The sequence below is a fragment of the Stegostoma tigrinum genome, chromosome 21 (assembly GCF_030684315.1).
Source record: "Stegostoma tigrinum isolate sSteTig4 chromosome 21, sSteTig4.hap1, whole genome shotgun sequence".
NCBI classification, from domain to species: domain Eukaryota; kingdom Metazoa; phylum Chordata; class Chondrichthyes; order Orectolobiformes; family Stegostomatidae; genus Stegostoma; species Stegostoma tigrinum.
In genome coordinates, this window is record NC_081374.1 from 19,307,754 (window position 1) to 19,425,082 (window position 117,329).

Genomic DNA, 117,329 nt, shown 5'->3' on the forward strand with positions numbered 1-117,329 from the left:
CACCTTCCCCAGAATGAGCCCCAATTGTCCATGTACCTGAAGCCCTCCCTCCTGCACTATCCCTGCAGCCACATGTTCAGCTGAAATCTCTCCCTGTTCTTTGCCTCACTATCACGTGGCACGGGTAACAAACCAGAGATAACCACTCTGTTTGTTCTAGCTCTCAGCTTCCACCCTAGCTCCCTGAAATCCTGCCTGACATCCCTATCCCTCTTTCTACCTATGTCGTTGGTGCCTATGTGAACCACGACTTGGGGCTGGTCACCCTCTCCCTTCAGGACCCCAAAGACACAATCCGAGACATCACGGACCCTGGCACACGGGAAGCAATACACCAACCGTGAGTCTCTTTTGTTCCCGGCAAACCTTCTATCAGTCCCTCAAACTACTGAGTCCCCACTAACTAATGCTTTCTCTTCCTATCCCCCCTTCCCTTCTGTGCAAGAGGGCCAGAGACCTGCACCCCACTGATCCAAGGAAACAAGTCAAGAGTAGCTGTGAATCAACATTTAAGGGCTTATTTTGACCTGCTGCCCAGAGGGCAGTGTAGGCCCATAATTTCTAGCTAATAATTACTGAATTAGACCTAGAGTTAATGATTACTCTTGCGTGTAAACATTCCAGAGGTTTAATAGATCCAGGAACAACATGGTACAAGTATCGAATCCAAGTCTGGATGATGAGAAAGGATGTGGTTTGGAAAATTGAACAGAATGGATGAATGTTATTATTTTATTGTAAGGTTTTTTGGTTTAAATTTCTTATTTATTTTCAATATTTCATTGAAAAGAGATTTTAATTGTTGTAACTAAGCAGCAAAATTGTTTCAGAAAATGTTCTGTAGGGAACAAATAGAACAGTGCCATCATGTGGTCAATGCCAGTAATTAAGCAGTGACAAGGAATTTAAATGAAGTGAGAAATTTATTTTAGCAAGTAAATGCAAAAACACAGCAACTCGATTTGAAGTTTTCTGAACACAGAAGATATTTATGTCTAATAAATGGCTTTGACAGATCATCTTTTTGCAACTTAAGGATGATGCCCAGTCTTGTAGACAGAAAACATTTTCAGGACATTCTGAAAAGAGGAGAATTGACATCATTGTCTGTGAGGAACTAAACAAATTGTATACATGCGGCAACATTCTCTCGAACTACTTGAGCACACTTGAATCATAAAGACTGGCAGATTTCATCGTCATTTCAGACACTGAGAATGACACTAACGTTTTATTTTTAACCATGGTAAAATTGTGACTTTACTGCTTGGATAGTGATCCGATAGAGCCAGCCATCCACTTGTTCTGGAATGCTGTTGATTTCAATTAAATGGAAATTGGGCAAGATCTTATTTATACCTGATCAGTTTCAGCAAATTTCCACACCAATCATGAAGGTGCAAGTCTGCCCTGACCCCTGCCCAAATTTTCTTGTAACTTGAAGCAAAAGTTAGCCCCTTCTGCATTTTTAAAGTTTTTATGTACCTATCTCCAAGCAGCCACCCTAAATCTAAGGTGTTTTTGAGTAGTTTCTTCCAATCTAATGGAAGAGCATAATGTGTCTTTTTGCATCTCTCATACCACGGCAGCCATCAAACTGATTTGACTTTGTGCATGTGTATTATCTTAATTTCCTCAAAATTCTATAACCAGCCTTAAATCATTGTTAAGTGATAGTAAGAACTGCCGATGCTGGAGGCAGAGATAACAGTGTAGAGCTGGAAAAGCACAGCAAGCCAGGCAGCATCAAAGGAGCAGGAAAGTTGACATTTCAGGTTGGGGAAGGGTCCCAACCTGAAACATCAAAATTCCTGCTCCTCTGATGCTCCCTGGGCTGCTGTGTTCCTCCAGCTCCACACTGTGTTATCCTTGAATCATTGTTAAATTGCCTTTTGTTTTTGTCAGGGTTTGTTCTGGCTGCCTTGCATAAGCCTAAATGTGGATTGGAAGTTGTCTTCCACTGTATTGCAGCCAACTATCTGTGAATTAAGCCAAGCAGAGTAACAATTTTCAAAAGATTGACATTTCTGAAATGAAATTAAATCATTACAAACATATACAAAATTTAATAATGAGAAAAACAAAACATTCTTTCTGTGCATTCCCCATTTTTGTTAAATTCAACCCAACTATTCTACTTAGACCATATAGAGAAGTGCAAATATTTCAAATACCAGAAATTCTAAAATTATCTTTTTAAAATTAATTTGTGGGATAAGGGCTTGCTGGCCAGGATTGCATTTCTTGCCCAGAAGGCAGTTTGAGTCAACCAGATTGCTGTGGCTCTAGGATTACATGTAGGCCAAAACAGATATGGATTGCAGTATCCTTCTATAAAAGGCATTAGTGAACGAGATGGGTTTTTCCAACAATCAACAATGGATTCATCTTCATTGTTAGATTCTTAATTCCAGGGTTATTTTTTAAAACTGAATCAAATTCTGCCTTCTGCCCTGGAACTGCAGAGCAAAGTATGGATTTCTGGATTAATAGTCCAGTAATAATATCACACCAGCCCATCAGCTCCCCATGAGAACAAGTTAAATTCACAAAATTATAATTTGGGTTCCTTAATATGGCTACGATTTTGGTGTACAATATTGAATTATTTTTTGAAACTGGTAAGATTTGATTAAAATTTAGGAAATTTTAAAGATTATCTTCATCCATGTACTGTTCTGGTTTTTAAAGAAGGTTTTCCTTCAACCTAAGAATTTCATTGTCACTTTTTCAAGAAGCTGGTATTCTGCATTGATCACATTAACTTCCTTGATAATGATTTGAAGTCCCACTGCAATAATGTCATTATAAATGTAAAATTTCTGGAAAATCCTATACATAAAGAATCAAAACTTATAGTTTGTAGTTTTTATTTGAATATACATATGGATTTTGCCCTTATCTACTAATAAAGTTTGTGATTATTATGCCTCTGCATTGTTAAGCATACTGTTTAGAATTTATAGTGGCCTGAAAATGAAAAATCATGAATTATTTGATGATAAACTGTAGAGAGGGCTAATTGTCAAAATATCTTTTTGTTGCTGTTCTAACTCTAACTCTACACATGGCTGCAAGACTTACATACAATTTCCTGGCATACATGCCTGCACTGCTTGAGAAAAATGGGTCACAGCTGTGATTTTTCTATTCATTCATTTTAAAGGTGGAAGTGAATTTAATTTCTAGTTATTTTGGAATAAGTTCTGGCAATTTCGGGACATAGCAGAATTCTTTTCGAAACAAAACTCAGGCAGTACTACTGTACAATTCTCCCCAGTAATTTTCTCCACATACAATGAAGCCTTGCTGAGGCATGTTTAATTCCCATGTCCTGTGCTATCTTTGGTTCTTTTGCCAATTACCAATGGAGCATTTTATCACCTTTGGGGAACCTATGAATGTGGTTTATCTGGATTTCCAGAAGGCATTTGACAAGCTGCCACACCAAAGCCTCCTACTAAAGATAATGTTGCATAGTATTTCAGATAATGTATTGGTGTGGATATAGGATTGGTTGACTAGTAGAAAATAAAGAGTCGGGGTAAATGGGTGTTTTTCTGGTCGGTGGTCAGTGGCTACTGATGCACCTTAGGGATCAGTGTTGGGACCACAATTATTTACAATTTACAGAGATGATTTGGAGTTGGGCTAAGTGTCGTGTGTCAAAATTTACAGATGATTTAAGATGAGTGGAACAGCATAGTGCGCAGAAGACGCGGAAAGTGTGCACAGAGACATAGATGGTTTAAGTGAGTGGGCAAAGGTCAGGCAGATGGATTACAACGTTGATAAGTGTGAGGTCACCTGTTTTGGTAGGAATAACAGCAAAATGGATGATGTTTTAAATGGTAAAAAAATTGCACCACGCTGCTGAGCAGAGGGACTTGGGTGTCTTTGTGCATGAATTGCTAAAAGTGGGGTTGCAGGTGTAGCAGGTGATTAAAAGTCAAATGGAATTTCCTCTGTCATTGCTAGAGGGATGGAGTTTAAAAACAGGGAGGTTATGCTGCAGCTGTATAGGGTCCTGGTGAGGCCACACCTGGACTACTGTGTGCAGTTTTGGTCTCCTTACTTGAGAAGGGATATACTAGCACTGGAGGGGTTGCAGAGGAGATTCACTCAGTTGATTCCAGAGTTGAGAGGGTTGGATTATGAGGAGAGACTGAGTAAACTGGGCTTATACTCATTGGAATTCAGAAGAATGAGGAGAGATCTTATAGAAACATGTAAGATTATGAAGGCAATAGATAAGGTGGAGGCAGGGAGGTTGTTTCCACTAGCAGGTGAAACTAGGACTATGGGGCATAACCTCAAAATAGAAGCAGATGTAGGACTGAGGTCAGGAGGAACTTCTTCATCCAGAGGGTTGTGAATCTGTGGAATTCCCTGCCCAGCGAAGCAGATGAAGCTACCTCACTGTTTTTAAGGCAAGGCCAGATAGATTTTTGAACAGTAAAGGAATTAAAGGTTATGGTGTGTGGGCAGGTAAGTGGAGCTGAGACTCAAAAAGATCAGTCATGATCTTGTTGAGTGGCGGGGCAGGCTCAAGGGGCCGGATGGCCTACTCCTGCTCCTAGTTCTTAAGTTCAACCATCTGAAACATTGATTCCAAACACCTTTTTTCAAATCTGCAGCCTTTTCTGCTGTAATGTGATTGCACCCAAATTATCTCCACTATGCAACTGCAATCCTTCATCTTAAAACTATTCTAATAAATCTCTTCCACACCTTAGAAGCCACCTTGACCTCAAAGTGAGGTCACCATCGATGGAATAGACGTAAATTAAAATTTGCTTTAAACAGCTTTCCAGTGTCATTGTACTGTGTTTTGTAATGTACTTACATGTGATATCATTTGTAACACTTACAATCCCACATTCTTTACTGAATGCTGTATTAATCTTCAAAGATTTGTGAATACTGTTGGTGTTATGTAGCATGTTTTGTTTCTGTATTTTTCTGCCATGTATCCACATGGGTCATTAAACTATCTATGTCCTCTTGGAATATGTAACAATCATCCTCACTGTTTGCTACATTTCCAAGTTTCATGTGATCAGCAAGTTTGAAAAATGTTCCAAATGTCATTAATGTGGTGGATTGAGTTGAATTTGGATAATTGTGTTTGGTCGTATGGGACTTACACACCTAATGGTAAGGTCCTGTGGAATGTTGCCAACAGAGACCTTGAAGTGCAGGTTCATAGTTCCTTGTACATGGAATCACAGCTAGATGGGATGGTGAAGAAAGTGTTATACTTGCCTTTATTGGTCAGTGCATTGAATATAGGAGTTGAGAGGTCATGTTGCAGCTGTACAGGATACTGGTTAGGCCATTTTTTTCCCTGGAATACTGCTTTCAGTTCTGGTCTCCCTGCTGTGGGATAGATGCTGTGAAACTACAAAAGTTTCAGGAAAGATTTATGAGGATGTTGTCAAGGTTAGAAGGCTTGAGCTATAGAGAGAGCCTGAATAGACTGCCACTAATTTCCCTGGGGTGCTGGAGGATGAGGTGTGACCTTATACAGGCTTATTAAATCATGAGAGGCGTGGATAGAGTGATTTGTCAAGGTCTTTCCCCCAGTGTGGGGAGTCAAAAACTAGAAGGAATAGATTTAAGGTGAGGGGGAAAGATTTAAAAGGGACCTAAGGGGTAACCTTTTCACGCAGAGGGCATTGTTTCATACACACAACTGCAGAGGCAATGGTGGGGCTGGAACAGTCAGAACATTTAAAAGGCATCTGGAAGGGTATATGAATAGCAAGGGTTTAGAAGAGTATATGTCAAATGCTGGCAGATGGGGCTGGATATCTGGTCTGCATGGGCAAGTGGACTGAAGTGTCTGTTTCCATGCTGTACCTCTCTGACCAACAGTTTTGCCATCCTATTATCACCTTTGAACAAAAGAGGCCATTTGGAACACTGTCCCATCATTCTGACACACCATGTTGCATGAAAATATAGTAGTAGACCATTAATGAGTGATCTGAATCCTCATTAGTACTAAATTCTCATTGAATCATTTATTGTCACGTGTATACATACATAGCCCAATTCACATTAACCTAGTATAAGATAAGAATGAAAAGATACAGAGCTGGGCAAAGAAGTGGCAGATGGAATTCAACACGGAAAAGTGTGAGTGATTCATTTTAGAAGGTCAAACTTGAATGCAGAATACAGAGTTAATGGCAGGATTCTTGGCAGTGTGGAGGAACAGAGGGATCTTGGGGGTCCAGATCCTTAGATCCCTCAAAGTTGCCACCCAAGTTGATAGGGCTGTTAAGAAGGCACATGGCGTGTTAGCTTTCATAAAACCCTGGTTAGACCACACTTGGAATATTGTGTCCAGTTCTGGTCACCTCATTAAAGAAAGGATGTGGAAGCTTTAGAGAAGGTGTAGAGGAAATTTACCAGGAAGCTGCCTGGACGGGAGAGCACATCTTATGAGGTAAGGTTGAGTGAGTTTGGACTTTTCTCATTGGAGCAAAGAATGATGAGAGGTGACTTGATAGAGCTGCACAAGATGATGAGGGCGGAAGTGACTATTACTAGGGGCCATAATTTTCAGGTGATTAGCAGAAGGTATAAGGTAGATGTTAGAGGTAGGTTCTTTACGCAGAGAGTGGTGGGTGCCTGGAATGTGCTACCAGCCGTCGTAGTGGAGTCAGATATATTAGGGTCATTTAACAGACTCTTGGACAGGCACATGGATGACAGTAAAATGTAGGGTATGTGGGTAGTTTGATCTTAGAGTAGCAGAATAGGCCAGCACAACATAATGGGGTGAAGGGCCTGTACTGTGTTGTACTGCTGTATGTTCTATAATTCAAATACTGAGTGTGACTCTGAGTAGGCCTAGCGCAACGTACAGCAGACCAGTTCAACTAATTGTTTGAAATGACAGATGAATTGAGCAGGTATTTTTCTTCAACCTTTATAAATAGGACAAAAGTAAATTCCAGAAACAGCAATAAAATAGGAAATTGAAGAGAGAGAGGAACTTAACAGAGAAATGGTTTTGAGTAAATCCTTGGAGCTAAGGGTTGACGAGTGTCCAGGTTCTGATGGACTTTACATTGGCAAGATATAATGAGTGGTGTGCATCATGATTGATGTTGGGTTTTTTTAGGCAAGTATTATATGTCTGAATGTATAAAGCGCCTCAAAGGCTAGTTACTTTTCATGCTAATGTGATCATCAACCTCTGGTGCATAGATTCTTTATTAATTCAAGACTACTTACACGTCTTCCCAGATTTATGCATTAGTCCTGTGGTCAGCTGAGGCTCTGAGTTCTCAATTCTGAATCTGAAGATCTGAGATTCAAATTGCACTCAGAAGCCTGAGTATATGATATTCATCTGATATTTCAGTGCAATTCTGTGGATGTATTACACTATTGGAGGTGTTGTCTTTTGAATGAGACCTTAAACCCAAGCCACATTTTTCCTATCAGGTGATTGTAAAAAAAAATGTTATGGCACTATATGAAACAAAGTGTTCCCTGGTGACTTGACCAACATTTATCCACTGACCAACATCACAACAGACAGCAAATTATCAGTTTATTTATTGCATGACTAATTATACAATTATACTGCTTTGTTTCTCTACATCAGAATAGTAAATATACTTCATCATATTTAATTTATTTTGAAGCTTCCAAAAACATCCTGAGTTCATGTAAACTGCTTTTTAAATACAAGGCCGCTCATCTTGAAGGACATTATTAATTCATTTAGTCGTATATAAAATTCGGCAGAAATTGTAATTTAGCAAATACATGTAAAATTCACACAATTTAAGTTGTGATAGTCAGTTGTTAAATCTAGCAGAGTTGTAGCAGTTTCCAATTATATTATAAATTAATGTTTCAAATTTTCTAAGAATGTTTTAGTTACGTAGGTTTGAATACTGGTGAGAGATTTGTCGTATTATTGGAATTAGTGTGAACATTAAAATGATGTTTAAAATATGTCTTTATCTATGTTTTACACTGCTAAAAATTGTGGTCCTCCAATGTACTTACCAAATGGTTGCTACACTATTAGTGCTCAAACACTTAAAACTGCAATAAAGGATAAGAATCAACTTAAAGAGTCAGAGACTCACGTAACTTATCAGGGATAGCCACATTTTTATTGACATATGCAGAAATTTCCTACAATTAAGCCTTAAAAACATAACTAATTATCTTCAAACACCCTCTGCAAACTGTTTCCTGTTATTCTCTCTGTCTTGCGACTGTCTGAGGCTGAGCTACCAAACTGCTCATAATTTTGGAGTCATGTTTGACCCGGGGTGAACTTGCAATCATATTTGCGCCATCACTAAAATCACCTAATTGGGTAACATTGCTCAAGTTTTCCCCCACCCTTTATTCATCTGTTGTTGAACCTTTCATCCAGGTCTTTTGTTAATTGTAAACTTGACTATGTGTTCCTGACAGACCTCTCACATTCTACCCCATCTAAATAGAGGTCATCTATAATTCTTGCAAGTCCCTGCACATGCAAAACAATTTCCTTTCATCACTACATTTGCTCACTTACACTGACTCCGCATTTAAGAAACTTTTTTAAAAATTCCCCTCCTTTTTTATAAGGTCATGCTCTCTGTGCTCCCTAACGTCCTCCAGCCCCACACCCTTGTTTCTGATCCTGATCTCTTGAGCATCTGCGTTTTTATCTGCTCCTCCTATTATGGTCGCATCTGCCTAAATTCTACAGTTCATTCCTTAAACCTCTCACTTCTTTGTTTCTCTTTCGTCATTCTAAAATGCCCCTCTAAAGTGCCTTCTTTTTCCAAGTTTTTGGTCGTATCCCCCAATTTCACCTGACTTATTTTGGGATGTTACTTTGATCCAGTTTAGAATGTTGTGTCATTATACTAGTGGTGTTATGTAAACAAATGTTATTTTTGTTAAATATATCTCCATACATGCAAAAGTGAAACTTAAAATGCTAAGTGTGGCTGAAACTTTATGAATCATGATTAATTCATTGCCACGGAGTGCAGTGGAGGCTAGGACGTTGGATGCCTTCAAGGCAGAGATCGACAAATTTTTGATCTCAGAAGGAATCAAGGGCGACAGGGAGAGTGCAGGGAAGTGGAGTTGAAATGCCCATCAGCCATGAATTAAATGGCGGAGCGGACTTGATGGGCTGAATGGCCTTACTTCCACTCCTATGTCATATGGTCTTATGGTCTTAAATGCTGTTTGTCCAACAAACATTTGCAGAAATAAAAACCAGATTGAAAATACTCGAAAGCCTGGCAGCATTTGTGAAAAGGGATACAGTTAACATTTAAAATTTGTTTCCTTGCTATAATTCTGATCTTTTCTGACCATATGTTAATGCAGTTATTGTTCCAGCATCTAGCATGCATTCAAGTTTGACTAATGTTAAGATCTCCTCTAATTCTCTACGCTTTCTCCCCATACATCAAAACTTTAAACAACATTCATTTTCAATGTAAACTTCTGACAAAGCCCCACTTCAGTTAATCACATTTCTAAGCAAATGAACCGAAGCACCTAACTTCTCAGATTTATTACAAAGCAAATTTGATGCAACTGTTGTTATTTTCAATACTGAATGTTGAAATTACTTCGCAGTTCTGACCATTAATCTAACACATGAATAGTGCTGCTGTCCTCATAGATGCCACCAGACCTGCTGAGTATTTCCAGCATTTTCTTGTTTTCTTTCAGATTTTTAGCATCTGCAGTATTTTACTTTAACATTTTTTGGTCTATCGAGGAGTAAAGCTTTCATGCTAGGTTTTCTATCCTTTGTATAATTGCACTTTAATTAAAACCTGAGACTTCTAAAAGCTAGTTTTCATTTTTGATATGTGTGCAGTCAATGTTGCTGTATAAAAATGCCCACTAGAAACTGTGACTTAGAAGTGAATACTGCCTGTTTTTAAAAAAAAAAATATTGTTCCATAGTTTATTTGAACATATTATAAATATTTTTGTACCGCACTGATAGCAGTTGCATTTTAAGGGATGCAGTAGCTCCTTGAATAAATTATTGTCACTTTTATTTAGACTTCTATGTGAATTACTGATTGATGTCCTGCTTCTGGAAACTTACTGTTAACTGCCTTAAACTGCAAGTGCTAAAGATTATTTGACTAGACCAGGCCTGATTTTGGCTTTACTTCACCTTGCACTATGTATTTCACCTGTGAAACTTCATGAAAGAATTAAACTTTAAATTGTACAAAGGAAAGGTTTATCCTCCAGTTTTAAAACAAATCCTTAATTTCTTATTCCTTTTCTATTTGATGATTAACAAAAGGGTATTATTTGTTGTATTTGAAGCTAAAGCTGAAACATGATAGTTGAATGCTTATTCGTTGTTTCCTGTACCTCCCAGTTGAAACATACTGTTAAAATTAGATGCATGGGTGTATTTTCCGATGAACAACTTGAAGATGAGGTCATTTATTGCAAAATTAACATCTGTTGAGAAGCTAATTATGCATGACTTCATATTTTTAAAACATCAAACTTTAAGATAAATCAAAGACAATAGGAACTGCAGACGCTGGAAAATTCGAGATAACAAGGTGCGGAGCTGGATGAACACAGCAGGCCAAGCAGCATCAGACGAGCAGGAAAGCTGATATTTCAGGCCTAGACCCAAAACGTCAGCTTTCCTGCTCATAAGATGCTGCTTGGTCTGCTGTATTCATCCAGCTCCACACCTTGTTATCATAAGATAAATCAAACTGTTTTTATCTGATAGTGTAAACTTGCTGAACCTGAGTCACTGTTCAGCTTCTGAACAGACTCTTGATCTGATCAGTCTTTTATAGTATTTTGTTGTGTTAGAAATCTGAAGATGATCCTCCATTCCTTTTAACATCTGCTCTGAAATAATTTGCTTGTAAGTATGCTGAAGGAAATTCTGAATCCTGTATCCTGAATGAGTTACTTATCACAATTTAGAGTAATATTCCATTTCCATTCCACTATTAAAGGAATAATTCAGTGCCATCAAAAGTTAGAATATCACATTTAACAACAGCACACTGTCTTCACCATGCCATGCACACTAGTTGTTATGCAACAAATAGAATGTAAAGACAAATTATCAGAAATGAATGCAATGGCAAAGTGTGCAAGTGAAGTCAATAAATTTGATGATACATACTCTAAAATTAGCATATAACCATGTGAGCTGCTCCATTGTTCTTTAAATATAACAACTGGCTTACTGATGTCATTCAGGAAAGGGACTGTGCCACCCTGCTGGGGCTAGCTTATTCATGAATCCCAAATGATGTAGTTCATTCTTAGTGCCTTCTGATGTAGACTCTCAGACCATAGTGATTGTTTGGTTTACTTCAAAAAGGCAGTGCACCATTATTTTCTCATGATAACTGCATGTATTGATTACTGATAAATATTGCATTATTACTGTTAACAATTTGCCAATGACAAATAGTTTTTTTAAAGCATTCAAGATCAATCTTTGCTTAATTGTAAAGAATAAATTTGTCTTGGTTGTAACAAAGTGTAACTCTTACATTAGTGAATGTAACCTGTTTCAAAATGTCTGACCTGAAATAGAAATTGAGGAACGTTAATTTTAACTTTGGCACTTAATTTTATCTTTATCTAAATTGCCCAAAAATGCACAGAAAATAATTCTAAAATTGTTTTTGATAGATCTCAAGAGTTTTTGATTTAACTCATTAATGCTGTAGCCTCAAAGAGACAGAGAACACAAGGTTTCTGCTATTAAAGATGGAGATCTGATTTTAATTTTTAATTTTTTTCCGTCAGTTCAAAATGAGTTTACTTTGTTAATAGCAGAGGTCATATTTCTTTGTTTTCCTATTGTATAAATGTACCATTTCAGTTTTCAATCCTCATTACCTCTGATGGAATCTATTTAACCATGCATATCATCTGTGTATACCTGTGACCATCTGAGTTCTGAAGAAAGATCACTAGACCAAAAATGTTGACTCATCTTTCTTTCCACAGATGCTACCAGACCTTCTGAGTTTTTCTAGCTATTTCTGATTTTGTTTCTGTTTTCTAACAGCTGCAGTTCCTTTCTTTTTATACTAATCAAAGCTGAAGCACCGTAAACATGTTATGAGATGTGCAAGTAAATAAAAACAAAATACTATGGATGCTGGAAATCTGAAATAAAAGTAGGAAATAGTGGAGAAACACAAGAAGTGCAGCATAATCTGTGGGGAGAGAATCAGAGTTAATGTTCTGAGTCCAAAGTCTCTTTGGATCTTCAGGATCTGCTGAGTTTCTCCAGCTTTTTCAGTTTTATTTTATGTAATAAGTGCAAGTTGTTTTTAAAAAAATTGGGATCTCAATCTCGGTACAAAATGCAGTAATTTAGATTTGTTTTGAGCTGAAGACGATGAAAAATGATGTTGAATATTGTCCAATATTTACACTTTGAAGATGATTCTATGGTACGTAATGTCTTGTACTGAAATATGATAAACTACCAATGTACTTCTGAAACAGACATTGCGATCTTTTAAAAATTTAGTATACATGTATTCTTAAAAACAATATGAATATGCTTTTTAACTGAAATTTACTATTCTGGATATCTAATAATTGTAATTCTCACTGTTCTAGGGTAGCCTTATTTAATATCTTTAGTTTGGCCACTTTTGGAATACTACTTTCAATTCTGGTCTCCCTGCTGTAGGAAAGATGTTATGAAACTTGAAAAGGGATGTTGTCAGGTTGGAAAGTTTGAGCTATAGAAAAAGCCTGAAAAGGTGAGTGCTATTTTCCCTGGAGTGTCAGAGGACGGAGGGTGACGCTATAGAGTTTATAAAATCATGAGGGGCATGGATAGGGTGAACAGTTAAGGTCTTTTCCTCAGGGGAGAGGAGTCAAAAATTAGAGATGCATTTATGGAATGAGCTGACAGAGGAAATGGTGGAGGCTGGTAAAATTACAACATTTAAAAGACATCTGGATGTGTATTTGAATAGGAAGGGTTTGGAGGGATATGGGCCAAATGTTAGCAGATGGCACTAGATTAATTTAGGATATCTGGTCAGCATGAATGAGTTGGACTCTGCTGTACATCTCTATGACTCCATAACCAAGCTTTTAGGCATCCATTGTTATACCACCTTGACTCAGCTCATGCTCTATGAACAAAACAGGCCATTCAGAACACAGTTCCATCATTCTGTTACATCACATTCCTCTGTATTTCAGTTTACAGGGAACAGACCATTCTAAGATTACTGGACACTACCGCTAATTCTTGATATGAGATTTGGAACTAATGAGGATTGATTATTTTGCAGATCTTAATTTCACCGTATTGATTAATGTTGGGTTCCATACCAAGTCTTGCACCACACCTGTTGTAAGCGGATGGCACCAGACAGACCAACATGATATTTCCCTACAGAGCTCCTCGTAAGATTACCCACAGATTGCAGCAATCTGATACTACTAATGGAATCATTTCTATAATGTTTTCCAATGAGTAGAAGCAAGACATCATCTGAGGCCCAAGAAAGATTTGAAATATGTAATATGTAACAACTTTACACCCTCTGTGGATAGCTTATTGGGCTTTGCTGTGAATTACTTTTATTGTTACTGTTATCAGCCACACAATCAGTACTGTATGCAAACTAATTGACAAGTTTGTTCAAGCAGCAATAGAACAAATGACTCGTTAGTGACCCTTCACAGTGCCAATAAAGGAATAATTTTTGTTCAGAAACTGCAGACATTTCATCATAAAAGAACTTCAGATCTTTTACAGTGATATCAGGAACTGCAGATGCTGGAGAATCCAAGATAACACAGTGTGGAGCTGGATGAACACAGCAGGCCAAGCAGCATCTCAGGAGCACAAAAGCTGATGTTTCGGGCCTAGACCCTTCATCAGAGAGGATATTTCAGATCTTTTACATCCAGTTTAAGAGGCAGCTAGGACCTTTATTTAATTGCTCGCAAAAAAAGGCACACCCTAAAATACACTGAGCTGTCAGCTTAGATTAACCAAGTTAAATGTTTGGTCAATCTTATCAGACTGTTATCAGTGAGAAAGGAAGGGTGTGTTCAAACAAGCTAGGCAGCTCTTGAATGACCTGGGAAGGGCAACCATAACCTTACTCAAAAGTTCTGGTGCAGATATATTGAGTGTTAGCCACATTAGGCCTAGCACAATGAAATCATTTTTAAAGCTTACTTTCTGGGTTTACACTTGATGAGTTGGCAAGATACTGGAACACTACATCTGAGTCAACAGCAGGAAGAAGCAGATAAATTCCCCAAAGGAGTTACAAGCTTCTGAGCCTTTATGAGTTTTAAAGTCATAGCTTTAATTTTTAAAAATCTCCTGAGGGAATTAATAAATTTAATAAAGGGAGAAAAGATACTTCCAAAAAGATTTAGGGATGTTCAATTGCTAAATTAGGCCGGTTCATTTTTGAATATGCAACTGTTGAAAAATTTGAATGAATTTCAAGAAATAGAAACTTGTCCAGACAATTAGCTGCAAAAATATATTCAATGGAAACAATTTGTACATGATCAAATCAAGTGTAGTTTTGTAGCACATGGCTCTGAATTCAGACTTCTGAGCAAATTTGAGTTCAATAATGCATTATTAAAAAAACTAAACTGGTACACAAAGACTTTCCACAAAGTATGACATAGACCTTTTCAGAAAATATTACAAAAACTATTTGTTCTCCTGTAGAGGTGCTAAGTTGCAGGATCAACTGTTTAGCCGGCTCAATATCCACCTTACAATTCCATCGTGGCAGAGTTTAAATGTTGCCTTAAAAAAACAGTCTCAAAGATTCATGAATAGCTCTTTAATTCAAGATATTTAGAGCTAATACTGCATTAGTCACTGTCCAAAGCATTACTCCTAAGAAGTCTTAATATACTGTATGTGATCTGTCTCTCATCATTGTGGGGCCTCTCTAATCCAGTGGAATTTATTCCTTTAGTTTGTCTTCTACTTAAATAAAACTACGGGCACCTGTTGCTCTTCTTGTATATTTCTTCATGACTTTTAAGGGTGCAGACAGTGTAATCTAGAAGGAAATTTTCAAATTAATTTAAGTAGCAAACTGGCAGGATGAGGAAGAATATAGCTTCCAGCTTTATATTCTATCCACTCCACTTTTAACTACATTTTGCAACCTTACTGTCTTTCTTGATACTGCCTACGTCTGTTTTTCATGAAAACATGGTTTCCTTATCTCAGCCTCACTCAGTGCATCTGTGATTTTCTTTATCTTTCAACTGCAGTCTCTAGTTAATTCATTCCTCATGCTCACAATTAGCCATTACCCACTCATCTTTCTCAATTGATATGTCTTCTTATTCCATGCTCTTGCTCAGCTAATCAAGCCTCCTTCCTGTTCATTACAATGTAATACTATTCTTGCTGCCTTTATTCCAGCGTACATTTACAGGTTTTGTTGATCCATCCACGCTTTCCATTTGGTCATGTACCTAGTCCTGTGACCAGGTCCTTTTTCTATCATCTCCAATGCTTTGCTCAAACTCAGGATAATTCCTCACAATACCATTGCTAGATTAGAGAATAAAGAAAGTCATTGAGATTGACGCACAGCAGTATAACATGGACAGTATTTAAAATTTTGCAGAGAAGCTTGAACCCAGATTGTTTCGCATTGGATAGCACCTATAACACAGTAAAGCATCCCAGAGATGTGTTATCAATAGAAAAATCCTGAGCCGCGCACAAGACTCTTGTCATCTGCAACTGTATATGATGCAAGATAACAATCAATTACTTGTAGATAGCAACAACTGGAGATGCTGGAGTCAGTGATAACACAGTGTGGCACTGGAGGAACACAGCAGGCCAGGCGGCATCAGAGGAACATGAAAGCTGACATTTCAGGTTGCGACCCTTCTTCAGAAATAGGGGAGGATGAAGGGAAATAAATAGAGAGAGGAGGAGTGGGGCTGGGGAAGGTAGGTGGGATGGCGATAGGAGAGTGCAGCTAGGTAGTAATAGTGTGGATTGGTCAGTGGGATGGGAGGGGCAGTCAGGTGGGAGAGAAGATGGACAGGTTGTCTCAGGTCAAGGAGGCTGGAATGAGAGGGAGGGTTACTCATTAAATGAGGCTGGGTATGGGGAGATTATGAAACTGGTAAAGTCCACACTTAGGCCATTGGGCTGTAGGCTCCAAAGGCAGAATATGAGGTGCTGCTCCTCCAGTTTGTGGGTGGTGTCATTGTGACACTGGAGGAGGCCGTGAATGGTCTTGTCACCCAGGAGGTAGGAGGCGGAGTTGAAGTGGTTTGGGACTGGAAGGTTGTGGTTGCTACATGTTGCTGGCCACATCTTACTTTGTGAATACTCCTTTGTGCCAGTTCATTTGCAGTCTCCCCCACGTTTTGAACAAAGAGGAGCGTATATGTGAAATAAGAACCCAAAGCGCTGCGGATGCTGTTAATCAGGAACAAAAACAGAAGTTGGTGGAAGAGCTCAGCAGGTCTGGCAGCATCTGTGAAGAAAAAATCAGAGTTAATGTTTTGTATCCTTCTGAGGAAGAGTCACTGGACCCAAAACGTTATTTGTCCTGCTCCACTGATGCTGCCTAGCTTGCTGTGTTCCTCGAGCTCCACACTATGTTATCTTTGATATATGCAACTTGATGAGTTTCAATCACTAGGCTCTAAAGAGTCCAGCAATTCCTTCCACAATTCTTGTTTTTAAAACCAAACAGTCCTATTCATATTTCAGTCCCCAAAAGTACAAAAACAAATAGAAAAGTACAGAATTTAAAAACCAAAAGGCTTGCTTAAAGATTCAGAGTTGAGGATGCGTAATGTTGTCACGCAGAGACTGGTTCGTGTGGAATGAACTGTCAGAGGAAGTGATGGATGCAGGTACATTTGCAACATTTAAAAGACATTTGCATATGTATATGAATAGGAAGGGTTTAGAGGGAATTTGCATATGTATATGAATAGGAAGGGTTTAGTGGGAATTTGCATATGTATATGAATAGGAAGGGTTTAGAGGGAATGGGCCAAATGTCGACAAATGTTTAGTTTGGGAACGTGGCCAGCATGGACTAGTTGAACTGTATGACTATGTCATACAAGGAAGAGGCAATGTTTAGGGGCGGAATTCAAAGATTTGGGTCTTGATTTTTGAACTCATTGCCACAAGTGGCAGAACAATTATGATTAAGGTTGCAGGAAGTCAGAAATAAAAATCACAGATTTCATAGGGCTGTAGAAGGCTACACAGATAGGGAGGGACAAGACTTTGGAGGAAAAACCTCAATTTTAACAGCAGCATCCTGCAATGACCAGTTTACCAGGGTCCAAATCCTCTCTTGGACATTTGCAAATGTTTCTGGACACTGATACTCAACAACTGAGAAAACAGCAATGTAGATTGCTTGTGTTGTATTGTGCTGCACCTCTTTCAGAAGCTCATTTGCAAAAACTAGAAACTGGGTTCACTCTAACAGCCACATGAACCTAGTTTTGAACAATGCAGTGCAATATACCAAGAGACTTCTAAATTCAGTAAAATGCAAAATAGGATGCAGTATTCCAAACATCTTATTGTTCATCTCTACAACTTCATCCAACAGGTTATTCCAAACCGTGATCATTTTCGAAGGAAAAGCATTTTTCACAATTGATTATTTAGACTAACTACAATTTATGACTTCTTATTCTGCAGGCTTGAAATAATAACTGATCTTATTTGTACAGTATAATACCTCACGAATAATTCATTAATTTGAGGCAATATTTAATATTCTTTTTCTACATAGGAGAATTTAAAATTAAAGTGTCTCTAATTCCTTAATCTTAAAGCTATCCTGCTTCATTTCCTCTCCACTGTAATTTAGCTGGGACTCTACTTGCCTAGTTCCATTCTTATCTATAATAATCATAGCTGGAGTGGCATTTACAACAGCTTTTCTTGCAACTCATGCACTGCTGCCCAGGTGTTCTTCAAGAATTCATTCTTGACTCCCTAATTCTCATTTGGATACTGCCCCTTAATGATATCTTCCAAAAGAAAATAAAACAGTTTTCACATGGTACATTCCAACTCCCATTGCATGTCAGACTTCCTGATTGATATTCAGTCCTGTGCCTATGAGTTTCCCCAATTGGGAAAGGTCTCACACAAAATCATTAAGCTCTTTAAAAAAGCACCATCAAAGGTACCACAGCAATTCTAGCTCAAGTCCTCACAGAAGAAATTACGGAGAAAATTCCCCTGTCAACAGAATCAGCAGAAGAAAGACATTGGTGGTGTGAGATCAACAGAAGACAGTGTTCCAGAAGACACATTCTCTGCGAAGTTGGAGAGATTAAGTTTTAATTTATAGTTGTCCTATTTATTGGGTTTATATAAGTGGGACTTGTATTGATTTAAATAACATTCCAACAGAATTTAGTTCAGTTATGGAATAGGTGCTGCTTGAGGGGGAATTGTTCAGTTTGTTACTAATTCTATTAATTTGTTTATTCTTAGGGTTAAATAAATAAATCGTTACTTGTAACTTGTAAAGTGGAGATCAGGGATTTTCTTTCTTTCTAACAGATTACGAGGGACAAGACAAGTTTCTCTGGGTGTTTCAGGGGTAATTCTTAGATGGGAATCTCAACTCCTGTCATAACAGATTGGGATTTTTGTTTTGGTTTAATTATCAGAGGAGTTTGGCCTTCTCCCCTTTGTAGCAAAAATAAGCTTCAAGCAATACAACTAGGCAGAAAATACTGTGCTTAAAATTAAGATTCAAATCAATGCATTAGAGAAATAAAACTAAATACAGGGACAAATAAAATAAACTTCCAAACAAAAACATTTATCCTTCACTGAATAATATTGCGAAATACATTTTATAAGCATAGATCAGCTGCTATTGAGGAACAAGATAGAGGTTGAAGTTCATATCAACTTGAGATCCAAATACAAATGTTTGCCTACCCCCAACCAAAGACCAAAATTCCCATGGCAATCTAACAGGAACACAGGTGCTTTTGTTAAAAGCACCATGTCCTGCTGTTCCTAAACTTTGAACTATGGAGCAGAAGAGCTGTTTGGCCTAAATGCTGCCTTCCACACTTCACATCAGCTCTGATGAAGAGTCATCTGACATTGAAACGTTAGCTTGCTTTCTTTCTATAGATGCTGCCTGAAATGTTGTGATCTCCAGTACCTTTTGCTTTCAGTACAGATTCCAGTAGCTACACTATTTTGCATGTAGCGCTTGGCCTCAGTCTACATTATAGGAGGTGGAGGTACTGCCCCATTTTCTTGTGAGGCTGCTAACAATAGGAATATGAGTTGCTCTCAAGTCTTTGTCAACTTGGCAACAAGTTGAAGGAGTAATGTTAGATAATTTATTAAACAATGGTTCAACTTGCTGGTGTGCGCTAGTAATCACCATTCTGTTGTTGAACAGTTTCAGATTAAGGAAGGTCTTTCTTTGGTTCCACATTTTAGAATTGTAACTACAATACTCCAAGCCTAACTGTTAAAAAAGATTATTCTCTTGAGCAATGAGAATAAACCAGTTGGATTACATTAAAAGTTAGACTGAATATATCAAGAGTCATTGCCAATTATAACGCAAAAGTAGGGTATTCAGAACATTGAATCCATGGCAACACTTTGCAGAGCAATCTGGTCGGGTCTATTTCCTCTCTCGATCCGTGCAACACTGTTCATTTATTTCCTTAATGTACCTATCCAATTCCCTTTAGAAATCATTGATTGTTTCACCACTTTCATGGGCAATATGTATGTAAAAATATTTCTCTTCCTCACATTTCTTGGTATCTCTTGTTTTAAAAAAAAAAGAAGAGCTAACAATTTGTTGTTAGGAAGACCAACGATATCAGGAATATACCTGTGCTTACAATAAAAAAAACTTATTGCTATTCAGGATAATGATTAATTCTCACTGTTAAGCAACAAATTAAATATACAAAATGTACAGCAGAACAGTTCACTTAATTATTTGAAATGGTAGATGAATTGAACAGGTCTTTTGCTCCAGTCTTCACAAAGAGGATAAAAGTATATCCCAGAACCAGCAATAAGTCAGGAAAGTGAAGAAGCGAAGAACTCAAGAAAATCAGAATCACCGGAGAAATGGTATTGAGTCAATCTTTGGGCCTATGGGTTGATGAGCGCCCAGGTCCTGATGGACTTGTTACCGGTTCCAAAAGAAGGGTTTCATGAAATAGTTGTTGCGCTGTTTTTAATTTTCCAAAACTTCCTTTATTTGCGCATAGTCCCTTTGGGTTGGAAGATAGACAGTACATCTCCTTTATTCTTAGAAGGAGGGAGACATAAAGCAGAAAACGCAGGACAGTTAGATTAACATCTGTCCGAGGGAGAATCTTAGAAACTGTTATTAAAGAGATTATGGCAGGACAGGTTTAAGGTAATAAAATTGAGTCATATGCTTTTGAGAAAGGAAAATCATGTCTGAGGAGGTGACTGTTGTTGTGGGTAAAGAGAACCAGTGGATGCAGGGTGCTTAGATTTTAGAAGATGTGTAATAAGATGCTACATCAAAGGTTACTGCAGAAAATAAAAAAAAATCAGATAGGAGGTTACTTCAGTGCCATGGACAGAAGGTTGGCTGTCCAATAAAAAGTAGAGAGGAAGCATATGGATTTTTCTTCTCATGTTGGCATGATGTAAATGGCTGGTGTGCCAAGAGGATCAGCTGGGACATCTATAATTTATATTTTATAGAAACAAATTTAGATGAAGGAACTGAAAGAATGGTTGCCAAATATTCTGAGGACACAAAGACGGAAAGGAAATTAAGTTGTGAGGAGAACATAAGGAGAGAACAAAAAGATATCAATAGTTTAAGTGAGTGGGGAAAGAGGGAACAATTGGAATATAAAGTGGGAAAATGTGAAATTATCTATTTTGTTGGGGAGAATTTTAAAAAATGGAAATTGTGAGATTTTGCAGAACTTTGAAATGCAAAAGGATCTTGAGTCCTTGTGTGTGAATCTCAAAATGTTAATATGTAGGTACAGCAAGTAATGAGAAAAGCTAACAGAATGTTATCAGTTATTAGGAGGAAGTACAATATGAAAGTGTGGGGGATATGCTTCAGGTATACAAGACACTGGTGAGGTTTTATATGGAGTACTGTACACAGTGTTGCTCACATTATTTAAATAAACATATAAATGTGTTGGATGCATTTCAGAGAAGGTAAATACCTGTAATGAGGGGGTAAATTGTTTTAGGAAGAATTTTAGACAGGGTAGGTTTGAAATTACAAGATTAAGAGGTGATTTGGTTATAACATATACGATCCTGAGAGTTCTTGACAATGAGAGGATGTTTCCTTTTATGGGAGAATCCAGAACCAGCCGTCACTGTTACAGACTAGGTGAATCATAGATAATAAGTGGATTTAGATTTTTTCTCTCAGCAGGTCATGGTCTTTGGAATTATCTTCCTGAAGAGGTGACGGAAGCAGAGTCTTTGAATATTTTTAGTGGCAGGGCAGATAGATTCTTCTTAAACTAAGGGGTAAGATGGTATCAAAGATAGTGGGGTATATGGATTTGAGATTACCATCAGACCAGCCATAAGTTTTATTAAATGGTGGAGCATGTTTAAGAGATTGAAATGCCAATTTCTGCTTCTAATTCGTATGTTCATACATTATGCTTTATTAAACACAACTTTTCCAGTCATCTTAGATATTTGCATCCATTAACACAAATGTTCACCAGCTCTGCACCCCTCCAGACTTGTGCCAGTTACATTCTCTACATTCTTCCTACTAAAGTGAATCACTATACATTTCTCTGTATTAAATTTCAACTCTTGCCTGCTGACCCATTTTATCAACTTTCATATATCCTTGTGAAGTTTTACATTATTCTTCTCATGGTTCACAACACTTTCAATTTTCATGTCATCCATACATTTTGAAATTGTGACTCATACTCTAACATCTATATTACTAATTTGTATTAAGAAAAGCATAAGACTGACACTTATGGAACTCCACTATGAACATTCTGCCAAGTATTCTCCTGTTGTTTCTCCTGCAAGGATGGGAAGTAAAGACCTATTGGGGTAATGGGATGTTTTGAATGAATGGAGAGGATTTGTTAACAGAACTAGAAGGAAGAAGTATGTCAATGCAGTATAAGTAGCAGATGGACGAGTGGGTATGTGAGGTAGTGCATGGACAGAGAGCAATTGGTATGCCTGCTTACTGATTCTTAGTTTGATTTTGAAAGCGCCACTCTGTTCCGAACATTATAATCAAACATGGACAAATCTGTTGAATTCCAGAAATGAGTTGAGACTGAGTGCCATCAACATGAAAGCATTGTTTGACAGAATTATGCCTAGCATAAAATTGTGGTTGTTGCATTTTAGCCCAGGATAATTCCACAAGAGCTCCTCAGGACCTAGTCGTAAAACCACCCTCAGTTACTTCATTAGTGACCTCGCCATCAGCGGCAGATACAGAAAAAATTAATGATGGTGGCAAAATGTTCAGTTCAATTTACCACTCTTCAGATAATGAAACAGCCTGTGCCTGCAATACAGCAAGTCTTTGACGAATTTTCTGGCATAGATTGATAAATGGCAAGTAGCATTTGCACTAGCAACGCTTCATGAAAATGTTATGATTCAAACTGAAGTTCACATTTGATAAGTAAGATCCCAGAATGAAATCTGGCTGATGGAATGTTGGACTCCGAAGCTGGGGCTCATCTGTTCCATCCATTTCATTTCTTTTTCTCTCGCTCTTTTTGCATTTTTTTTTCTTTTTACCTGCCATTCTTGGGTGACCTTGACAGTGTCCAAGATGAAAGCCAGCGCAGACTCCCGGCCCCAGTGTGGACTCAAACTCCCAGTTTCAATGTGGGCTCAACTGCCAGCCTTGAGGTGATACCTGGCACGATCTGGATTGATGGGACTGTTGTTGTGAAACGCTTATTTCTCTGTTTTTCTAATTTACTGCTGGGCTTTTTCATTTTTTAAAATTCTTCTATTTCTTTTTCCTTAAGAATTTGTACTTAAGAATCTGTACCTTGGTACCTTAGTACGTAAGATAGGCGTAAGTGGCAACTTGCAATATTTTTACTGTACTAATGTGAGTAAATATGACAATAAAGCTAATTCTTGTAATTCATAACAATAGTAGAATTATAGATCTGTAGAGAGTGTACAGTTATAGTGGGTGTAGTATTACAGAACGGTAGGCATAGTAATATGACAGAACTGTAGATGGTATACAGCGGTGTTACACGTCTACAGTTCTGTAATATGACAGATCTGAAGGAAGTGTATAAGGAATATTATAGAGCTGTTGATCTTGCACAATGATATTGCATTCCACATAATCCTCATTTTGTCAAGAGTGGAAAGTCAAAGTAAAACTGACATGTGAAGTAAAGGCTTGTCTTCAACAGACCACTTAACAAGGGCAAATTATTTACAAATGTGACACTTCTCTACTTATCTCTGCTTCCAGGAACCACAAAGTCATGGTGAGCATGATAAACATGTTATAATTTTGACTTTTGACTGCACGTATTGTGAGTTTTCAGAAGATGAGAAAATAATGACAGTATCTGCAAACTGCATTCAGCTCACCGGCCACCAAGAACAGTTGTAACATCCAGATATGAGCAATTATACGCATGAAAAGATCGTCCAAGGAATTACCAAATGAAATGACTCATCGGATATTGGTAAAATTCTGACATTAGTGTTTCAGCCAGAAAGGAGAAACAGACATTGCCCCAGTGGTTTATTGTTACAGGCAGTGGATTCTGAAAACACGGCACTAACTCCAAGTTCATCAGAACGAAAATGTGGCAGAAAGTTACCCTAATTGTTGCAGTTTTTGTGACTGTAAGCTCCAGTGATAATCCAGGTAAGGTCAGAATTTCAGAGATAGTAGGAACTGCAGACGCTGGAGAATCTGAGATAACAAGGTGTAGGGCTGGATGAACACAGCAGGCTAAGCAGCATCAGAGGAGCAGGAAGAAGGGTCTAAGCCCAAAATGTCAACCTTCCTGCTCCTCTGATGCTACTTGGCCTGCTGTGTTCATCTAGCTCTACACCTTGTTATCTAAGGTCAGAATTTCATCAGCTGTCAAATGTATTGCGCATGTTTTTTTGTTATAGAATTGTAAGAAATTAAAATGATTACGTTTGCTTTACAAATGAACAACCTCCAGGACAGGTGGGGTTTGAAACTGGACTAAATCCTCTCCTCTGTGTCTCACAATTCCATTCAATCACCAACCTCACTTGCTGCAAGTGTTATCATCGGTTGGAATGTCTTCTCTGGGCGGTTGAATGGATAAAGCATCCATTGCTGAATGTGTTCTCATATTGTCAAGTTCCTGCATGTTTCATTTAAGTACCTTCTGAATGTAAAATGACTAGCTGCCAGCCAGATAATGACGATTAAATTATTTTACTCTTTCCCCCCTCCTGGTTTGAGGGAAACAGATTGCAATTGTAAATCGTGTGCTGTAAGTAACATCTAAGAATTAAAGCATTCTTGAGTTAAACAGCATAAGAGTTTGTTTGGAAATGGGAAGGGGAAGGGAGATAGGAAATAAATAGAAGGAGGAGGAGTGCGGCCAGAGAAAGGTAGGTGGGGTGGTGATAGGTGGATGTAGGCAGGGGGTGGTAGGGATTGGTTGGCGAGAGCGGTAAGGTGTATTGGTGGGGAAGGCGGGCAGGTTGTATCAGGTCAAGGAAGCGGGGATGAGAGGGAGGTTTGGACATGGGATGAGGCCAGGGATGGGGAGATTTTAAAAGTGGTGAATTTTATGTTGAGGCCACTGGGCTGTAGGCTCTCGAGGCAGACTATGAGGAGGTGTTGCTCCTCTAATTTGTGTGTAGCATTGATGCGGCACTGGAGGAGGCCCAGTATGGCAATGTCACCCAGGAAGTTGATATAACCCTGTGGTCAAAAGTTATGTGCCTCACAATCAACCATATGACAAATTCTGCTGTGCCATCTGCAAACATTTTGGACAGGGTTGTCCCACTGTGGCAAGGAAAGGACGGTAAGGTGAAGGAAGCTTGGATAACAAGCCATATGGAACACCTAGTCAAGGGGAAGAAGGAAACTTACTTAAAGTTGAGGAAGCAAGGATCAGACAAGGCTCTAGAGGTCTACAGGGTAGCCAGGAAGGAACGGAAGAATGGACTTAGGAGAGCTAGAAGGAGGTATGACAAAGCCTTGGTGGGTAGGATCAAGAAAACCCCAAGGGATTTTATGCTTATATGAGAAGCAAGTGGATGGCCAGAGTGAGAGTAGGACTGATCAAGAGTTATGGAAGGAACTTGTGCGCAGAGTCAGTGGAGGTAGGAGAGGTCCTTAATGAATACTTTTCTTCAGTATTCATCAGTGAGAGGGACCTTGACGTTTTGTGAGGACAGTATGAAACAAGCAGATATGCTTGAACAGGTTGATGTTAGGAAAGAGGATATGCTGAAAACACATTGCTGAAGGTAGAGCAGTGGATATGGTGAATATAGATTTTAGCAAGGCATTTGATAAGGTCCCGCATGGTAGGCTCATTCAGAAAGTAAGGAGGCATGTGATTCAGGGAAATTTGGCTGTCTGGCTACAAAACTGCCTGTCCAATAGAAGACAGAGGGTGGTAGTAGATGAAAAGTATTCAGTCTGGACCTCGGTGACCAGTGGTATTCTGCAGGGAACTGTTCTGGGACATCTGCTGATTGTGATCTTTATAGATGACTTGGATGAGGGAGTGGAAAGGTGGGTTAGAAAGTTTTCTGATGACACGAAAGTTGTTGGAGTTGTGGAGAGTGCGGAGGCTGTTGTAGGTTGCAACGGGATATTGGCAGGATGCAGAGATGGGTAAAGAAGTGGCAGATGGAATTCAACCCAGAAAAGTGTGAAGTGATTCATTTTGAAAGGTTGAATTCGAATGCAGAATACAGGGTTAATGGCAGGATTCTTGGCAGTGTGGAGGAACAAAGGGTCCACGTCCATAGATCCCTCAAAGTTGCTACCCAGGTTGATAGGGTTGTAGAGAAGGCGTATGGTGTGTTGGCTTTCATTGGCAGGGGAATTGAGTTTAAGAGCTGTGGGGTTATGCTGCAGCTGTATAAAACTCTGGTTAGACCACACCTGGAATATTATGTTCAGTTCTGGTCACCTCATTTCAGGAAAGATGTGGAAGCTTTAGGGAGGGTGCAGAGGAGATTTACCAGGATGCTGCCTGGACAGGAGGACAGGTCTTATGAGGAAAGGATGAGGGAGCTCGGGCTTTTCTCATTGGAGCGAAAAAGGATGAGAGGTGACTTAATAGAGCTGTACAAGATGATGAGAGGCATAAAACAGTGGATAGTCAGAGACTTTTTCCCAGGGTGGAAAAGACTATTACGAGGGGTCATACTTTAAGGTGATTGGCGGAACGTACTAGGGAGATGTCTAAGGTAGGTTCTTTACACAGAGAGTGGTGGGCGTGTGGAATGCGCTGCTGGCAGTGGTAGTGGAGTCAGATACTTTAGAGACTTTTACGTGACTCTTGGATAGGCACATGGAGGATAGTAAAATATAGGGTATGCAGGGTAGAATGATCCTAGTAGGATAATAGGTCGGCACAACATCGTGGGCTGAACAGCCTGTACTGTGTTGTATTGTTCTGTGTTCTTAAGGAGCGTGTCTAGTACTAAGGAACAATGAAGGAAATGCAGTTTGAAAGCCCTTAGAGTTGTTGAGTTATGAGAATTGAGCCGATGACCACTGCTGTTGAGTTGTCATCTCTTATCAACAGCAATAGCAAAATTCACAGAGCCCTCGATTTCTTGGGAAATCAGTGTTTCTCTATTTGCTTTTACACTGTTGCTTACATTTGAGAAGTTAAGAAGAAAGTATGGAGAGAAAGAGCAAACCTTCCAAATTAAGCTGTTACAAATCCATCTTCTTTTTCCTTGCCCAAAAGCTGTTTACATGAAATATGGTGCATTTTTTCAAGCGGCAAAATCTGGAGGCAAGTTCCATCCTAATATCTGAAACTTCTAGAAAGGTGTAACTCAAAAGTTACCTCAAAAGAAGACAAAACCTTCTTCAGGTTTTATGGAGTTTCAGTACTATTTGAGAAAATGTTAATTTTGGCTTAAACTGTCTTTGTCTGTTTCATTTCATGGTTTTGACGCAACTTCATCAGGTGATTGCTACTCTGATCTTAGGTCAGTGTTTTCTCCTCATGGAAGTCTCAGGTATTAAAATGAGATGATGAACATTGAAAATTTATAGTCCATATGTTACCACCACCATGGTCATTTCTGATCTAAATAATAAATTAATTGTGATCTTTGCAGGGCAGTGCCGAAAACCTCCGATTGTCAAATCTGCTGTCCTACTGGATCAGTATCTCATTCAGCAAAGTTTCCCTGTGGGCCAAGTTGTTTCCTACGAATGTTTGCCAGGTTATGTTTGGACTGAAAGCACTCCAAATGTTGTCATTTGCCAAGCCAATTTAACTTGGTCAGAGCCATTAATTAGTTGCATGCGTAAGTGTACATGTCAATATAACTTCTCACTGTTTCTCTTTTAAGTTTGCTAATGAAATAAATAAATAAATGACCTATATTTATTTCAGAGATAGTAGGAACTGCCGATGCTGGAGAATCTGGGATAACACGGTGTGAAGCTGGATGAACACAGCAGGCCAAGCAGCATCAGAGGAGCAGGAAATCTTGACGTTTTGCTTCAGAACCCTTGCGACCCAAGGGCCCCGACTCGAAACGCCAAGCTTTCCTGCTCCTCTGATGCTGCTTGGCCTGCCGTGTTCATCCAGCCTCACACTGTGTTATCTTACATTTATATCAGATGTTTTGTGGTGACGAAGTATCCCAAAACATTTTATACGCAATGATATATTTTTGAAGTAAGGTTGTTCTTGCAATTTTGGAAAAATGACAACAGCCTAGATTTTGAAGCAAGTATTACATGTCTGAATGTGTAAAACAGCTCAAAGGCTAGTTCCTTTTCATGTTAATGTGATCATCAACTTGTGGCATATACATTCTTTATGAATTCAGGGCTACTTACAGATCATACCAGTTTAAGTATATGTCCTGTGGTCAGCTGTGGCGCTGAGTTCTTAATTCTGAATCTGAAGATCTGAGATTCAAGTTGCATCCGGAGACCTGACTGCATGATATTAACTTGATATTTCAGTGCAGTGCTGTGAAGATTCAGCACTATTCGAGGTGTTGTCCTTTGAATGACACCTTAAACCCAAGCCATATTTGCCCTTTCAGGTGTCTTTAAAAGCGCTATGGCACTAAATAAAGCAAAGTGTTCCCTGGTGACTTGACCAACAATTATCTAATAACCAACTTCACAACAAAAAGTGCATTATCTGCTTATTTATTGCATGGCTAATTACACAATTATACTCAATGAATAAATGTGGAGTTGGAAAAGCACAGTAGGTCAGACAGCATCTGAGGGGCAGGGAAGTCAATGTTTTGGGCCAAAACCGTCAGGGTCCTGACCAAGGGTATCAGCCCAAAATGTTGAACTCCCTGGTGCTCAGATGCTATCTCACTTGCATTGCTTTTCCAGCTCCACATTTGTTGACTCTAGCTTCCAGCATCTGCGTCTTTATCTTCTCCCAGTATGTAAATATGTTGCTTTGTTTCTCTATATCAGAATAGCAAATATACTTCTTCATTTTTAATTTACTTTGAAGTGTCCAGCAACAGGCTGAGATCAAGTAAGATGCTATATAAATGCAGAGTTGGTGTCGTTGAATGTTCTTCAGCATTAATTAACTCAGTCATGTATAAAATTGTAATTTAGCAAATACAAGTAATATTCAATCACTTTAAGTCATGAAATTGAATTACTGAGTCCAGCTGAGTTATAGCAATTTCCTTTTTTATTTTAAACTAGTGGTTCAAATTCTGTAAGAATACTTTAGTTACATGGGCTTGAGTACGGAGAGACAATTCATATTAATGAGATTAGCATAAGCATTGAAATGATGTTTAACATACCTCTTTGTCCTTTTTTCCCCAGCTAAAGATTGTGGCCCTCCAGAGGATTTAGAAAACGGTTACTATACTGTCAGTGGTCATACGTTTGGAGAGAAAGCAACTTACTACTGCAATAAGGGGTAAGCATTAACTCACAGAATCAAAGATTTACATAACTGATTAGGGACAGCTATTTTGTGATTTACATTGTGATTACTGAGATTATATATAATGACAAGCTCAAGTTAATAGATGTGTATATGGATAGAGATAGTGGGAACTGCAGATGATGGAAAATCTGAGATAACAAGGTGTAGAGCTGGATGAATGCAGCAGGCCAAGCAGCATCAGAGGAGCAGGAAGGCTGACGTTCCAGGCCTGGACCCTTCTTCAGTTGATATGTTCATGACAGAATACAACACAATGTATGGATCATAGGAATAAAGTAGGGATTTGACACTGGGATTTTGTTGGGTTAACAAGGTTTAAAACACCATTGGACTTCTAGCTTTGTTTACCATTACATTGGCAACATCCCTATGGAATTGAGCATTTAAGGAGCCTCTGATCGGCTTCCTGCATAATTAAAACCATGAAGGGCTGAAAACTTTGCCTCCAGGAGCTACCAACCAATCAGAGGACAACTCCTCCTCATGTCAGAAGCACAGGTGGGAACAGGGTCTACTGGAGGGCATACCACCACCAGGGTCACTAGAAGGCCCAAAGCGAGAGGTGAGTAAGGGCAGGATGAGGGTCATGGTAGGGGGACATGAGTCGAAAGAAGGGATGACAGGTGGGAACAAGAGTGGCTTTCATTGGATAACCACTGCCGGCTCCCTTGATTGGATGTTGAGCTTGACTGAGGGACGACTTCCTGCAGGGGTTGTTGTCAAACCAAATAGAATCATGATGAGTAGCTTTTGGGAGAGATCAGAAATCTGTGTGACATCCATACATATTCTGAGCCACCACTGCATTGCTGTGTGGTCATAGATATCAAATAGTCTGTTTATTGGACATAATTGACCCCACCTCCAGTGACTGTTACTCCAATATCACAATATCATTGATTCCAGCATCAAACTTAATTGTGGAGGTTTGGCCTCCATCAGGAAACTGACATGGATCCTATCCCTCAGTAAATTAGACCTTACCTCCCTGTTTCCCAGTGTATCAGTGTATTCTGCCTCATGACTCCAGAGGAAGACAATGAACTCAACCAGTCTAAAATTTGACCCATTTGGCAGACAGTGTTTTATATAAAATGACTAAAATACAGAAAACATACCATGTCAAACTTGCATTAACAACAATCCAGCCAACTAAAGGTTGCTCATGTGGTTTATAAGTTTTGACATTGCCCTGGTTGGTAGTAAGATCTGTTTTGGTGCAGTGGGACCATGCGGATTCCTCATAGTAAACCATCCTATGAAAAAGCCTGATTTATCATAGGTATAGGTTGTCAAGGAGTGCGGGTCTGACAGTACATGTGTGCTAGAAAGTATCAACTTGGGAAATGTATTTTGTGCCATCAAGGATATTTCAAAATCATACCTTCATTCTTCACATGGATATATTTAGGTTGTTCCTATCCTGCCCATGACCTGAACTCACACGACAAGCACTGATTCAACCGATTAGAATACGGGTGATTGGATGGAAATTTTGCAATGCTGGTAATTGTACCGGAGTAGTTTGTGGTTCAGAAAGCTGGATTAACTGGGTTACATAGACATGAACTTTTTTTTTGCTTTTCATGACACAGTTTGTCTGGAAGAAATTTGACATAGAAGCCATCACATGTTGGCATTTTCTGTTTTTTATCTGGCAATACCCTTCACCTATACAAAGTCTTTCCTCTCAAAGCTTCGGTATTGTGAAACTTCTCATCCCTTAGAGACTTCTATCGCAGTCTTACTATGCTGTATCTACTCTGAGTTCACTCTCCTACCTTTCCTTAGTTGCTGTCACTATATAAAATGACTCTATCTATACTTACTGACACCCTGTTAACCATGCCATCACATGTGATATTGATGTGTCGATGTAAATGAGACCATTTCCTTATGTTGCTGTCCATCCAGATCTCCTTTACCCCATACAACTTTATTTATTTCCATATCAAACCCTGGGAAAAACAAAAAAACTTCCATTCATTTACAACTGTGCTTTGAAAATCACTGTCTCGCATTAACTATTTCTGCACAGTGTTTTTGTGGCCAGCAAACTGCTGAGCCTTACTGTCATTGCCATCCTAATCTCCTTATTCCCATTAACCCATTGTGCTCTCTCATTCTGGTTGTGAACGTTTTCTGGCCCTAAACTGTTGACTTCCCACCTTCCCTTCTTGGTTCTCATGATCGATATTAATGTTCTATGTTGTCAGGTACAGTCTCTTTCTCTTTCAAAGCTGTTGTTACTATTTATAGTGCCTCCCCCCCCACAAAACACCTCTTTGCCTCTTTATCCTTGCAAATTTTGACCCATCTCAAACCATTTTTACTTTTCCAAAATCCTTGAGAGTGCATTCTTTCCCCAAATCAACGTCATCTTTGCTGGAGCTCCATATTTGGAAGTATGCAAAAAAGTTTGCTGCCCTTGCCATAATACTGAATTAACTCTTATCAAAATAGCAAATGACAACCTCTCTCACTGTGACTGGGGCAAGCTCACTCTCCCCAACATTCTCCAAACGATTGTAGCCTTTGAAGAGATCAAATCCACCATTGCCTCTCAGTAATTCTCACCTGCCATCCAGCTGGGTGGACCTGCACTTACATGGTTCTGTTCTTATCTGACCACTTGTATTACTCCAGAAAATTGCCTGCAATGGCTTCTTTGCATGTCCCTACACTGTTAAATCTGCTGACCTCCAACAACTTATCCTTGACCAGTTCAATATGGTGAATTGTCGAATGATGCATTTTGATATAAAGAGAGACAGAATAACACAAAGGGTACTATTCTGAAGAATATGCATGAATAGGTACCTGAATGTCTGTAAATCATTACAGATTGCATGATAGGTAGAAAGAGCAGTTAATAGATAATACAGTACTCTTGGCATCATAAATGGGAACATACAATACAAGAACAGGGAGGTTATGATGAACCAATATAAGACACTGATTTGGCCTCAATTAGTGTTTTGCATACAGTTCTGGACACCACATCATGTTGTCTTGTAAGAATGGTTGAACAGTTTAGGTCTTTATTCATTAGAGTTTAGAATAATTAATCATAATTTTATTGAAACCTATAAGATCCTGAGGGGGGACTTGACTGGGAAGATATTGAGAAGACATTTCCACTTGTGGAAAAAACAAATGGGCAGCATGGTGGCTCAGTGGTTAACACCGCTGTCTCACAGCGCCAGGGATGGCGCCATGCTAAATTGTCAATAGTGTTCAGGGATGTGTAGATTAGATGAGTTTATAGGGAAATGGGTCTAGGTGGGAAGCTCAGTGGGTTGGTCTGGACTTGTTGGGCCGAAGGCTCTGTTTCTACACTATAGGGATTCTATAAAAAAAAATAAAAATTGTAGGAAGAATATGAATGCATTGGAGAGAGTGCAGAAGAGGTTCCAGGCAAAATACACTTCAGTTAAGAGGATGATTTTGTTGATGCTATATCAGAAGACACCTCTGTTAACAATCAATTTGCTGTTCATGGTAAACTTCATGGTAGATGATTAGCATTGAAAGTATAGAAACTGGAGTCAAAAACTGAAAAACAAATGAAATTGACTATCCCTAAATGTACTAAACAATGGCTGAAAAGCGATTCTACATGAATTTTCTCTATCAGTTCAGAGAATTTTCATTTACATTTGTCTTCCTGTTCTAGCTATCAACTGCTTGGCAAAGGTCAGATCCTGTGCACCGATCATGGATGGAGTAGGAGTTTTCTATCCTGTGACCGTACGTAACTAACTTTGTTGTTTGTAAAGATTAACATCAGAATACTCTCAGGATTTAGAGCTGGAAGGAATCCAGAGCAAAATTCTAGTTTTGAACTTGCCTTAATTGCTTTGCCCTCCATGAAATGGGAACAACTGCTAAATATTAAAACAATGTATATCGATCTCTGTTAATAAATAGACACCCTTAGTTCAGTGACTAGAGCAGAGTGTCTCATATGAGTTGTCTAATTGATCCATTGCCAAATATTATACAGTTTGTTAAAGATCTGAGTCTGACTTGAGTGTCAGTGCAGCGTTTGCTCTTCACCTCTGAGATGACATAGTTGTCATACCAATAGCAAATTCAAACCCGTAATGATACATTGACACTTCTTGAAGTAAACAGATATCTATAGAAGCTAACATCATAAAGTACATCAGTCTACATTGTGATGTCTTGCTTTGCTATTTTGAGACAATCAAATAAACCTCCTGAAATTCAAAGTTTAGACTTTAATCATTAGAACACTAACTTACAAGATGATTCATCTCAAAGATGTTATACACAGACTGTTCCTGATGGATGTATGGGGAAAGATGTTTTTTTCACAAGCTTTTTCATGAGGAACAAGTATAATGGCTACTGGCCAACTGCTTAGAGAGTTCTGTGCAAATCTAGCCAGACATGTCAATAGACAATAGACAATAGGTGCTGGAGTAGGCCATTCGGCCCTTCGAGCTAGCACCAACATTCATTATGATCATGGCTAATCATCCACAATCAGTATCCTGTTCCTGCCTTATCCCCATAACCCTTGATTCCACTATCTTTAAGAGCTCTAACTATCTCTTTCTTGAAAGTATCCAGAAAGTTGGCCTCCACTGCCTTCTGGGGCAAAGCATTCCATATATCCACCACTTTCTGGGTGAAGAAGTTTTTCCTCAACTCTGTTCTAAATGACCTACCCCCTATTTTTAAACTGTGTCCTCTGCTTCTGGACTCACCCATCAGCAGAAACATGCTTCCTGCCTCCAGAGTGTCCAATCCCTTAATAATCTTATATGCCTCAATCAGATCCCTCACAGCAAGGTGATCATCAGGACGAGGGCAAAGCTGGGTATGGTTTCTCCACTTTAATCTAGAAATTTGCACATCATGTCCCTGCAGTCATAGTTAATTTTCAACTTCCAGATAAGGTGGAGGTGTTCTCCCTGGTGCAGGGATAAGGAATATATCGCCTACAGCAACATTGGGAAATCCTTGCATCTGAGAGGTAGAGAGCAAGTGTTCCCTCACGCCCAGTTTTGAATTACAATGGCTATTTACTACTTGCAGTTTTTAGTGCACATTCTGAATCATATTCCAGCACATCTCGGTTGGCAATAGGTACAAACGGGTGAACAGAGAAAAACAAGCTGATTAAATTTCCTCAAATATTTTGTTCAGAGTTCATCTGTTAGAGTTGAACATCACAGTGAATAAACGCCACATTCCTAAAACAGCAACAAAGCAGCACCCAGTGAGGTTAGTTGCAACTTTTGGTGATAATGTAAATGGGCTGTGAGCTGTTTGAAATACACCTCTTACGTGTTTGCTTTCCATTGACTTCAGTGGTATTGTTTCATTCTTTTCTGTGGAAATATCTGTGTCACTAATTTCCAGACATTTCATACTGAAATGTCATAGTCTCAAATTTCTTCTGTTTCTGAGGTACATTCAGCAAAACCCCTCAACTGAGCTATCAGCATAAGAACATGGGAACTGGAGTAGACCATTCAGCCCCTGAAGCCAGTTCCATCATTTAATGAGATAATGGGGACTGCAGATGCTAGAGAATCCAAGATGACAAAGCGTGGAGCTGGATGAACACAGCAGGCCAAGCAGCATCTTAGGAACACAAAAGCTGACGTTTCGGGCCTAGACCCTTCATTTCTGATGAACGGTCTAGGCCCGAAACATCAGCTTTTCTGCTCCTAAGATGCTGCGTGGCCTGCTGTGTTCATTCAGCTCCACACTTTGTTATCTCCCACCATTTAATGAGATATTTAACTAGCCTAACTCCATATATCTACCTTTGACCTCTATCCCTTCATATCTTTGCTTAATAGGAAAATCATCTAACACAGATTCAATATTCAGAAATGACTTAACATCAATTATTGTTTGTAGAAGAGAGTTCAAAACCTTGAGCGCTTTATGTATAGAAATGCTTCTAACATCTCCCCTGAACACTTGAGCCCTAGTTCACAGATTGTGTTTATAGTCTTTGCTCAGACTGTCTACGTGGCAATACTGTTACATCCCAGGCATCAAGTCTCATGAGTTGAAGGAACACAACAGATGAGGCAGCATCAAGAGGAATGGGAAAGTTTCAGGTCAGGACCCTTAATCAGAAGGGTGAAGGGAGTTGGGAAATAAATAAAGGGAGGAGACGTGGGGCCAGAGGGAAGATAGGTTGGATGGTGACAGGTAAGCGGTAGCAGGGATTGGTTGGCAGGAAGAGTAAGGCAGATTGTGGGGAAGAAGATGGGCAGGTTGTGTCAGGTCAAGGAGGCGGGGATGAGAAGGAAATTTGGACATGGGATGAGGCCAAGGATGGGGAGATTTTAAAACTGGTGAATTCAATGTTTAGGCCATTGGGCTGTAGACTCCTGAGGAGGAATATGAGGTGTTGCTTCTCCAGTTTGCATCTGGTGACTTTGTGGCACTGGAAGAGGCTCAGGATGAACATGTCATTAGGGGAGTGGGAGAGAGAGTTAAAATGGTTAGCAACCAGGAGGTGTTGTCGTTTGTTGTGTACAGTGTGCAGATGATCCACGAAACGACCTCCAAGTCTGCACTTGGTCTCACCAACGTACAGGAGGCCACATCGGGAGCAACAGATGCAGTAGACCAGGTTGGAAGAGGTAATATTATATAATGTTTATGTTACATAATATATAATCATATAAAATCATATCCTCCGCATTGTTGTCTCTGATGCCAGCATCTGCAGTTCTTACTGTCTCTGGCCTCCATGCAGTTGCTTGGATTTATGAAAAGAACAAACAATCCATGTGTGTGTTCAAGCATTTAGATGCAGTATGGTCCAAGTCATCTGATGAGGGGCTGACCATGATTTTTGGAGATTGAAGGCAATTTTTTCCTGAATTTTCTTTTGGAGTCTTGCACAGTATGAAGTGCTGTCAGCCTTGACATGAACCTTTGTACTACTTGTACATTCAGAGGGACTGAGCAGGTGAAATTAGCTTTCATCATAGGCAGATCTCTGCTCTATACACTAACAGGAAAAGCTTTGGTAAGAATCTCTCAAGGTGAGCCACGTGGCAGAGGCTAACAGTTGACTCACTATCACCCTGGTTGCTGCTATTCAATTTGTTCTAGTTTCATGTCAACTTTCACATACCAGTGTGACAAATGAACTCTGCAGCAAATTTGGCTTATGTTCCTGTTGAGTATATGAACAGGAAGGGCTTAGAGGGATATGGGACTAATGTTGGAAAGTGGGACTGTATTAACTTAGGTATCTGGTCAGCATGGATAACTTGAGCTGAAGAAAAACCAAAAGAACTGTGGATGCTGTAAATCAAGAACAAAAACAAAGTTGCTGGTAAAGCTCGGCAGGTCTGGCAGCATCTGTGACGGAGGAAACAGAGTTAACGTTTCATTAACAACATTAATGCTGTTTTCTCCTTCACAGATGCTGCCACACCTGCTGAGCTTTTCCAGCAACTTTCGTTTTGGAGTTGAGCTGAAGGGTCTGCTTTTGCTATACATCTCTATGACTGTAGTTGTCAGTCTCCAAGTGTCCCCCTCTGTCACAGATACCAGACAATTCCAACATGGTGCAGAGTTCTTACCTGCATCTTGAAACTGACAAGTACATTCCAAAGAGCTGAATTCCCTGAGGATGAATTAAACCTAAGATTGACTTAAGTTTTAATAAAAAATTAGATAATACATTTTATGTGGTAGAACTTTCTTGCCTTTAGAAAACAGAACATCATCCAAATAATTTTGATTTTTAACACAATGGGTAAGGAGCAGATTTCACCCTCTAGATTGTAACCTCAAATCTTTTGTCAAATAAGGATCAGACACAGTGACTTTCTCTGAATTGGTCATTTAGTGACCAGGGAATGGCCAGGGTGCCCACGTAAGTGCAGGAGAGATGACCACTTGAGGGAAGGCTAACAGGCAACCCTCATTCACAGAAGGAGCTACAAACTCTGCCTTTAAAGTAACTGGGAGAAGGAGAGAGAGAGAGAGAGATGGGGTGCTTCAAGATGGAAGAGATGTTTTCATCTTTTTAAAACTTTAAAATAAAAAATGCCGTCTGAACACAGGCAGGTAGTAAGGATCTCAACTTCTCTTGGAACTCTGTTCTTGCATTCTGCTACTAAGAATCTGCCACTCTTTCTGGCACAATACCTAACATCTTGGAGAGTCCTGGAGGCAGCATATTAAACTCTTTTCCGTCCCTGGCAATTGGACTTAATAGGGCTCTTCACAGCCTCAAAAAGATTACCAATCACCAGGACCAAATAATTCTGCCATTCCATCAACAATCCCTTCTAGCTGTGGGATTATGGCCTGTTGGTACATCAGCTGGCTCTGTCAAATTCCACACCGATCTCCTTCCCTGGCAGACTACATTGGAATTTAGAAGTTCTGTCCAAGACGGATATTCATGTGATATTGTATTGACAAGCAGAGAAATCACTCAACAAATTTAAGCTGAATGTATGAATTAAATGTGTTTATAGCACTGAAAAATGTCCTTGCAGTTTCCCAGTAGCAGAATTTATTCCTATTTTAGGAAATATTGCGTGTCAATGTCTCAGGGAGTGTTCATTTACTCCTAACATGGCATTTTCCTCACTGTATGTGGTCTATAATAATTATTTTCGATTCTTAAAATACAGCCAGGGCACCATAATTGTACTTAGATAAATTCAATATGCGAAAGATGTTTCATGACTTGTGAAAGTAAGCAAGTTGCCGAAGCTTTTGATGCTTGCTGATCTCAGTACAATATTAAACTGTCACAGCAATGGGAAAGTGGCTAATCATGTCCCCAGATGTACTAATAATGGTGACGAGGGTCTGACTTTTCCCAGTCAACAATTCTCTGTCCTGCATTTCCTACCACATGTACCTTTGAGCATAGTGATGGAATAACTCAAGGCTATTTTTTTTGTGCTTGCTTGATTGACCAACAAGCCTAACTGAAAAAAGCATTATTTTCATTTTTGTTTTATGTACAAGATGGATGGCTCTTTTTCATAAATTGTTCAAGATACTCTGTTTTGTTATGATTCAGATTAAGATTTCGGGAATAGCATTCATTTAAAATGTGAAAGAAAGATCAGTCGCATTCTTTTCTAAAGAGTACAGACTGATTATTCCAATAGCAAACACATCCCAAATGATCCTATCCATTTATGAACTAACTAATTTGTAAAATGTTTGTGAAATGTTGTGATTATTAAAATTTATTGAATGAGAAACCCAACCAGAGCAACTATGCAACTTTGTGTTCCAGTTCTTCCTGACCATGAAGAGCAGCTTTCCATTCCTTCTGCTGTCACAAACTCAATCGACCCAACGAATGAAAGAACTGTCATGATTCCCTCCCTCGCTACAGATGGTGCAGCAAGCCAATCGTTTCCATCGTTTCAACGCTGTGCGTATTGATTGCTTCATTTGAATTTCACGGGCAGCATGTGCCCATTCTGTTTTACTATTCTCTTTGTATTTGCTGACCTACATTGGGAACTTTTCTCTGTTTTTAATCTTTAGACCCATAAGATCTATAATCTCGTAGCTATTCCTTTACATTAGATAGAGTAAGTGTGAGTTCTGCAGTCTTAGCCTTTATTATTTCATATGTTTCAATGTCAGGAGCATAATGAATTAGCTATTGCTCGATAAATATACTGGATGCAATGTTTTTAATAAGCTAACAGAATCCTCTTTACTTAAAAATAATTAATGGATTAGGATGTTTGTTACAGAGTATTAATGACCCTTACACAAATATGCGTAATGAAAATATTCCTGAAGGTACTAGTGAACTGGGTCACATCAATTAAAATGACCTGAATTATGAAAGATAAAATATTTAACATAAAAATGCATAGGGCAGACATACATATAGAAAAGGAACAAGACGCATGATCAAACAAGTTCCTGCATGAGCACCTGAGGATCTAGGTGGATTAAATAGTTTGTAACATTCATATGGTCTTATTATTTTATCTATCATAAAATTTATACAACTAATATGCATTCTGCTCTTGAACCAAAATACTAACGAATTGTTTCATAATATTTTAATTTCTAAAGAGTGAACATTATCACATTCTTATCACACAAATAACCAGGCCCTTAAAAAGAACTACAATACCTGATTGTCCACAGAAAGGACGGAAAATTGTTCCTAGGTTGATTTCTGTGATAAGCAAGAATCTTCCCACAGAGACACTGTGAGCTAATATCATTATGACTGTGTCCCAAACATCGCCTTGGCCCCACAGAACCCACACACAGCATGGGGCTTTTCTGCTGATGAGTTCTAGATCCAGTTTTGTTTGGGTTTTGGGACAATAGCTTCATATTGGGCCATTTGTGGGAATTGAAAAAACTAGTATGAATTGAATTTCTTTCCAGAAATGTTGGGTCTCAGTCTGTAAAGTTGTGTGTTTTAATCACTCATTGAATGAGAAATCAAATCAGAGCAACTATGTGACTTTTTGTTCCAGTTCTTCCTGACCATGAAGAGCAGCTTTCCATTCCTTCTGCTGTCACAAACTCAATCGACCCAACGACTGAAACAGATGCCTTGATTCCCTCCCTCGCTACAGATGGTGCAGCAAGCCAATCATTTCCATCGTTTCGACGCTGTGCGTATTGATTGCTTCATTTGAATTTCATGGGCAGCATGTGCCTATTCTGTTTTATTATTCTCTTTATATCTGCTGATGTACATTGGGAACCTTTCTCTGTTTTCAGTCTTTAGACCCATAAGACCTGTAAATGGGCCATTCCATCTCAAAGTCCTGATTTTTTACTGAACTAGAAGGTAATTGTCCTGATTAGTGACTCCAACTATTTTTCTTAGTCCCAGAATACTGAATGCCATTTTCTAACAAAAAGCGATCAATCTTAATTTAGGCATTTTCAATTATTGACCTTGCCTCAATATCATCTTGGGAAGGGCGTTCTGGATTTCCTGTCTCCTTTCTTTGAAGAAATACCTTCTGACATCATCTCTACATAGTCTGACTGTAATTTTAAGGCTAATTCATCCAATTCTAGACAGTTTACATTGTCTGTACTGAGGTGTCCTAAGGGAAATTGGATCAGTCACTTAAGGCATGTGTTCCATTTTACTATAATCTGGTAGCTATTCCTCAATATTAGATAGAGTAAGTGTGAGTTCTGAAGTCTTAGCCTTTATTATTTCATACATTTCAATGTCACGAGCATAATGAATTAGCTATTGCTCGATAAATATGCTGGATGCAATGTTTTTAATAGCTCTACAGAAATCTCTTTAGTTAAAAATAATTAATAGATTAGGATGTTTGTTACAGAGTATTAATGACCCTTACACAAATATGCGTAATGAAAATATTCCTGAAGGTACTAGTGAACTGGGTCACATCAATGAAAATGACCTGAATTATGAAAGATAAAATATTTAACATAAAAATGCATAGGGCAGACATACATATAGAACAGAAACAAGACGCATGATCAAACAGGTTCCTGCATGAGCACCTGAGGATCTTAGGTGGATTAAATAGTTTGTAACATTCATATGGTCTTATTATTTTATCATAAAATTTATACAACTAATATACATTCTGCAATTGAGCCAAAATATTAACTAGTTGTTTCATAATATTTTAATTTCTAAAGAGTGAACATTATCACATTCTTATCACACAAATAACCGGGCCCTTAAAAAGAACTACAATACCTGATTGTCCACAGAAAGGACGGAAAATTGTTCCTTGGTTGATTCTGTGATAAGCAAGAATCTTTCCACAGAGACACTGTGAGCTAACATCAATATGACTGTGTCCCAAACATCGCCTTGGCCCCACAGAACCCACACACAGCATGGGGCTTTTCTGCTGATGAGTTCTAGATCCAGTTTTGTTTGGGTTTTGGGACAATAGCTTCATATTGGGCCATTTGTGAGAAGTGAAAAAACTAGTATGAATTGAATTTCTTTCCTGAAATGTTGGGTCTCAGTCTGTAAAGTTGTGTGTTTTAATCACTCATTGAATGAGAAATCAAAGCAGAGCAACTATGTGACTTTGTTTTCCAGTTCTTCCTGACCATGAAGAGCAGCGTTCCATTCCTTCTGCTGTCACAAACTCAATCGACCCAATGAATGAAACAGATGCCTTGATTCCCTCCCTCGCTACAGATGGTGCAGCAAGCCAATCATTTCCACCGTTTCGACGCTGTGCGTATTGATTGCTTCATTTGAATTTCATGGGCAGCATGTGCCTATTCTGTTTTATTATTCTCTTTATATCTGCTGATGTACATTGGGAACCTTTCTCTGTTTTCAGTCTTTAGACCCATAAGACCTGTAAATGGGCCATTCAATCTCAAAGTTCTGATTTTTTACTGAACTAGAAGGTAATTGTCCTGATTAGTGACTCCAACTATTTTTCTTAGTCCCATAATACTGAATGCCCTTTTCTAACAAAAAGCGATCAATCTTAATTTAGGCATTTTCAATTATTGACCTTGCCTCAATATCATCTTGGGAAGGGCGTTCTGGATTTCCTGTCTCCTTTCTTTGAAGAAATACCTTCTGACATCATCTCTACATAGTCTGACTGTAATTTTAAGGCTAATTCATCCAATTCTAGACAGTTTACATTGTCCGTACTTAGGTGTTCTAAAGGAAATTGATCAATGACCTAAGACATGCGTTCCATCTTACTTTAATCTGGTAGCTATTCCTCAATATTAGATAGAGTAAGTGTGAGTTCTGAAGTCTTAGCCTTTATTATTTCATACATTTCAATGTCACGAGCATAATGAATTAGCTATTGCTCGATAAATATGCTGGATGCAATGTTTTTAATAGCTCTACAGAAATCTCTTTAGTTAAAAATAATTAATAGATTAGGATGTTTGTTACAGAGTATTAATGACCCTTACACAAATATGCGTAATGAAAATATTCCTGAAGGTACTTGTGAACTGGGTCACATCAATGAAAATGACCTGAATTATGAAAGATAAAATATTTAACATAAAAATGCATAGGGCAGACATACATATAGAACAGAAACAAGACGCATGATCAAACAGGTTCCTGCATGAGCACCTGAGGATCTTAGGTGGATTAAATAGTTTGTAACATTCATATGGTCTTATTATTTTATCATAAAATTTATACAACTAATATATATTCTGCAATTGAGCCAAAATATTAACTAGTTGTTTCATAATATTTTAATTTCTAAAGAGTGAACATTATCACATTCTTATCACACAAATAACCGGGCCCTTAAAAAGAACTACAATACCTGATTGTCCACAGAAAGGACGGAAAATTGTTCCTTGGTTGATTCTGTGATAAGCAAGAATCTTTCCACAGAGACACTGTGAGCTAACATCAATATGACTGTGTCCCAAACATTGCCTTGGCCCCACAGAACCCACACACAGCATGGGGCTTTTCTGCTGATGAGTTCTAGATCCAGTATTGTTTGGGTTTTGGGACAATAGCTTCATATTGGGCCATTTGTGAGAAGTGAAAAAACTAGTATGAATTGAATTTCTTTCCAGAAATGTTGGGTCTCAGTCTGTAAAGTTGTGTGTTTTAATCACTCATTGAATGAGAAATCAAAGCAGAGCAACTATGTGACTTTGTTTACCAGTTCTTCCTGACCATGAAGAGCAGCGTTCCATTCCTTCTGCTGTCACAAACTCAATCGACCCAATGAATGGAACAGATGCCTTGATTCCCTCCCTCGCTACAGATGGTGCAGCAAGCCAATCATTTCCATCGTTTCGACGCTGTGCGTATTGATTGCTTCATTTGAATTTCATGGGCAGCATGTGCCTATTCTGTTTTATTATTCTCTTTATATCTGCTGACGTACATTGGGAACCTTTCTCTGTTTTCAGTCTTTAGACCCATAAGACCTGTAAATGGGCCATTCCATCTCAAAGTCCTGATTTTTTACTGAACTAGAAGGTAATTGTCCTGATTAGTGACTCCAACTATTTTTCTTAGTCCCAGAATACTGAATGCCATTTTCTAACAAAAAGCGATCAATCTTAATTTAGGCATTTTCAATTATTGACCTTGCCTCAATATCATCTTGGGAAGGGCGTTCTGGATTTCCTGTCTCCTTTCTTTGAAGAAATACCTTCTGACATCATCTCTACATAGTCTGACTGTAATTTTAAGGCTAATTCATCCAATTCTAGACAGTTTACACTGTCTGTACTGAGGTGTCCTAAGGGAAATTGGATCAGTCACTTAAGGCATGTGTTCCATTTTACTATAATCTGGTAGCTATTCCTCAATATTAGATAGAGTAAGTGTGAGTTCTGAAGTCTTAGCCTTTATTATTTCATACATTTCAATGTCACGAGCATAATGAATTAGCTATTGCTCGATAAATATGCTGGATGCAATGTTTTTAATAGCTCTACAGAAATCTCTTTAGTTAAAAATAATTAATAGATTAGGATGTTTGTTACAGAGTATTAATGACCCTTACACAAATATGCGTAATGAAAATATTCCTGAAGGTACTAGTGAACTGGGTCACATCAATGAAAATGACCTGAATTATGAAAGATAAAATATTTAACATAAAAATGCATAGGGCAGACATACATATAGAACAGAAACAAGACGCATGATCAAACAGGTTCCTGCATGAGCACCTGAGGATCTTAGGTGGATTAAATAGTTTGTAACATTCATATGGTCTTATTATTTTATCATAAAATTTATACAACTAATATACATTCTGCAATTGAGCCAAAATATTAACTAGTTGTTTCATAATATTTTAATTTCTAAAGAGTGAACATTATCACATTCTTATCACACAAATAACCAGGCCCTTAAAAAGAACTACAATACCTGATTGTCCACAGAAAGGACGGAAAATTGTTCCTTGGTTGATTCTGTGATAAGCAAGAATCTTTCCACAGAGACACTGTGAGCTAACATCAATATGACTGTGTCCCAAACATCGCCTTGGCCCCACAGAACCCACACACAGCATGGGGCTTTTCTGCTGATGAGTTCTAGATCCAGTTTTGTTTGGGTTTTGGGACAATAGCTTCATATTGGGCCATTTGTGAGAAGTGAAAAAACTAGTATGAATTGAATTTCTTTCCTGAAATGTTGGGTCTCAGTCTGTAAAGTTGTGTGTTTTAATCACTCATTGAATGAGAAATCAAAGCAGAGCAACTATGTGACTTTGTTTTCCAGTTCTTCCTGACCATGAAGAGCAGCGTTCCATTCCTTCTGCTGTCACAAACTCAATCGACCCAATGAATGAAACAGATGCCTTGATTCCCTCCCTCGCTACAGATGGTGCAGCAAGCCAATCATTTCCACCGTTTCGACGCTGTGCGTATTGATTGCTTCATTTGAATTTCATGGGCAGCATGTGCCTATTCTGTTTTATTATTCTCTTTATATCTGCTGATGTACATTGGGAACCTTTCTCTGTTTTCAGTCTTTAGACCCATAAGACCTGTAAATGGGCCATTCAATCTCAAAGTTCTGATTTTTTACTGAACTAGAAGGTAATTGTCCTGATTAGTGACTCCAACTATTTTTCTTAGTCCCATAATACTGAATGCCCTTTTCTAACAAAAAGCGATCAATCTTAATTTAGGCATTTTCAATTATTGACCTTGCCTCAATATCATCTTGGGAAGGGCGTTCTGGATTTCCTGTCTCCTTTCTTTGAAGAAATACCTTCTGACATCATCTCTACATAGTCTGACTGTAATTTTAAGGCTAATTCATCCAATTCTAGACAGTTTACATTGTCCGTACTTAGGTGTTCTAAAGGAAATTGATCAATGACCTAAGACATGCGTTCCATCTTACTTTAATCTGGTAGCTATTCCTCAATATTAGATAGAGTAAGTGTGAGTTCTGAAGTCTTAGCCTTTATTATTTCATACATTTCAATGTCACGAGCATAATGAATTAGCTATTGCTCGATAAATATGCTGGATGCAATGTTTTTAATAGCTCTACAGAAATCTCTTTAGTTAAAAATAATTAATAGATTAGGATGTTTGTTACAGAGTATTAATGACCCTTACACAAATATGCGTAATGAAAATATTCCTGAAGGTACTTGTGAACTGGGTCACATCAATGAAAATGACCTGAATTATGAAAGATAAAATATTTAACATAAAAATGCATAGGGCAGACATACATATAGAACAGAAACAAGACGCATGATCAAACAGGTTCCTGCATGAGCACCTGAGGATCTTAGGTGGATTAAATAGTTTGTAACATTCATATGGTCTTATTATTTTATCATAAAATTTATACAACTAATATATATTCTGCAATTGAGCCAAAATATTAACTAGTTGTTTCATAATATTTTAATTTCTAAAGAGTGAACATTATCACATTCTTATCACACAAATAACCGGGCCCTTAAAAAGAACTACAATACCTGATTGTCCACAGAAAGGACGGAAAATTGTTCCTTGGTTGATTCTGTGATAAGCAAGAATCTTTCCACAGAGACACTGTGAGCTAACATCAATATGACTGTGTCCCAAACATTGCCTTGGCCCCACAGAACCCACACACAGCATGGGGCTTTTCTGCTGATGAGTTCTAGATCCAGTATTGTTTGGGTTTTGGGACAATAGCTTCATATTGGGCCATTTGTGAGAAGTGAAAAAACTAGTATGAATTGAATTTCTTTCCAGAAATGTTGGGTCTCAGTCTGTAAAGTTGTGTGTTTTAATCACTCATTGAATGAGAAATCAAAGCAGAGCAACTATGTGACTTTGTTTACCAGTTCTTCCTGACCATGAAGAGCAGCGTTCCATTCCTTCTGCTGTCACAAACTCAATCGACCCAATGAATGAAACAGATGCCTTGATTCCCTCCCTCGCTACAGATGGTGCAGCAAGCCAATCATTTCCATCGTTTCGACGCTGTGCGTATTGATTGCTTCATTTGAATTTCATGGGCAGCATGTGCCTATTCTGTTTTATTATTCTCTTTATATCTGCTGACGTACATTGGGAACCTTTCTCTGTTTTCAGTCTTTAGACCCATAAGACCTGTAAATGGGCCATTCCATCTCAAAGTCCTGATTTTTTACTGAACTAGAAGGTAATTGTCCTGATTAGTGACTCCAACTATTTTTCTTAGTCCCAGAATACTGAATGCCATTTTCTAACAAAAAGCGATCAATCTTAATTTAGGCATTTTCAATTATTGACCTTGCCTCAATATCATCTTGGGAAGGGCGTTCTGGATTTCCTGTCTCCTTTCTTTGAAGAAATACCTTCTGACATCATCTCTACATAGTCTGACTGTAATTTTAAGGCTAATTCATCCAATTCTAGACAGTTTACACTGTCTGTACTGAGGTGTCCTAAGGGAAATTGGATCAGTCACTTAAGGCATGTGTTCCATTTTACTATAATCTGGTAGCTATTCCTCAATATTAGATAGAGTAAGTGTGAGTTCTGAAGTCTTAGCCTTTATTATTTCATACATTTCAATGTCACGAGCATAATGAATTAGCTATTGCTCGATAAATATGCTGGATGCAATGTTTTTAATAGCTCTACAGAAATCTCTTTAGTTAAAAATAATTAATAGATTAGGATGTTTGTTACAGAGTATTAATGACCCTTACACAAATATGCGTAATGAAAATATTCCTGAAGGTACTAGTGAACTGGGTCACATCAATGAAAATGACCTGAATTATGAAAGATAAAATATTTAACATAAAAATGCATAGGGCAGACATACATATAGAACAGGAACAAGACGCATGATCAAACAGGTTCCTGCATGAGCACCTGAGGATCTTAGGTGGATTAAATAGTTTGTAACATTCATATGGTCTTATTATTTTATCATAAAATTTATACAACTAATATATATTCTGCAATTGAGCCAAAATATTAACTAGTTGTTTCATAATATTTTAATTTCTAAAGAGTGAACATTATCACATTCTTATCACACAAATAACCGGGCCCTTAAAAAGAACTACAATACCTGATTGTCCACAGAAAGGACGGAAAATTGTTCCTTGGTTGATTTCTGTGATAAGCAAGAATCTTTCCACAGAGACACTGTGAGCTAACATCAATATGACTGTGTCCCAAACATCGCCTTGGCCCCACAGAACCCACACACAGCATGGGGCTTTTCTGCTGATGAGTTCTAGATCCAGTTTTGTTTGGGTTTTGGGACAATAGCTTCATATTGGGCCATTTGTGAGAAGTGAAAAAACTAGTATGAATTGAATTTCTTTCCTGAAATGTCAGGTCTCAGTCTGTAAAGTTGTGTGTTTTAATCACTCATTGAATGAGAAATCAAAGCAGAGCAACTATGTGACTTTGTTTTCCAGTTCTTCCTGACCATGAAGAGCAGCGTTCCATTCCTTCTGCTGTCACAAACTCAATCGACCCAATGAATGAAACAGATGCCTTGATTCCCTCCCTCGCTACAGATGGTGCAGCAAGCCAATCATTTCCATCGTTTCGACGCTGTGCGTATTGATTGCTTCATTTGAATTTCATGGGCAGCATGTGCCTATTCTGTTTTATTATTCTCTTTATATCTGCTGACGTACATTGGGAACCTTTCTCTGTTTTCAGTCTTTAGACCCATAAGACCTGTAAATGGGCCATTCCATCTCAAAGTCCTGATTTTTTACTGAACTAGAAGGCGATCATCCTGATTCATTACTCCAACTATTTTTCGTAGCACCATAATACTGGATGCCATTATCTGACAAGCCACGATCAATCTTAATTTAGGCATTTTCAGTTGTTGACCTAATATCAAAATGTTTGGGAGAGCGTTCTGATTTTCCTGCCTCCTTTCTTTGAAGAAATGTCCTCTGACATCATCTCTACTTAGCCTGACTGTAATTTTTAAGGCTAATATATCCAATGCTAGACAGTGAATATTTTCCGTACTTAGGTGTTCTAAAGGAAATTGATCAATGACCTAAGACATGCGTTCCATCTTACTTTAATCTGGTAGCTATTCCTTTAAAGCAGGTGGAGTAAGTCGTAGATCTGAAGCGTTAGCTTTTAATATTATATATGTTTCAATGTTTGGAGCATAACGAATCCATTATTGTTGCATAAATATGCTTAATAATTTCAATATATTTGGATGCAATACTTTTTCTGAGTTAACAGAGATACCATAACTTAAAACTAATTAATAGATTATGACATTTGTTACAGATTTTTAAAGCCCGTAATGCAAACCCCCTTGATAAAAATAGTTGAGAAGATACTAGTGAATTGAGACACATGAAGAAAAAAAAAAGTGTTCTGAAATATGATAGTTTAAAATCTAAGGTAAAGATATCTAGACAGGACATACATAGAGAGCAGGAATAAGAAGAATGATCAAATGGATAATTGTATGAGCACCTGAGGGCATTAGTTGGAGCAAATATTCTGCAACACCCACATGTTCTTATGATTTTATCTGTCTTAAGATCAATCCAAATGTTACACATTCTGCAATTAGCCAGATTAATAACTGACTGCTTTGTAATGTTTTAACTTCCAAAGAGTAAACAGCAACTTATTCTTATTCAAACAAATCACTGAACCCTTATAGGAACTGCAGTACCTGATCATCCACAGAAAGGAAGGGAATATGTTTCTATGAAAGACACTGTGAGCTCAGATCACCCGTTTGCTTCGCATCATCATTGGTGTCCCCATCCATCACCTTGCCCCCACAGAGCCCACACATAGCCTGTTGCTTTCTTGCAGATGAGTTCCTGTTTGAATTTTGTTTGGGCTTTGGAACAATAGGTTTGCATTGGGCCACTCACGAAAAATGAAGAAACTGGCACAAGTTAAGTTTCTTTCCTGAATAGTTTGAACACAGTTTGTAAAATGTTGCAATTATAATCACTCAATTGAATGAAAAACTAAACCACAGCAATTGTGTGTCATGTGTTATAGCTGTTCCTGAATATAAAGACCCACCTTCTATTCCTTCTACTGTCACATCGACAATGAATACAGTATATAAGACAGCAGCTCAGACTAGCATCCTTACTACAGATGGTGCAGAGACAAACCATGTGTCTGGATCATTGGTTGGCTGTGAGTATTCATTATGTTATTTGAATTCAGTGGGCAGCGTATGCCTGTTCTGTTTTTCCATTCTCCTTATATTTGCTAATCTACATTGTTTCCCAGTCCACCCACGTTTTAAAATTTCCTTCTGTTCAAATCTCTGCATAGTTTAGACAATTTCATTTCTATATCATCATCCAGCCTTCTATCCCTCTGAGAATTCTGTGTTCTTTCAATTCTGGCATCTTGTGCATTATTCATTTCCTACTCTTGTTACTATCCCATCTGATGGCAATACTGGCTAAGACTGAACACGGTGTGAAACCTCGTTTTATAGAACATAATTCTTATTTTTACAATTTGGTTGCTGAATGTATTCATACAAGATTGCTGATAAACGTTTCACAAAAGAATATTAAAGTTAAAACACAATATAATGGAAAAACACAGATATAATTCATTAGATTTTGGAAGATCTTTCTGTGACAGACAGAGAAGGAAGATTCAGCTCCTTTCCCAGCAATGTCCTTTACAGACACTCTATCCCAGTATCCCACTCTGATCTTAATTCAAAATTCTTACTTTACTGACTTCTTTCTGTCCCATTAATGGACTAATGAGATAGCTTAAACCTTTTTCTTAGATGTGACAGCCTGAAGATTTCTCTTCAGTTCCAATTGCCTTGAGATTTCTAAAAGCTCTCACAGCTTGGAAATTTCCACAACTAAAAAAACTGCCCTTCTGCTGATATGATTTTTAGTCTTGTGTCCTTGATCTGCTAATGGACCCTGATAATGTTTTTTCTGTATGTTATAAAAATTCAACTTCGTAAGCACACCATCAATTAACACCCACATAGCTCATCAAGTCATTTAACCAATGCCAATTACTTTCTTGAAAAGGCTGTCTTGACCCCACTGTTTTCAACCTTTGAAAGCAGCTCTCCTTCACAGAACTGAAATATAAATCCATTTATCTAATGCTTAGAACTCAAATTTCAAAATGAAAACAATATACAAACATTTTGAACATGCCCCTTACATTTATGAGCAAAATTATTAATATGTATCTGAGGAAAGGTGACCTGAACAGAAACATTAACTCTGATTTCTCTCCACTGATGCTGTCAGACCTGAAATTTCTATTTTTGTCTCTGACTTACAGCATCTGCAGTGGTTTTAAAGTCAAGTACAGTGCAGTGACCTGAAGTCAAATACAGGCTAGACCTGACAGGTTCCCTTCCGAAAAGAATTATAGTGAGCCTGTTAGATTATTCTGACAGTCTGTATTGTACCATCACATGTATTAGTTCCACTGTTTATTCCAAATATACTTAATTTAAATTTGCAACTGGTCTGGTGAGATTTGAACTTCTGAACCTGGATTATTAATCCATACTTTTATATTGCTACTGTATTATTGTACCTGCTTATTTGTACAGGAAATGTTCTTTATAGATGGTAATTAATGCGTTAAAGGATAAGATTGTTTAACCATTTCATATATTATTACAAATGGTTGAGAATGTTTGAATTGTCTCACTCTTTTAAATGCCCCTCAGTAATATTTTATTTCTTTTAAACAAGTAACTACATCACACTGCTATTAAATTCTAGCCTTTGGTGAAGTTAAGGGGCAAATTACAAGGTTTCTTGAATGAGAATATAAGAAATTTAATAATTTACTATCCCCAGGAGCTCCAATAAGATGTAACATTAAATACACACATAAACACACAGTTTAAGAAGGAAGATGTCTAGTACAAAGGAATAATAAAATAAATGCAGTCTAAATCTTGAGTTGTGAGATTTGAACCTAAGACCACTATGTCGAGGTGATGGCTGCTATTCTAAGCAATAGAAAAATTTTTTGAACCCTTGATTTCCCAGGAAATTGTTTTTTCTCTGATTTGCTTTTACTCTTTTTGCTCATCTTTGAGAGGATAAGAAGAAAATATGGAGGAAGAAAGAGCAAGCTTTCCAAATTATGCGGTTACAAATCCATGTTCTACCTCTGCCCCTGTCCAAAATCTGTTTTCCTGCAATACAGTTTACTTGTGTATCTCTATGCTTGGTGTCATTGTTTTTTTCAAGCAGCATAATCAAAGGATCCCTACAGTGTGGGAACAGGTCCTTCGGCCCAACAAGTCCATATTGACACTCCGAGCATTCCACCCAGGCCCATCCCCCTATAACCCACACATCCCTGAACACTATGGGCAATTTAGCATGGCCAATCCACCTAGCCTGCACATCTTTGAACTGTGCGAGGAAACTGGAGCACCTGGAGAAAACACACGCAGACACAGGGAGAACCTGCAAACTCAATGCAGATAGTCACCTGAGGGTGGAATTTAACCCAGATCCCTGATGCTGTGAGGCAGTATTGCTAAACACTGAGCCACATAAGCTAGAGGCAATTTTCATCCTAATATATGAAACTTCTAGAAAGGTGTAACGCAAAAACAGAGGATGAGAGGTTCTTCAGGCTTGATGGAGTTTCAGTGCCATTTGAAAAAATGTTAATTTTGTCTCGAACTGTCCTTCTTTATCTCTCTGTGTTCACAACTTCATCAGGTGATCAATGCTCTGATCTTAAGTCAATGTTTTCTCCTTTTTGTTTAAAAGCAACTTTAGTGCATGAAGGTCTCAGATATTAAAATCAAATGATGAACATTGAAAATTTATAGTCAATATTTTACTACTATTATGATAATTTATATTATAAATAGTATAAATAGTAAAGTAATTGTGATCTTTGCAAGTCAGTGCCAAAAACCTCTGTTTGTCAAATCTGCTGTCCCACTGGATCAGTATCTTGTTCAGCAAAGTTTTTCTGTGGACTGAGTGGTTTCCTACACATGTTTGCCAGGTTATAATTGGAATGACAGCACTCCAAATTTTTTATTGTTTGTCAAGCCAATTTCACTTGGTCAGAGGCATTGGTGAGTTGCGTGCCTAAGTATGCATATCAATATAACTTCTCACTGCTTCTCTTTTAAATTTTCCTTATCTATGTCCCTCTGTAACCTGCAACATCCTTCTGTACTATGGACAACTCCACCAAGTTTAGCGTCATCAGCAAATTTACTAACCCATCCTTCTACACCCTCATCTAGGTCATTTATAAAAATGACAAACAGCAGTGGCCCCAAAACAGATCCTTGTGGCACACCACTAGTAACAAATTTATTTTTGTAATGTTGCAAAAATGACAACAACCTAGATTTTTGAGGCAAGTATTACATGCCTGAATCTATAAAGCAGTTCAAAGGCTAGTTCCTTTTTATGTTAATGTGATCATCAACTTGTGGTGTATACATTCTTTATTAATTTAAGACTACTTTATGCATGTTCCCAGATTTAAGTATTGGGTGTGTGCTCAGCTCTAGCTCCACATTCTTAATTCTGAATCAGAAGATCTGAGATTTGAATTGCGCTCAGAAGCCTGAGTGTATGACATTAATCTGATAATTCAGTGTTGTCCTGTGGGAGAGTTACATTATTGGAGGTGTTGTTGTTTGAATGAGACCTTGAGCATTAGCCCTACCAGGAGACTGTAAAAAAGTGCTATGGCACTGTACGAAGCTGAGTGTTACTTTGCTGCCTTGACCAACACTTATCTGTTAACCAGTGTCACAAAAGAACACAAATTATCAGTTTATATTTTTGCATGGCTATTTGTGCAATTATACTGCATTGTTTCTCTATATCAGAATACCAAATATACTTCATAACATTCAATTCACTGTGACGCTTTCAGAAACATCCTCAGGTAATGTAAACTGCAAAATAAATGCACGGCTGCTCTTCCTAAAGGGCAGCATTAATTAACTCAGTCGTGCATAAAATACAGCCAAAAATTATAATTTCACAAACACGTAAAATTCATTCAATTTAAATTGTGATATTCAATTGTCGAGTCCAACTTAGTTTCTATTTATATTATATATTAATGTTTCAAATTCTATAAGAATAACTCATTTTGAACATAGAACATAGAACATTACAGTGCAGTACAGGACCTTCGGCCCTCGATGTTGTGCCGGCCTGTGAAACCAATCTGAAGTCCGCCTAACCTGCACTATTACATTATCACCCATATGTTTATCCAATGACCAGTTAAATGCCCTTAAATTTGGCAAGTCTACTACTGTTGCAGGCAGGGCATTCCACGCCCTTACTACTCTCTGAGTAAAGAACCTACCACTGACTTCTGTCCTATATCTATCACCCCTCAATTTAAAGCCACGTCTCCTCGTGCTAGCCTTCAACATCTGAGGAAAAAGACTCTCCCTGTCCACCCTATCTAATTCTTTGATCATCTTGTATGCCTCAATTAAGTTGCCTCTTAACCTTCTTCTCTCTAACGAAAACAGCCTCAAGTCCCTCAGCCTTTCCTCATAAGACCTTCTCTCCATACCAGGTAACATCCTGGTAAATCTCTTCTGCACTCTTTCCAATGCTTCCACATCCTTCCTATAATGCAGTGAACAGAACTAGTATGCAATACTCCAAGTTCAGCCGCACCAGACTTTTGTACAACTGCAACATGGTCTCATGGCTCCAAAACTCAATCCCTCTACCAATAAAACCTAACACACTGTATGCCTTCTTAACAACCCTATCAGCCTGGGTGGCAACTTTCAGGGATCTATGCATATGGACACCGAGATCTGTCTGCTCATCCACACTACCAAGAAGCTTACCATTAGCCAGGCAAATTATCCAAAGTGAATCACCTTACACTTTTCCACATTAAACTCCATTTGTTACCTCTCAGCCCAGCTCTGCAGCTTATCTATGTCCCTCTGTAACCTGCAACATCCTTCCACACTATGGGCAACTCCACCAACTTTAGCGTCATCAGCAAATTTACTAACCCATCCTTCTACACCCTCATCTAGGTCATTTATAAAAATGACAAACAGCAGTGGCCCCAAAACAGATCCCTGTGGTACACCACGAGTAACTGAATGAACATTTCCCATCAACCACCTCCCTCTGTCTTCTTACAGCTAGCCAATTTCTGATGCAAACTGCTAAATCATCCTCAATCCCATGCATGCACATTTTCTGCAATAGCCAACTGTGGGGAAGCTTATCAAACACTTTACTGAAATCCATATATACCACATCAGCCGCTTTACCCTCATCCACCTGTTTGGTCGCCTTTCTCAAAGAACTCAATAAGGTTTGTGAGGCATGACCTACCCTTCACAAAACAGTATTGACTATCCCTAGCGAATTTATTCTTTTTTAGATGATTATAAATCCTATCCCTTATAACCTTTTCCAACACTTTACCAACAACTGAGGTAAGGCTCACTGGTCTATAATTACCAGGGTTGTCTCTACTCCCCTTCTTGAACAGGGGAACCACATTTGCTATCCTCCAGTCTTCTGGCACTATTCCTGTAGACAATGACGACATGAAGATCAAAGCCAAACGCTCTGCAATCTCCTCCCTAACTTCCCAGAGAATCCTAGATAAATCCCATCTGGCCCAGGGGACTTATTTATTTTCACACTTTCCAGAATTGCTAACACCTTCTCCTTACGAACCTCTATCCTGTCTAGTCTAATTGCCTGTATCTCATTATTCTTCTGGACAACATTGTCTTTTTCATGTGTGAATACTGATGAAGAATATTCATTGAGCACCTCTCCTATCTCTTCGGACTCCACGCACAACTTCCCACCAGTGCCCTTGACTATCCCTAATCTTACTCTAGTCATTCTTTTATTCTTGACATAACTATAGAAAGCTTTAGGGTTTTCCTTTATCCTACTTGCCAAAGACTTCTCATGTCCCTTCCTGGCTCTTCTTAGCTCCCTCTTTAATTCTTCCTGGTTAACTTGTAACTCTCAAGCACCCTAACTGAGCCTTTAAGCCTCATCTTTACATAAGACTCCTTCTTCCTCTTGACAAGAGATTCAACTTCTTTAGTAAACCACGGTTCCCTCGCTCGACCACTTCCTCCCTGCCTGGCAGGTACACACTTATCAAGGACACACAGTAGCTGTTCCTTGAACAAGCTCCACATTTCAATTGTGCCCAGCCCCTGCAGTGTCCTTCCCCACCCTATGCTTCCTAAATCTTGCCTAATTGCCTCATAATTGCCTTTCCCCCAGCTATAACACTTGCTCTGTGGTATACACCTATCCCTTTCCACTGCTAAATTAAGTGTAACTGAATTGTGGTCACTATCACCAAAGTGCTCACCTACCTCCAAATCTAACACCTGGCCTGGTTCATTATTCAGTACCAAATCCAATGTGACCTCACCTCTTGTTGGCCTATCTATATACTGTGCCAGGAAACCCTCCTGCACACATTATACAAAAACTGACCCATCTAATATACTCCAACTATAGCTTTTCCAGTCAATATTTGGAAAGTTAAAGTCCCCCATAACAACTACCCTGTTACTTTCGCTCCTATCCAGAATCATCTTTGCAATCCTTTCCTCTACATCTCCAGAACTTTTCTTAGGCCTGTAGAAAACTCCCAACAGAGTGACCTCTCCTTTCTTGTTTCTAACCTCAGCCCATACTACCTCAGTAGACGATACATCAGCAAACGTCCTTTCTGCCACCACAATACTGTCCTTGACTAACAGTGCCACACCCCTCCGTCTTTTAACACCTTCCCTGATCTTACTGAAACATCTAAACCCCAGAACCTGCAACAACCATTCTTTCCCTGCTGTATCCATGTCTCTGAAATGGCCACAACATCAAAGTCCCAGGTACCAACCCATGCTGCGAGTTCACCCACCTTATTCCGGATGCTCTTGGCATTGAAGTAAACACGGTACTGCTGAGAGTTGCTTCATGTTACTGGGGTCAGTGGAAACATTGAAATGATGTTTAAAATATTTCCATGTTTTACACAGCTGAAGATTGTGGTCCTCTGAAGGAATTAGAAAATGGTTATTGCATTGTTAGTGGACAAACATTTGGAAAGATAGCAACTTGCCACTGCAATACCGGGTAAGCATTAACTCACAGAATTACAGATTTAAATAATTGATCAGGAATAGCCTAATGGCAATTAGCATTGTGATTTACTGAGACTGCATGTGATGGCAAGTGCAAGTTAATGGATGTATGTATGGGTAGACATGTTAATGACAGAATATAGTTAGATGTATAGGTCATGGGAATGAGGTGGGTGCATAGCATTAACTGGATTATTTGACAGAGAGACAGCAGGGTCTTAACAGTCAAATGACCTTTTTAAGTGCCATAATGACTGTATGACTGGATTTTATCAGGTTAACCGGGTCTCAGCTACCAGTGGACTATTACCTTTGACGATTCCATATGGAATCAAATCAATGAGCATTTGAGTAGCCTCTGATGAGCTTCCCACAGAATTGAAATTGCTGGTGGTGTAGAGAGTGCCTTCAAGAGCTGCCAACAAATCAAAGCCAACTGCTCCTAATGTTGGAAGCACAGGTGGAAACAATGCCTGCTGGATGGCATAATACCACCTGAAGACCCAAAGCCAAAGGTGAGTCTGGGCAGAATGAGGGTCAGCAAAATTTAGCAAAAAAATTGTAATTTTGCAAATACATGGAAAATTCATTCAAATTGGCATAATCTTCAATTATTGAATACAGCTTAGTTGTATCAGTTATTATTTATATTATAAATTAATGTTTCAAATTCTGTAAGAATATTTTAGTTACATGGGTTTGACTACTGGTGAGAGATGTGGAGAATGAGGTGGGGATCACAGGCTGGAAGAAGGAATGACAAGAGGGGACAGGAGTGGCCTTCATCTGCCCAATGCCAGCTTCCTTGATTGGGAGGGCAGTGCCTGACTACAAGGGACCATCCCCTGCAGGAGGCTGTTGGCAAAGTGACTGGGTCATGTTGAGTAGCTTTCAGGAGAGATTGGAGGCCACCCATACATATCCTGAGACACCACAGAATTGCAGTGGGTTCAGAGATAGCAACTGGCCTGTTTATTGGATACAATTGAACCTATCTCCAGTGACTGTGACTCGCACATCATTGATTCTGGCATTGAACTTAGTTTTAGAGGTTTTGACATGGGCCCTCTCCCTCAATTAATTGAACCTTACTCCCCTGTTTCCCAGTGTATCAGGCTAAATTTAATTCTGCCCCTTGACTCCAGAAGAAGATAGTGAATTCATCCAGCTTACATTTTGACCCCCTTGGCAGGCAGTATTTTATGTAAAATGTCTAAAGAACAGAAAACATGCCATATCAAACTTAAATTAACAGCAGTCCAGTCAACTGAAATATCGTAGGTTGCTCATGTGGTGTATAACTTCTGACATAGACTGGTTGGTAGTAAGATCTGTGGGACCATGCGGATTCCTCCTGGTAAACCATCCCATGAAAAAGCTTGACTTATCATAGGTATAGGTTGTCAAGGAGTGTGGGTCTAGCAGTACCTGTGTGTCAGAAAGTATCATCTTGGGAAATGTACTTTGTGCCATCAAGGATATCTCAGAATTATACCTCCATTCTTCATATGGATATATTTAGGTTGTTTCTATCCTGCCCATTATTTGAGCTCACACAACAAGCACTGATTCAACTGTCTAGAATATGGATGATTGGAGGGAAATTTTGTAATGCTGGTAACTGTGCTGGAGTTCAGAAAGCTGTACAAACTCTGTTACATAGACAGGAGCGTGTTTTTTTTCATGACACGGTTTGTCTGGAAGAAATCTGAAGCAGAGGCAAACACACTTTGGCATGTTCAACAGATCTGGCAGCATCTGTGGAGGAGAAAACAGTTAACGTTTTGGGTCCAGTGACCCTTCCGCTATTCAGTTCTGAGGAAGGGTCACCGGACCCAAAATATTTCTCCTCCACAGATGCTTCCAGGCCTGCTGAGTTTTTCCAGCAACTTCTGTTTTTGTTCCTGATTTACAGCATCTGCAAATCATTTGGTTTTTACATTTTGGCATGTTGTGTCTTTTCCTCTGGCAAAATCCTGCATGTTGTTCCACATATATTACCCAACATTTAAAACACTTATTTTCTATCATTCACCCAAGTATCAGACAAAGCCTTTCCTCCCAAAGCTTTGGTATTGTGAGGCTTCTCACCTTAGAGATTTCTACCTCCATTTTACCGTGCTGTCTCTCCTCTGAGTTCGCTGACCTAACTTTCTTTAGTTGCTGTCACTACATATAATGACTCTAACTATACTTACTGACCTCCTGTTAAACATGCCATGTGACATTGATGTGTCAATACAGATGAGGCCATCTCCTTTGTTGCTGTCCACCCAGATTCCTTTTTACTGTCACAACTCTATTTTCTTCGGTATTTGGCCCGAGCAAAAAAAAACTTCCATTCATTTGAAAATCACACCGCCTAGCATTAACTGTTTCAGCACAATATTTCTGTGAATAGCAAACTGTTGACCCGTACACTCATTGCCACCTTTATCCCCTTATTCTCATTAAACCATTGCCCGCTCTCATTCAGGTTGTACACCCTCCGTGGCCCTAAATTGCTGACTTCCCACCTTCCCTTCTTGGTCCTAATCATTGACATTAATTGTTCAATGTCGTTTGGTACTGTCTCTTTCTCTTTCAAATCTGTTGTTATCATCTACAGGCCCAGAAAACAGCTCTTTGCCTCTTTGTCCTTGCAAATTACACAATACTGAAATAGCTGTTATCAAAATGGCAAATAACATCCTCTGTTGCTGAGACTGTGGCGAGTGAACTCTCCCCAACATTTTCCACCTGATTGTAGCCTTTGGCATGGTCATCCATAAAACCCACTTCCAGTGATACTCATCTGTCACCCAGCTGGGTGGATTTGCACTTGCTTGGTTCTGTTCTTATCTAACTGCTTTATTTATCCAGAGAATCACCTGCAGTGGCTTCTCTGTATGCCCTTGCACTGTTATTTCTGCTGTCCCTCAAAGGTCTACCCTTGACTAATTCCTTGTGGAGAATTGTCAAATGATGCATTTTGGTAGAGAAAACATGGAGAGACAGTATAAAACAAAGGGTACTATTCTGAAGAGTGTGCAGAAGCAGGTGCCTGAGTGTCCATCAGTCTTTACTGATTGCAGGACAGATAGAAATAGCAGTTAATAGATCATATAGTTTTCCTGGCTTCATAACAGGGAACATAAAGTGAAAGAACAAGGAGGCTATAATGAACTATGACAAGATACTGGTTAGATCTCAGTTGTAGTATTGTGGGCAGTTCTAAATGCCACATTATAGGAAAAATATGAATGCATTAGAGAGAGTGCAGAAGAGCTTCCATAGAAGTAACTCCAGGGATAAGACACTTCAGTTATGAGGATGTTTTTGTTGTTGCTATGGGATCATGTTCAATAATGACTGAGATCAGTGAATGTCCACAGAAGCACAGTTTGAGGCCGTGACGGAATCCAAAGTACAGTTTTACAGTAGCCTCTTTTGTACACAATTTTTATATACATTAAAACTTTAGCATTCTGGTGTCACATAGTTCTGTCTATGGAACACAAGTTTGTGTCATGTCTGTATTAGAACATAGAACATAGAACATTACAGCGCAGTACAGGCCCTTCGGCCCTCGATGTTGCGCCGACCTGTGAAACCAATCTGCAGTCCATCCAAACTACACTATTCCATTATCATCCATATGTTTATCTAATGACCATTTAAATGCCCTTAAAGTTGTTGAGTCTACTACTGTTGCAGGCAGGGCATTCCACGCCCTTACTACTCTCTGAGTAAAGAACCTACCTCTGACATTTGGCCTATATCTATCACCGCTCAATTTAAAGCTATGTCCCCTCATGCTAGCCAGCACCATCCGAGGAAAAAGACTCTTACTGTCCACTCTATCTAATCCTCCGATCATCTTGTATGTTTCCATTAAGTCACCTCTTAAACATCTTGTCCCTAATGAAAACAACCTCAAGTCCCTCAGCCTTCCCTCATAAGACCTTCCTTCCATACCAGGCAACATCCTGGTAAATCTCCTCTGCACCCTTTTCAATGCTTCCACATACTTCCTGAAATGTGGTGACCAGAACTGTACACAATACTCCAAGTGCGAATGCACCAGAGTTTTGTACAGCTGTAACATGACCTCATGGCTCCAAAACTCAATCCCTCTACCAATAAAACCTAACACACTGTATGCCTTCTTAACAACCCTATCAACCTGGGTGGCAACTTTCAGGGATCTATGCACATTGACACTGAGATCTCTCTGCTCATCCACACTGCCAAGATTCTTACCATTAGCCCAGTGCTCTGTATTCCTGTTACTCCTTCAGAGTGAATCACGTCACACTTTCATGCATTAAACTCCATTTGCCACCTCTCAGCCCAGCTCTGCAGCTTATCTATGTCCCTCTGTAACCTGCAATATCCTTCTGCACTATCCACAACTCCACCGACTTTAGTGTCACCCACAAATTTACTAAACCATCCTTCTATGCCCTCATCCAGATCATTTATAAAAATGTCAAACAGCAATGGCCACAAAACAGATCTTTGCAGTACACCACTAATAACTGAACTCCAGGATGAACATTTCCCAAAAATCACCATCCTCTGTCTTCTTACAGCTAGCCAATTTCAGATCCAAACCACTAAATCACCCTCCATCCCATGCCTCCGTATTTTCTGCAATAGCCTGCTGTGGGGTAGCTTATCAAATGCTTTACTGAAATCCATATATACCACATCAACCGCTTTACCCTCATCCACCTGTTTGGTCACCTTCTCAAAGAACTGAATAAGGTTTGTGAGGCATGACCTGTCCTTCACAAAACCGTGTTGACTATCCCTAATCAAATTATTCCTTTCTAGATGATTATAAATCCTATCTCTTATAATCCTTTCCAACACTTTACCCACAACCGAAGTAAGGCTTACTGGTCTACAATTACCAGGGTTGCCTCAACTCCCCTTCTTGAACAAGGGGACAACATTTGCTATCCCCCAGTCTTCTGGCACTATTCCTGTGGGCAATGATGACATTAAAGATCAAAGCCAAAAGCTCTGAAATCTCCTCCCTAGCTTCCTAAAGAATCCTAGAATAAGTCTCATCTGGCCCAGGGGACTTATCTATTTTCACACTTACCAGAATTGTTAACACCTCCTCCTTATGAACCTTAATTCTGTCTAGTCTAATTGCCTGTATCTCAGTATTCTCCTTGACAACATTTTCTTTTTCATGTGTGATGCTGGCTGTTAATACTGCTGGGACTAGAGTGTCTGCCTGGTCTGAACTTCCATAATTAAGAGGTGTTAGTCTACTTGCCTTTACAGTTAGTAATGTTTGTAAAAATATTGGACCTATATGATGTAAATAAGTGAGAAATTATACATGAACTAAATAAAAGTATACAGGATGTTAAACTGCTCTCCTGCAGCTGGGTTATGAGATTTCATTTACTATTGCCAATTTTGATTGTTCTTATGTGCTCATACATGCGGTTTTGTTCAGGTGCTATTTGACAGTAAGTTACTTAAATGTGTAGTGGCTCTATTTAATATATATTTAAACAGCATAAACTAGAGGAGGAAACTGTTTAATGTTCTGCAACCTTTCCAGGTCCTAAGAGTTGGTTGGTAAGGGCTCATTAATATTATAATCTTTCCATAGTTTTGATTGAGTTATGGAGACGGAATAGTGGGTATGGCATTGTTCTGATTAGGTTACAGCATTAACACTTATTCAGGAGTAGTCTTTGATACAGAAACAGGTCTAAACACTGTTTGCTGCATGGAGAGGGAAAAGAATTAAAAGGTGTAAAGAACCGTAATGGTTTGGAAGGGGTGATTAATTTAGTTTAATGCTATTTATGAATGAACAAATGGAAATGCGGCATAGTAAACATAGTGCGCTTGTCAGTGAGTTAGTAAAGAGTTATGAATGAATGAATGAATAGAAGTGAGGTATTGTAAACATAGAGCACTTGTGAGTGATTTGGTAAAGACAGTTATACAATATTTCACATGGCTACAAGGTAACTTTATAGCACATCTTTAGCATTGAAACTATAGAAATTGAAGTCAAAACTGAAAAACAAACTGAAGTCTATCTCCCTAACTAGATTGCTTTATGTGTCAGCTGAGAAAGGATTCTACATCAACTGTTTTCTATTTTTTTCAGAGAATTTTCATTTGCATTTGTCTTCCTGTTCTAGCTATCAACTGCTTGGCAGAAGTCAGATACTATGCACCATTCATGGATGGAGTAGGAGTTTTCTATTCTGTGAGCGTAAGTAACAAACCTTGTTGTTTGTAAGGATTAACATCAGAATACTCTTAGAATCTAGAGCTGGAGGGAATTATTCTGCATTTATGGTTCCATTTATTTCCTTATTTCCTGTTCTAATCTTGCTAAAGGTTACCATGCCTATCATTATTCACCAGGTGACTGACAACATGCAGTTAACTACATGGAGTGATTGGAAAATGCCTGCTTAAGCTGAGTTGGTTGACCCATACCAAGGTGGTAGTGTAATTAGAGTGAACATTGCTCACTTAGGGAGGGAGGATGAAATTGGGTAGGGTTGCAGATCCCGATGTCACATCCAGCAATTCCTGAGGAAAATTCTAGGTTTGAACTTGCTTCAGTTGCTTTGCTCTCAATGAAAAAGGAACAATTGTCAAATAATACAACAAGGCAAACCAATCGCTGCTAATAAACTGACATCCTCAATTCACTGGCTGGAGTAGGGTGTTTTAAATGAGTTGTCCAATTGTTTCATTGCCAAATATTGCAGAGTTCGTTAAAGACCTGTGTCCGACTTGTCAGTGCAGTGTTTCCCATTCACTGCTGAGATGATGTCATTGTCATACAAATAGCAAATTCAAACTGGAATGAAACATGGACACTACATAAAATAAAGAAACAGCTAAAAAACCGACATTGTACAATATATCATTTTTCATGGTGATGTCTTGCTTGGCTATTTTCCAGCAATCAAAATAATCTCCTGACATTCAAAGTTTGGACTTTAATCATTAGAACACTAATTTACAAGAAGGTACACCTCCAGGATGTTATGCACACACCACTCCTGATGGTCACATGGGGAAAGATGTTTTCTTCATGAACTTTATCATGAGGGACAGGTTTTATGGCTACTGGCTAAGTGTGGAGGGAGTTCTGTGGATGGCCAGCCAGACCCATCCTTCACAACACCTGGGGCAGGAGGTACCTCAGCGCAGAGTGACACTTGGTGTTTGTGTACAAAGGATCTGTGTACAGCCTTGTTGTAGCCTTAGAGTAAAGCGGCAATCAGGATGAGGGCGAGGTTGGGTATGGTTTCTCCCCTTTAAATCCACAAATTTGCATTTCCTTATAAACACAGTTGCTTTTCAACTTCCAGATATGGCAGAGGTGTTCTCCCTGGTGCAGGATTGGACTGAGGAATGTGCCATATACAGCAACATTGGAAAATCCTGGCACTTGAGAAGCAGAGAGCGAGTGTTCCCACTTGCCCAGTTTTGGATTAAAATGGCTGCTTACTACTTCCAATTTTTACTGCACACACTAAAGCATATCTCAGCACATCTTGGTTGGCGATAGGTACAAATGCAAGAACAGAGAAAAACAAATGGATTAAATTCCTTCAAATATTTTCTTCAGAGTTCATCTGTTACACTTGAATACCACAGCGAATAAACATCACATTCCTAAAACATCAACAAAGCAGACCGCAGTGAGGTTTATTGTAACTTTTGTAAATGGGCTGTGAACTGTTTGAGATACTCCTCTTTGTTTTCCATCGAGTTCAGTGATATTGTGTCATTTTTCTTCTGAGGAAATATCTGTGTCACTAATTTCCAGATGTTTCAGACTGAAATTTCAAAGTCACAAATTTCTTCTGTCTCCTCAATATATTTATCACAATCCCTCTATGAAGCATTCAACTTAAGAGCATAGGAACTGGAGTAGACCATCAGTGGTAGGAATCTCTCAAGGTGGGCCACGTGGCAGAGGCTAACAGTTGACTCACTATCACCCTGATGCTGCTATTAAGTCTGTTTCACGTGTCAGTGCGACAAATGAACTCTGCAGCAAATTTGGCTGTATGTTTCTGTTGGGCTAATACGGAGCCAATGCTGATGGACATCTCTGCATTAATGTCACCTACAAAATTCCTGTGTATTAAGTGGCAGTGTGTCCATGTTATTATGAAATTTGACATCCATCTGCTCATTATGAATAACATCTGCTGGGCTCTAATAGGAATACATTGAAATTTGTAGCGCAGCTTGTACAGCTAAGACGCTCTAGTTGTCAGTCCGTAAGTGTCCCCCTCTATTGCAGATACAAAACACTTCTAATAAGTTGGGGGTTTTTATCTGCAACGTGAAACTGAAAAGACATTCCAAACAGCTAAATTCCCAGGGAACGAATTAAACCTAGGATTGACCTAAAATTTAATAACAATTGAATAATACGCTGTATGTGGTTGAACATCCTTACCTTTAGAAAACAGAACATCATCCAACTAATTTTAACTATTGACTCAGTGTGTGGGGAGCAGATTTCACACTTTGGATTGCCTGAAGATTGACCTAGTCATCTGGGCTTGAAACATGAGCTTGCTCTCTCTCCATGAATGCTGCCTGACCTGCTGTGATTTCCAGCACATTTTGTGTTCAGATAGGGGGGATCTTACAGCTTCTGAGAACTCCGGTCTTTCATTTAGCCACTGGGAGACCACTCTTTCCAACACAATACCTAACATCTTGGAGAATCCTGGAGGCAGTATATAAAATTCTACTCAGTCTCTGACAATTGGACTTAACAGGTCTCTTCAGAGCCACGATGTGACACCTACCATTATGGCTGGATAATGCTGCCCCTACATCAACAATCCCTTTCATCTCTGGGGCTAAAGCCTGGGGCAGCATGGCGTGAATAAATTGGTACATCAGCTGGCTGTGTCAAATTCTGCACCTATCTCTCTCCATGCTTGGCTACATTAACCTTGAGGAATTCAGCTCATGATGAAGGACTAATCTGGTACATTGTAAGCCAGGAAATCTCTCAACACATTAAAGCTGATTAGTATGAATTAAATGTGTTTATGGCACTGAAAAATGTGCTTGCACTTTTCCACCAAGCAGAATTTATTCCTTTTTAAAGAAATAGTACGTGCAGATGTCTCATGGCGTGTTTTCCCTTCTATCCCAGTCAAGTACCACACTGATTCAAATTTTTCGCCTAACTGACTTCTTCTTGCCCCATTCATGGAATATTGAGACAACTTAAATCTTCTTCTGAGCTGTGATGGTCTGAGACTTCTCTTCTGTTCCAATGGCCTTGAGATTTCTACAAACTCTCACAGCTTGTAGATCTCTATGAACTTAAAAAAGCTGTCCTTTTACTGACATGATTTCTCTTCTTATGACCTTGATCTGTTAATGGACCCTGATAATGTATTTTCTGTATGCTATAAAAGTTCAACTTTGTAAACACACAATCAATTAACACCCATGTAACTCATCAAATCATTTAACTAATGTCAAATGCTATGTTGGAAAATCTGTCTTGACCCCACTATTCAAAAATGACTTTTTAACCTGTAAAAGAAACTCCCCTTCACAGAACTGAAACCAACATCCATTTGCCTAACATTTAGAATTCACATTCCAAAATAATAATGATATGAATTTAAACTTTACCTATGAACTTTGGATAGCAAGAAGCTTTTTCCCAGCGTGGGGGATTCAATAACTAGGGGTCACAATTTCAAGGTGAGAGAGGAAAAGGTTAAGGGAGATATGTGTGGAAAGATCTTTATTCAGAGGGTGGTGGGTGCCTGGAATGCGTTGCCTGCGGGGGTGATAGAGGCGGGCACAACAGCATCATTTAAGATGTATCTAGACAGATACATGAATGGGCAGGGAGCAGAGTGATACAGATCCTTGGAAAATAGGCGGCAGGTTTAGATAGACGATCTGGATCGGCCAGGCATGGAGGGCCAAAGGGCCTGTTCCTGTGCTGTACTTTTTTTTGTTCTTTGTTTTCTTTCTCACACACTCCATCATGTATCTTGTCTTCAAGTATCTAGGCCCCAAATCCAGCTATTTACGTTCTATACCATCTACTTTACCCTAGCTCTCTCCTTTCATTCAAGACAATTTTTTGCCCAAGCTTTGAATCACTTGTCCTGGTATCTTCCAACATGGTGTCGCACAGAGTTCAGGAAAGCATCTTGTGATGTTTCACTATGTTGAGGATGTCATATACATGCAAGTTGTTATTTAATTGGAGATAGAGGATGTTAGTGTTTATCTGAAATGGATCTATGGATGAAAGAATCACCTTTTTAAAATTAGAATAATAATTACAAAGAAATTGAAATGGAAAAGGAAAGGAACAGATTGCCAGGATGATCTGTAACAATAGGAGCGGAGAAACTGCTTCAATGAATGGAAAATTGTAAACCTAGTTTTGGAGTTGCACCCTTACTGTTAGAATATTGACAGACATGGAGAGTTTTGTTTTAACTTATACATTGTAGTAATTTACTTAAGCCTTTCATTACACAATCGTATTTGTCAGTTGCTTAGTAACCCAGTGAATTGGAGCTCACCCTGTAAGGTTGTTAGTGAAATCTTCTTGCAGAATTATCAGTCACAGACCAGGTCACTCCTTCCTGACTTTAGTACTAAGCCTATTCTTGGCTCTGTTTTTTAAATTCATTTACTACAACATCAGCATGTCTGCTATGTCTGAGCATAATTAGTCAATTTAATTTCACTTCCCAGTCACTTCATTATCCGTGACAAACCGAATTTTACTGACTGCACCTTCCTTTATTTCTACCATGGCACTGATTCTATTTATTCTGTTGGTAACAAGTTTCAACATTTTACCATACCTACAGTTCTCAGTGCATCTCATTCTCTAATTTCAATCTTCCATAGTCCATCGCACTGCTCCTTTCGTGCTTGGTTATGACAGTATCAGTTTTTATACGGTGCCTTTATCAACAGTTGTAAATTAACTTTCAAATACTGGAACTGGGTGAGATATAGTTATGAAGAAATGTGCTTCTTAAAAGTGGGTTTTGATCTAGGAGACTAACTGGTGATATTGAGAATGTAGAAGTTAATGATTTGGTTTTGTAAATGGCACTTATTTCATTGACATTTCAAACTAAAATGCTATCTACCATAGAGAATAAAAATTAAAGTGAAACAGATTGCACAATTTGAATTTTCAAAAATGAGTGTGATTCGGGAACAAAGACCTGGCATCTTTTAATGCACCATTATTGATGCAGAGGAGAGGTTGTAAAATGAATGTAATATACATGTATTTACCACCAAAATCCAAATTTCCTATCATCATTCTTTTCAACCATCTATTATTTATATCTGCAAGATTTTCAATACAAATTCTATTTACATCTTGCGGCATATATACTGTTATGATTTCAGCTGATGGTAACTGGCTGAGTCAGATCCCAGATGGAAACCTGTCTTAATGGATCATGTTTTTTTTCAGTCTTACACCATGGTGGTCAGCCACTGAACATATCCACAAGATGCTGCCAATGTACTTTAACAAAACTTTATTACACAAGAGAAAAATATGAACCATGTTACACTGGACAAGAACTACTGGAACAATCTCATGACAAACATTAGAAAGAAACATTCACCACCTTTATACTGGCAGTACTCTTATAGACACTCAATTCTCAGTGAATAGTCACCCTTGTCACCATTGCAAAAATGTCTTGCTCAGCTGGTGTGACTATTATTGGTTTCCTTTCAGAAAGTTGTTGTGCATTCACTAGACGTGATTTTCTTTATTTACAGTGCCTCTCTGAGACTCTTAGAACAAACTAACGACCTTACTGTCACTTAACAAAGATTCCTCAAACTCATAATTTTGACAGTCTTGAAGGATGTCTTCCACTCTGATGCTGCCATGGCCTCTATTTCAGGAGCTTTCTTTTCAGTGACCTGTAAGCTCCTCACGAGCCCTGAATGTTTGGAGATAAGTAATAAAAGTACTTTGGCTGATAAGGATCTCCTTGCTCTGCGGGCATCTGCTTCTGCTTCGGGCTCCTTCCCCTTCTCTCTGGTGGTTGTCAAATTTTAGCCAGCAAACATCCTTGCAATTATCTGCTCAGGTGGCTTCTGCTCATATAGCTGAAATCACATGGTTTCTTGTAAATGCTGTTTTGAAACCACTGTTCAAATGACTTCCTTTTAAAAAAATAGGTCCAATCTTGATAGGCTGAAAAAGTAAAATCAACCTATCTATGCATTCTACACATATGTTAAAAATTAAAGAATAACTAGGGAGAAGGTAGGGCCACTCAAGGATATAGGAGGGAACTTGTGATTAGAGGCAGAGGATATGGGCAAGATTCTAAAGGAATATTTCACATCAGTATTCACCCAGGAGAAGGATAGAGAGGATAATGAGATTAGTGTGAAGCTTACTAATATGCTCAGGCATTTTGAGATCAAGAAAGAAGTGGTTCTAGTTGCCTTGAAGTGCGTTAAAGTGGGTAAGTCCCCAAGGCCCAATGGTATCTACCCCAGGTTATTAAGAGGAGAAATTGCTGGCGCCTCAACCAAGATCTTTCAATCCTCGCTGACTACTGGAGAGATCCTGGAAAATTAGAGAGAGTAGCTGATGTTGTTCCTCAGTTCAAGAAGGAAAACAGGGACAATCAAGGAAACTAAAGACTGGTGAGTCTTACATGTGATTGGAAAGCTATTGGAGAGAATTTTAAGGGATAAGATTTAAGCACTTTTGGAAAAGCATGGTCAAATTAAGGAAAAGTCAGCATGGATTCGTGTAGGGCAGGTTATGTCTTACTAACTCAATTGAGTTTTTCAAGGAGGTAGCAAAGATGGTCAATGAGGGTAGAGCAATACATAGATTTTAGTAAGGGTTTTGACAAAGTCCCTTATGATAGGTTCATCCAGAAGATTAAGCTGCATGGGATACATGGTGACTTGGTTGAGTGGATTCAGAATTGGTTTGCCCATAGAAGGCAGAGGGTAGTGGTGGAAGGGTGTTTTCCTATCTGGAGGTCCATTACTAGTGGTGTTCTGCAAGGATCTGCACTGGATTCTCTACTGTTTATGAAAAAAAAAGTGACTTGGATGAAAATGTAGACATATGGGTTAGTAAGTTCGCAGACACTATAAAGATCAATGCAGTTGTGGATAATGTAGGAGTTTGTCAGAGGATATAGCAGGATATAGATCAGTTGCAGATATGAGTAGAGAAATGGCAGTTGGAGTTAAATCCGGGTTATTGTGACGTGCTGCACTTTGGGAGATCAAAAGTTAAGGAAAATTGTAAAGTTATTGGCAGCACCCTGAACACCATTGATGCACAGATGGGTCTTGGGTTTCATGTTCATAGCTCAGTGAAAGTAGCCATGCAAGTAGATAGGGTGGTAAAGAAGGTATATTGCATGCTTGCCATTATTGGTCGAGGAATTGAGTTCAAGAGTCATGCTATCATGTTGTATATTATAGTACTTTGATAAGGCCACACTTAAGAGCACTGTATTCAATTCTGGTTGCCACATTACAGGAAGGATGTTGGGATTTTGCAGAGGGTGCAAAAAGAGGTTTCCTAGAATGCTGCCTGGATTAGAAGGTATGAGCTATAAGGAAAGGCTGGAAAAGCTTAGATTGTTTTCTCTGGAGCATTGGAGGCTGAGGAAAGACTTGAAGGGAGTCTATAGAATTGAGATGCATTGATAACATTGACGATCAAAATCTTTTTCCCAGAGTTGAACTGTCTGATACTGGGGGTCATGGATTTAAGGTGAGAGGGGAAAAGTTCAAAAGAGATGTGAGGGGCAAATTTTTTACACAGAGATTGGTAGGAATTTGGAGGCTGAGGAAAGACTTGAAGGGTGTCCATAGAATTGAGATGCATTGATAACGTTGACAGTCAAAATATTTCTCCCAGAGTTGAACTGTCTGATACTGGGGGTCATGGATTTAAGGTGAGAGGGGAAAAGTTCAAAAGAGATGTGAGGGGCAAATTTTTTACACAGAGATTGGTAGGAATTTCGAACATGTTGCCAGAGATTGTGGCAGATAGGATAGAGGCTTTTAAGGGACGTTTAATAAGCACATGAATATGCAAGGACTGGAGGGATATGAATCAGAGGCAGGCAGAAAGGATTAGTTTAATTTGGCAACGAAGTGTGGAGCTGGATGAACACAGCAGGCCAAGCAGCATCTTAGGAGCTCAAAAGCTGATGTTTCGAGCCTAGACCCTTCGTCACCAGCAATGTCAGCCAAAGGCTCCATTTCTATGCTGCACTCTGTTCTATGTACTTTGCTTTAGATCCAAAGTTATCAAATAACAATACTATACTATGAAGTTATCATTAAAAAGCACATTAATATGTGATGTAGTGTGCAGTCCTGGTTCTTAATTATGAGGTAACTTTGACAATCATTGGTCCTGCAAAGGGAAATTATCTTCCTTTCTCTGAAATTGCTTTGATTTTTTTTACAAATCTATTATGATAACTGCGTAGCTATAATATCATAGATCTTATCAAGAAGGCTAACTTAATTTCTTTCAAATCCACCCACGGCAGCTGATGATTTTGAAATTCATTTAATACAATCTAGAAATGAAAGGCAATGCCTGTAATGATGACCATGAAACTATCATTGATTGCTATTTAAAAAAATCTGATCATTAATGTATTTGAATGAAATAAACCTTTCATCCTTATATGGTTTGTCCACCAGGTGACTCCAGATCCACCCCAATGTGATTCATTCTAAACAGCCTTCTGAAATGGCCCAGCAAGCCACACAGTTTAAGAGCAATTAGCAATTGGTAACAAATGCTGAGGGATACCAATATGCCACGAGAAAGCAAAGAAAATAAAACATACAAGCCTGTTTTAACTGCACCTACTTCTAAACTTTTGTATTTGTATTTTATCTAATTACCTTATCCGGTTCTTACTTAGTAACATTTAGAAATAGTTGTGTAACATATTGATCTTTGAGCTTTATTGAAAACTAAAGACGTTCTACTGATCATATTTATCAAACAAACAAAAAGGAAGCTAAATGAATAACATAAATTGACAGTTCACAGACCACAAGTCGGATATGCCTGGTGGTCATGACAGTATTATTTAATTACATTTTATTGGAATAATCTTAGCCTTCTTTATCATGACATGTTCATTATTACCTAAAGGCAGATCGGTTTAACAAATTGGTATTTTTTTATTTACTGACTGGGTGTTAATTTAATAACTAGTTGAGATTTACAGACCAGTTTTTGATTTCATCCTTCGTAGGGACAAGCTTGCCATTCCATTCTGGCCTGTGATACAGGCTACCTCAGGCCTTTGCTGCTTGGCTGATTATTCACCTTGTCTTAGATTTAAAACAACATTGACAAATGGGCAAGAAATGCAGCCTGCTGAGATCAGATTGAAAAGTAAGATACCAGGCCATTTGCAGTTGCAGTGAAGCTGAGTATCGCAATGTATCAACCTTTTGAAGGATGGAGCAGGGCAGAGAAAGCAAAAGAATAGATTGTTTGTGTAACATTTTTGGGCTGTTTCATTTCAGATACTACGACATATGAACAAAATCAAACAGATCATTCTGTGAACACCAGTGTAAATGCAGTAATAAACAAAACAATGCCTCCAAATAAAACGCAAATTCCTACAGACAACTTTGAAAAGAGGCTAATACTTGAATCAGCTCTTATCTGTGAGTAACTACTTTGCGCAAAATGAGTGGTAGCAAAGGAAAACTGATAACGGTGTGAATTATTTTCAGGAATTCTGTCTTCAACTATAATTGTTTTCTACTTCATTTGGTCCTCTCCTCACCAATTGTTCATTGCTGGCATCACATTTCACTTCAAAATCTCCCCTCCCCCATCGCATTCCAAAACCATCCCGGCTTGTCCCCGCCTCCCTAAACCTGTTCTTCCTCCTATTTATCCCTTCCATCCACCTCAAGCCCCACCCCCATCTCCTACCTACTAACCTCATCCCGCCTCCTTGACCTGTCCATCCTCCCTGGACTGACCTATCCCCTCCCTACCTCCCCACCTACACTCAGCTTTACTGGTTCCATACCCGCCTCTTTGACCTGTCTGTCTCTTCTCCACCTATCTTCTCCTCTATCCATCTTCTATCTGCCTCTCCCTATTTATTTCAGAACCCCCTTCCCCTCCCCAATTTCTGAAGAAACATCAGCCTTCCTGCTCCTCTGATGCTGCTTGGCCTGCTGTGTTCATCCAGCTCTATTCCTTGTTATCCAGATTCTCCAGCATCTGCAGTTCCTACTATCTCATCACATTTTAGGAAATGTGTTTTGGTCTTGCAGAGATGATTTACTAGAATGGTAACAAGAATGGCAAACTTCAGTCATGTGGAGAGATTGGAAAAGCTGGGCTTATTTTCCTTAGCACAGAGAAGGTGAAAGAAAGAATTAATTGAGACATTCAAAATTATGAAGGGTTTCAATAAAGTAAGTAAAGAGAAATCATTTTTGGCAGAAGAGTCAGGTTCAAAGGAGTTACATTTAAAACAAATTGACAAAAAAATTATTTTTATGCAATTGGTTATTGTCGGGTAAAATACTTTCGCTGCACTTTCAAGAAATGTATCGGATTGTAACTGTCAAAAGCTAATTGAATAAACAGTTGAAGACAAGAACAATCGCAAGGCTGGGAGAATGTACAGAGGAGTGTAACCAATTGAATAACTGTCAGAGATAATGGGAACTGCAGATGCTGGAGAATCCAAGATAACCAAGTGTGAAGCTGGCTGAACACGGCAGGCCAAGTAGCATCTCAGGAGCACAAAAGCTGAGATGCTGCTTGGCCTGCTGTGTTCATCCAGCTTCACACTTGGATATCTTGAATAACTGTCAGTATTGGCACAAGCATAAAGGGCCAAATGACCTCTGTCTATCCTCTTAAAAAAAACGTATCCTTCTAAGATTGGTAATGACTCTTAAAGGCATATGATAATTTACAAACTGAATAAAATTCACACTGAGGTTATGATCTGTGGTAGGAACTAAATCACCGAGGGCACACTGACCTCTACATCGCCGAGGCCAGACACCAACTCTCCGACACCACCTCCTACCGCCCCCTCGATCATGACCCCACACCCGAGCACCAAACCATCATCTCCAACACCATTCACGACCTCATCACCTCAGGGGACCTCCCACCCACAGCCTCCAACCTCATTGTTCCCCAACCCTGCACGGCCCGTTTCCATCTCCTTCCCAAAATCCACAAACCTGCCTGCCCTGGTCGACCCATCGTCTCAGCCTGCTCCTGCCCCACCGAACTCATCTCCACCTATCTGGACTCCATTTTCTCCCCTTTTGCCCAGGAACTCCCCACCTACGTCCGTGACACCACCCACGCCCTCCACCTCCTCCAGGACTTCCAATTCCCTGGCCCCCAACACCTCATATTCACCATGGACGTCCAGTCCCTATACACCTGCATTCGGCATGCAGATGGCCTCAAGGCCCTCCGCTTCTTCCTGTCCCGCAGGCCCGACCAGTCCCCCTCCACCGACACCCTCATCCGCCTAGCTGAACTCGTCCTCACCCTCAACAACTTCTCTTTTGACTCCTCCCACTTCCTACAGACTAAGGGGGTGGCCATGGGCACCCGCATGGGCCCCAGCTATGCCTGCCTCTTTGTAGGTTACGTGGAACAGTCCCTCTTCCGCACCTACACAGGCCCCAAACCCCACCTCTTCCTCCGGTACATTGATGACTGTATCGGCGCCGCCTCTTGCTCCCCAGAGGAGCTCGAACAGTTCATCCACTTCACCAACACCTTCCACCCCAAACTTCAGTTCACCTGGGCCATCTCCAGCACAAACCTCACCTTCCTGGACCTCTCAGTCTCCATCTCAGGCAACCAGCTTGTAACTGATGTCCATTTCAAGCCCACCGACTCCCACAGCTACCTAGAATACACCTCCTCCCACCCACCCTCCTGCAAAAATTCCATTCCCTATTCTCACTTACTCCGCCTCCGCCGCATCTGCTCCCACGATAAGACATTCCACTCCCGCACATCCCAGATGTCCAAGTTCTTCAAGGACCGCAACTTTCCCCCCACGGTGATCGAGAACGCCCTTGACCGCGTCTCCCGCATTTCCCGCAACACATCCCTCACACCCCGCCCCCGCCACAACCGCCCCAAGAGGATCCTCCTCGTTCTCACACACCACCCTACCAACCTCCGGATACAACACATCATCCTCCGACACTTTCGCCATTTACAATCCGACCCCACCACCCAAGACATTTTTCCATCCCCACCCCTGTCTGCTTTCCGGAGAGACCACTCTCTCCGTGACTCCCTTGTTCGCTCCACACTGCCCTCCAACCCCACCACACCCGGCGCCTTCCCCTGCAACCGCAGGAAATGCTACACTTGCCCCCACACCTCCTCCCTCACCGCTATCCCAGGCCCCAAGATGACATTCCACATTAAGCAGAGGTTCACCTGCACATCTGCTAATGTGGTATACTGCATCCACTGTACCCGGTGTGGCATCCTCTACATTGGGGAAACCAAGCGGAGGCTTGGAGACCGCTTTGCAGAACACCTCTGCTCAGTTCGCAACAAACAACTGCACCTCCCAGTCGCAAACCATTTCCACTCCCCCTCCCATTCTCTAGATGACATGTCCATCATGGGCCTCCTGCACTGCCACAATGATGCCACCCGAAGGTTGCAGGAACAGCAACTCATATTCCGCCTGGGAACCCTGCAGCCTAATGGTATCAATGTGGACTTCACCAGTTTCAAAATCTCCCCTTCCCCTACTGCATCCCAAAACCAGCCCAGTTCGTCCCCTCCCCCCACTGCACCACACAACCAGCCCAGCTCTTCCCCCCAACCCACTGCATCCCAAAACCAGTCCAACCTGTCTCTGCCTCCCTAACCAGTTCTTCCTCTCACCCATCCCTTCCTCCCACCCCAAGCCGCACCCCCATCTACCTACTAACCTCATCCCACCTCCTTGACCTGTCCGTCTTCCCTGGACTGACCTATCCCCTCCCTACCTCCCCACCTATACTCTCTCCACCTATCTTCTTTACTCTCCATCTTCGGTCCGCCTCCCCCTCTCTCCCTATTGATTCCAGTTCCCTCTCCCCATCCCCCTCTCTGATGAAGGGTCTAGGCCCGAAACGTCAGCTTTTGTGCTCCTGAGATGCTGCTTGGCCTGCTGTGTTCATTCAGCCTCACATTTTATTATCTTCGATTCTCCAGCATCTGCAGTTCCCATTATCTCTGATTAATTGCAGTCTTCTTTAAGAGAAGCAAGGATAAGATAATAAAGTGTGAAGCTGGATGAACACAGCAGGCCAAGCAGCATCTCAGGAGCACAAAAGCTGACGCTTCGAGCCTAGACCCTTCATCAGAGAGGGGCATGGGGAGAGGGTTCTGGAATAACAGGGAGAGAGGGGGAGGCGGACCGAAGATGGAGAGAAAAGAAGATAGGTGGAGAGGAGAGTATAGGTGGGGAGGTAGGGTGGGGATAGGTCAGCCCAGGGAAGACGGGTAGGAGGAAGGGATGGGTGAGAGGAAGAACAGGTTTGGGATGCAGAGACAGGCTGGGCTGGTTTTGGGTACAGTATACCACATTGGCATCCTTGAAGAACTTGGACATCTGAGATGTGTGGGAGTGGAATGCCTCATCCTGGGAGCACCCTTGAAGAACTTGGACATCAGTAATGGGCAGCCATAAGAATTAAATGTTTTGTATTAAGTGTGTCTAATTTGTGCAAACTGGACACCATAAAACAATTTTTCCTACTGCATTATACAGAATCTCTTGTGCAGTAGTTATTACGTAGTTTTGAGCAAATTTGTTAAGAAATATTCATGACACACTTGATTTCAGAATTAGAACACATGGCCACTAATTTAGCAATGAAAATTAGACTTGTAAAAAATATTTTTGAATTTTATAGAAATTGCTTAAGTTAAAAGTCCATGTGACAACATTTCTTCAAATGAACAGACAAATTCCTGCTGATAATTTTAAACAGGTTAATAATTAAATCTTTAAGCATCAATCTTGTGGAGAAAGCAGAGGTATCAGCGCAATGAATATCCAAAATCATGCACTCTTAATTTTCAGTCTTCTGCACTACAATTTAATTATATTCAGTAGCAATTGACAAGAATACAATTTTTCACAAACAGCTTGTCCTGCCTTATGTAATTTCCAGGTATCTGATATTTGTGAACAATGAAAATTTTCCATAATTTAAATCATAATCAATTTATTATAGTTGTAAGGACTTGAACTAGTTCAGAAGAATAATTGCTGTAGTCTTTGCTTTGTCTCTAGTATTTGCAGATGCCTCTCCTATCAACTGGCCACTCTTGATTTCCTTAGGTGAGCATAATAATGGAATGTCATATTCTCGTATGTGTTTCTTTACACAAAATTGCCATTGTCATATTGGATTAGCAAGTGGTGTGAGTTCAATTTATTGGATTAGCTCAACTTCACTGGCACTACTTTAGATTGAGTTGATTTATGGGGCGATGCTGGACTCAGATTTTTGCTTTGCATGTGATGCATGTTAGATCTCGTAGTTTCTTATAAGAGCCTGAGTTGTGGAATGGTTTCAGGTAATCTTTATCACAGTTTTTGCAGTACAGCTTCATTTCTCTGAGCAATAAGGTATACACAAAACTTCAGAAGTCTTAACTCACACACCTTACAGATAGAGCGCACACCAAATGCGCCCCCCCCCCCCCCCACTTTAATCTCTATTGGTCAGCAGTGCTGAGATATCCCTTCGTAATTGGCATCTTAGACAGTTCAAGCTGGCCTCAGCAATTTACTTGAGAACTTAACCAAAGGAAGTATTGGATTTCATCATGTTTCCTAAACACTCTTACTGTATTCAAGTACATTTCTGCTCAGAAATTTGTAAGCTGCACCTTGTTAGCTGCTAATTAATTGGATACTTGCCTGTTACTTCAGGAGCCTTTTAAATTCCTCATTGCAGGAAATGCAAATGAATATTGATTTTTGATCAGTTCCAACAAAGTTACGTGGTTACACCTAATGTTCTTAATGTGTTCCTTCAATCCGCATCCCAATGTCTGCTCATTTCTGTAGCTATGATTCATTGCTCCCTGTAAAAAAAATGAGGGACTGCTTTTAATATCTGATCCTGGTTTGAATCTTTTTACCTCTAATGCTTTTAATGGTTTTTTATTGGTGCATAGGTGGACCTACTACTTTGAAATCTATATCTATGATTACCTGAAGAATCTTAACTAAGAACTACTCTTAGTATTGCAACAGATTGACTAAGCAATTTATGAGAAATGACTAATTAGTGTCAAATGTTCTTATCAATGTCTTATGTATAAGCAACTGCAGCTGCACATCCTATCTTAATGCAGTAACATTGATTCTACGGAGCTATTATTGCTCTACTTGTGAAGTCGCATCAAGAAAATATTTTCCCAAGGTCTCTAAATACTGTCAGCTATGTTCTACTGCATTAGCAATGCACAGCTGTCAGCCATTTTATGCTGCTCAGTCATGGGCATCCCTAACAATAATCTAAATCACATTTCTGCATCTTTGTAGCATTGTCCACATTCAGCTGTTCTTCCACAGTTGCTGAAATTCTAGCTCGCATTTTCAATACCTCAAAGCTCTTACTGCACGAATGCACTCTTAGTTGACTAGGTCTACAAGTATAACTATTCCAAAACATTCCCGCCAACAATCCCATCAGCATGAAGTTACATAATCATGTCCGCCTACCTGTTCCAAGATTAGTGGCTTTCTGGGCTTCAGTGATGTTGGCTTTAAAATTGTCATTCTCAATTCATAATTTTTTCCATTGTTTCTACTTTATCTTGTGTTAAAAACCAATCCTGCAATCTGTACATTAAGATAGCAACCTGAAGCATGTCTGGTTATAGGCAATACACAATCTATTTCTTTTCAAGTGCACAGACCTCCAAGATTTAAATGCAATAGCAACTTCAGAGGCCAGAAGTTAATTAGTTAGCCGTTGATCAGCATGAACGGAACCTCAGAGCAGAAATACTGATTGTAGAATGCTGCACATGTACTATGCCTGGAGCATTTTGTTCTTTACCTCTTCGTCAAGCTCTTCAACTCCTTATTAATAGGAACACTCCTTTATTTATATCTGCACATAGCAGCTCTCTAGGGTAGTGTCTAAGACCTCTCTTTTCATATGCCTATTCTAGACTGCAGTCTTCTCTCTTACTGATGTCAAAGCTATGCGATCAATCACTTCATTATGACTTACATGAATCTTACTATGACATAATTGCACTGTTGACATTACATTCAGTTTTACATCTTAATTTGTCCTCTACATTTTCTACATTTCTTTTCTGTGGTGGCTGCTTTCTCTGTCCTTCAGAATTCCCTCCTTTTCTTTGGATTGAAAGTCTGCCCAAAATCCCATTTCAATACACTTTCTTATTCTTAACAATGGTGTTCAGCTTACCTTTTTATTTTAAACTTAGTGTTCACTATCTCCTCCTTAATGTGAAGTATTCTAAGATGCCCTCAAAATTGTCAAACAAACATTGCTTTAGACAATATTTTATTTGACCTTATTTTGTTACGGACAGAATTTAAGAGACTTGGAACATATCATCTTCTTTTCATTGTGAAACCATGATTAAAATCGAGATTTTAACCTAACCTACTTAACGGCAATAGGGTGTGTTCTGTTTGCACACTTATTTTGCACCTTGTCCAGTGTTACAATCCATTGATTTCAATAGGATGTAAAAATCGAGGTAATGTAACCTGTATATCTGAGCTGAATACACCAAATCTCTTTCTTTTGCTAGTTTCAGGACTCATGCTGGTTATTATTGTTCTACTTATAATCAAGTGTATTATTGACAGAAGAAAGTATGGGTGAGTATTGAATTTATTCCATTCTAATTCTATCAGTTTTGCAAATTCCAATGGAAATTCAAATATCCACCATGATTGGGATGGCATAGCTAGCAATAGAAATTGACCAGTAATGGAATATTCCCAGAACTGCTGCATGGATAGCAAGTACCATGACAGTGACTAGTTGTTCTAGTCAGTATTTAGCCTTCAATCAAATGTTCCTGAAAAAAAAAATTAGAACAGCTGGGCATTATTGTTGTGGGAGCTTCTTGTCTGCAAATTGGATGTCTTGCTTCCTACCACAGAAAAGTGACTATACTTCAGAAGTGCTTTAGTGGCTGGAAAATACTTTGAATAACATGAAATTACGATTGATATATATGCATATGTTTTGATCCCTGGTGATGTTGTTAAGGAACAATTCAATTCCAAGCTGAAACCTGGCCAGTCCTGAGGAAGGACCACCAGACCCAAAACGTTAATTCTGTTTTCTCCTTCATGGATGCTGCCAGACCTGCTGAGCTTTTCCAGCAACTTTGTTTTTGTTCCTGAAACCTGACCTGTTGAGTTCTTATCTTCTGGATTTGATGAAATCTGACTGAATGGTCTCTCACTGGAACACAAGCACGCAATATTGCGGATTTGGTTTCAACAATAAAACAAAAGTCTATTAACCAAGAAAAATAACAGAATTTACCATACTGTTTATTAACATCACAAATTTAAAGAGTTTTAAACACACAGAATAATTAAATAATCTCATTAATCCTAAAGCACATCTTTATAAGCTCCAACTTCAAAAATTTAGTCTCAACAATTGGTTTAAATCGTTACCCCACATTCCTGACCTCATTTTCTGCTAGTGATAATGGGAACTGCAGATGCTGGAGAATCCAAGATAACCAAGTGTGAAGCTGGATGAACACAGCAGGCCAAGCAGTATCTCAGGAGCACAAAAGCTGATGTTTCGGGCCTAGACCCTTCATCAGAGAGGAAGAGTCTAGGCCTGAAACGTCAGCTTTTGTGCTCCCGAGATGCTGCTTGGCCTGCTGTGTTCATCCAGCTTCACACTTTGTTATCTCTCATTTTCTGCTAGATTCTTTTCTTTTACAGACTACATTGAGAAAATAACAGTATGATGATTGTTTTTCAGTGATATGCTTTTCTTAAGAATTATATTAATTTGCATTGCAAGAAAGTTGACTGCAGAGGGAAAAAATGTTCCAAGATTGTAACCACAGTTTAGGTAATCGGAGATACAGAGAAGCTACATTTACATATTTCTTGTCCAGCTCTTGGGCAGGCACTAGCAACTGAAATTTAAATCATTTTCAAGTTTCAAGATCAATACCTCAGTTTTTTTTATATTGAGTCTTTCTGACAGTCACAATCCTTGGGATATAATAATCTGATAGACTCTGCTTCAATGTTATTGCAATCCTAGTAGAAAGGTCAACATACACTTGTACAAGTGGCATTTTTCTATGCTGTTTCCATAATGTTTGTGATGACATATCACTGGTACTTTGTATTTATGCACTTGCTGTTGTGCCTCTACTTGCCTGTTTCAGTGGTCTTTAGCTGACACATACAGGAATGTTAGCTGAACACTTGGAATGTGACTACAGAAGAGTGGTACATTCAAATTACTCTCCTGAAAAATAAATCAGATATAATACTGTGAATCAGTCATGTACCAGTTCCTTTTAGACTGTTTTTACTGTGCCTTGTATTGTACTGAATCTTTTTTGCAGATTTTTTTTACACAATTACTGGTTAGTCATACATTGCCTGACTTTTGTTTAACATTTCTTGCTTTTTACCTAGGTACTATAAAACAGGGAGCCAATTCCCTGAATATCACAACAATGTGGAACAAATACAAACTATTCACATTTGAAATTGAAAGTATGGTAATTTCAGACTAATGTGGGATTCAACCTTGGGGAGAAAGTCGGGGGCGATATTCCAACCCTTTTGGTTCAATGGATCAAGTTTGCAAAGTTCTCCAAGGCAACAGAGAGGAATCTGAACAGTGTGGTATGAGTGTTGCTTCTTAAACTTTGAAATCAGGATGTCAAAAATAAAATATTTGTATTTTCTTGCTTGATTATGATTTTTTAAATGGGAATAATTTTAAGAATCTTGTACTGTTAACTCTAATAAACTGTGATGTAAACATCTGTCCCCTTTGGTAATTTTGGCAGAATTAGGTTATATTGATTCAAAGAATGGAAATACCTGTAGGTAAAGGGGCTCGATTTACAAAACCAGGCAATTTGGATTTGCAAGACATTTTTCCATTAAGGAGAAATGTATCATTGTTCAAAACTAATATGGAAGAAGTTCAGGACTTTGAAGGTCTTAAAAATTATGTAAACAAATGCAAACTTTGGAAAATATTTGAACAAACAATTTTGGGAAAAATGTTCTGCTTTTTTTATGTTGCTCACTTGGGACAATTGTAAACAAATTATCTGTCATGCTAATGATTTTCATCATACAAATGTATTCATTATTGTGTATTCATGTATTGTATTCATTAGAATTTAAAAGGTTGAGGGGAGATCTAATAGAAACTTGCAAGATAATGTTTGGCTTAGAAAGGGTGGACGCTAGGAAGTTGTCTCCGTTAGGCGGGGAGACTAGGACCCGTGGGCACAGCCTTAGAATTAGAGGGGGTAAATTTAAAATGGAAATGAGGAGACATTTCTTCAGCCAGAGAGTAGTGGGCCTGTGGAATTTATTGCCGCGGAGTGCAGTAGAGGCCGGGATGTTAAATGCCTTCAAGGCAGAGATCGATAAATTCTTGATCTCACAAGGAATCAAGGGCTACAGGGAGCGTGCAGGGAAGTGGAGTTGAATGCACATCAGCCATGATTTAAATGGTGGAGTGGACTCGATGGGCCGAATGGCCTTACTTCCACTCCTATGTCTTATGATCTTATGGTCTTAAATCTGGATGCCGCCTGCCCTGCTGGTTTTTTTTTTCAGCAGTTTCATAGCTTTCAAGCTTTTGTGCATGGAGAGAGAAGACTGTCATTCAAATACCCAGGAGTCCTCTTAGATTAGCACACCAAATATTACTTTAATCGTAACATGAGTGGGTGGCAGAGAGGATCCAGAAAATGAAGAAAAACATCATAGAGTGCAGGTACTTCAACGAATGAATGAAATTTTCTTTACACTTGTTTTACATTAATAAGGAACAAAGATGGCAATTTGCAATGTTTCTGTAATTTGGAGATATGAGATTGTTTCACCGATCATCTACATTATTGCCTTTGTTAAGATGTGTGATCAGAGGGTACTAGTCCCTGAGAATGCATTATACTACTGTACAAATAAAGATAAGCCTTTGGTGTAGAGTGCATGCCTTTTGTCTGGTTTCTATGTTTTAAAATAAAAGTAATGGGCATTCAGAACATAGCAGACATGATGTTAACTCAATTTTCATCTACACAGATGCTGCCAGACCTGCTGAGTTTCTCCAACACTTTTTTAAAATAATAATTGGTTTATTCATTTTAAGAACAATAGACTAGTATGTCAATTATAGCTTTAAATGTTATTTAGACATTTGTTTCATTCTAATATTATGCTGACACAGACTATAAAAATCAACTTTCAAATCATAATCCTTTTGGTGTTGTAAAAAGTAAGTTTAACTGTCAGAGCCAATACACTGGTGTCTTTTAATGGACCTGGACCAGAAGTATTGTAACCAACTTAACACTTCCTCTTTTCTTTGTTTCCTTTACCTTGATCTCAACAATGTATTTGTGGTTGAAATATGAGAGAAACCAACAACTTATCTTTGGTTGTCCTTTCGCACAGTGGATATTAAAGGAATGAAATTGGTCAATGACAGTAGCATGAAACAGGCCCAAGTCAATCCTCAAGTGATTTTTCACTGCACAGTTTTGATTTTCCATTGACCTGAATACTTTGACAAGGTTTTTAGAATTTCCAACCACGTAGAAGCTACTGTGAGTCTAGAAAATGAGCCTTTAAAGGGAGTCTTAAACATCATCCTGTGGACCTTAGTAGAAAGAAGCTTGATTATGTGAAAGTCAGCTGCTGTTTCAGGACAAGCCTGTTGCTCACAGCTGGTGCAGTTAAATTCATTTCCATGACATTCATAGCACAAACCGGAGACATGTAGACCAAACAAATACAGTTAGTGGGTTCCATTCCAGAAAGGAGATTAGTAAACCAGCTATATTTTTAAAATCTGTGCAGAATCGCACAGATGATTAATGAAACCAGTTTGACACTTTGCCATTGGTAGGATTAAAACACAGCAAGGTCATTATTATGAGATAGCAAGAACTGCAGATGCTGGAGTCAGAGATAACAAAGTGTGGAGCTGGAAGAACACAGCAGGCCAGGCAGCATTTCAGGAATAGGAAAGCTGAAAATCTGAAGAAGGGTCCCGACCCGAAACGTCAGCTTTCTGGGGTCATTATAACAATCTTACTGGTAATTGTTTAAAATTCCAACTATTTGGAAATATGCTAGAAATCTCAGTCCATTCTGTATATTCAGGGGTATTTTTGGAAATATTCTGGTGGCCAGCACAGTGGATGTGTGTGAGAATCTGAAGCTTGGATACAGGATGGCTTCTCGGTGCAAGTTAGCACAACAAAATGGCTTCCAGCATGGGGACTGTAAATTCTGCTAGAGCTACATAAATAATGCAGTAATGTTAAGATAATGCAGGACTAACCCTTCGAACTGACCTTCGGTTGCAAATGTTGTGGCGCTGTGTGGTGAGACAAAAAGTCACAACTTATGCATTGTGACATAAGTTGTTCACCGGTTAACATTATTGGATTAAGTAACTGTCAAAGAACCAATATCATGTATTTATTGGTAATTGTTTGAATACACTATGTGATCACGCCATGTACCCTGCTTTAAGAAAAGTAGAAAAATATCTTTGTACTAAGTTGTGTGTGCAGCTCCTCCAAAGAATATGGAAGTGCTCAACTTCTGTGTTTTCCGGATGATCTGCACCCGGCCATATGAAGAAATAAAGGGTAAAGTCTTAAACAGCCAGACAGATTGCGAGAGCTCAGTGACCGATCGCGGAATTGAGAAACCCCGCCGGGGGGCCGAGATTTTCATGTGCTATTTCACTAGAAACAAAGTACAATTCCATAGAAACGGAGTGAAGGAGCAAACCAGCTGCAGACTGTAAGAGGAGAGAGGCTGGAATATTCCCCTCCTGTGACACAGAGGGTGATGTGATGGAAAGGGTAATTAGGCAGGTTGGCATGGAGATGATACGTGCCTGCTTTCTTCCTCTTCAGACATACTCTTCTGGATGAGAAGGCCCATGACCAACGCTCTTAAGTGGTCAATGAAAGACTTCATCCCATCGCTACTCAGTTAACTGTTTTCCCAAAAGGTGAACAAAGTCAGATCAAGTGATGAAAAAAAGCAGCCTGCCTGTTAGGGTCAGGATGTCTCACTCTGTCCCAATCTGGGGGTAATTAGGAATACCAGTCGGGGGTTGGTGGTGGTTTGTCCTCTGAAAGTGACATCTCAGATCTTGCGTCAACTCTCCCACCCCTCTTTCCCTAGAAACTCATGCCTCATGATCTCCAAGTTCTCTCCGACCCCACATCCCCACAGGTCACTTCCTTTGCTTGCAGTTGCTATAGATCTGGGTAGTTGTACAGCATTGCTGAAGTCCATTGTGTCTTCCAGTCTGTAACTGGTGCCTACCAGTCTCTGATTGGTGCCATCTTCAGATGAGGTGGGCATCACTGTCTCAGAGGTGATCCACTGAAAAAGCTAGCTGAATGACCACTCGATGCCCGATAGATGTTAATCTGCTGAACTTTCTCATTCTCAGAGTTGGAGGGTGCCTTGAACATTGTGAAAAAATAGAATATACCTGCCATTGCTAAACATAGAACATAGAACATTACAGCACAGTACAGGCCCTTCGGCCCTCGATGTTGTGCCGACCTGTCATACCGATCTCAAGCCCATCTAACCTACACTATTCCATGTACGTCCATATGCTTATCCAATGATGACTTAAATGTACCTAAAGTTGGTGAATCTACTACCGTTGCAATCAAAGCATTCCATTCCCTTACTACTCTCTGAGTAAAGAAACCATCTCTGACAACTGACCTATATCTTTCACCCCTCAATTTAAAGCTATGCCCCCTCGTGCTCGCTGTCACCATTCTAGGAAAAAGGCTCTCCCTATCTAACCCTCTGATTATTTTATATGTTTCAATTAAGTCACCTCTCAACCTTCTTCTCTCTAATGAAAACAGCCTCAAGTCCCTCAGCCTTTCCTCATAAGACCTTTCCTCCATACCAGGCAACATCCTAGTAAATCTCCTCTGCACCCTTTCCAAAGCTTCCACATCCTTCTTATAATGCGGTGACCAGAACTGTACGCAATACTCTAAGTGCGGCCGCACCACAGTTTTGTACAGCTTCACCATAACCTCTTGGTTCCGGAACTCGATCCCTCTATTAATAAAAGCTAAAACACTGGATGCCTTCTTAACAGCCCTGTCAACCTGGGTGGCAACTTTCAATGATCTGTATACATGGACACCGAGATCTCTCTGCTCATCTACACTACTAAGAATCTTACCATTAGCCCTGTATTTTGCCTTCCGGTTACTGCTACCAAAGTGTATCACCTCACACTTGTCTGCATAAAACTCCATTTGCCACCTCTCAGCCCAGCTCTGCAGCTTATCTGTGTCTCTCTGCAACCTACAGCATCCTTCGTCACTATCCACAACTCCACCGACCGTAGTGTCGTCTGCAAATTTACTAACCCATCCTTCTAAGCCCTCATCCAGGTCATTTATAAAAATGACAAACAGCAGTGGACCCAACACCGACCCTTGTGGTACACCACTAGTAACTGTTCTCCAGGACGAACATTTCCCATCAACTACCACCCTCTGTCTTCTTTCAGCAAGCCAATTTCCGATCCAAACTGCTATATCTCCCACAGTTCCACTCCACCCCATTTTGTACAATAGCCTACTGTGGGGAACCTTATTGAACTCCTTGCTGAAATCCATATTCACCACTTCAACCGGTTTACTCTCATCCACCTGTTTGGTCACCTTCTCAAAGAACTCAATAAGGTTCGTGAGGCACGACCTACCCATCACAAAACCGTGCTGACTGTCCCTAATCAATTTATTCTTTTCTAGATGATTATAAATCCTATCGCTTATAACCTTTTCCAACACTTTACCAACAACTGAGGTAAGGCTCACTGGTCTATAATTACCAGGGTTGTCTCTACTCCCCTTCTTGAACAGGGGAACCACATTTGCTATCCTCCAGTCATCTGGCACTATTCCTGTAGACAATGGCGAGTTAAAAATCAATGCCAAAGGCTCAGAAATCTCCTCCCTGGCTTCCCAGAGGATCCTAAGATAAATCCCATCTGGCCCAGGGGACTTATCTATCTTCATCTTCTGAAGGATTTCTAATACCTCTTCCGTGTGAACCTCAATCCCACTTAGTCTAGTAGCTTGTATCTCAGTATTCTCCTCAACAACATTGTCGTTTCCTAGAGTGAATACTGTTGAAAAATATTCATTTAGTGCTTCCCCTATCTCCTCTGACTCCACACACAACTGACAACTACTATCCTTGATTGGCCCTAATCTTACTTTCGTCATTCTTTTATTCCTTAAATACCTATAGAAAGCCTTAGGGTTTATCCTGATCCTATCTGCCAACAACTTCTCATGTCTCCTCCTGGCTCTTCTGAGCTCTCTCTTTAGGTCTTTCCTGGCTACCGTGTAACCCTCAAGCTCCCTAACTGAGCCTTCACATCTCATCCTAACATAAGCCTTCTTCTTCCTCTTTACCAGAGATTCCACCTCCTTCGTAAACCACGGCTCCTGCGCTTTGCAGTTTCCTCCCTGCCTGACAGGTATATACTTACCTAGGACACACAGGAGCTTTTCTTTGAATAAGCTCCACATTTCTAATGTGCCCATCCCCTGCAGTTTCCTTCCCCATCCTATGCTCCCTAAATCTTGCCTAATCTCATCGTAATTGCCTTTCCCCCAGCTTTAACTCTTGCCCAGTGGTATACACCTATCCCTTTCCATCACTAAAGTAAACATAACAGAATTGTGATTGCTATCACCAAAGTGCTCGCCTACTTCCAAATCTAACACCTGGCCAGGCTCATTACCCTGTATCAAATCTAATGTGGCTTCGCCCCTTGTTGGCCTATCTACATACTGTGTCAGGAAGCTCTCCTGCACACACTGGACAAAAACTGACCCATCTATAGTACTCGAACAGTCAATATTTGGAAAGTTGAAGTTCAGGCCTATTCTCTCTCTCTCCCAAAATTTCTAGTCACTTTTAACTAAAGGTTTAACTCCAAATTCAAATGCAACCTGAAAAAGGAAAGCCAATGTGAGAGGTATAGTTAGTGCCAAATTTTAATTTCTGTGACGACTCCCACTGCTTGCCATTTCCACAGGGCCTGGAATCAAATAGGTAGACAGGAATGTTTTGAAAGGTTTGTTTAAAATCTGTAGCCGTTGCTTTCTTGCTTCCTCTTTCTTTCCTCAAATTTCCCATGCCACCTCCAAACAGTCTTCATGTCAACTCTGAACCCTCTATGATCTCCAGCCACCAGATCAAACTGCTTTGTTCGATACTGTTGGAAGATGGCCACAGAATAAATGCTTGTTTAAGCTCCAAGAATGACAACAAAAGTATTTGATTCAAGGGGCAATGTTTTCACAGATGTAGACAGGGTGCAAAGCCTGTGGATATCTTCATTAAATTATAATGTTATATTTTCTCTGATATTATTTCTCATGGCTGTGTGTCAATCTTGTGAAAATAAAGCAATCTGAAGCTAATGAAACCATCTGTCTTTCCTGCCATGGACTGGACTTTCAAAGAGCTGAGAAGGTATTGTTATGGTGTAAAATTGGCACGTAGTCCCTGATGCTGAGATTCCTGCCCATATTCCAGTTTTGGACAGTGTGACTTTAGGATGCAGGCTGGTGTGAATCATGAGCCCTCATCGTGCAGTCCTGATCTGCTCAGCTCAGTATTTCCTAGTCTTTTGCAATTCTTAAGGAGTTGGGCCAGCTTTTAATTGCAAATTGTGAACCATTTTCTGGAAGAGAGAGCTTTTTGAAGGTAATCCCAAAAGTTCTTATTCATGTAGCCTCTGTGCCAAGCTCTGCCCTTCCAACTAAGCCCATGGACCTCATACCCGCCCACCAGGCTGTGGCAAGTATCTGCCTATTATCCACAATATACTCCTTGCAGAACCGGTGAACACTTAATTATCAATAGATTATGTGAAAATGTCTTTTCTTTTAAATTGTTTATGAATAATTTCACTTTCTTCAGGAAAAATTGGCTGAGCCCTTGAAAATGCCAATACTAGAAATTACAAACATTCAAATGCTCCTTGTCCTCTGCAAAGAAACATTGTGCAATTGACAAAATAGATGACAAAGCAATAGATGTCAATCAAGTCATATTTTCTCCGTGGCACAGCTGTTGCAATGTTCTAATGGATGTCTGGATTCTCAGCTGTAATAAAGCCTGGATGAGGTGTTACATCTGCTATTTATTTGCCCACTATCCTCACCTGCCCAAGTCCTTTTGCAGCTTCCCACTACCTCAACACAACCTGTGCCTCCACCTATCTTTGGGTTATCTGTAAACTCAGTAAAATGCCCTCAGTTCCTTATCTGCTGTGTCTGAAATTAGATTTGTGACCCTTTCCATAGTTTTTCTCCTTTCACTTGTTGTGGAAACTTTAACAGCTTCTCTAGAGCGTTCCTCACATTTTACTTGTTCCATAATTTTACATGCAACTGAACCTAGCACTTCCTCCCCAACCTGTCCAATTTAGTTTAAATGGTTCTGCTTTCCAATTTAGCCCATACCTGCTCATATTTCCTCAGCAGAGCCTCTTTCCTCTTTATCTACTTGTATCGTTTGTACCCACGTGAACCATGACAACTGATCATTCCCATGCCACTCCAAATGTCCCTGCAGTGCAGATGCACCCAGGCACCAGACAGTCTTTAGGATGCGCAATCCTGACCACAGAGAAAAGTTTCTATTGCCTTGACTATACTATCCCTGATTACAATTACCTTTCTCATTTCCCCTGCCCCCTTTGAATGGCTCCCTATACCACAGTGCTTTGGTCAGTTTCGCCATCATTCCTATGACCTTCCTCCGCACAGGAAGCAAGAATCTCAAACCTGTTAGATAGCTCAAAGGCTGAGGCTCCTACTGCACAACCTCTTGGATCCCTCTACCTGCCTTGCTCATAGTCACATCCTCCTGCCCCTGACAGTTGACTGAATTTGACATAGTTATGCTAAGAGTTGGTACAGTGGCTCAGTGGTTAGCACCACTGCCTCATAATGTTTGATTTCAGCCATGGGTGACTGTGTGGAGATTGCTCGTTGTTTCCATTAGTTTCCACCGGGTGCTGTGGTTTCCTCCCACGGTCCAAAGATGCGCAGGTTGGGTAGATTAGCCATACGTAATGTGGGATTATTGGGATAAGGTGGGGGAGATGGGTCTGTCTGGGATGCTCTTTGGAGCATTCATGTGGGTTCAATGGGCCAAATAGCCTCTTGCTGCACTGTAGTGATTCCATGAGTGCCTCCTGAAACATAGTGTCCAGGTAACTGTCCCCCTTCTCCATGTATCTCCATGTACAAAGCCCAGATTCCAGCTCATCAAAATTGAGTCAGAGTTCTTCAGTCAACCGACAATTGTTACAGATGTGGTCAGTATGAGCCACAATGGGATCCACAAGCTTCCGCAGCATGCAGTTATAAGATGTCACCTGGCCCTTCATCTCAATTTTATTTCCTTAGGTCTTAATTTGTTTTAAATGTTCCTAACTGGCCTTTTAGTTTGTAATTTGTAAGTATTTCTCCCATTTACTTGCAATCTGAAAGGAACCTATAATGGTAAACTGAATTAGGAATGATTACCGACCAATGAATAGGTTTTCCTGGAAATGTGCTGGCCCCTGAGCCTGGGCTTCAATTTATTTTGTTAAAGAAAACCTTATAAACTATGAACTAAAAGAACATGACAGAAAGCACCTTTTCCCTTCAGCACTAAATTCCCATGTTGTCTCCAAAGTCCCAAACTATATTTCTCTAAGCTTATGTCCCATTCCAGATGTGATGTCTCCTTCTTGACCATGCAAAGCTTACTGATCATGTGCTTTCAACAGGCTGTCTCTAAAGTCAGGCTGAATTAACTCACACTGGTTAAGTTTCAAGAGAAGGTGGTGAATTCAGGATCATGAAATCTGGAAATAGTCTAATGTGTTTCCCAAATCAGCAGCGAAGATGGAATTCAATAAAGAACAAAAGACCAAAACAGTACAGGAACAATCGCTTCAACTCTCCAACCTCACGCTAACATATATTGCTCTGCTACATTAAAACTGTTTTCACTTACAGGATCCATTTCTGTCTCTCTTCCCTTCCTATTCATGTATACTTTGATGTGTATCTTGAATGCTGAAAATAAGTACTTTTACTTCTCCACAAAGTAGTTTCTAGGCTGGCTTAAACAAATACTCATTGTCATTCTAGCAATGAATCTATGATTAGAATGTGTTTATACTGCCTAAAATGTAACTGTATAAAGCATGACCTGAATGCAACATTGTGGTCTGAACTCAATATTGATGTCATTTATGTGTGCTTCCTCATCAATCACTTCAAAGACAGAATGAACACTTGGTGAGAGGGTGCCTGACATGAATTCTTATTTTAATTTGTAGCAATGTGAACATACAAAGCAGTAATTACTACCAAATAGAGATAATGGGAACTACAGATGCTGGAGAATCCAAGACAACAAAGTGTGAAGCTGGATGAACACAGCAGGCCAAGCAGCATCTCAGGAGCATAAAAGCTGATGTTTCAAACCTAGACCCTTCATCAGAGAGGGGAATGGGGAGAGGGTTCTGAAATAAATAGAGAGAGAGGGGGAGGCGGACTGAAGATGATGATGAACACAAAGGGACAGGTGGTCTGAGGTGCATTTGTTTTAATGCGAGAAGTGTGGTAGACAAGGCAGATGAGCTTAGGGCTTGGATTGGTACCTGGAGGTATGATGTTATTGCTATTACTGAGACTTGGTTGAGGGAAGGGCATGATTGGCTACTAGTTGTCCCAGGATATCGATGTTTCAGGCGAGATAGAGAGGGAGGTAAAAGGGGTGGAGGAGTTGCAGTAATGGTCAAAGACAATATCACAGCCACACTGAAGGAGGGCCCCGTGGAGGACTCAAGCAGTGAGGCAATATGGGTAGAACTCAGAAATAGGAAGGATGCAGTAACAATGCTGGGGCTCTACTACAGGCCTCTCAACAGCGAGCGTGAGATAGAGGTACAAATGTGTAAACAGATAATGGAAAGGTGTAGGAGAAACAGGGTGGTGGTGATGGGAGATTTTAATTTTCCCAACATTGACTGGGATTCACTCAGTGTTAGGGGTCAAGACGGAGCAGAATTTGTGAGGTGTGTCCAGGAGGGTTTTCTAGAGCAGTATGTATGTAGCCCAACTCGGGAATGGGCCATACTGGACCTGGTGCTGGGGAATGAACCCGGCCAGGTGGTTGATATTACAGTAGGGGACTACTTTGGAAATAGCGACCACAATTCCGTAAGTTTTACAATACTCATGGGCAAGGATAGGAGTGGTCCTAAAGGAAGAGTACTAAACTGGGGGAAGGCCGACTATACCAAGATTCGGCAGGATCTGAGGAATGTAGATTGGGAGAAACTGTTTGAAGGTAAATTCACATTGGATGTGTGGGAGGCTTTTAAGGAGAGGTTGCTTAGCGTGCAGGAGAGACATGTTCCTGTGAAAATGAGGAATAGAAAAGGCAAGATTAGGGAGCCATGGATGACAGGTGAAATTGTGAGACTAGCCAAGTGAAAAAAGGAAGCATACATGAGGTCTAGGTGACTGAAGACAGATGAAGCTTTGCAAGAATATTGGGAATGTAGAGCGAATCTGAAACAAGGGATTAAGAGGGCTAAGAGAGGACTTGAGATATTGCTGGCAAACATGGTTAAGGAAAATCCCAAAGCCTTTTATTCATATATAAAGAACAAGAGGGTAACTAGAGAAAGGATTGGCCCACTTAAGGACAAAGAAGGAAAGTTATCCGCTGAGTCAGAGAAAATGGGTGACATTCTTAACGAGTGCTTTGCATTGGTATTCACCAAGGAGAGGGACATGACGGATGTTGAGGTTAAGGATAGATGTTTGCTTAGTCTAGGTCAAGTTGACATAAGGAAGGAGGAAGTGTCAGGTATCCTAAAAGACATTAAGGTGGACAAGTCCCCAGGTCCGGATGGGATTTATCCCAGGTTAGTGAGGGAAGCGAGAGAGGAAATAGTCGGGGCCCTAACAGATATCTTTGCAGTGTCCTTAGACATGGGTGAGGTCCCAGAGGACTGGAGACTTGCTAATGTTGTCCCCTTGTTTAAAAAGTGCAGCAAGGATAATCCAGGTAATTATCGACCAGTGAGCCTGACGTCAGTGGTACGGAAGCTACTGGAGAAGATACTGAGGGATAGGATCTATTCCCATTTGGAAGAAAATGGGCTTATCAGTGATAGGCAACATGGTTTTGTGCCGGGAAGGTCATATCTTACCAACTTAATAGAATTCTTTGAGGATGTGGCAAAGTTGATTGATGAGGGAAAGGCTGTAGATGTCATATACATGGACTTCAGTAAGGCATTTGATAAGGTTCCCCATGGCAGGCTGATGGAGAAAGTGAAGTCACATGGGGTCCAGGGTGTGCGAGCTAGATGGATAAAAAACTGGCTAGGCAACAGGAGACAAAGGGTGGTAGTAGTAGAAGGGAGTTTGGAGACCTCAAATTGGAGACCTGTGACCAGTGGTGTTCCACAGGGATCTGTGCTGGGACCACTGTTGTTTGTGATATATGTAAATGATTTGGAGGAAGGTGTAGGTGGTCTGATCAGCAAGTTTGCTGATGACATGCAGATTGGTGGAGTAGCTAATAGTGAAGGGGGCTGTCAGCGATTACAGCAGAATATAGATAGACTGGAGAGTTGGGCAGATAAATGGCAGATGGAGTTCAATCTGGGCAAATGCGAGGTGATGCATTTTGGAAGATCAAATTCAAGGGCAAACTATACAGTAAATGGAAAAGTCCTCGGGAAAATTGATGAACAGAGAGATCTGGGTGTTCAGGCCCATTGTTCCCTGAAGGTGACAACGCAGATCAATAGGGTGATCAAGAAGGCATATGGCATGCTTTCCTTCACTGGGCGGGGTATTGAGTACAAGAGTTGCAGGTCATGTTGCAGATGTATCGGACTTTGGTTCGGCCACATTTGGAGTACTGTGTACAGCTCTGGTCGCCACATTACCAAAAGGATGTGGATGCTTTGGAGAGGGTGCAGAGAAGGTTCACCAGGATGTTGCCTGGTATGGAGGATGCTAGCTATGAAGAGAGGTTGAATAGATTAGGATTATTTTCATTAGAAAGACGGAGATTGAGGGGGTACCTGATTGAGGTCTACAAAATCATGAGGGGTATAGACAGGGTGGATAGCAAGAAGCTTTTTCCCCAGAGTGGGGGACTCAATTACTCAGGGTCATGAGTTCAAAGTGAGAGGAGGAAAGTTTAAGGGAGATATGCGTGGAAAGTTCTTTACACAGAGGGTGGTGGGTGCCTGGAACGCGTTGCCAGCGGAGGTGGTAGATGCAGACATGTTAGCGTCTTTTAAGATATATTTGGACAGGTACATGGATGGGCAGGGAGCAAATGGACACAGACCGTTAGAAAATAGATGACAGGTTAGACAGAGGATCTTGATCGGCGCAGGCTTGGAGGGCCGAAGGGCCTGTTCCTGTGCTGTGGGTTTCTTTGTTTCTTTGTAAGATGGATACAGAAGAAGATAAGTGAACAGGAGAGTATAGGTGGGGATGTTGTGAGGGTATAGTTCAGTCCCAGGAGGACGGACAGGTCAAGGAGGCAGGATGAGGCTAGAAGGCTGGAAATGGAGGTGCGGCTTGAGGTGGGAGGAAGAACAGGTTAGGGAGGCGGGGACGAGCTGGGCTGGTTTTGGGATGCAGTGGAGGAGGGGGAGATTTTGAAGCTTGTGAAATCCACATTGATACCATTGGGCTGCAGGGTTCCCAAGTGGAATATGAGTTGCTGTTCCTGCAACATTGTGGCACTGCAGGAGGCCCATGATGGACATGTCATCTAAGGAATGGGAGAGGGAGTTAAAATGGTTTGTGACTGGGAGGTGTAGTTGTTTATTGCAAACCAAGCAGAGGTGTTCTGCAAAGCGGTCCCCAAGCATCTGCTTGGTTTCCCCAATGGACAGAAAGCCACACCGTGTGCAGTGGATGCAGTATACCACATTGGCAGATGTGCAGGTGAACATCTGCTTAATTTGGAAAGTCATCTTGGGGCCTGGGATAGGGGTGAGGGAGGAGGTGTGGGGGCAAGTGTAGCACTTTCTGCGGTTGCAGGGGAAAGTGCCGGGTGTGGTGAGGTCGGAGGGGAATGTGGAGCGGATAAGGGAGTCACAGAGAGAGTGGTCTCTCCGGAAGGCAGATAAGGGTGGGGATGGAAAAATGTCTTGGGTGGTGGGGTCAGATTGTAGATGGCAGAAAAGTCAGAGGATGATGCGTTGTATCCGGAGGTTGGTGGGGTGGTATGTGAAGATGAGGGGAATTCTCTTAGGGCAGTTATTGAGCACATCACAGATGACTGAGTTGTTCAAGGATCGCAACTACCCCCACAGTGGTCGAGAAAGCCCTTGACCGTGTCTCCTGCATTTCCCGCAACACATCCCTCACACCCCGCCCCCGCAATAACTGACCCAAGAGGATCCCCCTCGTCCTCTCATACCACCCCACCAACCTCCGGATACAACGCATCATCCTCCAACACTTCCGCCATCTACAATCCGACCCCACCACCCAAGACATTTTTCCATCCCCACTCTTGTCTGCCTTCCGGAGAGACCACTCTCTCCGTGACTCCCTTGTTCGCTCCACACTCCCCTCCAACCCCACCACACCCGGCACCTTCCCCTGCAGCCGCAGGAAGTGCTACACTTGCCCCCACACCTCCTCCCTCACCCCCACCCAAGGCCCCAAGATGACTTTCCATATTAAGCAGATGTTCACCTGCACATCTGCCAATGTGATATACTGTATCCACTGTACCCGGTGTGTCTTTCTCTACATTAGGGGAACCAAGCAGAAGCTTGGGGGCCGCATGCAGAACACCTTCGCTCGGTTCGCAATAAACAACTGCACCTCCCAGTCGCGAACCATTTTAACTCCCCCTCCCATTCCTTAGACGACATGTCTGTCATGGACCTCCTGCAGTGCCACAATGATGCCACCTGAAGGTTGCAGGAACAGCAACTCATATTCCACTTGGGAACCCTGCAGCCCAATGGTATCAATGTGGTCTTCACAAGCTTCAAAATCTCCCCTTCCCCCACTGCATCCCAAAACCAGCCCAGCTCGCCCCTGCCTCCTTAGCCTGTTCTTCCTCTCACCTATCCCCTCCTTCCACCTCAAGCCGCACCTCCATTTCCTACCTACTAACTTCATCCCGCCCCCTTGACCTGTCCGTCCTCCCCGGATTACTACCAAATAGCATTGTTTTTGTATCTTAACACAAAATAATTAAACTACACTGTCATACATCAATGTAATGTCTTGGATGGCTTAAACAAATTGTACTTTTAATGATTCCACTGTATTTTTACCTCCTGGAGCTTAGATGGACCTCACTCACTTCACAAGATTTTGCTTTGAAAAAATTGATTCAGTGGCTTTCTTTATCCAAGTTTCTGAAACTTTTTCTCTTTCCTGAAAGAACTAAAACATAGGAACACTCCTGGTGTGAGATAATAATCAATTACCAAGATCAGATAATGAATTGTGCATTACAGCATTAAGCACAGTGGCAGCCAATGGTCAGACCATGTGGAGGCTCCCCTCCTGTGCTGGCCTAACTGCAGGGAGGCTTTGGAGAGAGGCTATGATGTTTGTCTTTTTAAGTTTGCTTCTTGTTTTTCTGACATTTATTTGTAAAGCTGTAATGCAACTTCCTTTCTTCATTTCTCTATTCTGTAACTAAGGATTGCGCTTAGTGCCTTTATACCGAAGATGGCATTGTAAGTGATGACTAACAAACTTTTCACTGTAATCATTTAAGTACATAAGAAAATAAAGCGAATGCAATCAAATACTTACATTAGTACAGAAAGCAACTTGCACTCATCAACCATCTTATGTCTTGATGGGCGTTATTAATCCTTTCTCTCCAGTAATGACTAGTGGGAGGCAATGAAATCTCTGAGTTACTTGTCCATAAGACTATAAGATACAGTTAGCCTATTTGGCCAATTGGTTCTGCTCTGCATTTGATCATGGCTGAAATGTTTCTCAGCCCCTGCCTTCTCCCTGTAACCCCCGATTGCCTTACTAATCAAGAAATATCACTATTAGAGTTCACTGAATCATGGAGGTTTTAGAGTAGAGAGGTAGACCATTCAGCCCTCTACACCTACACCAAGGAGCAGGATCTTATTGTTCATAATTCTTATGAGCAGGATCTCTGTCAATAGCTGGCCAATGGGGACATTTCCAACGCATGATATTCCTCTGTATCCTACATATATTGACTTTCCCTACCTTGGATTCTTTCTCTCCACTTTCCAACACAAGACCACCACAAAAATGCTGACAAACTGGCACATTTGTTGTTTAAAAGTACAGCCTCTGGGCTGTATCATTTTCCACCTATTTGTCAATGATCCTGCAGAATTTAAAGGAAGGCCAACCATTAAGATGGGCCTGTGTTATTGACTTTCCAATGAAAGCTAGTCAAAAATTCACCTATCAGAGAGGTACCTGACAAGAAATTTACATGAAATAAAAATCCAGGTCCAGGTGAGATTTTCTTTTACTTTATTAATTGCGTTTTACAATCCAATTTTTAAAACTTATGTCTCTCCTCACTGCCTCCTCAAAGTCATCTGTGCAGAAAATTGGTTTAAAAATTCCTAAAATGCAAGTTATATACAAAATAATTTGAAAATAAAACTGAGGTCTACCGAAAGCAAAATTACTTGAATAGTCAATTTGACATTTGTGAATAGCACAGATATTTTCAGTTGAGTAATATGAAAAACTATATTTAACAAACTTGAGAAACATTCATATCGTTTATAGGTTGTTCAATGTTTTAGAACAGAGAACATTAGAGCACAGCACAGGCCCTTTGGCCCTCAATGTTGTGCCGACCTGTCATACTGATTCCAAGACCGTCTAACCTACACCATTCCATGTACGTCCATAAGCTTATCCAATGACGACTTAAATGTATCTAAAGTTGGCAAATCTACTACCGTTGCAGGCAAAGCGTTCGATTCCCTTACTACACTCTGAGTAAAGAAACTACCTCTGACATCTGCCCTATATCTTTCACCCCTCAATTTAAAGCTATGCCCCCTCATGCTCACCGTCAGCATCCTAGGAAAAAGGATCTCCCTATCCACCCTAGCTAACCCTCTGATTATTTTATATGTTTCAATTAAGTCGCCTCTCAACCTTCTTCTCTCTAATGAAAACAGCCTCAAGTCCCTCAGCCTTTCCTCATAGACTTCCCTCCATACCAGGCAACATCCTAGCAAATCTCCTCTGCACCCTTTCCAAAGCTTCCACATCCTTCTTATAATGCAGTGACCAGAACTGTACACAATACTCCAAGTGCGGCCGCATCAGAGTTTTGTACAGCTTCACCATAACCTCTTGGTTCCGGAACTCGATCCCTCTATTAATAAAAGCTAAAACACTGTATGCCTTCTTAACAGCCCTGTCAACCTGGGTGGCAAATTTCAAGGATCTGTGTACATGGACACCGAGATCTCTCTGCTCATCTACACTGCTAAGAATCTCACCATTAGCCCTGTACTTTGCCTTCTGGTTACTCGTACCAAAGTGCATTACCTCACACTTGTCTGCATTAAACTCCATTTGCCACCTCTCAGCCCAGCTCTACAGCTTATTTATGACTCTCTGCAATGTACAGCATCCTTCGTCACTATCCACAACTCCAACGACCATAGTGTCGTCTGCAAATTTACTAACCCATCCTTCTAAGCCCTCATCCAGGTCTTTTATAAAAATGACAAACAGCAGTGGACCCAACACCGACCCTTGTGGTACACCACTAGTAACTGGTCTCCAGGATGAACATTTCCCATCAACTACCACCCTCTGTCTTCTTTCAGCAAGCTAATTTCCGATCCAAACTGCTATATCTCCCACAATTCCATTCCTCCGCATTTTGTACAATAGCCTATTGTGGGGAACCTCATCGAACGCCTTGCTGAAATCCATATAAAAAAGAGAAAACAGAGAACATTACAGCACAGTACAGGCCCTTTGGCCCTCGATGTTGTGCCGACCTGTCATACCGATCTCAAGCCCATCTAACCTACACTATTCCATGTACGTCCATATGCTTATCCAATGATGACTTAAATGTACCTAAAGTTGGCGAATCTACTACCATTGCAGGCAAAGCGTTCCATTCCCTTACCACTCTCTGAGTAATGAAACTACCTCTGACATCTGTCCTATATCTTTCACCCCTCAATTTAAAGCTATGACCCGTCGTACTCGCTGTCACCATCCTAGGAAAAAGGCTCTCCCTATCCACCCTATCTAACCCTCTGATTGTTTTACATGTTTCAATTAAGTCACCTCTCAACCTTCTTCTCTCTAATGAAAATAGCCTCAAGTCCCTCAGCCTTTCCTCATAAGACCTTCCCTCCATACCAGGCAACATCCGAGTAAATCTCCTCTGCACCCTTTCCAAAGCTTCCATATCCTCCTTATAATGCGGTGACCAGAACTGTACACAATACTCCAAGTGCGGCCGCATCAGAGTTTTGTACAGCTTCACCCTAACCTCTTGGTTCCGGAACTCGATCCCTCTATTAATAAAAGCTAAAACACTGTATGCCTTCTTAACAGCCCTGTCAACCTGGGTGGCAACTTTTAAGGATCTGTGTACATGGATACCGAAATCTCTCTGCTCATCTACACTACTAAGAATCTTACCATTAGCCCTGTACTTTGCCTTCCGGTTACTCCTACCAAAGTGCATTACCTCACACTTGTCTGCATAAAACTCCATTTGCCACCTCTCAGCCCAGCTCTGCAGCTTATCTTTGTCTCTCTGCAACCTACAGCATCCTTCGTCACTATCCACAACTCCACCGACCTTAGTGTCGTGTGCAAATTTACTAACCCATCCTTCTAAGCCCTCATCCAGGTCATTTATAAAAATGACAAACAAAAGTGGACCCAGCACCGACCCTTGCAGTACCCCACTAGTAACTGGTCTCCAGGATGAACATTTCCCATCAACTACCACCTTCTGTCTTCTTTCAGCAAGCCAATTTCCGATCCAAACTGCTATATCTCCCACAATTCCATTCCTCCGCATTTTGTACAATAGCCTACTGTGGGGAAACTTATCGAACGCCTTGCTGAAATCCATATACACCACATCGACCGGTTTACTCTCATCTACCTGTTTGGTAATTTCTCAAAGAACTCAATAAGGTTTGTGAGGCACAAACTTCCCTTCACAAAACCATGCTGACTAACCCTAATCAATTTATTCTTTTTTAGATGATTATAAATCCTATCCCTTATAACCTTCTCCAACACTTTACCAACAACTGAGGTAAGGCTCACTGGTCTATAATTACCAGGGTTGTCTCTACTCCCCTTCTTGAACAGGGGAACCACATTTGCTATCCTCCAGTCGTCTGGCACTCTTCCTGTAGACAATGACGAGTTAAAGATCAATGCCAAAGGCTCAGCGATCTCCTCCCTGGCTTCCCAGAGGATCCTAGGATAAATCCCATCTGGCCCAGGGGACTTATCTATCTTCACCCTCTGTAGGATTTCTAATACCTCTTCCTTGTGAACCTCAATCCCACCTAGTCTAGTAGCCTGTATCTCAGTATTCTCCTCGACAACATTGTCGTTTTCTAAGGTGAATACTGTTGAAAAATATTCATTTAGCGCTTCCCCTATCTCATCTGACTCCACACACAACTTACCACTACTATCCTTGATTGGCCCTAATCTTACTTTCGTCATCCTTTTATTCCTTAAATACCTATAGAAAGCCTATCCGCCAACAACTTCTCATGTCTCCTCCTGGCTCTTCTGAGCTCTCTCTTTAGGTCTTTCCTGGCTACCCCGTAGCCCTCAAGCACCCTAACTGAGCCTTCATGTCTCATCCTAACATAAGCCGCCTTCTGCCTCTTTACCAGAGATTCCACCTCCTTCGTAAACCACGGCTCCCGCACTCTACAGCTTCCTCCCTGCCTGACAGGTACATACTTATCTAGGACACACAGGAGCTTTTCTTTGAATAAGCTCCACATTTCTAATGTGCCCATCCCCTGCAGTTTCCTTCCCCATCCTATGCTACCTAAATCTTGCCTAATCTCATCGTAATTGCCTTTCCCCCAGCTTTAACTCTTGCCCAGTGGTATACACCTATCCCTTTCCATCACTAAAGTAAACATAACAGAATTGTGATTGCTATCACCAAAGTGCTCACCTACTTTCAAATCTAACACCTGGCCAGGCTCAATACCCAGTACCAAATCTAACGTGGCTTTGCCCATTGTTGGCCTATCTACATACTGTGTCAGGAAGCCCTCCTGCACACACTGGACAAAAACTGACCCATGTATAGTACTCGAACTATAGTGTTCCCAGTCAATATTTGGAAAGTTGAAGTCCCCCATGACAACTACCCTGTCTCTCTCACTCCTATTGAGAATCATTTTTGCTATCCTTTCCTCTACATCTCTGGAACTATTCGGAGGCCTATAGAAAACTCCCAACTGGGAGACCTCTCCTTCCCTGTTTCTAACTTCAGCCCATACTACCTCAGTTGACGAGTCCCCAAACATCCTTTCTGCAGCTGTAATACTATCCTTGACCAACATTGCCACACCTCCGCCCCTTTTACCATCTTCTCTGTTCTTACTGAAACACCTAAATCCCAGAACCTGCAACAACCATTCCTGTCCCTGCTCTATCCATGTCTCCGAAATGGCCACAGCATCGAAGTCCCAGGTACTAACCCATGCTGCAAGTTCACCCAGCTTATTCCGGACGCTCCTGGCGTTGAAGTAGACACACTTCAAACCAACTTCTTGCTTGCCGGTGCCATCTTGCGTCCCTGAAACTTTATTTCGGACCACCCTACTCTCAACCTTTTCTATACTCGAACTACAATTTTGGTTCCCATTCCCCTGCTGAATTAGTTTAAACCCACCCGAATAGCCTTAGCAAATTTCACCCCCAGGATATCGGTGCCCCTCTGGTTCAGGTGAAGACCACCTTGCTTGTAGAGGTCCCAACTACCCCAGAAAGAGCCCCAATTATCCAAGAATCCAAAACCCTCCCTCCTGCACCATCCCTGTAGCCACGTGTTCAACTCCTCTCTCTCCCTATTCCTCGCCTCACTAGCACGTGGCACGGGCAACAAACCAGAGACAACAGCTCTGTTCCTCCTAGCTCTCAGCTTCAATCCTAGCTCCCTGAATTTCTGCCTTAAATCCTCATCTCTCTTTACCTATGTCGATGGTGCCAATGTGGACCACGACTTGGGGCTGCTCCCCCTCCCCCATAAGGATCCCAAAAACACCATCAGAGACGTCACACACCCTGACACCTGGGAGGCAACACACCAACCGTGAGTCTCTCTCGTCCCCACAGGACCTCCTATCTATCCCCCTAACTATGGAGTCCCCAATGACTAATGCTCTGCTCCTCTTCCCCCTTCCCTTCTGAGCAGCAGGGACAGGCTCTGTGCCAGAGACCTGTGCCCCACTGCTTTCCCCTGGTAAGTTGTTTTGCAGAATCTTCTCCAAATTTTGAATGTTAACTGTTTCAAGTGCGAAAAGTTCCTGTTCTGCTTTGATATTCCCCTCTGTTTCGTCAACCCTTTGTTTTCCCAATGCAGCAAAGCCTTTAAGCTTGTTTTGTATTGAACTGGAGCCACTCCTTGCATTGTAATGTCTATTAAGAATTAGAAATTATTACTTACAGTTGGACATGCTGTCTTTTCAAACGTGCATAAAGTATCATATGTGCACAACAGAGAGAGGAAAACGATGAAGGACTGATGACAGAACAGCTATCAGAGTTGGGATACACCAATAACAGCAAAAAGATATCCTAGTCTGCCAAGGTCCAAACTCTGACAAATCTGCCAATAACAGCTATATGATAATCATGTATGAAACTCATACAAAGCCAACAGCCAGGAAAGCAGCATAGGAAGGATGTGATTGCACCAGAGAGAGTGCAGGATTCACCAGGATGTTGAGTGCTGAAGTGATTCAGCTAAGAAAAGAGACTAGATAGGCTTGTGTTGTTTTCCTCAGAGTACAGAAAGCCAAGGGGAACCCAACTGAGGTGTACAAAGTTTTGAGGTGTATAGATTGGGTAATTAGGATGAATATTTCCTTTAGTCAATAGATCAATAATCGGGGCACAATTTTAAGGTAAGGAACAGAATGTTTAAAGAGGACTGGAAGAAAACCTTGTTCACTTGAGGGTGGTGGATGTCTGGAACCCACTGCCTGAAAGGATGGTGAAGCAAGGAATCCTCAAGACATTTAGGAACTGTGTGGATGAGCACTTGAAACAGCACAGCAATACAAAGCCATAAGCCAAGTGCTTAGAATGCATAGATGGTTGATGATCAGTGTGAACATGATGGGCACGATATAAACGCGCTATGGCACTATTTTAGGCATAAAACTTGACTTTGCCTGCTATCTATATCTAAAATTCTGGAAACATCAACAACTGTTTAGGTGCACACAGCAAAATTCTGCTCCTAATGAAAAAAAATGCATCTAGGGCAAAATGTGCAACAATCCATGTCCCAATTCCTAAATGTTAGGTGACTGTATCCAATGATGAACACAACTATATCAATAGCATGCCATCTTGCTGGAAGCTGGTTCAATCTTGAACAAGTGATAATGGGAACTGCAGATGCTGGAGAATCCAAGATAATAAAATGTGAGGCTGGATGAACACAGCAGGCCCAGCAGCATCTCAGGAGCACAAAAGCTGACGTTTCGGGCCTTGACCTTTCATCTCTGATGAAGGGTCTAGGCCCGAAACGTCAGCTTTTGTGCTCCTGAGATGCTGCTGGGCCTGCTGTGTTCATCCAGCCTCACATTTTATTATCTTCAATCTTGAACAAGTTTGTTTATCTTCGCCAAATGCAACTGTCATTTCACTGGGAGCAGACATGAAGGGAATATTTTTCTTTTAGCTTCCTCTGCTCTTTGATATTCGGCTAATAGCATAGGGTGAGCGTGGCAGATGTACCGCTCCAGCCAAAGAGAACCCAATGCAGTTTGTATCTCCCTCAGTCCCTGGATTTGCAATGGGAGAACTGTTATATCCCACTTGGCTTCTTAGACACTTGGAGGTCTACAGCACAGAAAAAGACATTTCAGCCCAGTGTTCCAGTCAAAAACAACGACCTAACTATTTCAATCCCATTTTCCAGCACTTGGCCCGTAGTCTTATATGCCTTTGCATTGCAAGTGCACATCTGAATGTTTCTTAAATGTTATGAAGTTTTCTCAAGAATTCCAGGTCAAGGTATCAAATCAACCCGCAATCTTTGGTGGAATGTGGGGATATTTTTGAGTGAGAAGTGAACATGATAGTGAATTGGAGTGCAAATGATTGTGAACCTCCCAGTAGCTTCTCCAGAAGGATACCAATTAATAGCCTACCTTTATGTATTCCAATCAGTTAAGAAGAGAAGATGGCGGGGATAATGCGTAATTTTGTCAGCATAAAGATTTTGGCTTATAGGGACCATAGCCTGTTGTTGAGAAGCTCAGTAACACATTGAGCTTTTAGATTGTTACGTACCTAGGAATGGTGAGGAGAATTGGGCAGATTACCTTGAGATTTATCTGCAGACAGTTGATCTCTGCCAAGAATGGGCAGAATAGGACAGCATCTCTAGGAAAACAAGGATGGCTAAAAGTCACTAAGGAAGACAGCAGCAGGAACATACTCGCTTTATCCTGGGGCCAACATATTGAAGGTCTAGCACATTAGGAAGGCTGGATAGGTGAGTGACAGAACACTGTCAGGTTATTGAGTCATAGAGTCATACAGCATGGAAACAGACCCTTCGGTCCAACTCGTCTATGCTGACCATGTATCCTAAACTCATTTGCCTGCTTTTGGCCCATATCTCTCTAGGCCTTTCCTATTCATGTACCTGTCCAAATATCAGTTAAATGTTGTAAATATATCCACCTTTACCACTTTCTCTGGCAGCTCATTCCATACACATGTCACCTTCTGTGCGAAAAATTTGCCCATCGGGTCCCTTTTAAATCTTTCCCCTCTCATCTTAAATCTATGCCCTCTAGTTTTAGATTCCCAAACCATGCAGAAAAGCCCTTATCAATGCCTCTCAAGAATATATAAATTTCTGTAATGTCAGCTCTCAGCCTCCGATGCTCCAGACAAAGAAGGTCCCAGCCTATTCAAACTTTCCTTTTTAACCAAACCCTCCAATCCCAGCAATATCCTTGTAAATTTCTTCTGTACCCTTTCTGTGTAACAACATCTTTTCTACAGCAGGGCAGCCAGAATTGTATGCAGTATTCTAAAAGTGGCCTCACCAGTGTCTTGCACAGCCACAATATGATGTCTCAACACCTATACTCAATACTCTGACCAAAGAAGGCATGACACATTTGTTTCTCTGGAGGTAAGTCATAAACGGTACTGAACCCTTTGTATTTTTTTGGAATATCTTCCTGGGTAACCAGGCGAACCTTTACCCTTGCATTTGCTTGCTGGACAATCTGGCACTCTGAACTGAGCCCTCTTAATATGAGTCTTAATATTAGGTCAAACATTGAGATAAAAGGGCAGTTGACTCCTTTTATTTTATCATCTATGCGACACAGGTCACATTCAAAACAGGCAGCTGATAAGTTAACTTTTAGAATCTGCCCCAGATAATGGGTTGTATGCACACCAATTAGAAATGGTGTGCCACTATGATTATGATTATGTTCCCGAGGTAAACAAGAAGGAATAACTGTAATCGTTTTCAGTGTAAGCTGAAATGAATTGGCAAATGGCCTTAATGTAAAATGAGAGATTATTTCCTAGACAGTGTAGAGAGACAGGATAGGACGGGAGGGGCCATTTCCTAGCCCTGTAAGAAAAAATGAGGGGCACCATTTCCTACAGGTACATCTGGTCGGGGAAAATGGGAAAGACCATTTTCTGGGGGACATGTCATTAGCATATTGACAGCACACCAGTCATGGCAGATATAAATTTAGGCTGTGAACTGGACACATCACTTAGCAAATTCTTGGCAGATTAAAGTAGAAAGGTGCCCAGTAGCAGAAAATAACTGCAGAAAACTGGGACTTCAGACAAGTATAGGGTATAATGATATAAGGGGGCAAAAGGAAGAAAAAGGAAAGAAATAGTAACTTTGTTACCTTGACATTTGACAGTCATGGAAGTCAACGGTAGAGAAGGAATTTGGAAAATAAATTGCAACGGAAGGGTCAGGAGGCAAATCATTTAAAGAAGCAAGTTCATTGTTTAGAGCTAGAATTGGAACAATCAACGACCACAATGTAAAATTAGAGTACTCTCATCTGCATGTAGAAGTTATTTCAGTTGAGGTACAGGAGCTTAGGCAGAACGTTACAGAAGGCAAAAAGAAAAATGATAATCTGATTGCAAAACAACAACATTCTATTTTGAATAAAAACTCAAAAAGAGGAGATCATCTGCAGATTATAAAGTAATTTAAGGATGTGAATGATTAAAAATTAAAATGACTAGAAGTAGTAATATATCTGAAGACCGAAAATTTCTTTTGGCACACAGTGAAGGAGGACCAAGAAAGCTGGCATGGAATGGGAGAATAGATTACAAATGCAGTCCAGCAAATTAGGCTGATAGTGCTATGACAGACCTATAAAAAGGAAATGTTTGGCCAAGATCAATGTGGGGTTCATTGAAAACAGAGTCAGGAGAATTTATAATGGGGAACAGCAAAGTGCCAAGGAGTGAAATGATTACTCTTATTTATTCCCATTGAGGAAGAAAAAACAAATCTCTTAGAATCCAGTCCAAGTGATGATAGATAATGAGGAGGTAAAGGAAATTTGGATTAGTAAGAAGCTGTTTGGAGAAATTAATGGGGATGAAAGTTAAAAAATCCCCAGGAATTGATCACTAGGGAGGCAATTGCTATTGGGGAGGCAATACCCTAGTGGTATTTTCACTGGACCTTACTCCAGAGACCCAGATAACTTTCTGGTGACCTGGGTTCAAATCCTGCCATGGCAGACGGTGGAATATGAATTCAATAAAAATCTGGGATTAAGAGTCTAATAATGACCATGAATCCATTGTTGATTGTTGGGAAAAACTCATTTGTTCCCTAATGCACTTTAGGGAAGGAAACTGCCATCCTTACCTGGTCTGGTCTTCATATGACTCCAGACCCACAGCAATGTGGTTGACTCTGAACTGCCCCAATAAATGCTGTCTGGCCAGTGATGCCCCTCATCTTGTTAATGAACAAAGAAAAATCTATAGCCCAGAGTGTTGACAAAGGTGATATTAGAGATTTTTGATGCATTGGTCATAATCTCCAAAATTCCAGTGACATATAGGAGCCAGCAAAATGAACATTCTTGGCATGTGAGGTAAAGTATTGGCATGGGTCATGATTTGACTAACAGGCAGAAAACAGGATAAACAGGTCTTCTCATGTCGGCTGACTGATTGATTGATTTATTGTCATGCAGACCAAAATACAATGAAAAGCTTTGTTTACAAGCAGTACATTCAGACCATAGTAAGCAAGGATGTACAGATCAGAACAACTTAGACAGAAGTACAGGTTGCATTGCACAGGGCGTGTGCTAGTCCAGATCAACAATGGAATGGTCAATCACTACTTGAGGCTAGACAGTCCATTCATCAGTTTAATAACGGCCGAGAAGAAGCTGTTCTTGAATCTGCTCTTGCACATATTCAGGCTTCCTCATTTTCTGCCTAATGGAAGAAGTTATAGGAGATCATTACCAGGGTGCAGCCCTTCTGCAACAACAAACGATGTAAATGGTCTGGGCTGGGCACACCACCATCTGTAGTTTCTTATAATCCTGGGCAAAACAATTGCCATACCAGGCTCAGAGATAGTAGGAACTGCAGACACTGGAGAGTCTGAGATAACAAGGTTTAGAGCTGGATGAACACAGCAGGCCAGGCAGCATCAGAGGAGTGGGAAGGTTGACGTTTCGGGCCTAGACCCTTCTTCAGAAAATTCTGAAGAAAGGTCTAGGCCAGAAATGTCAGCCTTCCTGCTCCTCTGATGCTGCTTGGCCTGCTGTGTTCATCCAGCTCACACTCTGCCATACCAGGCTGTCACGTACCAGACAGAATGCTTTCAATGGTGCATTTGCAGAAGCTGGTGAGGGTCCTTAGGGGCATGCCAAATTCTCTGAGCTGCCTAAGGAAGAAGAGGCATTATTGTGCCATCTTAGCAGTTACATCTACATAGGCAATCCAGGACAAGTTTGTTGGTTATTGTCACTCTGAGGAACTTGACATTCTCCATTGTCTCAACCTCAGTTCCACTGATGCAGATGGGGGCGTCTTCTCCCCGTTTCTTTCTGAAGTCAATGATCAGTTATTTAGTTTTTCCAAAATTGAGAGAGAGGTTGTTTTCATTGCACCACATCACCAAGCCCTCTATCTTCCTTCTGTATTTTGACTCATCGCTGTTAGATATCTGCCCCGCCATGGTGATGCCATCAGTGAACTTGTAGCTGTTGTAGGTGAGCATTACCAGGGTGGGATGGATCTTTGATGATGTTGGCAGCTTTAACGTGGCAATGAGATGTGTAAATGGAGTCCATGGATTGGGGGTTGGCTTCTGTGATGATCTGGGCTGTGCACACAACCTTTTGTAGTTTCTTATTGTCCTGGCCAGAGCAGTTGCCACACCAGGCCGCTATGCACCTGGATAGAATGCTTTCTATAGCGCATGTGTAAAAGTTGATGAGGGTCCTTAAGGACATACCAAATTTCCTGTCTTAGATGCTTACCTTATATATTTCCATATAAAGTGACGATTATAAGGGAATGATGTTACTCTGCCATTCTCAAAATTCTTGGGTGCTGCACAAGTGATTGCAATAGAGCAATGTGTTAGTCTTTACTTAAAAACTGCTTGCTGTGAGGAATGATATTGTTACTTCAGGAGAAAAAATATTTTTCTGTTCATTATTTTCTGAATTGATGTAACTTGCTTTTTGAAAATTTACATTTCCAGCAAACAGACTGAATTTGCCCTGATTTTAACTTCAAATATCATGCTGTCCTCATTCTGTCAGAATCCCCCCATACTCGGGCCCATTCTAGTGAGCCTGTTCTGAACTGCAACAATAACATGATATGTTTCCTTAAATAAGGGGATCAAAACTGCTTATGGCACTCAGATGTGGTCTCACCAGCACCCTATTGAGTTGCAAAGACTTCTCTACTCTTATACTCCAATCCTTGATATAAAGGCCAGCGTTCTATTAGCCTTTCTGTTTACCTACTTCACCTGTGCGCTAGCTTTCGATTGTCATTATGATGACATCACTTCCTCCCCTTTCCCACCTACTAGCTGTCATGGTTTGTCACACTCACCTGTCATGGAATATTGACCTAAAAAACCCTTTGTGTTGTTAATTTTTGCAGCTTTCATCCATTTAAATAATACTCTGTGCTTTTGTTCTTTCTTCCAAAATGAACAGCTTCATATTTTCCCACATTATATTCCATTTGCCAACTTTATGCCCAATTACTTAACCTGTAAACTGTGTGTATCTCTCTTGCTAAGAGGAAGGACTAGGTTTAGTAAATATATTATCAAAGGTGGATTTTTAAACTTTTGTGTCCATTTCATAATCAGAGGGAAGAACATATTCACTTAAGACATAAAATGATCTTTGCTGACTTAGCATATCTAAAGACAAAATCATAAAATAATACTTCAAAACAGAAACAGACCATTCAGCATATTTTATTTAAGTAATTCTTTAAGGGGGAAACTTTTTCTTTCTCCTGGTGTTTGCACCCAACCTTACCAGGAGATCTTTTAATTTTTTTTATAGTATTTCAGTGTCATGGTCTAGGCCAGCATTTATTACCCATCCCTAATTTTCCAGGGGGCAGTTAAGAGTTTACCACATTGTTGTGGATCTGGAGTCACATGTAGGCCATGGTAAGGATGGCAGATTTCCCTATCAAAAGGACATCAGTGATCTTTTTAAAATTTTTTTGCAACATCAACAGTTTACAACAATCCAGATTTTTGTTGAATTCAAATGTTGCCATTCAATGGTGGGATTGGAATCCATTTGCTCAGAGCATTAGCCTGGAGCTAGTCTAACTTCCATCTCCATTCCACTAAGCAGCTGCAATGGTTTGTCACATGGACTTGTCTTGCACCATCCTCACACATTTACTGTAGCTCGTTCACAACCATCCTTTTCCTTAATTGAATCTGTCTCCACCAGTCAATGTTATTTTCCTGCTCTTTGTCTAATGAGGGAACTGTAGTTTTCAGTCTTTCAAAACATTTATGGAATCAATGTCTGTGCCCGTTCTTGTCAATCTGATCACAGGTAGACAATGATTTGTCACGGTTTCTGTTCAAACTCTTGCACCATTAACTCTTGTTGTTTCTCGAGTATCTACCCTTACCACTCCTTCGTTTCAGCTACTTGCTGCTGTTCAGCAACATCCTTGGAAAATACCCAATTTCCTAGTATGATGGTGACACCAGTCTCAACGTTATCACCACCCCTCATGCCTGCTCCACATATTGTCAGCCTGTCTGTTCTAATGCTGCATGAGTGGAAATTTCCTATGATTAAGCCTTAAAAACATAACTAATCGTCTTCGTACTCCCTCTGCAAACTTTGTTCCTTGTTATTCTCTATCTTGCAACTGGCTGAGGCTGAATATCCAAGCTGCTCATAACTTCAGTGTGATATTTGACCCGGGGTGAACTTGCAATCATATTTGCACCATCACTAAAATCACCTATTTCTAATTCAGTAACACTGCTCAAATCTGCCCCTACCCATATTCACCTGTTGCGGAAACCTTCATCCAGGTCTTTTGTAAACTTGACTATGTGTTCCTGGCTAACCTCTCACATTCTACCCATCTAAACAGAGGTCATCTAGAATTCTTGCATGTCCCTACACATGCCTAAACCAACATATCTTTCATCATTACATTTGCTTGCCTACATTGACTCCCAATTTAAGCAACATCTGACTAAGTTCTACAGTTCCCTCCTTAAACTTCTTACCTCTTTTCTTTCCTCATTTAAAAAGGCCCCTCTAAACTACCTTCTTTTTGCAAGCTTTTGGTCATATCCCTTAATTTCACCTGATTTATTTTGGGATGCTATTGTGATCCAGTTTAGAATTTTATATTAGTGGTGTTACATAAAACAAATTATATTTTTGTTAAATATACCCCCATACATGCAAAAGTGAAATTTAAAATGCTAAGTATTGCGGTGATTTATAAATCATAATTAAATGTTGTTTATGCAACAAACAATCACAGAAATAAGAACAAGAATGAAAATACTCAAAATTCTGGCAGCATCTGTGAAAAGAGAAACAGTTAACATTTAAGATTTGTTTCCTTAAAGTATTTCTGATCTTGCCAAACCATATATTAATGCAGTTATTGTTTCATCATCTTTCATGTAACCAAGTTTTACCTCCCAGTTGAAACATACTGTTAAAATTAGATGCATTAGTGTATTTTCCAATGACAACTTGAAGATGAGGTCATTCATTGTAAAATTAACTTCCATTCAAAAGTTAATTATGCATTTCTTCATACTGCTAAAACATCAAATTTTAAGATAAATCAAACTGTTTTTATCTAATAATGTAGTTTTGCTGAACTTCAGCCACTATTCAGGTTCTGATCAGGCTCTTGACCTGATCAGTTTTAACAGCATTTTATAGTGTTAGAAATTGGAAGATGATCCATTCATTTAAACATCTGCTCTAATGTCTGAAATACTTTGACTATTAGTATGCTGAAGGCATTTGTTAATCCTGTATCCTGAATGAGTTACTTAGCACAATTTAGAGCAATATTCCATTTCCATTCCACTACCAAAGAAATAATTCAGCAATATCAAAAGTTAGAGTATCACACTCAATAACAACACATTGTCTTCACCATGCCGCGAACCCAAGTTATTATGCAGCAAAAAGGAACGTAAAGTTAAAGGCAAATAATCAGAAATGAATGCAGTGATAATGTGTGCAATTCCATTCAATAAATGTGATGATTCATATCCTATAATTAACGTATAATCATGTGAGCTGTTCCATTATTCTTTAAAAATAACAACTGGCTTACTAATGTCCTTCAGGAAAGGGAATATGCCACCCTACTTGGGCTAGCTTGTTCATGAATACAAAATGAGTAGTTCATTTTTTATACATTCTGAAGTAGACTCTCAGATCATAGTCATTGTTTGGTTGACTTCAAGAAGGCAGTGTACCATTACTTTCTCAGGACAACTGCATGTAGCTGATAAATATTGTTTTGTTACTCTTATCCATGTGCCAATAATAAATAGTTTTTAAAAGTACTCAATGTAAAACATACCTCAGTTGTAAAGACATAAATTTGTCTTGGTGTAACCAAGTGTAACTCTTACATTCGTGACTGTGACCAGTTTCAAAATGGCAGACCTGAAATAGAAAACTATTCACCTGATCGAGGTGTACAAGGTAATGAGAGGCATGGATAGAGTCGATAGCCAGAGACTTTTCCCCAGGGCAGGATTGACTGCCACGAGGGGTCATAGTTTTAAGGTGTTAGGAGGAAGGTATAGAGGAGAAGTCAGAGGGAGGTTCTTCACCCAGAAAGTTGTGAGCGCAGGGAATAGTTTACCAGTGGTAATCGTGGAAGCGGAGTCATTAGTGACATTTAAGAGACTGCTGGACATGCACACGGACAGCAGTGAATTGAGGGGAATGTAGGTTAGGTTATTTTGTTTTTGGATTAGGATTATTCCACGGCACAACATCGTGGGCCGAAAGGCCTGTACTGTGCTGTACTTTTCTATGTTCTATGTTCTAGCTAATGAATATTAATTTTAACAATGGTGGTACTTAATCTTATCTTTACCTAAAATGCACAAAAATGCTACACAAAATAATTCCAAAACTCTTTGTGATGTATCTCTTACGTTTTTGATTTAACTCATTAATGCTTTAGTCCCAATGAGGCAGAGAAGACATTTTTACTATTAAAGATGAAAATCTGATTTTAATATTCAATTTTTTCAGTCTGTTTTAAATGATTTTGCTTTGTTAATAGCAGAGGTCATGTTGGTTTATTTTCCTTTTGTATAAATATACCATTTTAGTTTTCAATCTCTATTGCTACTGATGAAATCTAATTAACCATGCATATCATCTACATATATCTGTGATCATCTGAGTTCTGAAGAATCACGGGACTCAAAATGTTGACTCTACTTTCTCTCCACAGATGCTGCCAGACCTGCTGAGTGTTTTCTAGGAATTTCTGATATTGTTGGTGATTTCTAGTACTTACCACCAGGGGAGGTGATGGCCAAGTGGTATTATTGCTGGATTGTTAATCCAGATATCATTCAGGGGACTTGGGTTTCAATCATGCTGGAATTTGAATTCAATAAATATCTGAGTTTAAGAACCTAATGATGACCATAAATCCATTGTCAAATTTTGGGAAAAACTCATCTGGTTCAGTAATGTCCTTCAGGGAAGGAAACTGCCATCCTTACCCAGGCTGGCCTACATGTGACTCCAGACCCACAGCAATATGGTTGACTCTGAACTGTCCTCTGGGCAATAAATGCTGTCTAGCCAGCACCACCCACATCCTGTTAATGAATAAAGAAAAATATCTGCAGTTTGTTTTTAAATCGGTGTATATCCATTTTTCTTGTTGACGTTGAAGCATCTGAGGACTTGTTAATATATGGGGAAGCAAATAGAAACAAAATAATATGGATGGTGGAAATCTGAAATAAAAATAGAAAATACTGGAGGAATGCAACATGTGCAGCAGCAACTCTGGAGACAGAAACAAAGCTAATATGTTGAGTGTCTTTGAATCAACAGGATCTGCCGAGTTTCTCCCGCATTTTCTATTTCTATTTTATGAAATAATTGTAAGTCGTTACGATATTTCTAATATTTTTTGTAAAAGGTTTTGGAACTTCAATAATTTAGATTTGATCTGAGCTGAAGACTAAGAAAGATGATGTTGAATATTATCCAATGCTTACACTTTGCAGGTTATCCTACAGTATACAATGTCTAATACTGAAATATGATAAACTACCAAGGTTGTTCTGACACAGTCATATCTTATCTTTTAGAATTATGGTATACATGTGGTCTTAAAAATGAAGTGAACATGCTTCCTAACTGATACTATTCTGTGTGTCAAATGATTATAGCCATTCTCACTGCTCTCATGTAGCCTTGTTTAATAACTGTAGTTTGCAGTTATTGGCTTGAACCCTTGGCTAATTATTGCATTGTAGAGGCACAAGTAGGAGAAGTATTTTGTTTTACGGCATTCTATGAAAGAATTATCCCAAGGAACACGGCGTGTATCAGGATATACATTACTTTGGAAGTTTACAAACTTTGAAATTTAAGCTCACAAGTTTAAGAAAACTCACTTTATATTTAATTTAAATGTTTCCAAAAACCTTTTGGCAGATTACTTTTAAAAGGCTGTGTGGATTTTAGTGTTAGAGAAAGGTCTGCTGTATTATTAAACTGTAGGCGAGAATGAGGGATGCAACAATTATGATCAGCGATAATGGGAACTGCAGGTGCTGGAGAATCCAAGATAACAAAGTGTGAAGCTGGATGAACACAGCAGGCCAAGCAGCATCTCAGGAGCACAAAAGCTGGCGTTTCAGACCTAGACCCTACATCAGAGAGGGGGTTGGGGAGAAGGTTCTGAAATAAATAGGGAGAGACGGAGAGGCGGACCGAAGATGGATAGAGGAGAAGATAGGTGGAGAGTATAGGTGGGGAGGTTGGGAGGGGATAGGTCAGTCCGGGGAGGATGGACAGGTCAAGGAGGCGGGATGAGGTTGATAGGTGGGAAATGGAGGTGCGGCTTGAGGTGGGACGAGGGGATAGGTGAGAGGAAGAACAGGTTAGGGAGGCAGGGATGAGCTGGGCTGGCTTTGGGTTGCAGTTGGGGGAGGGGATGAGCTGGGCTGGTTTTGGGATGCAGTGAGGGAGGGGGAGATTTTGAAGCTTGTGAAGTCCACATTGATACCATTGGGCTGCAGGGTTCCCAAGCGGAATATGAGTTGCTGTTCCTGCAACCTTTGGGTGGCATCATTGTGGCACTGCAGGAGGCCCATGATGGACATGTCGTCTAAGGAATGGGAGGGGGAGTTAAAATAGTTTGCGACTGGAAGGTGCAGTTGTTTATGGCGAACCGAGTCGAGGTGTTCTGCAAAGCGGTCCCCAAGCCCCCGCTTGGTTTCCCCAATGTAGAGGAAGCGACACCGGGTACAGTGGATACAGTATACCACATTGGCAGATGTGCAGGTGAACCTCTGCTTAATATGGAAAGTCATCTCGGGGCCTGGGATGGGGTTGAGGAAGGAGGTGTGGGGACAAGTGTAGCACTTCCTGCGGTTGCAGGGGAAGGTGCCAGGTGTAGTAGTGTTGGAGGTGAGTGTGGAGCCGACAAGGGAGTCGCGGAGATGACACGGATTGATCATATGCCCTCTTTGCTTGTTCCAGCTGGGCAGAGCACATTGCACAAAATGCTGTGGCACAATGTAATATATTGCAAAGCCCTCCCCCACCTCTCAAAAACAGCTGCTGCATGTATTGGCCATTCATCTTCAACAGGCCAGTTGTCTGCTCCCTGGAGACTTTGGTAGAAGAATGGTCAACATTTCATCTACCCTTACCAAAAGTGCCTCACCAGGTACTTGCATTCCTTTGGCTTCAGTCGGTTGTATTACCATGGTTGTCGCGATAAGAACTTGTTGCCAAGCAGCCATCTTTGTCAGGTGTATGACTGTTGTAATGAAGTAGAACCCAAGATAGTAAAGCCGTCTTAGCATCTTTCAGGCGGCTGAGGACAGACCTATTGATGTGGCAGCAGTGATACGGATGACTCGTACATTTACCGAATGGATGCATTTCTGTTGATAAATCTGCTCCATACGATAATCTCAATGCCATGTGTGTAGTTTATAGCACCCATACGTGGGGGAAATCCAATTATGATGGTAAAGACTTTGGCTGTAGATTTCACCAGTGTGTAGAATTAATTTGCTTCAATTTTGATTGCTTATGGGCATGATTATTGTTCTTTTTGCATGTCATTTTATCAGTCTTTGCAGCTCTTAACAATATTTTCCATTTGTGGGCTCATTAGTAATTGCACAAGGTTCCTAAGTTAAGCTAAGATTTCATTTTTGTTTAGTCAAAGGTAGCAGCTCCCCAGTAATTGAAGTCGATATATGCCCGCTCCATCAATGGAAAAGTTATTGCAAATTTTTTATGTAATATTCCTGCCTAGTGCCATTTTGAGCCAGGATTTCTTGTGCCATGTGCCCACCTTAATAATGCTGTTACTCATAATCCAAGAAAATAAGCCAGGAGTCACTGCAAACTGACATTAAACACATATTTTGACTTGCTGCGTTGCTGGGTGGTGTAGGGAACATGATATCTAACTAACAATTCTGAATCAGGCACAGAGATAATAACAATGATCACATTCAAATACCCGAGAGATTTAATAGACCCAGGAACAGCATCGTACAAGTATCAAATCCAAGTCTGGGTGGTGAGAAAGGTTATGGTTTGGAAAAATCAAAAGGGATTGGGTGAATTGAATTGTAAGATGTTTATTATTTATTTTCAATTGCTGCAACTAAGCAGTGAAAATTGTTTTGGAAAAGCTTTGTAGGGATGCATACAGCAGTGCCATCATGTGGTTAGTGCCTGTAATTAGGCAGTGTCTAGTAACATAATGAAGGCATAGAAATTTGTCATTGAGAAAGTATATGCAAAACACAACAACTGAGTATGAAGTTTTCTGAACATGAAAGATATTTATCCCAAATAAACAGCTATGATAGATTGTCTTTTTGTAACTTAAGACTGACACCCAACTTTGTGGGCTGAAATGAATGTTGTAAGGATATTCTGAAGGCCTCATTGAAAGAGGAGTGAATTGACGTCAGTTTGTGCAAAAAACTGAACGTATGTCACAGCATTCTCTCTAGCTACCTGCAAAACACGTCCTCTCTGCCTGAATCTGCAGTTCCAGGATTGGCCTCCTTCACTTAAGCACACACAAATCATAAAGCCTGGCAGATATCATTTTCTTTTCAAGAAACTGGAGAATGACACTTTAATTTTCTTTTAACCACGGTAGACTTGTGACTTTGCTGCTTGGGCAGTTATTGGATAGCGCCTGTCATCCACTTGCTCTGGAACTCCATTAATTTCAATTAAATGAAAACTAGGCAATTTCTTATCTGTATATGATCCACTTCACAAGTGGTGAAGATATAAATCTGAGGTAATGGGAACTGCAGATGCTGGAAAATCTGAGATAACAAAGTGCGGAGCTGGATGAACACTCCTAGAATGCTGCTTGGCCAAAATATAAATCTGCCCTGACCCCGCCCAGATTTTCTTCACAAGGTGAATCAAAATATAGCCTCTTTTGCATTTTTTAAGGTTTTTATATTCCAATGTCCAATGAGCCATCCTAAAGACTAAAGACTAAGACTTT

The 117,329-nt window shown here is 40.1% G+C and overlaps 1 protein-coding gene across 9 annotated transcripts; it reads left to right on the top strand.

Moving 5' to 3' along the window:
* Window positions 1-23,530: 23,530 nt before the first annotated feature.
* On the top strand, window positions 23,531-82,618 carry LOC125462962 (uncharacterized). 9 transcript variants are annotated; one of them, XM_059653392.1, is made up of 18 exons: window positions 23,534-23,945; window positions 27,386-27,577; window positions 29,094-29,190; window positions 32,897-32,970; window positions 38,498-38,638; window positions 39,717-39,857; window positions 41,294-41,434; window positions 42,870-43,010; window positions 44,447-44,587; window positions 46,023-46,163; window positions 47,601-47,741; window positions 49,189-49,332; window positions 56,204-56,300; window positions 62,470-62,543; window positions 71,888-72,034; window positions 76,660-76,725; window positions 79,194-79,263; window positions 81,073-82,618. In XM_059653392.1, exons 1-18 carry the CDS (start codon window positions 23,882-23,884, stop codon window positions 81,143-81,145), a joined length of 2,085 nt encoding a protein of 694 aa, XP_059509375.1. In that variant the 5' UTR covers window positions 23,534-23,881; the 3' UTR covers window positions 81,146-82,618. The 9 variants fall into 9 exon arrangements, with proteins under 9 accessions (XP_059509376.1, XP_048409470.2, XP_059509375.1 ...); XM_048553512.2 differs by having other exon boundaries at window positions 23,538-23,945; window positions 76,678-76,725; XM_059653394.1 differs by lacking the exon at window positions 23,534-23,945 and adding an exon at window positions 24,054-24,148.
* The last annotated feature ends 34,711 nt before the right edge of the window (window positions 82,619-117,329 follow it).

Coding starts and splice junctions, on each gene's coding strand:
- LOC125462962 (XM_059653392.1), top strand. CDS start 23,882: ATGTGGCAGAAAGTTACCCTAATTGTTGCAGTTTTTGTGACTGTAAGC. Junction 23,946..27,385: donor AAGCTCCAGTGATAATCCAG/GTAAGGTCAGAA, acceptor TGATCTTTGCAG/GGCAGTGCCGAAAACCTCCG. Junction 41,435..42,869: donor ATTTCCACCGTTTCGACGCT/GTGCGTATTGAT, acceptor TTTGTTTACCAG/TTCTTCCTGACCATGAAGAG.